The sequence below is a fragment of the Pteronotus mesoamericanus genome, unplaced genomic scaffold (genome assembly GCF_021234165.1).
Source record: "Pteronotus mesoamericanus isolate MK-2021 breed Mesoamerican mustached bat unplaced genomic scaffold, CSHL_Meso_final contig_78, whole genome shotgun sequence".
In the NCBI taxonomy this organism is placed as follows: Eukaryota; Metazoa; Chordata; class Mammalia; order Chiroptera; family Mormoopidae; genus Pteronotus; species Pteronotus mesoamericanus.
In genome coordinates, this window is record NW_026555258.1 from 20761760 (window position 1) to 20905938 (window position 144179).

The following is a 144179-nucleotide window of genomic DNA, read 5'->3' on the forward strand; positions in this document are numbered from 1 at the left end:
AATCACTGTAAGCATTTTTTTCTGTATTTTAAAAAATGCTATTAAACAGTGCATACTTTTCTTTTTTAATCCTCACCCAAAGACATTTGTTTTTTTTCATTGTTTTTAGAGAAAGAGGAAGGGATTAAAACAACAATGTGAGAGAGAAGCATTGATAGGTTGCCTCCCGTATGTGCCTGGACTGGGGATCGAACCCCCAGCCTAGGTATGTGTCCTGACCGGGAATCAAACCCTCAACCTTTCTGGTACGGGACGACGCTCCCACCAACTGAGCCACACCGAGCAGGGTAGTCCATACAATTTTTATACCTAGAATTTTCCCTTAGTATACATTCTGAATTTTTTTTCAGGTCATTTGTTAGACTGATTTAATGAACCAATGGCTTCGTTGTAGTCCATTGAACATATTTACCACAACTGACTTATTTAATTCCATGTTTAAAATCATTGATTATTTTCTATTATAAATAACATTATGAAATATATTCCTATCACATATCTTGTGCATGTGTATATTTTATACTTTTTTGGGAGAAGGTAATGAATCTGTACCTGAAGGTAGAATTGTTTGGCTGAAGAATGCATACATTTTAAGATTTCTAAGATACATTGTTAATTGCCTTTCAAAGGGTGTGTACCAATTTATGTTCTGAGCAGTGTAGAAAAGTGTCAATGTACAAACACCCTTGGCGAATTAGTTTTTGCTAATTTTATGGTAAACATAAAATTAATACTAATTAATAGTATTTAAAAAAAATACTATTTGCTAATTTTATGGGAAACATACCTCATCATGAATTTTTAATTTGAATGGTTTTGATTAATAGTCATGTTGAATATTTGTTCATATATTTATCGACTGTATTTCTTCTCTTGGAAACTGACTCCATATAGTGTTTCTATTTTTACAATGTAGGGCTAATGCCTTTCTTATTGTATTGTAAAATCTCTTTAATGTGTTAAAGATATTAATTCCTTACCTATCATGTATGTTTTATTTAAGTTTTCTAGTTTATTTGCTTTTATTCTCTACATTACAAAAGTGCTTTCTTTTCACCTGGTTCAGCGTATCACCTTTTCCCTCTTAAGTTTTCTGATTTTGTTGTAAATATTATATATATATTGCACCTAAACATATATATTATATATAATATATAATAATTTTTGTATGATTTATTTAAAAAATTAGCTCAAATCCAAATGTAGTTTTATTTTGAACTGATGTAAGTACATGTGTAGCTTAACTTACTTTCACAAAGTTAATACATTAGTTTAATTAGGGAACATAAATGCTATCTATCATTGTCAATTAATAAATTCTTAATGTAGTTATCTTTGGGACCATTTCTGAGGTTTCTGTTCTGCTTCTTTGATCTATATTTCTCTTCTGGCACCTGTATACCCTTATTTTATTATAGGTTTATAGTGTATTTTAAAATCCGGTAGAACAAGCTTATCTACATTCTCCTTCTCAATATTTTCTTGAAGGTTCACATGCATTTATTCTTTTAGCTGAACTTAGGAATTACCTTCTAAAGTTTCAAGAATACTATTGTAATTTTGATTGAAAAATCAGTAAATCTGTACATTATTTTCAAGGCTTAACACCTCTACAAAGCCTGACTTCCCATCCAGTATCATGGAATATTTCTCCATTTATTTAAATCTTTGTCTATGCCTCACCGTAAAATTCTGAAGTTTAACAAATGCCACTTAAGTTTGTTAGTTGGTATTTTTATTTTTTGGGTTCTTAGTTTGAATGAAATATTTTTAAAAATTTCTTATTTTCTAACTGGTCACTGCTGATCCCATTGAACTCATTTTAGTGATTCTAAAATAAATTATTGTGAATTTTTCTAGGAGGAAATTCTTACCATCTGAAAATATTTATAACCTGATTTCTTCTTTCAACTATTTTTACCTCTTATTTATTTTTCCTGTCTTATTGCATTGATTAAAACTTTAAATCAAGGTTAAAAATAGGAGTGAGGGTTGGCAGTTTTATTTTATATCAAGTTTTTCCCAGTTAGGTCGATTTCTAGCTGGTGCTTTTATATAGTTATCTTTTCTCGTGTTAAAGAAGTAAATTTCAATTTCCAGTTCTTTTTTTTTTTTAAATCTCGAATGACTTGAATTTTATCACATGTCTTTTTGGCATCTTTTAAATGATCATATGGTTTTTCTCCTTTGACCTATTGATGTGATGAATTATGTTAATAGATTTCTTTATATTAAACTATCCTATGTTCCTGGAAAAAACTCTGCTTAGTCATTCTGCATTATTTTTCAAATACACGGCTGGATTTGATTTGATAATATTTTACTTAGCAGTTTTGCTTTTATGCTTTTGAGATTGGCCTATAGAGTTTTTTGAGAGGATGTCTGTGCCAGGTTTTGATTTCAGAGTTTTTCTAGGTTCCAAAATGTAAGATGGTCTTCATCTTGAAATAATTAAGGGATGTTTTGAACATGAACATATTAGGCCCTCAGGATGGTGTGATGGGAAGAACATAGGATTGGTAATTAGAAGACCGAGGTTTAATTCCTGCCGCTGCCCCATTAGCTGTATAAATTTGAGCAAATTACTTTACCTCCCTGAACTTTGGTTTCCATGTCTTTAAATTCGGATTACACTCACTTTCTGCCCCAGCTATTTTGCAGGGTTGTTGTGACAGGACAGTGAGAATGAGAATTGAAACACGTTGTGGAGAGAAACATTTAGTGAGTTCACCACATCATGCAAGGTGCTGCGTGTGTCATTTTACATAAGTGTCATTACTGAGAATCCTCATTACAATCCTCACATATCCCAGTCACAGTGAGGGCTCCTTAGAGCCTCGCGGCAGCGGGCCACGGTCCAACATAACCAGCATCATCCCAGGACATGTTAGAAGTACCGACGCTCCATGCTCACCTCCAGAATCTGCATTTTCTTAAGACCTGCAGGGCAATTTACATTGATGTTTAAGTTTGAGAAGCACTGAGGGTTCCCACATCAAACAGTGCAGATACCACAGAGCTAGGAGAGAAATACAAATGGAGCATTGAGAAAGAATTCCCATGATGACTCTTTTGTTCATGTTTCTGATATTCTGGGTGAGAGGGCTGCATTTTGAGACTGTAAATGTTTGTCATTTGGAGCAAATATCATGAATATGCACACTAATTTCCAATCCAAATTTGACTGTCTTTGGAACCTGAGTAAAACTGACTCATTCATTGTGAGTTATTTTCTAACAAGTACAAAGTTAAAAAGTAGTTTTAGAGCCTGCAGCTGTACTCTTCTCAGGGGAGACTCAATCATACTGCATTCCCAGCAGCCAGTCTGAAGGAGTTTCAGCTGATCCTCTGAGCAACCACAGACCTTTCACTGAGGTGAGGATTACTGTGTCATTTTCATCACAGAGATTATACTAGTCACTCCTCAAGCATGTCTTGACTTCCACCAAGAGCGAAGGGCAGCATGTGCTAAGCTTCAGTACACACATTAATATATGTACCTGCATGAACACACATGCTTAGAGAACATCTACAGTCATGACGGGAACTGAAACCATGGCAACCAAAAGATCAACAAGGATTCTCTCCCTGGGAGTTCTGCAGGGATGTGTAATGCAATCGAGGTAACTGTTTGTAGGTTGTGGTTGGCAGTTGCCATGGAGACGGGCAGTTGGGTAAGGGAAACCCTTCTCAGTGACGTGGCCAACAGCTGTTTTATTTCTCTGGCTCTTGCACGCAAGCAATTCTTTCACACCCTGTGTGGGAGTGAATTACAGGTGTGTCTTTTGTTAAGGGAAGCAGAGGAGAAAGTCCGATGTAAGAATATCCTCAGTCATGGTATTCTTCCATGATGGAGAAACTATTTCTCTTGGTCAGATTTAAAATTGACATTTAAAAAAAAAAGCCCTTGGCTGGTGTGGCTCAGTGGATTGAGTGTTGGCCTGCGAACTGAAAGGTTGCTGGTTTGATTCCCAGTCAGGGCACATGCCTGGGTTGTAGGCCTCGCCCCTAGTAGTGTAAGAGGCATCTCATCAATGTATCCCTCACACACATCAATGTTTCTCTCCCTTTCTTTCTCTCTCCCTTTCCCTCTCCCTAAAAATAAATAAAATCTTAAAAACAAACAAAAAAAAAACCAAAACAAAACAGAATGTCCATATGTCAAGGAAGCTGTATTTTAACCCAAAGTGTAGAACATCCTGTGAATGTGAAATGATTTCACTATGTTAGAACTTCCTTCCCAGTTCAGATGTTGTATCTACAAGGCTTCCTCCAACTCTGTAGGGCAGAAATACTTGCTTCTATGGCTGCACACACTCAGAAATTTGTTCATAAGTCTATTATAATGTTTATTAAGTTATATTGTAGTTTAGGTATAACCATCATCTCCACTGAATTAGTCATCATCTGCTGTTCCCACATAGGGCTTGTTCCATGGCCTAACCAAGCTAATATGAACACTGTGCCTACGACAGTGCCCAACACAAAGCTTATTCATGGCTGTATTAGTTAGGTCTTGCTGTGTAACAAAGTATCACAATCTTGGCAGTATAAAAAAAGCACATTTATTATCTTACAATAATTATCGCACTAGTTTGGACCTGGCTTAGCTGATTTCTCTGCTCAGAGTCTCATAAAGCTGCAGTCAAAGTATTGGATGGGCTGCATTCTCATCTGACAGCTCAACTGGAGAAGAATTTGCTTCCAAGATCATTAAGTTATTGGCAGAATTTGTTTCCTCGTGTCCTGCAGGAGCTGAGGCCCTCAGTTCTACAAGCTACCTGCAGTACCCCAACCACATGGCCCTCTCTGCAGGACGGTCACAACATAGCAGCTTACTTCTTCAAGACGAACAGGAGAGCAAGAGTGACTCTAGAAAGACAGAGTTTTATGTAACACAGTGTCATCATGGGAGTGACACCTCATCACCTTTGCCCTGCTCTGCAGGTGAGAACCAAGTCACAGATCCTCCTGACACTCAGGGGATTATACCAGAGTGTGAACCCCAGGAGTTGGGGATCACTCTAGGGTCCATAATGACCTTTTGCAATTTGTCTAATAAATTGACCATTCAGGTGCACCAGAAACATTAATACTCCGTTGGAGTTTTTTGGGATGGGAAAGGAGACGCCTGCCCATTGCAGAACTGTTATCTGCAGGGTCCAGCACAAATAACACCCTTTTTTATTACAAAATCTTTTATTACAAAACCATAAGCATGTAATTCTGTAACATAACAATATCACACTCAAGCACACCATATGACATTTTAAGTGAAATGTTCAAATTAAAACTATAAGTTTATTACACCCATGTTATTACCCTACCAACCACACTCAAGCAAGGATTACTTCTGCCAGACCCTGTATATTCTGTATTCTTGTGAAAACAGAGTTTTATCACATACAGTTCAGGCATCCTCATGTGTATTCCTTGTCCTTATAAAAGGCTTAATTTTATTATATTGGCCATTTTTGTATTTAGAAAAAAGTCGCAAAGTGTCCGACTGGGGTTGTAAATGAAACAAGTGTTTCAGGAGAGTTTTAAGTGTTTCTACCTGATTTTGTACAAAACGACCATGGAAGCCATAAGAATGCACCTCTCTGATGATAAGGAATATGATTGGCCCAGGCCCCAGCTACTCTGAAGTTCATCACTGTGTTCAGTCCAAAGCAAGGCTTCTCACAGGGTGCTCTTGGCCAGTGAGGAGCCTGGTAGAGATACAGAAGGAGGCTTGTTCCTGCAAGATGGGGTGTTTTCTCATGGGCCACTTGGCCTGAGGTGTCCCTGCAGTGGCCTCACCCCCTTTGAGTCTGATTCCCTTCATGGGAATGATCTCTTTCCCTTGTGCTGTGAGGACTTACGGGGATGGCACATGGAGTGGGTTCAATAAGTTGGCTCCTCCCTTTCCTTGTATACAACATTGTTTAACATGGCTTTTCCAGTCATCCTAATAGCAATTTTGGTTCCTGATAGCAATACAGGGTCCAGCACAAATAACACCCCTTTTTTATTACATAAAAATATTTTATTATAAAATCATAAGCATGTAATTCTGTAACATAACAATATCACACTCAAGCATACCATATGACATTTTAGGTGAAAAGTTCCAATTGTTGTCCATCTTGTGCAAGATGTTCACGTACCCTACCAAACACACTCAGTGGTGTTATTTCTGCCGGACCCTGTACATTAAAAAATTGCATGAAGGTTTACAGGTGTTTGCCCAAGTTGTGGCCAGTGAGTGCTGGATAGAGCCAAATGCAGGCGAATCGTATCTGACAGGCCTAACCTCAGAAGTTGGGCCAAAGAAGCTTCCTAAAGATTTTTTTTTTTAATCAAGTAGGAAGCAAAAAGTCTTTATGTATATAAATGTTAGGGTCATTCTGCCAGTGTAGGCTTTTTTAAGTGGTCACAAGAAAAAAATTAAGGGGGATGGGTAGACAAAGGCCTTCTAGCTAGAACCACCCCCCCTCTTTCCATCTCTTTCTTTGCCTGGAAAGAGAAGCAAAGTGCTAGTTATGTGGGATCCCTTCCCCCAAATGAGGTCAGCCATTGGAGGCAGGGTAGGGCTAGTGTTTTTACAATGTGACCCCTTATGCGATGCCATGGGTAGAGTGGAGAAGTAGAAATTACCAGATTTGGAAACATGGGCTCCCATCTGTAATGGGCCACTTACTTCACCACATGACTGGGGACAAACCACTTCATCTCTCTAAACTTCAGTTCCATTGCCTATAAAGTGGATCTAACAAAATAAATCATGACACAGGACTGTTATCAGGCTCAAACAGGATAATGAATGCATGTGAAAGTTTCTTATAAATGACTGGGTAGATGTTAGCTCTTTATTGGATTACTATGTCTTATGTCAACCCACCTGAGTTAGGGCCTCCCTAGGTTAGCATTGAAAGGCAATCTTTCAATCAGAAAGTCACGAGAATTCAGAATAACTGCATGCATCCTACAGTGGATACTAATGACGACGAGGAGGAGGGTGACAGCATTTGCATAACTCAAAGGGGCAGCTTCCATCTAGGAGGAATTGAGGAAATCCATTTGGCTGGAAGTGGATGCTGAGAGCTTGTTTGGAAGCTGCTCTTGCAGAGCACATGCACTGTTTTTACTTCTATCATGCATGTGCTCATTTGAGGCAGCTGGGGAAACGTCGGCGAAGGCATTGGGCGGGGAGAAGGAGCCAGGGGAGAGTGGAGTCTAAATGTTTATGTAACTTTTAAACAGGAATTCTGGGTCCCCTGTTTCATTGGAGCCTCACACCTACTCTTCCGTTCCTTTCCCCATTTTACAAGGAAATGGAAATTCAGAAACGTTAGTTAACGTGCATAAGGCCACGCGGCTCACAGGCCTGACCTGATACCCTGAAACAATACATGTGGCAGAGCTTTGTAAGCAATGCAGTCTCACAGAGGTGGATATCATTACTTCTGTGGCATTTAAACAAAGGAGGCAGCTGAAGCCCAGAGAAGGGCAATGGTTTGCATAAGCCCACACAGCTTAGAAGCAAGCAATAGAGGGATCCAGAAGCTGGACTTCCCCATTCTCAGAACAGGGCCTGTGCCACCCTGGTTGCTGCCTTAAGAGAGCTCTCTAGTCCTGCCCCTTGCCCCCTTGCCCCTGACCCCTTTTCTTTAAAAAAAAAAACACAACAAAAAACCTAATAAAAATATGGCCAAGCAATGGCTAATGGGCTCAGGAGAGGTTAGGAAACATACTTGTGAGGCCACCACAAGATTGCTTTCAGCAAAACACATGATCTTGGTAACAAAACGAATACAGAAATTTCTTTGAATGCTCTTCAACCTGATCAGCCCTGATGCTGCTAAACTGTTCCTGAAATTCTCTGGTCCTCCCTCCTTTAAAGCCCCAAATAAAGCATAATGAAATGAGCTAAAAGCATTTGGGGGTTCTTCAACTCTCTGAAGTGCTTGAGGATGCAATTTGTAGGCAAGATGTTAAGGAATTAAAAAAAAAAAAAGAAAAAAAAAAAAAAAAGGAAAAGCCGGCTGGTGCCAAGCCGCGTTGTACCAATTTCTCTGCGGCCCTGTTGCGTGTTAGGTATGCATATGGTCCACACATTTTTCAAAAACATACCCCCAGGTGTCAGGGCCCGTGCTTTAGAGCATATCAACTAAATGTGGAGAGACGGGCGTGCTGAGGAAATGAAAAATCAAACCCCAGCTGCTCCTCAGAACATTACTATAATTTGGAAGCTTGGCGTGGGCTGCAGTGTTCTTGTCTGGGGTCCTACAAATGCAGCGCCCTAAAAGGTGAGCTCCTCCAGGGCAGAACTGGAGGCCCAGCATGGGGCCCAGCGCAGAGCGGGGAGTCAGGGAACTTGAGGTAGATAAACAAACAAATAAGGGAGGCTAGCCATTAACTTGGTACGAGGAGAGAAAAGGCCCTTTAGATGACACTGTTTAGAATAAGCCATGATCCCTACCTGACCACCCCCTTAGCCAACTCCTGCCTAAAAACCCACCACCATTTTGAAGAATCGGCTGCATGTATAATGAAAAAAGGGACAAAGAATTAATTTGGAAGACTTGGGTTACAACCAGTGGGACTCCATGTGAGGCCCTTTCTTTCCTAATACAGCGGTAGGGTGCCCAGGGCAATGCTTGGCCCACCAGAGGCATACATTTCATTCGTTCAGCATTCATGCAGCAACCTGCAATGTACCAGTCCTAATGTCAAAAGCTAGCGGTGCAAAAGTCGCTGCTCTCAAGGAGCTCAAAACGGAGGGGCTGTGGGAACTTCGTTATTATTATGGAATTCTCTAGATAACCCCTCTGAGGCAGAGATTACTTCTCTTCCTGGAGTGGCGAGGAAGTCAGGCTTCAGAGAAGCTCCACCCCAGCCCCCAGCTTTATAGCCCTAAGTGCTGGACCCTCAAGGGCAACGCAGCCTCCGAGCAGAGCTCACAGCTGTTTTGCCCCTCATGCCTTTTGTTTGGGTTGCCTCTTGTGTGCACAGGAAGAAGCCGGGAATGGGAATGCCTTTAGCCAAGGCACGTGCTTCCCAGTTCACTGTGGCTCCTCTACTCCCCAGGCGTAACCTGCTGGTAGTTGAGTGTGTAATCCCAGCTCCGATTCAGTTTCCACACCCCGTGCTCTTTCCAGTGGGCTTAGGGATGCGCTACCTGCCTCCAGCAGAGCCTACACCTGCACTGCAGATCTCTCTGACTTAGTTAGATAGTCACCGCTGTCCCTGTTACAGCCTGTTCCACCTCATGGAATGACTGTCAACTTCGGATGGAACAGGCCCAGGCCTTTGTAGCAAGCACAGATTTGAGTATAGTTCCTGGACTTTTCGGGGGGCAGGGCCGATGGCGGTAACGGTGACGGCAGTGGGACGTCGTCTAGTGCGGGCTTGGCACGGACTTGATGCTTGGTCGGTATTTCCCAAATAAATGAAACACAATCTGAAGCTAACTTTTTCCAATAGCCCCATGAAAAAAGTTTTTTCTTTTCTTCTTTTTAAACTGAGGAGCATTCCTAGGGCTGCATTCAGTCCACTTTTCTCCGTTTTCTCACGGAAAGGGCAGGCAGCTGGTATTACATCCCCTAAAATGTTTCCATGCTGAAGTCATCTCTTCTATTTAATGCAGTACGCGAAGCTTTGGGGTCTCCATCAGTCACGGGGAAGTGAGCTGGAGAAGATGCAGATCTCCTTCCAGAAAATCACACCGGCCTTGGGTGCCCGTACTGGGCTGACTTGGGCTGCCTTGGGGCTGGGCCGGAGTAGAGTCCAGCCCAGAAGGGTCCTTGGAGGAGGCTGCCCTGTCCCCCATGGGAAACTTCTTAGTGAGGAGGTGAGGGAGTTCTAGTGCTTGTTCTGAGCTCACTGAATACATACAACACCCAGTGTGCCCTGATTGGTCAAGCTGAGGTGGAATAGCCTGGTGTGTATGAGTGAGGATTCAAAGTTAAACTGCCTGGGTTAGAGTCCTGGTGCCACACTTTTAAGGTCTAAGACTTCGAGCGTGTTACCGTCTCTGTCCTTTAGTTTCCGTACTTGTAAAATGGGGATAATAATAGCACCTACCACATAGGGTGTTCTTTTGAGGATTTAAATAGCTCATACACAGAAATGGCTCAGAACAGTGCCTGGTACATAATACTCATTGTGTGTAGCTATTTATCAGTCTTTCAAGCTCCTCCCAAGCCCACCCCTGAATTAGGTCTAATCTACAGAAAGCAACCAATTTTCACTCAGCTTTGATGTGATCCCTCTAGCTGATAGGAGTTGATGCAAGAATGGCATTCTTATTCTTTTATAAATAGCATTTGGAAATGGCTTCATTATCCATATAGCGCACTCTTAGAAAGATACCTACCTCCGTGCTTGAATATGTTTGGGTTATGTTGACCAAAAATAAGTGGTGTAACCATGGTTTTGTTTTTTCTGCCTTAACTGTCAGGAATCTAGACCATTACCCGCTGCTTATTTTGAGTGCCCCAAAGCATCTATTTCTTCCATTTTCTTCAAGTGAAATATTTTTTCCTAAACTAGTAATTCTTAATTTTTTTTTTATGGAACCACTAAAAACAGCCAAGTATAGTGACTGAGAGGAATTTGGAGATTACAGTCTTAAGAATGCAGAAGCCCAAATTTTCTTTCAAATTTTGTATTTTAATTTGAAAATTTATTCAAATGTTGAACTTGAGCCCATTTTATATCTATTTTTGTTTTAATGTTCAATTAGTGTTTAAACTTTTTTTTTTTTTTTTAGAAAAGGTTTATTTCATTTGAGGGAGAGAGAGAGGGGAGTAGACAAGTTCAGAGAGAGAGAGAGAGAGAGAGAGAGAGAGAGAGAAATAGATGTGAGAGAGAAACAGTGACTGGTCGTCTCCCACATGTGCCCCGACTAGAGATTGAACCTGCATCCTAGGTATGTGCCCTGACTTGGCCTCAAGCATCCTCTCAAGAACTACACATTTCGGAAGATGAGGAACACAGATGAGAAACAAAAAATTTCCATTGCTGGATTTCTTCTCCTTTTCAGAACAGATTATTAATCTTTAAAATACAGCAAATAGTGTGAGATTTGTGAGTCCTCAGACTAAAATCAATTGTCATTTGTTAATTCTTAGACCACATTGCTCTTTTAACAGTTTATTAGCCAAATGCCCAGGACCATGTACTGTGTCTCAAAGTGTGAATTATAAGTTTACACTGAATCATAAACCTCTGACCATTGGATTTTGGTTGTGGGAAGGGTGCCTAGAATATAGTGGGTCCTTGGTAAATTCTTCCATTAACATAAGAGTGAGAACTGACAGACCCTTCACTGGCTTGCCTCTTATTTGGGCATCAGTTCTATTTTGTTCTTTTGTTTCGTAGCTTGCTGTTGATATGTTAGTCCCTCTGACTAAAATACAGGGTGGGGCAAAAGTAGATTTGCAGTTGCGATACATGAAACACAGTTTATTCTTGTATTATTATTTATTAATTGTTGTATTCTTTTCCATATGAACAACTGTAAACCTGCTTTTACCCAACCCGCATTAACCCCTTTATGCAGGAACGAGGTCATTTTATCTCTGAGACTTTCAATGGGGATAAGCTTAATTTCTGCACTCAGCAGTTGTTCAATAAATGCTTACTGAATTGAGTTGAGTTAGGTGAAAAACTAGTGTGGTTTGGAAGCCAAGGATACTGCGGGGCGTCCTGACGTTACTGTATGGATCCCCCTCGTACTGATCTAATTCTCAGCCAGAGCTCACCCGTGTTTCTCCAGCAGAACCTTTCTGCCCCGGTCAGTGCCATCCTTGAGGCCTATCACGTGGCTATCCTACAGCAATAGTCAGACTTTCCCCAGCAATGAAATGAAAATGGCCCTACCTCTTTGTTTATGAAGAGCTACAAGACTCCTGCTGCCCTACCTTCTAGGATCAAAGCAACTATTGGGGAATTTGCACGTGTCTAAAATCTGAGGAAGCAGCCGCACCAATCTGCATAAAAAACTTGCCATGCTAGACTTGTGGTTGGGTGGAAGATAAATGAGAGATGTGGGAAAGGCAGGAGCCCAGCAGCATAGCACCTAGGTGCTGTGGTTATCTATTACTCCATTGTAACAAACCACCCAAAATTTAGTGGTGTAAACCAACCACGTATTATTGTCTTTCCAAGCCTGTGCGTTGCCTCAACTCAAGTGGGTGCTTTTCACTGAGGGTCTCCCATGGCTGCTGTCTGATAGCCTAGGGGCTGGAGTCAACCGAATGCTTGAGTGGGTTGGCTTCTGAGCTGACTTCTTACACACGCATCTGGTACCTCAGTGCAGGGCTGGAACAGTTTGAGGCTGGCCAGGGTCCTCTCTCCACGTGACTAGCTTGGACTCGGCAGTCTAAGGGCAGGAGGACTTCTGCCATGGCATCTGGCCTCCCTTAGAGCCGGTTTCTCAACCTTGGTACTGTTGACAGTTTGGGTTATTTTTTGGGGGTGGGGCTTCTCCTGTGCACTGTGGGATATTTAGCAGCACCCCTGGCCTCTATCCATTAGATGCTAGTAGCCCCTCCCCCCGACATCTCTCCATGTTGTGACAACCAAAAATGTCTGCAGATATTCTCAGATGTTGCCTGGGGAGTAAAATTGCCTTGCACTGAGAACAATTGCCCTAGAGTTTGCAAGAAACCCAGGTGGAAGTTTGCAAGGCTTCTTAGGACCTGGCCTTGGCAGTTCAGCGGAGCACAGCGTCTGCATTCTGCTGGGCCAAGGTGAGCCTCAGGACAGCCCAGATTCAAGGGGAGAGGACTATTCAAGGACATGAATATAGGCAGATGTGGTCTGTGGGTGGTGGTCAGGGAAGTCACCTTGGGAGGCTTAAGGGTTGGTTAACAGGCTTCTTATGGAAACAATGCTCCGGGACTCTCTTTATGCTCACTGTAAGCTCCTTTCAGTACCTCTCGGCTCCATGCCCACTTCATCTCCATTCTGGTGAGAGGCACTGGATAAAATGACACCCACGTCCTGGTTGCTCTTGTTGAGGATCTTGGAAGCCATTTGGGGAGATGGATTCAAAACCAGAGGTTTTTGATGTCATGATGAGATACAGAGAGCAAAGAGCGTGCGAGGAGCATGGGGAAGGGGTTCCTGCTTGTTCTGCTATGGGAGTTCACACCCAGCTTCCTGGAGGAAATGACACTGAAGTCAAGACTTGAAGGATGAGTGAATCGATCCAGCTGAGGAGATGTGGGAAAGGCATTTCCAGGAGAAAGCCCAGTGTGGTGGAACAGCAGGGCACGTGGGTACACGCAGTGCCTAGGTGTGGAAAGGTGGGGCGGGGTGGGAGCCGATGCTGCTCAGAGGAGAGAAGACCAGGCTAAAGAGTGGAGATTGGATGGCCTATCTATTTCCTGGTTATTGATTTACTAAGAAGTGACACATCACTGTCTTGTAAAGCAAACAGCAGGGAGCTTTTTCTTTTAGGGCACCCACAACCTGAGGTTACTAGGTAGGCAAAACTGAGCACTGTTGGCCAGGCGTGACATGACTCTCCACCAGAAGGGGTGGGGAGGCCAAGAGGGCATCAGGTGTGTCAGGTGCCTTTGGAGCGCCAGGCCCATGGGCAGGGGCTTTGGAGACCTCCTGCCCCTCAGCTCCCTTAACAGCTGTATGGATGCATTATCATTTGTAGTTGAGGTCACTGAGAGTCACTGAGTTTAAGTGACTTGATCGATGTCTCATAGTGAGTTGGAGAGCTAGGATTGTATCCAGGTTTTCTGATGGACATTCATTCTATCTCTCTCTCTCCACATCTACACATGTACATTGAATTTTGTCTAAAAAGAGTAAAAGAGAGAAAAAGAAAACTGAGCAACCTTGTGGGGTTTTTTTTGGTTTGTTTTATGACTGAAGTTTTAGAAAATGTTGACTTTCAGTTATTGTTTCAATGTGCTGGAGCTCTGTTAGGTGTCTGGGAGTGCCCGCACGCCCCTCTGGCTCTGGTGCCCTCTCTTCTTGTTCTGCCACCGATTCTAAGATTCAGAGGAGCAGCAGCCAGTCAGCAGGGACATTTCCCATACATGTGAAGGATAAGGTAGAGGATGTGGTTCTCTGTGTAAAGGGGGCTTTGGGGAGGGGAGATCAGGACTCTGGGCAGATAGATACCTGGCTAGACTTGGACCAAAATCCTTATGTGTTCACTCCCTGGGCTAGGCTACAAGCCATCAAGATGAGCACTTTTGCTGTTGAAAAGAAAAGTCTCCAACTTACCAAAGTCTAAGAGACGGTGTTTTTATTGGAGAAAGTATGTCTACATGGACCTGCCCATGGCAAGCCCACACTAATAAATCTACCCTTTGTTCCCAGGATGAAGTTCCAACTTCCTTGCGTATGCTGCTGAGTGTTTCCCACTATGAACCCAGCTTCCTCCTCCAGCCTCATCTGCTGCTGCTAGTAAGGCCATCCCCTTCCTGAAATACCTGTCCTTCCCCCAGGAGGCCTGTCCATTGAGTGCGTCATCATGGCGCCCTCTTCCTGTACTGTGCCTCCTTTCTCTTTTTGGTTGGGTGACTCCTACTCATTCTTTGAGGTTTTGATTACTTATCTGGCACACATCTGTGGGAACCTCCAATGAGCAAAACCCTGTGTCGTATGCCTGGGGGACACAGTGATGAATGGGACACAGTCCCTGACCTCAAAGAGGCCGCAAGTATTACTTTCTCTGTGAGGATACCTTTAATCCCTTTGATAATTCCCAAAACATTAGGGTCTTTATTATACCACCATTACAATATGTTGCAGTTATTTGTATATGCGTCTAACTTCCTCGTCGTTTGGTGAGGGCAGAGACCACGCCTGACTTGTTCATTGTTGCTCATGTTCACGGTGCCTAGCTCATGCCTGGATCCCAGTCAATATTACATTTTAAAATAAATGAATAAATGAACAAGTGAGTGACTAGATAAGTAAATGCAGCTTCTAGGAGCTTAAGTATATGGATTTTCACCAGTATATACCTCATAACAGTGGGCTGGGAGCATGGTTTCCCTATTCTATATGGAAGTTCTCTGTGAAGATTTCTATATATGTACTTCACCTCTGAAATGTCCTAGTGGAAGAACAGGTTTCTGACACCCAGCCAGCAAACCTGACAGAGTCAGGTTGCTTTCTTTAAGAAGATTAATGAACAAGGACTTAAGAGAAGGGATGGGTGAACTGGTTACCGACAAGTAAGAACCAGCTATAAGCTCAACCCTACTTCAGGAACAAACCAAACGAGGATCTTTAAGGTTGAGCTTGGCTTAGTTCAACTAATCCTTCTCCTTCTCTTTGTGGCTTTGCGGCTCCCACGCCCACCACTGCCTCTCACTCATCTCTGTTGAATCATGAATCACGAGGCGGCAGCACCTCCACACTCTGTCTTCCATTGAGCCTGGCGTTTTCTTCTCTTCACTGCCTGATGAGGACAGAGGGCTGGGGGTGGAGGGAGAGTCTTAGATAAATAAGCCATTTTGAATCTTTCTGAGTGAAGGAAGGTCTGAATGGGCCTCGTGATTCATGGTGAGAGAAAGGGAGATGTGGAGGAGGGAGGAGGCATGGGTTGGGTGGGAATTGGAGGGGAAGGAAGGGAGGTTGTGCCATCTTATGGGGATGGGTGGGAAAGGGGAGCCACCAGGCTCAGATGAGGAGCGAAAGGTTCGCAACAGGTGGGTGAGGGATTACAGGCAGAGCGGGGGCACAGATGGGTACTTTTTGCCTCTTCCCCATGGGCAGTTCCTAGTCAACTGTCAGTACCCAACTTGAATGGCCCTTCCTGTGACACCTTCTCCGTCCTTGCTGGTGTGCTCCTCCTGCATCTCATTCCACACTCTGGTCCATCCTTTCTCCATTGTCTTCTCTTCTAGGCTGTGGGTACCTGTAGGGCGGAGGTCTGGCACATACACTTACACTGACCATCTTTTCCTAACCCCAAATCGAGTCATGTGTCCTGGCACAGTGTTCACCACAGGATCAGAGCAAAGTGCAGAGCATCTGAAGGAAGGACCGTCTTGGAAAATCGGGCACACATGGTGGGAAGGTGCTTCAGACACCTTGTGCACCAAGAGTCAGTGGAATGTTATAGTATTCATTTTATTGCTTCCTCCCCCCGACCCCCAATTCCTGGGTTTCTGCCTTTCCCAATATGAAGATGAATTTTGCTGGAATGATTCATTTTACAAAATTCCTGCAGGCCTCAAACAAGAAGAGGCATGCACTTAAGTTTCAAATGGGAACACATGATCTGGAAATCTGGGGCTTTGGTTCCAGTTTAGTTTATTGGTTCAGCTAGTTGTTTCAAACCTCCCTTGTTAACCAGGCTCTCTGATAGGAAAGTAAGGAATGCCCACACACCCAGCGTGCAATTATCAAGCCCCTACTGTATGTCAGACCTTTTCGCTTGTGTTATCCCATTTTGAACCATCCTAGGAGAGAGACAGATATCAGCCACATAAATTAAATGTATGGGGAAATTGCTTGACTCCCTCAGGGGCAGATGTGAGCTCTGCGAGAAACGTTTTGAGGCTAACCACCCACATCACAACCCAGACAGTCAGTGAAAACTAAAAAGGACCCTTGTTTGTTGAGAATGTAGGGATAGCAGCTGGTCTTGCTGCCTTGGTGTATGGGCTAAAGTCACTCCTCTAGGACACTGGGGGGCAGTGTGGTACAATGGTTTGAGCTGGGGATTTGGTGTAAGTAGATTTGGATGTGGAGTTTGGAGCTGTGTGGCCACGAGCAAATTATGCAGCCTCTCTGAGTCTCGATTTCTTTGTCCAAAAATGGGGATAATCACTGTAATATCCGCCTCACCAGGCTGTTGTGAGTATCAAATAAAAAATGGGTGTGGAAAATGCTTTGTAAACTGTGAAGACCTCTTTCCTAAGGCCCCTTCTGACTAAAAATCATTGTCATCCTCAACTTGAGTTTCCTCTTGGGGTTCAAATATGCCCTACAAGAGACCATTGTTCACATAAACATGTATTCCCTGAGATACAGGTGGGGAGGGGTAGCCTGGAAGTAAAGGAGGGCACACGGATCAGTTTCATCTTGTCTTGCAACAAGAATGCAGGTTGTTCAGGGCCCAGGACAGGCGGGGGAGGAGGGAGGGGACAGTGCACAGACTGGGTGTTCTGGGAGGCCAGGTAAACGCCAGGAGGATTCCAGCCTTGGGGCCTGCACTTTGCTGGAAGGAGAAAGACAGAAATCAACTAACCTTGGGTGGGAGGGTGGGTACTACTGATCACAGAATCTTAGAATCTTGGAATCTTGAGGCAGGGAGGAGCGTTCTTGGTCTTCTAGCCATCCCCATTGTTCGCTTGTCTTCAGTCCTTCAAGAGTTTTGCCACGTCCCTTCTACTGTCTTCTACTCAATAACTGTCTTGACATTGACTGACTTAAGTAATTTCAGCCTCATCTTAATGAAAGATATTTGTGGGATTGCCTTATAATGATTAAAATAAAAAAAAAAAAGCATCCATTCATGTGCCTCCTACCCTATGGCCCACCAGCTGACTATGCCCTAGTTTTGTTGGAAACCTGTGTTCCAGCTGGGCCACCCATCTGTGCATGGAGTCCGCTCTGCGACACTTTAACAACCAGTCACCCCACATTTCTAGTGTTGAGATCTCTTTCTCAGTTTGAAAAGACTCCAGTTTTGGAGTTATCTCTTTAAAAAGAACTTTGTGCATGGAACATAATCTAGGTGTGGTCTGGACAAGCAAGGTTGAATGTAACTGTCTTCTCCCTCATCCTAGATGTGCTACCACTATTCATGCAGCTTAAATAACACCCCCATAATAATGCTCTTACCAAAGCCCAGTAGGTCCTGAGCAGCGTGAGCACTGTTGTAGCGGTGCCGATGCCCCACTACGAGGAGCCACGTTCCCTCCTGCCCACCCTGAAGCCAGCCGAGGACACGTGCGGGCTAACTTGCTACCATTCTGAGCTGCGTTCTTTCAACCTTTTTGATTACACAAGCACGTTAGTAAAAACATACTGAACATGCACTTCTGATAAATGTATATGTTCATTCACTTAAAAATTATATAATAGATTCATACGTATAATGCATGCAAAAACTCAGACTTAAAAGTGTGAGAGAAGTCAATCAGAAATTAAAATTCTAACATGTTTGCTCTCACCTTATTGTACTGTCATGCACAGCACCTGGGAACATTCACCCCCAGGATTCAGAACAGTGTCCTCCTGCTAAACAAAGCAAGTCTCCATATGAAAGAATCGAACCCCCACTTGTGGTTACTCAGCACCGTACTCTAATCCGCTGACTTTCACACTTCCCGGATAATGACTGCCAAGTGCCTGGGTGCGCACTCGGAAGAATCAGAGCGAAGGAAAAGGGGGTCATCTTCACCCCACGATCCCTATTCAATGCCCTTGTCTTGCTTTCTCGACACATACACCCCATCTTTCCTTTTCCCCTCAGCTGCCTCTATCTAGCACTCAGTATTCTTTGTGCATTTCATCCTAGAAGGCCAGAGATGTCTTTGAAATGGTGACAGGCTGAAGAGTTCATTGTAATTTTGGGTGCCAGGGAAGAGAGGAGCCGTCTCTGGCATAAGGTTCCTTCCCACGCAGAAATCTCAAGTGATAATACTGGAAGTGATCTGTCCTTGGCATGCGCTCCCAGGAGCAGGAAGAAAGAGAACGTAAAATCATCCCATGGGGAGAGGCTGGAACCACTGGAGGGGGCTTTAACCTAACTGGGAGAAGAGGGGTCGGGGCACGGGTGTGATTCTCAGATGCTCAAAGACAGTCAGGCAGAAGTGGCGATAAACCTTCTTCTGGGACACCCGGCTTGGTCAGCGGGGCCTAATGGGCTCATAGAATGAAGACTTTTCAATGGTCAGAGCTGTCTAAACATAGGCAGGGCTGTGAGAGCCAGGCTCTCCCATTCCTGGAGGAGTTTATTTATTTATTTAAGGTTTATTTTATTCTCATTTGAGAGACAGGGGAAGGGAAAGAGAGAGAGAGAGAGGGAGAAAAACATCGATGCCAGAGAGAAACACTGGGAATCAAACTGGCGACCTTTCAGTTACGGGACAGTGCTCCAACCAACTGAGCCGTGCTGGCCAGGGCTCTGGAGGAGTTTAAATGTGAGCTGGGCAAGCAGCTGATGGAAGGCTATAGTGGCCATTAGGTTAGGAGGCGGCAGAGTGCCTGTGAATCCCAAGATTCTGCACTTCTAGGACAGAGTGGGCAATGAGAGGGAGGACTCCGGTTCCACCTGATCCCCAGTGACCCCTCCCTGACCCTGGCCCCCTGCCTGGCATTCTGACATCCTGCTTCTCCCTGTAGGCACAGGGCTGCCTCCTTCTGCGAGACCAAGGCCTAACGGGGTAGGTTGATTAGGAGCGCTGCTGGCATGGCAGAGAGCCCTGGGTGAACCGCCCCCGCCATAGTTGAGGCAGACCTAGCTGGGTGTGCACAAGCCTTAAAGGGAAAGGACTCCCATGTCACTTCTTTGCCCTCAGTGGGCTCTTCTATTCCAGACGTTTTTTTCTCACGAGTTCCTTTCTAGAGTTACTAAGAAAGGTGTGAGAAATGGGAGCATGAGGGCACCTCTTCTCCTTCCTAAGGCGGGAAGAAGACATTGGCACCACGCTCTGTAGGCCAGCGTCACCTCTTGAACAGCCTTATATCCCATGCATCCTGCATCAAGACACACTACCAATTCAGCCTCAGGAATGACTTGGGGACCCATTCATCCCCTCTGGTGCAGGCCCTTGCCATCCCTCCACAATACGGTGACAAGGGCCTCTTGCTGTTTGGTCTCCTGACCTCTAGGCTCCCTCCTCAGGGTGATCACCATGAAAGGCGACCTGATTGCATCACTGCCCTGCTGTGGCGCTTGGGGGTCTCTGCCTCCAGGACAACCCGAAGTCAGTCCTTCATGGTACAGTGCATGGCCTCCTGCACCTCTTCACCCCCAGCTGCTTCTCGGTGTGCCCTGGGTGTGTCCCTGCCACGGGGACTCCAGGAGTTTGCTTATGGGATTTTGGTTTCTCAGAATGCCCTCATCTACCTCTTCTGCTTGGGGAAATGCCTGGTCCTCCCCGAAGAGCTCAGATCACACATTTTCTGTGATATTTTTTCCTGACCCTCCCAGGCAGAGGGAAGGTGACCTATGTCTGAGTCCTCTGAGCCAGATCATGCTTTATTTCCGTTGCCTGGTATAGAGCCCACCTCTGTAGCTCACATGTATGCTCACCAATGACAGGGACAGGGCCATGCTTATGGTGGCACTATGTGTGTGCCCAGGAAATATTGGCCAAATGAATGAATAATCAGACTCCATAGTGTACAATTTTATGACCTTCTCACCATTCCATAAAGAGCCCGTTAAAAGTCAGCTGAAATGGCCTCCTTTTTTTTTTTTTTTTTTTTTTTTTTGGTTTCCCAGAGCAGGTGTGTGGCAGAGAGAGTACTGGATTAGTTTGCTAGGGCTGAAACAAAGTATCACATACTGGGTGGCTTAAACAACAGAAGTTTATTGCCTCTGGGTTCTGGAGAATTGAAGTCTGAGAAGAAGGTGTTGGCAAGATTGGTTTCTCCTGAGGGCTGTAAGAGAGAATCTATTCCATGCCTCTCTCCTAGCATCTGGTCATTTTCTGGCAACCTTTGAGTTCCTTGGCTTGTACAAGCATCACCATCTTTGCCTTCACCTTCATGTGGTGTTGTCCCTGTGTGTGTATCTGTGTATCTGTTTTCCCTTTTTCTAAGGATGCTAGTCATACTGGATTAGGATCTACCATCTAGTGACCTAATTTTAGCTTGTTTACCTCTGTAAAGGCGCTTTCTCCAAACAAGGTCACACTGCGGGGATACAATTCAGCCCGTAGCGAGTACCAAGTCCTTGGGAACATGATTTGGCCTCGCCGAGCGTCCCTTTCCACACCTGCAGAATGGGAGGCTGGATTAGTTGGATAAACCCCGAGGTCCTCTCTGTAATTTGTTCTTTTTCACTTTGGAAAGTCCAGTGGTAACTTTCTTTTCACTCACCAATTTAACAATTATTTTTTGAGTACTTCATCTGTGCCAGGCGCTTGGAATGTGTGTTCTCTAACTGGAGTTCTCCCGAACGGTCTGCACGCTTTTGTGCTGAATGAGACACAATGAAGTGTCCTTGACGTATCTGTGGTCGGCATCTTCAATGAAACCTGTGCCATTCGATTCGATCTGCCTCTTCAGCTATTTGAATATTGGTTTCACAATCTGAAGAATAGACCCGTGGTTGCCAAGTGTAAATCTTGGCCGTAATCTGCTTATGAAATCTGTTTGGAAATACTGTGAGTAAGCCGTTTGGTCTTTCATTCTCTAGTCCTACTTTGTGACTTCAGGAGGCTCAGGCACTATCTATTTGTAAAGGAATTAATAGCTCACACCTCCTACGGGTGGGCCTACTTGGTTCATAACTAAGTCTCTTTCTATTTTTTTGTATTTTATTTTTCAGCTATAGCTTTCATTTAATACTATTTGGTATTAGTTTCAGGTGTATAGCATAGTGGCTAGACTATCATATACTTTACAAAGTAGTCCCCCCAATATTTCAAGGAACCACCTTCCACCATACATAGTTATTACAATATTATCGACTACAGTTCCAATTCTAAATGCACATAATATAGCCAGGTATCCATAGAACAGTGACTGGGCACCTCCTGGGGTGGTAGGTGAGCCAGTTCTCCTGGGATCATTCTCTGGGGTCTCCTCCTTCCCTCACCGTACCTACCAGGCCTGTGTTCAGTGTTTAAAAAGCTTCCATGGGGCCAGTGCTCAGCATGTGCTCCGAGCTCTGTGCTAAGAACCAGAAATGCTTTGTCTCACTTAATCTTTGCTACAGCCTTGTGAGCCAGGAACTATGATTATGACCATTTTATAATGAGGAACGGGAGTTGCTGAATCTGAACCAACTTGCCTGAGGTGTTACAGTTCGTAAGGGCAGAGCAGGGTCTCAACTCCAGATCTGTTTGACCCTAAAGTGGGGGCTTTTACATTCTGCTCTCCTACCATCTCTTCATGCATGGATCTGATGACATCGCTCTCTTGTTAAAAACAATCTATGGCTCCCTGTTGCCTCCAGTGAGGGCACTGGTACTGGTGCCTAGAGATCAAAGAACACCCTGATACCAAGTGCAGAATTTTGTATGTGAGTCCATGTGAGTGGACGCAGAACTTGGCCAGCTTCTCAAAGTGTCCCTGACCTCAAAGGCCAAAGTGCACCTGCCTTCGAGAGGCAGTCGAGGCCCTCGACAGTCAGGTCCTCCCATTTCTCATTGGGGTTATTTCTTGCCACTTCTTCTCTGTACAGTTCTGTTGTTCTGAACTTCTAACAGCTTTCTGGAAGGTTCCTTGCATTCTCACGCCTCCAGGCCTGCATTCATGTGGTTTCCTTTGCTGGCACTGCCTGCTGTCCTCTCCCCCACCAGGAAAACTTTAGCTCATCCTTCAAGGTCTCATTCAAATGCCACTTTCCTCAACCCACCCAGGCAAAATGGGCAGTTCCCCTGACTCTTTGCTCCCGTGGGTTTTTCTCCTCCTCTTACTATGCGTATAGAACTCATTGCATCAACTGGGGACTGTGCAGGTGGTTGTTGAGCCACCACAGAGCCCAGTGCTGCCTAATGCAGGGTCTGGCCTAGGGTGAGCGCACGGCAACTACCTATTGAGTGGAGTGTAAAGGACATTATGAGCGTTTAGCTTTCTCTGGGTCTCTTATCTAAGGGACACATGTTTACAGTCTAGTCTTGGAGGGCAGGACCAATGCCCACCTTGTAGACTACACGTGTCCTTCCAGTTCTTCCAAGGAGGTCAGGGCAGGGTACAGCACTGACTCTACCCTCTGGAAAAATCTTCTTCAGGGAGGCCTCTCTCCTGCTCTTCCTTTGCAGCATCTCCTGGATCCCTGCAGCACAAAGGAAGGCCCTTCTAGAAAGATTGGATTTTCTTGAAGGAAGCTCTGTTCTACAGCCCTGCAGGTGGGAACCCAAGTTATAAAGACAGTTAGGGTCCTATTTGCAGAGTTTTTGCAGACATGCAAGTTATCAATATGCAGAGTGACCCTTTTTTTTTTTTAATCCTCATCCAAGGATATGTTTATTGATTTCAGAGAGAGGCGAAAGGAAGGGGAAAGAGAGGGAAAGAAACATCAATGTGAGAAACATTGATTAGTGGCCTTTTGTAGGTGCCTTAACTGGGGACCGAACCTACAACCCAGGCCTGTGCCCTCACTGGGAATTGAACTTGAGGGTTTTTGGTTTGTGGGACCATGCACAACCGACTGAGCCTCCCCACCAGGGTGGGACCCTATCCTAGCCTGGGGCCAGGCTGCAGGCTATGGGGGTGGGGCTTCCTCAGACACAGAGGATGCTGGCAACCACTTAGGTGAACTGGGGTTTAATCCTTTCCTTATTCATTCAGCAAATATTGAGCAAATTCCAGGTACCATGCTGAGCCCTGGGGCTGCCCAGGTAAATGGGACATGGGCTCTTCTCAAAGGGTTCAGGCTCAGGAAGGGGAAATAGAAATGGTAATAAGCAACCGAGTGCAGAATCCTAGAGCAGGGTAGGAGGGAATGTCAAAAGACAGAGTAGGAAGTTCCTAATTCTCATTCACTGTTTCTGTCATTTCTCATCTGATGCCTATTATATGTTCGTTCTGGGTTAGCATTCTTATGTTTATGATGTGATACGACTCTACTTACAAATCTGTCAGGATTCAGAGCTTGCTTTTAATTCCCTCATACGTTTCTCATCAAAAGTGGCCCCCATTCCCCCCGCTTCCCAGAAGAGAGTTTAAATTCTGCAAGAGCAAAAATCAATTTTATTCACTGCTGTACACCCAGCATCGAGTAGCAAGGTTATTAAAAGGTAAATACTCGAAAAACATTTGTTGAATGAATAAATAAAAGAGATGGTAAAGGGAAGATGGTCTATGACATTGGTTCCCATACTTTAACATAAGAATCATGTGAAGGGTTGGTTATAAAATACAGATTCCCACCCCTACAGACTCTGACTGAGTGGGTCTGGGGTAGAGCCTGAGAATCTGCATTTCTAACAAGCTCCCGGGTAATGCGCTGCCTCTGGTCTAAGCACCACACTTGGTGCAGTACTGGCCTGCGGTGTATTCTTTTCCCGCAGAGACTGCTGACAAGATGCTGTTCTCAAAGGATTGCCTGGGGGTTTGATCCTCCCTGCCTTCTAAGCAGGGGCCCAGGGTTGTCATGTAGGACAGGTCCAAGCAGTTGGGGTTCTGCACAGGTGCAAAATGACACAGCAGTGATGCAGGTGTTAGGCCAGCCAGTGGGAGTGCGAACGTGTACCTTCAGCAGTCAGCTCATTAAGTGAAATATGGGGCCATTAAAAATATATCTGCTTGTGAAACCCCTTAGTCTGTCATGAGGATCATGGTCTCTTCTTATGCAATCAGCTTCTTCAAGGAAAAGGACCTACTGGTGGCAATTTGGGTTTTCACTTACTCACCGTCACTGCCTATTCATGCTGAGTAAGTTTTAATTGTCTTTGAAATTGAGCAAAGAGCCCAGTGCTGGTGATCAGGGTGTGCTCACCTCTCTTGCCAAACTGCTAAAGAATGCACTGACTCCAGGCAAAGGGCAGCTCTCAGCTAACCCCGTGCACACTTCTGAGTGAAGAGATCTGACTCAGTCCCAAGTGAGGCTGTATGGTTTCTTCCCTTTCCACAAATAGTTGGAGACTGGTGCCATCTCCCCAGACTCACTGTAGACCTCACGTGTCAGAGGTACATCTGCAGTCTCCTGTGGAAGACTGCCTGTCTTTTGTGTGACAAAATAAGCAGTGGGGTGAGGTGGGAAGAGGTTTGGAGTCTTTTATGACAAGAGCTGGTTCTGGTGCCTCAACCACCTCTGTGCACACACAACCCCAGAGCTTCTGCCATGGCCGGCAACCTGTGTCACTGAAATTGCCAGGCCATGTGACTTCCTCCGTCACTGGGTTTGGAGCTCCTTGAGCACAGGGATGTTTCTTGTTTCCTCTTCAGGCACAGAGCCCAGGACAGGGTCTACTGCACGGTAGCAGCTCACTCAGTGCTGTTGAATGCATGAGGATTCATGCAGTCTCTTGTTCCCATCCTAGCTGAGCTGCTTGCTGCTGGTGTGACCTCTTTGTCACTTCTCTGAGCCTCACTTTCCTTTTCTGAAAGATGAGAATGATAATAGGTCTCTGAGCATCGGCATTCTCTGGGCCAGGCCCGGTTCTGCATGCTTCCTTTGTGACATCTCATCTGATAATCCTCATAACCCCCCTGTGTATGTGCATTGACATCAACTCTATTTTCAGTTGTGAACGTTGAGCAACAGGGATGTTCAGGCATTTTCTCAGTTACCTGATACATGGGGTTGGGGGTCAGGATTTGGATTCTGGCTGTCTGATTCCAGAGCCTCCAAAGTTAGCCACAATATTAGTGGTTATTAACTTGGGGTGATTCAGCCTCCCTGTGGACAGTTGGCAATGTCTGGGGACTATCTGGGGTGTCACAAGTGGCAAGAGGAGGTGCTGTTGGCATCTAGTGGGTGGAGGCCATCGATGCTGCTCAACGGTCTGCAGTGCACTGGACAGCCCCCATGACAAATTATCTGATCCAAAATGTCAGTAGTGCCTTGGTTCAGAAACCTTGTACTACGCTGTGCTGCCTCACTGAAATCAAGCGTGCTAACAGCCAGGTCCAGAGCAGACCCACAATAAATGGCACTTCATTCTCCAAGTTCACGGGTCACAGCCCAGAGAAGATGAATCACTCAGTTTCCAGTTTCCTTCAGCAGCTCAAGTTTTATTCTTAATGGTTCCCGGCTGCTTGGCTTCTCTATCTCGGGAGTTCCTGTCTTTGTGAAACGTGCTGACAGTTATCAAGAGTCAGGGCAAAACTCCCCTTGGGTGAAATCCAAGATCCCCGAGATCTGGCAAGTGGAGACATTCCACGCAGAGCGCACACCTTTGCGGGAACCCTCCTGGCCTCCGACCTCATGGCGCGCAGGACTCTGGGGATGTCTGGGTTTGATGCAATAAGCTTTTCCTTTGATGGAAGGCCTGGTAGGGTGCTTGCCACCATCAGTGAGACCTTGACATGAATGCTGGCATGGTTCTGGCCCTTGAAAATGAATGAGCCAAGGGAAACCATGACAAATGACCTGTCAGCTGGAGCAGTGAGAACACGGCATGCTGGGCACTTTGGATGGGAAGCTGGGAGACAGGGCATGGTTTTACCCTGACCCACTAGGCGACCTTGGGCAAGTGCTTGGAACTGACTTCTTTCACAGTCAGCACGAGGAGCCCCTTCCTGCCTTAAATGCATGGAGTGACCTCTGAGAAAGCTGGCATCAGGGATCTTTTTATGTGTAAACGAGAGCTGGAATAGGAAGGTCATGGCAGATTGAAAGGGCGCAACTGTGCGGGACAGATCAGGCAGATGGCTTAGCATTTGGGGTTTTGTATCCTTGTAAATTCACATTCTTTCATGCTTCAGCACTGTAGAGTAAAGTCAGAATAGTGTGTTCAGCAGTAAAGGCCTGTTGAATTTTTGTTTAAAGCTTGCTCACAGCCTTGCCTAGGTCTTGATACCCAGTGCAATATTTTCTAGCCATGAGCACAAGAAGTTTTGCTTAAAATCTTCGCCACTAGTAGGCAGCATACATTGACTCTAGAGAGTAGATGGCAGACAATAAGCTTTTACACCCACCCTGGCATAGGAGCAGAAACAATTGGCTTCCCTGGGGCCTAAAAAAAAAAAAAAAGTTAACTTCAGTTAGGATGTTACCTGGGATTTATGAGCTGAGGAGAATTTGTTCCTTCTTAAAGCTGACATCATGCATGTGTACTTATCTCCAAACTCATGCAGTTATATGTGTTAAATATGTATGACTTCTTGTGTGTCAATCATACCTTGATAAGGTGGCTGAAACAAAAAGCTGACAAAGCGCTCCAGATGGGAGAGTTGCGTCTTGGGGGGTGGGTTGGTGAGGGGTCCGTAAGAGGACTTCCATTGCCCACGCTTCACATGATATGAGGAAACCTGAAGAACGCTGAAGAACCGGCTCCTCACACTTCCCGCAGCACGATGTGGTTCAGAGCTTTGAATTTCATGAATAGACGACCCTTTGCCCAGAGTGTCCTGCTAGTTTTGCAGCGTGTGACTGTTGCTCTGTGCTGCGACTTTGGAAACTTGTTGGGTAAAATGGAAGAGGGCAGTAGAGCTGATGCTAAAGTCCTCCTCGAGGTCTCCTTTTCTGAACTGGGTTTGTCACTTGAATTGGTCCCCCAAAAGCCATATGTGGGGAGATGGCACCAGTCACACCATGGAAATGAAAAGAGCAGCTTCTAACTGAAACACAGACTGCAGGCAGGGAGCACCTGCCCACCCCGCAGGGGTCCCGTGGGTACAAGGGTCCACCGCTCCGGTGCGCAGGCCTCCCTTCACGTTCTAGCAGCAGAGCCAACGCACAAAGTGCTAAATGGAAAGGCTGTAGGTGTTCAAAACTGAAATGGAGTCCAGGCCCAGCTACTCGAGCTTATATCACGTTCCATCAGATGAACTTACTGTTCGAAGGATGTTGGAACCTGAGAGTTCCAACATATTTCGAGTGCTCTGCTTTGGATGCCTCTGAGCACTGTGGTATTTGCGGTAGGTCTTATCAATGACCTGAAATAAGATAATAAAACAACTAGTAGCAGTTATAGCACTCATTGTGTACTAGCACCATATAAGGGCCTTTATAATCTTTTTAACAAACTGAAAATTTACTATTATTTGCCCTTTTTTTTAATATGAGAAAAATGAGACCTAGGATGGTTAGCTGACTGTAGATGATTAGTTAGTGGTAAAGCTAGAATTAGAACTTTGTATGTCTTTAAAAAAATGCTTTCTGTCATACCTTCAGATGAAACCAGGAGAGTTAGGGAAAGGCTAAGCTGTAACACAGTAACCCAAATACGAAGTAGATTAAATAAAATAGAAGCTTATTTCTCTTTCACATTATATGTCCAGTATAGCTGGGTAGCTCTGTGAGATGATTCAAGGACTTAGGGCTCTCTTTTATTGTTTTCCTACCTTCTCCTGGAGTGGTTTTCTCATCTGCACAGTTAGTTCCTTGCCGACAACATCTCCGTGTTCTAACACTTTGGAAGAGAGAAAGAAAATGATTGGAAAGCAAGTCATTTATTGTGAAGAAAAGGACCAGAAGTTGTACACATCACTTCCTATATACACGCTATTGGGGAAACATAGTCACGTGGGCACAGCTAGCTGCAAAGCAGCCTGGGAAATGAGATTCTGGTGGAGTGGGTGTGCGTTCTGCTAAAACTCAGGGTTTTAGCAGAGGTGCGTGTGTGTTCTGTAATAAATGGGAAAAGGGAAGAATGCATTTTTGGGGGACATTTAACAGTTGCTGCCATATACCCCCACAGAAAGTCTAGAACAACTTTCTCTCATTAGAAAAAAGTCAAACGCTTGAAAACTCCATCTGACAGGGCACCCTTGAGCCAGTCATGCCTACTCTTGAGTTGGTGGTAATGCTAATGTGACAAGAGACTTTGGAGCAACAGCCTGGGCTGAAGGAATAAGACATTGAGCATTTCTCCCTGATGCCGCCTGGAGGAAAACCTCAGTAAACCCTGACCTTGGCCAGACTTGTCAGGAGCTGGTCACTGATCACTCGCAGCAAATACCTGGGTCATCACTCAATACTCAAGACCACTCAAAGTTGAGCATCCTCTGTTTGGAATTCCTACTGCTTCTGGAAAATTTCTCACTCTGGATTCTTGGGAGAGGAATGGTGGTATGAACCCAGAAAAATGGTGCTGAAAGTTGTCTGGATGTTCCATTTACTTCATGCCCTCTCCTTTTTTCAGTGAAGACAAAGGAATTTAACAATCCCAGGATCACTCTCTAATGCCTGAGATTAGATATGGGCACTTGGTAATCATGGAACAACCTGGAATCTCTTCTGAGATTCTACTCTAGGAACTGGCATGCACCTGAGGCTGGGGGACCACATTTCCCGCTCACGCCCCTTCCTTTTGTACTTTTTTCTGGTGGTTCTGTGTGAACAAAATACCTTTTGTTCCAAGAAACCTGAGCTTGTTTCATGCCACTTTTTTCATATCTCTTCCCTCTACTTGGGGTCTCCTAACCCCCACTGCCTGGACCTTCAGTTCCCACACATCTTCCTACAAGTATCTAACTGACTCCTCCTCTGTTAAATCTCTTCACAATCCCTTTTCCTCTGTGAGATCCCTTCCCTCACTTCCCAGTCTGATTCAAGGGCTTCTTGCCTACGATGCTGAGAACCTGTGTACTTTCTTTGTCATGTAGTGCAGTTGTCAAAAACAATTTGAGTTAGGGCTTTGCCACTTAGTAGCTGAGGAACCTTAGCAAGTTTCCTTCTCTTGGCAAATCTTGGTTTATCAGTAAAGTTTGATACTGAAGTACCTGCCCTAGAGGACTGCTGTGAGGATCAAATGAGATATTGCAGGTAAGTTGCTGAGCCCAGACTCTGGAACATGAGAAGTGCTCCATAAATGTTTGGCTGCCTATCATCTGAAACCCATCATTATATTTGGAGAACTCCCTCAGGGGGAGACCTGAAAGGACAGCCTCCATCTTCAAAGCTGGAAGGTGCTTTCCCCTCCCCATGGAGATGCGGGGCTTGGGCTTGGCTCATCAGATGCCCCAGCCTTAGAATCAGCACCCTGTGTTCCTGCATGAGGTAAGGGGGGCAGTGGGAGACAGGGTGAGATTTATCCTGTTGAACTTGACAGCATCAGGGACAGCCTATTGTATACAGTAGCCATGGTAACAGGACCAGTCACAGTGTCCTCACCAGATCTTCCCTGTGGTGGGATTTTGGCCATGGTCCTGTTGTGTGACCCATCTTGGTTTCTGCCCATTTTTGGCATCTAGTTCTTCAAGCTTCCCAGAAATTCTGTGGACATTCCCCGCTGCCCTCCACCCTCCCAATACATTTATTTTCTGCTTGTTGGTATCTGATGCTTACCACTAGAAGCCTGATCAGCAGAGTTAATTTTATCGTCGTTGTTGTTATTGCCCTCATTGAAAGGGTAAAGCCAGAGCCATTTGCTACTGTGGCACCATTTGCTGAGCAGGCAAGTGACCTTGTTAAACATGACTGCCATTTCACTCTTCTGAGCTTGTCCCAGGACTGGAAATTACTGGAAAGCAAAAACAGAACTAAGCACTCCCTACAGCCACAGGCAGAAGATAACTTTGGACCAAACTGCACCCTCGTGTTACAACACCCCAAGAGCCCTGGGGCCACACTACAGCAACCCCCCCCACCCTTTTTAATCCAATTATAATCCAATAAAAGCGCAAAGCTCCAACCTGTCAGTGCTGGTGTATCTCTCCACACCATGCCCTCTCCTCTCTTGGAGAGTGAATAAAAACTTTATTCTCTACACTTTCTTCTCTTTGTGAATTCTTTCACAGCCTGTGCCACTGACCACCCTAACACTCATCATGGTATACTGCAGTCACTGACTTATCTGCCTCCCCTCTTGCACCGTGAACCCAACCACTGAACAGTCCGCTGCATAGCACGGGTCTCAGAATGGACCTATTAAATGAGCGTATGATGTTTGATAATGGGTGGGAAATGAGTGTATGATAGACAAATGTCTTATCCTGGTTGTAGCAGGGGCTCCCAAGAATAACCATGACCAGGTCTATGATGTGTGCAAATGCATATTCTTTTAATTAATCCTCACAAAGATGCTGATGGATATTTTACAGATGAGGAAACGGGAGTCCTAAAGAGGATAAGTAGCTTAGAGAAGATGACTCATCCAGGAAAGAGCAGAGATATGTCTCAAACTAGGTCCTAATCTCCAAATACTGTGCTGCTGTTTTACTTCTCCACCCAGGGAGTAGTAAACTGTCAAGGAGGGTTATTCATCAAGAATGCTTTTTAAATGAGGAAGTTAAATTATTCCTGTAAAGGGCACTAATCACATTATCTTGGGCACTTTGTTGGCATAGTACCAGAAAGATTTACATATGTCATCGTCCCAGAACTATGCTTGATGTTGGAATTTATTCTGGCCATAGAAGATTGTAGTATATATTTTGATTCTCAGTGTAATGGATGAAACCAAACACATTTTTGGTGATAATAAACCAAGAAATCTTGGCCAAGAATTCATATGAATTTGGTAGGTCACTTCTCCAAGATATTCTTGAATATTTGTCTCCCTCTTATATTGCCTCAAAGTGCTCCTAGTTTTATTCCTGACATCAGCAGTACCCACACGTCTATGCTCCTTGTAGGAAACTACAGATTCTAGATCCCATCATGCCTGGTGATAGTGGGCTTTTATCACAATGGAGCTATGGAACCTGCAGGCAGGAGCTTATTCAGAACTCTTCCAATTTTATTCCAGTGCCTCAAGGTGGTGGGTAACCTAAGAGGAGGTATACAGAGCTAAGAGTATTTTAAAGAGGATCGTTGGATGAAATCGCACACTTCCGATGTGCACAGTTCCTTGACATTAATAACTCTCCCTTGATAACAGGAAGCACTTACTTTTGGCCCTTGAATCATTTGTCTTTGGTGTAAGAAGAAGATGGATGGCATTATACAGATTCCATTTTATGTTTTGATGAGAAAAATATAAACTTTTAAATAGTTCAAGTGACAATTTTGTTTGCTCACTTAGTCATTGTTCAAATGCTTTTACATGTTCTTCATAGCACCTGTCACTATGTGATGGTATCGTGTTGATGTGTTTGTTAACCTATTTATCATCTGTCTCCTCCATCTATAATGTGAACTCCAAAAGACCAGAGACCTTCTTATTTCTGTGAACAGTGTTAGCAGCACCTGTTAAAGTCCCTGGCACCTAGCACAGATTCAATAAATATTGGTTGAATGAATGAACTCATGAAATGAAGTAAATTATTGGATGGGACTGGGATCTGAACCTGAACTCTATATTCTGGTAGAGATATAGTGAAAGAAATACTAAAAACAGACTAGGAGAATTATGGAAAGATGATTAAATGGGAAAAATGAATTCTAAATGTTTTATCATCTTCATCAGAGCCATGTTTCCTTATCTGTAAATTGGAAATATTGGTAGTTACCTGGCAGGTGTTCTGGAGGATCAAAGTGAACTCAAGTACGTGTGGGTGGCATGAAGGCCGATGCTCAAGGAGTTAATAGTGGAGTTAGCCGTGGAGGCAAAGGAAGGCGTGAGGCTTGTCATTCCACAGAGTGAGCATGACACGTTCGTAGGAATTCTGCCTCAGGTTTTGTCTTAATGGGCACTCCCATATTTCTTCATGGTTTATAGATCTCTTTCTCCATACTTTATTTCACCTAATTCTCATTCACCCTAATGTTGCCTCGTAGTTTCAATGAGTCCTGTTTCGTAGCTGAGAGTCAGAGGTAGGGCCCAGATTTAAGATTGGAGATTCCCAAACTTTGCTTCCAGGGGTAGATCCTGCGCTCCCTGAGGGAGCTTCTCTCGTCACGGACACCTGCTCTTGCCTACCTGATAGGCTTGCCTTTCTAGACCAGTTCTGCATTGTTTTTGTGGAATTCAGACCAGGGGCCCCTTGAGGGCAGGGACTGTCTCTATTTTCATTTGCAAAATTCCAGATGCAGCCTGATCCCTTATGTGTTTATTAGCAACAGAGTCATGCAAAGATATCACACACACGGTTTGTTTCTGTTCTGTTTAAATAAATACACAGGCACTTTCCTCCCCCTCCCCGCTGCACTTTATTCCCTGCCCCCCGCCCCTCACAATCCAAACACCTTCAGGGTCAGCCAGTGGACTGATTGTGTGGGAAAGGAAAACAGGTGGAAGCCAGATTAAAAGTAGGTTGAGAATGTTGCCCCTGATCCCTGTATCCTGTCTCTTCTGGCTTTTTCGTCTTCCCTGCATCTCAGTTAAAAAAACAGCAGATTTAAACCTAGCCTGCTAGATGTAGAATTATCAAAAAGGCAATACTATATACTGAAAATGCAAGTAACAAGAACTAGAGAAGCTTCCAGTTTAAAGGGTCCAAAGGGGATTAAAGAAACGGAACTCCTGCTTTTCTCAGTTTAACCCATGTTTATTGAGCTGTGTGATGTATGAAATACTTGTTCTGCCATTCTCTCTAGCTTGCTGGATCATTTCTGGACATAAATGTATCTGAGTGGCAGTTCACTTAGGAAGAGAATTCAGAATGATAGTTAAGGGAATTTTTTTTTTCTTTTTGTGTGAGGGAACAGCACATGCAGAAAGCATAGCGAATGGAAAATAAATGAGCTGTGTGACATTGGGTAAATGGTCAGCCATGGCTTGTCACAAAGATGGGATGCCTCTTCCTCCAAACCGCATAATCTAAGATTGTAGATTGTACTGAGAAAAACAAATATCATGTTTATAGATTATTTCCCCAAATGACTCAAGAGTAAATTTCAATACACAGATGCTTGGGTAAAACTCATTTGATGACAGAACAACATTTAGAAACAAAAGAAAGCAAAAATATGTTCTTGGTAGGATTGGGAATCTGGTGTAGGTATGTTTCAAAAAGTGACCTATGAGTGGCTGAGGAATGTTGTAGAATTATCAAAGGAGGAAATTCATACAATACAAGAGATCGTTGCAAGAGTTATTGAGATGAAAGTAACACCTGGAGCTGCCACTACTAATGTAGCGTCAGTTGAAAAAAATTTTCAACTGAAAACTTTCAGTTGAAAATTATCAGCATCTTTAATAAGCAAAGAAATGCTAAAACAGCACCTGCATAATCGATGAGGGAAATATTTGTTAACAGAATGATGGCTGGGGATCATTGTGACCTGAAACTATCAGAAACCTTTTGAATACTTCAACTGGGACAGCCTTAAGAGAACATCTAATTCAATCCCCTGTTGTATAGATGAGCAAACTCAGTTTCAGAGAGTGAGATTTAAAGCCAGAGAGACTTGGATTTCAGAGTTGATGATGTTGCTTCTGTCTTTCTAGCTAAATGACAGGCAAATTAGGTAATTTCTGTAAAGCTCTGCTTGCTGGTATCTACCAGCAGGATAAAACAATGTGTTCCTTTAAAAGTTCGACTGAGGCGTAAATTGAACGCTGTTCTTGAATCCTTCAGAGCAGAGTGTGTGTATCCTACATCCCAGTCAAGGAGAGGTATTCTATCTCATAGGGCTGACCAGTATATTTTAAAGAAATAGTTGTCATTGTCAGAACTTTTTTGAGCCATCAAAATGCTTATCCCCTTTGACCTAGTAATCTGTAAAATGGGGATAATGCTACTTTATCTAAAGAGTGAAAATACTATAAGCATTAAGATGCCTGTGGCACTATTATAATAAGACCATTTTAGAAATCCATTACAAAGTAAATTATTATCTATTCTGAGGAATATAGTATACCCATTATAATAAAAAAAACAGTAAAAACCATGAAGGAAGATGAATAAAACTTATAATGTTAGATTGAACATGATGAATCCAAATTACATTTATATCATGATTATAAACATGTAAACATCTTTATGCACCTGGGCAAGAATTATTAGGCAAAGCAGAGAAATGACAAGGCCTTTTTGGTGACTGACGAAATTCTGGGTGTATTTTTTAATTTTAATTTTTGCTACCATTCCCTCTAGGATTATTTATGTAAAAAATAGTGACCCAAAATGCTTTTCTTAGGCCTGGCCGGGGGGCTCGGTTGGTTGGAGTGTCATCCTGTGCACTGAAAGGTTGCAGGCTCGATCCTGGCCAGGGTGCGCAAGGGAGGCAGCCAATCAATGTTGCTCTTGCTCTGTCTTCTTCTCTCTCCCAAATCAATAAACATATTCTTGGGTGAAGATAAAAAAAAGTTCTTGAAGAAAACCTTTCTCTTCAATGAGGTGGCGACCTCTGCCTTTGCTGCCTGAAGAGCCACCTTATATTTTAGGCTCCGCAGGACATTGTCTGAATCAGCGCCGTCTTAGAAAGATCACTGAGGTTGGTAGAAAATGATTTGAAAGTTGGCATATTTGGGAAGATCAAGAGCAGTTATTTCTCTGGTTTTTTTTTTTTGCCTCTGAGCAGAGAAATAAGCAAAGAAAAGCAAGGATGACTGAACAAAGTTCAGGTTTATAAGAACTATGCCTTTGACCACAAAGACTTCCCTTCTGCCTGGGCAAGTTACGCTGCAAGGCGGCGACCAGTGTGCTGAGAGCCGGTTAAGACCTGGGTCACTCAGCTGTGAAGTGCTTGCTGCATAGTTTTGAAGGAAGGTCAGGCAGGAGAGAGACTGGACTTGTTCCGTTCAGCCTCAGGACGATGCATAGAACATGTCAAGTGGCAGAGTTCACCTCAATACGAGGAAGAATTTTTTAATAGTCACAGATGTCCCAAAACAGGATGGTTCAGCTCAGGAGGTGGTGAGCTCACCGTTCTTGGAGGAATGGCCAATGGAGGCTGACGGCTCTAGTGGGGGCATAGCATTGGCCGGCGCCAGGGTAAGGAAAGTAGGAGATCCTGTGACTCTTCCTGGAGCTCTTTCTCTAGGTGGTGACAGCCAGTCTCCGCACCCATCCTCACCTCCTTTCTCGTCACCCACCCTGAGGCACTCATGGGAATTACTCCCTGTCACCACTTCCAGAGTGGGAGAAGTCAATGACCTATTAACTGTTTCAATTTACTGTAGGGATTAATAAAGATTAGTAAAGAATTGTCAGGAGATTAAATTTCCCTAAGGACAAATATTATAAATTGGGTGCAATTTAGGTGAATCATTTTAGGAGAAAGAGCTACAGATGACAAAATACTCTGACTCAGTATAAATAATATTTATTTTACAAACACATTCATTCCTGAACTATTTTTTGAGACCATATAAACACTGGAAGTTTTCTTTCATGTACATGGCATACTTATGTGTATAATATGCACAAAAATAGTTTAAGCACAATTGTTTTTCCCACCACAAAATCTTCCTCGCTTAATCAGAACTATTTCAATTATCTTTTTTAAAAAAGATTTTATTTATTTACTTTTAGAGAGAGGGGAAGGGAGGGAGAAAGAGAGGGAGAGAAACATCAATGTGCAAGAGATACATCAATTGGTCGCCTCTCTCACGCCCCTAGCTGGGGACCTGGCTTGTAACCCAGTCATATGCCCTGACTGAGAATCGAACCGGCAGCCTTTTGGTCTGCAGGCCGGCACTCAATCCACTGAGCAACACCAGCCAGGGCTAAATCTCTTCTTATTCCTGTTTTCCCCATCTCATTTCCACTTTATAATCCATTTAGCATTTTCTTTTAGGCTGTATTTCAGAGGGCTTCTTGGCTATGTGCAGTGATTGGAAAAGGATATTAAAGATGATTTTGCTGTTCACTAAATAAACAGTGAGTAATGATTTCCCCATTTTCCCAGGTTATGCTAGTTTATGCACATAATTTATAAGTAAGAGGGCATGAAACAAAGAACAGAACTCTTAACAAAGACAGGAAGAAAGTAGCTTGTCACTCTAATGTTTACAATGAGGCAGCTTTTTCTTAGTGGTACCTGGGAAGCAACCATGAAGTGAGATGTGCCAGGAACTCTTCTTACCTCCTAAAAGCAGGCAGGTCTTCACAGAGCTCCATGTTGGAGAAGAGCTGCATGGATTTAAAGAACAAGGAGGAAAGAGCACAGCTGAACTCACAGAGTAGACAGCGAGCACAGAGGCGACTGGACACTAGAGGCCTCTTTGGCAGTGACTTGCCAAGGGGATGATAGCGGGTGGGTCCAGCCTCAGATGCAGGTGACATGAAGTGTATTGTCCCTAGAAAATTTAAGAACAATAATAAAAAGTAACTAAAAGTTGGTGTGTGTTTTACTATCACATGCACTCTCAATTCTCAGCAATGTCAATAATACAATGCACCTTGAGAAGTACTTTTGTTCTAAGGTTTCAATGATTAGTAGAGTAACTATTAATAATATACGTGTAAGCCTCACAGTAGCACATTCTTTTATCCTTTAATGAGTATTGTCTTCTACATTGAAGTTAATTTAGAAAACTCCAGCTTATGTAGTTGGTGATCTGTATACCTGAATTCAGCCACTTGTGTTGGTTTTGAGAGTAGGTTCATAATGATTTGGAATCTTTCTCATTTCATATGTGCTTTTTATCTCCAATTTGTGTACCCCACTTATTCCTGTGTTTAAGCTGAAGATTTGAAATAAACAATGACAGCACATTGATTATAAAGAAACTGAGTTTAAGTCAAATCATTCTGTTAGTCTGTATGACCCCTTAGAGGTTTTGTTTGAACTTAAAATTTAAAAGTGAGACCACATATGAGCTGTGAGGTATAATCTTTTTGTTTGGTGAGTGCAAGTTTTACTGCGTGTGAAATATTATATTGACTTTGAATGATATATTTAAAATTGAAATTTATTCTTCTTTGAATTAACTGTTTTAAAACTAAAGAGTAAAGGATATAATAATTATGTTATGATAATTACTGAAAATAATTCTGTTGTATAGAAGTGAAAATTTAAAAAGATGAAGTTTCAGATGTGAAATTTTCTAGTCCCCCCACTGGTCTTTGGAATTGGCAGCTTTGTTTGGGTCAAATCCTCTGAATTACTGAATCATTCTAAACCTTAGCTTTCTCATGAATGAAATAAGTACCTCCTTTGTAGAGTTACTGTGAGAGTAAATGAGATAATGCATATATGTACCTACTACAATAGCAAGTGCTCAAGAAATGACAGTTTAGTAATAATAGTAGAAGTAGTTGTCAAATTTTATGAAATGCATTGCAGACAGGCTTTGTATGTTCAAGAGATCCAACCAGACATCCAAACAATTAAAGGCATTGAGAATTCTTCAGAAATAGTACACCATCCTTATTACAAGGAAGTAACTAGTCTCATTCCTTCATTTGTTTACCAAAAAAACCCACAAAAAACCAAAAAACTTTGGGAGGGGTGCAGGGAGGGCACAGGCATTGTTTTAGGTGAATTATATTGCAGCAAATAAGAGAGACAAGGTCTTTATCCCCAAGGAGCTGACCAGTGGAATTTTAGTGGAATTAAAAAACCCCTTTCAGTACAATTACTTGAACATTATAGACCAAGCTCCATTTATGGGCAACACTGTGGTGCCCAGAGAAAGTGGGGACTAAGTGGTATCCCTGATTAGCAGTGTGGTTTATTTGAAAGAGCATTCACTGTGCAGTCAGACTGGGTTGTATTCCAGCTTCTTTCTGCCTGAGCTATGTGACCTTGGGCAGGTCATTTCACATCTCTGTGATTTAGGCTCCCCATCTCTAAAATGATGATAATAATGTCTGTCTCACAGGTTTCTAGTAAGAAATAAATGTAAAGACAAAGGACATAGTATTGCTCCTGGCACTTAGAAGATACTCTTCTAAGATACAGATGTTAGTTCCCCTTTCCTTCTCCACTTACCAGGCGGTGTCTGGACAGAAGCTAGCTCTGCTGAGAGCACCATTCTTTAAACATACGTATGTACATATGAACACATCACATTTGGGAAGATCACAGCTGGAAGAACGTTGATTGATGCTTAAGGCAAATTTCTTAGGGTTGATATTGGCTATTCATTCTATTAATGAGCATGTATTTGGAGACATGCCTACTGATAATGCGTGGTCCCCTCCATGTTTAATAGAGCAGCCATCTATTCCTTACAAACTATAGACTTGTATACTTACCAAACGAATGTCTAGACTAAGTACTTGTTTGCTTCTGACAAAGTACAGCTACATGAGGAGTAGATCGGCTTTAAAAACTGTGGGCCATTATTATATTCTTTATGAGCTTATGGAGAAAATTAGGAATGACAGGCTAAGGGTTTTAGCTTTTATTGACTTTTTTTCCTTAAACTTTTACTCCATGGAAAGGAATTGCTTATGGGAGAAACTCTATGTCCCATATAGACTGATGCTCACATGGAATTGGAGAGAGGAGATGATTTTCAGTAGGGTAAGTGATGTATCCCACTGCCCCAATTTTTCATAGACTTGTATGGTAATGATGTGACATTGCATTTGGATGAGATGGGCATATGCTTTCTAAGTCCCGTGACAGAGAGTATAACAATATGCTGACCTCATTGTGATTTTTTTATTCCTTCAAACTAAGAATACCTCAGTAGACAAACTGATGCTGTCATCTAATGGCTGCCAGAAAGAGGTCACCTAAGATCAACTATTCCAAAACCAGTTTCCTGAATTTGAGTAACAGTCCTGTAACTTAGAGTTGAATCTTACACAGCTGTCATCTTACTTGTTTTTCTTAACTTACATTTTGTAACTAGTTTATCTTACAGATAATTAAGAAGTGTCACAAAAATGATACTTCATAATATCTGTTATTGTTTGGAAGCTCATTGATTCTTTTATGGTCATAGTTGGCATTTAGGAGCAAGAACCTTAAAACTTTTCCTGGCTAGAATGAGCATAGCTATGCATGTGATGTAGAACTTTGGTGTCTTGGTCCTTCATTATCTGCACACTGGGTACAACACATGAGTGTAAAAAACGTGGACCTGTATTAGGTGTGTACCCTTTTTTAGCTCTGGCTCATAGTGGGTTGACCTTTAATACAGTGGTAATTCTACTTAAGCAGATGTCAGCTCCCCATGGTGGATTCTTATGGTTTCCTTTACCCACTTTTCCATTCTTCCTGGAAGTAATACAATCTTGAGCTTCCTAGGTAAGTATGGGGCTGCCAGGTAGAAATTCCATTCCCCAGTCTTTCTTGCAGGTAGATGTATCCATATTACTCAGTTTTGGGCAATGGGATGCAAACATAATTGAATACATATGACTTTTAGGTCACATGTTTATAAGGAAGCTCTTTGCCTTTTACTTTCTTTCTTTCCTTTGGCTGTAAACAGAGACAACCAGCGCAGCAGCCTGGACTCAGGGGAAGCTGCTTGTTGAGGATGGCAGGGCTTGCGGCCAGCTTGGGTCCCTAGATGCCATCATGGGGCAGAGCTGCCACCTGTCTGAACAGCCCTCCTACACCTGGACTGTTACATGAGCAGAAATAAACTTGAGTTTTCTCTAGGTCTCTGAATTTTGGGGTCTCTTTGTTATAGCAGCTCACCCTAGGCGTTAGCTGATGTGTCTCTCCCCCGGTTACCTGACTGATAAATCATATGGAACTCTGCACAGTTCCACAGCATTGACTGGGCTCTGATGCTTGTCACTTTCAATTCACTATTACTCAATACTTATTAGAAGTTTTTGCGTGAGAAGTGAAATTCACAGAGCCCAGCATATGAAGGGTGTGCTGTTAAATGATTCCTCCAGAATCTCCAGATGTTCTTTTTGGATTCAGGCAGACCATCAGAGAATCGCACACCTGGGCTGTCTTGATTTGGCTCCTTGGAGAATTGCTCCCTGGATCTAAGCCTTGGCCCTGTGCCATCAGCCCACACCGAGGAACGCTCGCAGACACCTCTGTGAGCCCCACTGCTGCATGTCCCAGAGGATGGGATTGAGGATGTGGTTTGCTACCCTTTGTGCAAACCCAAGGGAGAAATTTCTTTCAGATCTGGTACCAGGAATAGTCGTGCTTCTCCTGAGCAACTGGCTTGTTTTGTTTTTGTGGACACTTTAAATTGTGTAACTGTCTGTGTCTTTCAAAGCCACCTCAGATCCATTGGGAACAAGACAGGGTATAAAATAAAGCTATTCAGAGTCAAGACCAAGGTTCCTATTTAACTTATTATATTGTTTTTGAAAATGTCACTTCACTTGGCTTTACTTTCTTTGCTTGTAAGTTAGAGATAATGAGTCCTTCCTGTAAATAGAGTGTAAATTAGTATAAAGCACTTAGAGTTTCCTTAACACAAGTTATTATGAAAACTAACAGTAATACTTAATTTCTATAAATCTCTGCTAGTTTGTAATTCCTACTCTCTTCATATCCTTTCTGAAGTTTGCTCATTCATTCATTTATTCACATGTGAGACATACTGGTACACTAAACACCCTGGAGGGGTACAATTTAATAAGCCTGGATCCTTGCTCTCCGGTACCACAAGTTATTGAGGGTGTAAGTACAAAATCAAGATCCACTAAAATAAAGATCGAAATGGCAAGCACATGAATTAATGAATAAATCCTTTAATTATAAAGTTCTGGGGAAGGGACTAAAGAGCATGTATGAATGACACATGGACATGGACAATGGATGGGGGTTGACTGTGGCGCAGAGGGGTGGGCTTGGTGGAGGGGAATAAAAGGAAAAACACTGGGACAACTGTAACAGAATAAACAATAAAAAAACAAAAAAATGTGCATAAAATACAAAGTTTTGGGCTTGCAATGAAGAAAAGGAATAGAGAACTGTGGAAAAGAATAATGATAGTGCTAGAGTGGAGATGGAAGGCACCTCTAAGAAGGCAGCATTGAAGCAAAGACCTGAAGAACTTAAAGAAACAGCTTTGCTAAGAGCCAGGAAAATAAATCTTAAGGCATGAAAGGGTTTGGCACGATAATGGGTCTGAACGCAGACAGGGGTACGACAGTAAGCAAGGGCACAACGGGGCGTTTGGAGAGAAGGCCAGCTACCAGGCTGTCTAGGGCCTTGAAGGCCAGAGCATGGGACCCGGATCATCTCTTTCCTTCCGTTCGATGCCTCTTGAAGTGCTTTATGGGCCAGAGCGAGGTGGTGTGGATGATGGTTTGAGTGGACAATTCTAGTGTGAGATAATCCCATCACAGTAAGGGAAATGTTGAGGTGAGGTGAGCCCCGGGGTTAGGATTGGAGAGCGCAGAGGAGGGGTTCTCAGTCTGGGTGTTGACGGAGGCTTCCTGAAGTATGTGGTGGCTGAGCTAAGTGGCTGAGGGATGAAGGGTCAGCCAGAGGAAGGAAGAGTGAATTAGAGCGTGATCTGCGGAGCCATGTGGCAGCACAGTGTAGATGCTGTTGAATTTAAGTATCAAGTAAAACAGAGCCTGAGGGCAGCTGGAGCTGCAGCGCAGGCTAAGAATAGGATCATGGAGAACCTTCAGTGCCTAATGTTTTCTTCCCCGTCCCTTGGCTGTTAGGTGGTAGGGAGCCGGGTTTTGTCTCTTCATACTTCTAGGAGAATTACTTGGGAACATATTTGCTGGCGGTCTCTTAAATAAAAACTCACTTTAAAAAATACTTTCTTTGAAATTAGGACCTTTGGAGTACAGATGACCACGAGCAACTCTTCTGCACCCTGAGATCAAGCAGTTGGGCAAAAGTTAGTCATCTTCACTCTTGCCTGTACCTGTCAACTCCTGTCACCCTCTCTGTTCCTTTCCCTGGCTCTGGTCTTCTTCAGACCCCTCCCGGGAGAGTTACTGGTGGGTGCCCATCCCCCTTTCTAATGGATGTAGAAGTGCTTAGTAAAGTGCTCCACAGATTTGAGGTACTGTATTAGGATTTGTGCTAAGAACGCAAATTTAGAGTCAGGGGCTGGTCCTGGGTCCTCTACTTAGTTGGTGAGTGGTCTTGAAGAGGTTACTTAACTTTTTGAAGCTCTTTCCTCACATATATAAAGGGGGAAGTACCTACCTTTTTGAGTCAATGTAAGGATTAAATGGAGAATCGAATATATGCAGAGTGCTTACAGAGTGCCTGCTTAGTAAATTATAGATGCTTTTATAGGAAAGTAATAATCAAAAGGAAAAGCAAAATCAAAGGTTTTTTTCTCTCCCCTAAACACTGAGCATGGAAGACTAGGAAAAGGAAAAGCTACTAAAAAAGAATATGAGGTGATTAATCTTGGCCAGGTCATCTAACCCATTTCTTCATCCAAACAGTGCAAACTCCAATTTTCCTTTTGTGTAATTTATTGGATATTTATAAGGAATAGATGAGGTTATAGATGCAAAAACGTCTTTGAAAACTGAGTGTTGTTTTTTTTTAATTTACATTGTTAATCTGAATCCTCCAAGAAAGAGATGTCAAGAATTTTATTAGGGTAAATATCGATACTTGTGAGAGAAGATGTGGTGAGAGCTGGGAGAAGCTCGTGGAGCTGGCAGCCCATGATGAGGGTCTGACCTGAGGGAAGGAGAAAGGTAGCGATGCTGGATGGCAGCATCTTACACGGCTGTGCCCTTGTTTGAAGATTTGGCAAAGGGAGACAAACTTGAACCAAAGCCAACCAGTGGAGGATTCTTACATGTCCCACCTTTCAGGACAGGGGCACCCAAGCTGTCCCTGCTGAGCCCAGTAATTGTCTGGGAAGAGCTCTTGGGAGGTTTGGCCTTACACAAAGAAGGGATGGATTTCAGAGCAGCAGCTGGGTCCATCAGTTGATTTTGCGCCCTGTAGTTGGTATAGTATCATGACCACCACATTTATCATGATGGAGAATTTATTTTCTAAACAGGACAATATATTGTTTGCAACTGAAACCATTTTTTTCTGTTTCCCCTTGTGTAAGAGAACTCTTCCCGGAATGTCCAACGCAGCCATTCTTCTGGTGAAGGTTAACAAACAGCGTGCCGTGCTCTGATAACGAGCTAAAGGAACTCGTGAGCATGAGCACTGCCTTTTATCCTGAGTGGGTCCTTTTTTTGAGGTAACATTGGTTTATAACATTATGTAACTCTCAGGTCTACAACATCGTAATTTGGTAATGTTTGCACTGCAGTGTGCTCATCACCAAAAATCTAGTTTCCTCTGTTAGCAGACAGTTGACCCCCTTTACCATTTTTCCTTCTCCAACCTCCTTCCCTTCTAGTAATCACCAATCCATTGTTTGTATTTATGAGTTTTTTATTTTATTTGTTCATTTTTTTGTTTTATATATCACATGCGTGAAATAATACAGTTTTTGTCCTTTTCTGTGGGACTTATTTCACTTAGCATAATACCCACAAAGTCCATCCATGTCACAAATTGCGAGATTTCACCTTTTTATTATGACTGAATAGTATTCCATTGTATATATGTACCACATCTTTCTTTCTTTTTTTTTTTAAATCAATTTATCTACTGATGGACACATAAGTAGATCCTTGAAAGAGCTAATGGGGTTAGTTTTCTCTCCTAGAGCTTATACCTTTTTTTCTTGATACAAAATAGAATTTACTAATAATGACTTTTGTATCCATTGACCTTGTAAAGCGAAATGAAAAGCACTTTCTAAACAATTATTATGCCTGTAAAGTACTCCACATTTTACACACTTTTATATATGTTTTCTTGTGTGATTGTTGCCCAAATCTTGAGCGGTAAGAACTCCCATTTTAGAGGGATCAAAGTGAGGATCAGAAAGGTTAAACCATGTGTCTAAGTTATAGGTCTCATAAATGATTAAGTGGGGATTTGAACCCTTGCCATAATATTTCCAGCTTTTGTCACTGGAGCATAGTGTTTGCAAGTGCCCCTTCTTTGATGAAAAATAAATGCTCTAAATCTTCCTTATCTTTGCTCCGAGGTTGAATGTCCTCATTTTATGAATAATGGGAAAAATCTGGAGAGGCTCTATAGGAAAGCATCAGGCATTTTTAAATGGGCCCTTGGAGGAGTGTTGAAGGGATTTGGAGTCTTTCATTTTGGAAAAGGGAGAGCTGAAGATTGACTGCATTACTCGCTTCACAGCTGTAAGGAGTTATTACGAGGTAAAGATGGACACGTTGCTCTCCATCTCCAGAAACATCAGGATGTCAGGAAATAGGGCAGAAGCACTTTCTGAGTTGTCAGGGTAATTAAACAAATATACCACTAAAACTAGGGGAAAAGCTTGAATAGATTTATAGATAAGAGTGAATACAACTGCCTGGCTGGTTGCCTGTGTGCCCTCTGTACCATGTGGGGCTGTAATTCTTTGACTTCTGAGTCTCTTTGTTAGAATCCTAACATAATGACTTGAATTATATGAGAAGCAAGGCACAGCTCAGTCAGCCCTTGTGTTAATGTTCCAGAAACCTCACTGTCATTTTGTCTGTTCTTTCGTGCAACAAGTATTTATTGAGTGCCTACTATTTTCCAGGTACTAGTCTAGGTGCTAAGGATCTATATAGTGGTGAGCAGACAAGGTCCCTGGCTTTGTGGTTCTTATATCTTAGTGGGTAGAGGCAGACAGTGAACAAATGAACAAGTAAATGACAAATTCAGATAGTGGTAAGTGCATGCTGAGTGTAAGGGAAACGATAAAATAGAGTAATGTGACGGAGAGAGTCTCTCAGAAGAGGTGACCTTGGGAATGACATCTACACTCTGCAGAGATTTGGAGGAAGAGCATTTGAGGCAAGGTAACAGCGGTGTAAGGTAACATGTAGGCTGAGCCTCGAAGATAGAGACATAGCGGAGGGAACACAGCAGGGAGAAGGAAACCCCGGAGTGAAGGCCTATTGACTAATGACTGTGAAGCACTTTCTGGGAATGGTGACTGGCGCAGTGTGCCTGGAGGTGGAGTTGGTGTAGAGCCATGGCTCTCAAACTTGAGTTGGCTCTGGAATCACCAGGAGGCCTTGTTAAAACCCAGATTGCTGGGCCTCACGCAGAGTTAATGATTCAGTTGGTCTGCTGTGAGGCTTGAATATTTGCATTTCTAGCAAGTTCTCAGGTGAGGCTGAGGCTGCTTGTCTAGGAACTATGCTTTGAGAACCACTGGAAAGATCAACGGCCATTTTGTGTCTAATTAACTTCCTATTATCAATACGATAAACTAACATTTGCTAAGTCATTATTGTATGTCGGTCACAGCGTAGACTCTCTTATGGAATCTGTATAAAAGCCCCATGGAATAGGAATAATGACTACCCCATTTCACAGTTGTGGGGATCAGCACAGAGAGATCCAATAATCTATTAAAACTCAGAAAGCTTCTTCACAAAGGAAGACAGTGGCAGAACTGGGCGGGGAGAGTTGGCGAAACAAGGCCTTGGGATTCCAGGGCTCCTCACCACCACACTGTAATTCAAATGCAAAACTAGAGACATGGAGAGGCAGCAGCTGTCTGGGTAATTCAATCAACGTGCAATGAAGGGATCCTATAGGGAAAGTGCGGCATGCTTGTATTTGATCCAGTTGGCTCCCTGCTCAGCATGCCCTCCCTGTTGCTCTTTCCAAAGAGAACCTGGCTTTACTCAGATACCTTTCACCTTCCCAGTTCTGGGGGCAAAACTTCACTCTGAGTCTAGGTCTGTCAGCACACAGCATTTTCCTGGTAACTGTTATGGGTTCTAGGTAGATTCTGTTTCAAATTGGTCACATCGGACTAAATGGAAGCCTCGTCCTCCTTGGTTGGGAGAGCAACTCTCTCCTTCTCTTTCCGTACGCATGAACACAGGGGTGTGTTTCACTGGTTGCTGTTGGCAGCCACTTCTCAACCATGCAAACAGGCCACCTCTGCACAAAGCGGGTAGACGGAGGCTGTAGAGTGGGAAGATGGAAGGAAGCTCTTGAGCGCATCATTGAACCAAGAAACCCCGAAGCCTGCTTGACCTCTGGACTGTGGTAGTGAAATAACCAGTTTCCGTGTCACAAGAGCCAGTTTGAGTCAAGGTAGGAGGCAGCTGAGAAGGTCATATCTGATAGAACAAGCACTACAAGATGAGGGAGAATTTTATAAACTTTGAATAAAAGTGAGGAGTCAATGTCCTAAGTTCGTCAGGTGTTGTGGGACATAATGGCAGCCACTTAACCTGCGATGCTGTGGAAAGAGGGAGGTAGAGGGAGACAGGAGAAGACAGAGATGGTGGAAGCTTCTCTGTGTTGGCCCTGTTCCCTCACACCCTCAGAAATGCTCCCAGTGAATCTGGGCAGCTTTAACGCAATGATCATCTCAACCTGTCTCTCTTCTTTCCCTCTTCATGCTCTTTTATCTTGGTCTCCGTGTCCTGTCTTAGAATGAGTGCAGAAGTCACACTTTGCTCAGGGTTTGGGCTGATACGGCGGGAAACTTTGGCCAAAGCAGTTTGGTGAAGAAGAACTGACCAGCACAATGATGTGGCTAAAAAGATGATTTGATAAAAATGAAAATTTTACAATCACTGTTTTTTCAAATAAGTCTAATAATAGTGCACGGTGAGGTTGACATTGTCTTTCCTTTACTGCCCTGTTTGTGACAAGGCAAAGCTGAAGTAACCTGTAGGTTTGATAATGGGTCATTCATGAGGAAAATGAAGTACCCAGTAATAGAGGATTAGTTGGAAGAACTTAAGTGGCAAAAATGAGAAAGGATTATAACAATTTTAAGAGGGAAAAATGAACTTCCAAACATAAAATTCCAAATTCCAGGTCTTCTTGTTTTTTTAAGCTGTTATTTGTTTTAATACTTACTACAGAAACAGCAGAACTACAAACAGGTTAAAAAAAAAAAAAAGGACATAATCTCACATGAGCTTACTCAGAAATAAACACTGCCAACATTTTATTTTCTTCTTAGATTTTGAGTGCAGAGATAATCATTTACGTGTCTCTGCCTGGATATAATATATGTGTTTATATGCTAGTATTTTACTAAGTAAATTTATACTATTTTTAGTATATAAAACAAAGTGTAACTCAGAGGATAATTTTTTTAAGTGTTCCATCACATCGACCATTAAAATGACTCCAAAATTTCCCTCTTACTATCGTGAAAGGACAGGAGTAATACTTGAGTATGAAATATATAGAGAGCAGGAAAATATTTTTGAACTGTGAAACATTTCAAAAACAGATAAATATGTTTAAAGACGCTTGAAATAGTTGCCAAACTGCCATATTGTACATTCAGCTTAGCAATACTTGGAGAAATCAGTGATTTTTTTCCTTTTTTTAAATTATATTTTTCAGTTACAGTTGACGTTCAACATTATTTTATATTAGTTTCATGTGTGCAGCATATTGGTTAGACAACCATAATTTATGAAGTGATCCCCTCCATAATTCTAGTACCCACCTGGCACTAAACAAAGTTATTACAATATTATTGACTATATTCTCTATGCTGTGCTTTAGAGTGGATTTTTACTTTTGAACATGATTGGGATTCATGTTCTACCTTGATCATCTTTTGATCATCCCATAGCTGGAGGTAGTTTTAGGGTGAACCAGAAGTGGTGTGATAGACAATCAGTTAGCATGAAGTTGGCTAATTTGTCCTCATTTTACATGGGACTGTTTAAGTTTTAAAACTTAAAAATCCTATCACAAACTAGGAACTTCCTTCAGTCCTGGGCACACCAGGACCGTTGGTCACCGTATTAAATCTCTTTCCTCCCGAAGCTGGGGAATAATGTAACTCTTTTTAGAACAGTGAGGGCATTTGGGAGAGCTGTCTGTGGGTTTAGAAGGTGGCTGGAGTGAAAAACGTACTTGCCGTGTCTCTTGTATTTGCAAGGGTCAGTGCGACAGCTAATGGGAAAAAGCAATATTTAGGACTACAGACTAATTGAGATGTTGCACTGCAGTTGACTCAAAGTGGAGCAGCAAAGGCCCCGCTTCTTGGGTTAGCCATGCTGCCCCGTCTACCCTTCTCTACTTCTTCTGAGCCCAGTTACTCACTTGGGGATTTGGAGATTTTTCTGAGCCACCCTAGGAGCCAAGGAGCTCAGAAACCACCCAGAAGTAGATGAGGAGGATTCACTGGAGAGAAAAGCATTCTAAGACTGCCTGAGGAAACGAGACGTGGGCAGCGGAGAGCTGAGATGATAGGTTCCATAGGAAGAATGATGTCTCCACTCCCTGGTGTAAAGGAGAGACTTTGTATTAATACGATTAAGAGCACATTATATTGTTCAAGGTCAGAACACAAGCAAAAGGAGGACAAGGAAGAATATTTTCCAAGTAAAAACCAGAGAGGAGAAATGGAACAAAACAAAAACAAAAACAAAACCAAGAAGCACAAAGCACCCTTATAAATAACCTTCTAGGCGGTTATTCTCTGCCAAGGAAGCGGAACACCAAGGAGAAGCATGAAAAGCAACTTAAAGAATGAGGAGGAGGTTGAAGAATACTCCGGATAATCCCACACAGTGGGTGCTATTGCATTTTGGATTTGGTGAGGGTGTTCGTGACTTTCTTAGGTTGGAAAAGATGGTTGAGTATCAGCCATCAGCTGGAAAAGAACAGATTATGGATAATTTACTCTGTTAAACAATCTATGCTTTATTGTATGTAAAAAGCTATCTTGACGATTTAATCTGAGTCAGTCAGTCTGTCTATCTGCCTACCACTGAAGTGTGGTAACGAGGGCCAGAATTGTTCTTCAGAGGTTCTGTGAATGAGATGGAGTTTTCTGACTTTTAGGAAGCAAAGAAGACCTTATATGGATTTACGCTCAAGTAAAAAATCATAGCCACGAATCACTTGGGGATCTGCAGGCACGTGAGCTGTCCGTACATGAGAAATGTCTTCTGTGGCTGTGATTTAAAAACAGTCCAGCACTGAGACATAGGATAGGCATTTTCTAAAATGTCAGTATATAAAAAGAGCTGGGAACATCATAAAATTATTTTGGTGTCTCATGTGTGATGCTAGTGATTAGGCTTGAGTAAAAAGTCACGTTCCTGGGGCTGGTATGTCAGAACAACACCCCAAATTCCCATCAAGTTTGGTCCTGTGGAGGTGGAAGTTTGCTTTCGAGTTTGCGTTGACTCACTGTCATGATGACTTTCTATCCAAGAGCTGTGGCATTTTTGGGGCCGCAGAATCAGAAGCAAGTGTAGACTGGTATTTGTGAGATTTTCTAACTAGAAACCATGGCTGAGGTGGGTAAATAGAGCGGGGAGAGGACTTGGACAAGAGACGGCACCATGTGGAATGGCAGGACCAATGTGAGCCGTGTTCTGAAAGTGGAATAGGGGTCAGAGGCAGGTTAATGGATAGGTTTAGTTAGCGAAAATCTTTAAAAAGACATAAAAGTCAAAAGGCAGTCTTGCAGAAAGCATCAGCTTTGTGATTAAGGCATCAAGCTACTAATTATTCAGGGGATGGCTGTCTGTCTGTCCAGGTTCACGTGTTAGAGGCAGCACTGTGAGTCACGGGGGATTTGGTCGTCACAACCAGAAAAACCAGAGTGGGTTCTGGAGCAGAATCTTTTAGGATTAGCGGAGACCCTACTAAAAATAGCTTAAACACCAAGGATTTACTTTCTTACCCAAGTGAAGTCTGGAAATAGGTTGTCTCGTCCCAGAGTCATCAGTGGCTTGGATTCCTCCTGATTTACAGCACTTCCATCCCGAAGGCGTTCCCCTTGCGCTCATAGCGTAAGATGGTGGCTGGAGCCCCACCTGTTGCATTCGTCAGCGGGAGGCGGAGGACGAAAGAAGGATCCTTCCTCTTCCATTTAAGGAAATTTCCTGGAAATACCATACACTTCTGAAATCTCCTTGTTTCTCCTTGTTCAGCCTCAGTTACAAGGCTATACCTACCTTTAAGGAAGGCGGGGAAATACAGGGTCTGGCACAAATAGCACCTCTTTCTTATCACAAAATCTTTTAATACAAAATCATAAGCATGTAATTCTGCAACATAACAATATACACACTCAGGCATACCATATGACATTTTAGGCGAAATGTTCAAATTTCTGTCCATCTCCTGAGAGACATTCATGTACCTTACCTACTCCACGCAAGCAAGCCGTACTTCTGCTGGACTCTGTATATTCCTTTAATTGGGTATGTGGTTGCCCTGAGTAAGTTCAGGAATTCAGGGGTTTGTTACTAAGGAGAGTGGAGGAGAACAGATTTTGGGAAGTGACTGGCGTCTTTTCCAAGGACTTATGCAACTGATTTTGAAAATGGACAGAAGCAGCGTGCCCAGAACACACATCCCAAGTGACAGAAAGTAGTTACCATCCATCTCATCTCATTCATTCATTTATTATTTGACAAGCACCTGTGTGTGCCAGTTCTGGGGATAAAAGTAAGACTCTAGATTCTACAGCAGTTCCTGGAGATCTCTGTCTGTCTTGAAAGAGATGCTCAAACAAACTGAGCCAGGGCCTGTTAGCTCCTTTGTAAGATAAAGGTGCTAAAGGTACAGAACCATGCCCTATAATAGGAAGATCTTTTGTGGGTGACCTGGGAAAAAAACTATCTGCAGGCTTACACTCTGCCTCTGAGTAGATTCTTAGTGCCTGTTATGCTTGCAGAAGAGTTTTAAGTTGTCTTTTTGAAGTATCAATTTTTTTTGTCAATGCTAATGAACAGAATTATTTATAATGTTGTAACTTGTAGGCAAAGAATGATTTCCTCCTCAGAAAACTTTCAGAGAAACTGAATGCTAGAAAATTCTCTGCTATGATGAACCCGCTTTATACTACCTCCATCCTTATCTTCATCCTCCAACCCAGAACTTTTACCCATCCAATTTTAGTTCTGTTGTTTGGGGATCACCTAAAACAATTCTTGGGTCTCTCCTTTCCTCTGCTCACTATCTTTCTGTTCCTCTCTGGGGTTCTATTTTGTCAGACTACAAAGCCTGTACACTTCCTTAGCTGTTCCCCAAATAACATGATTTGGAGAAAGGAATGGGAGGAAATAACATGTTTTGGGGGGGCCTGTTATGTGCTGGATACAGTGCTAGGGATTTTAGATACATTGTTTTATTTCAGCCTTCATGGGAACCCTGTGAGGAGGCTGATCTTCACATTTTGCAAGCGAGGGCCCAGGGTCATGGGGGTTACCTTCCCCAGTCACCTCGCTAAGTTACTTCACACAGGCAGTTTGCAGGCAGAACTCGGTCCTGATCTGTCAGGGGACCAGCCTGGGCTTTCCCACCACACCTCACTGGTCCATCATCCTGGTCACTCCATCCTGAGGATGCTTGGCTTACTCAGCTACAAAAGAGGGCTCATTCCCTACCTGCTTCAGGAAGAGATTTCAGTGAAGACTGAGGCACCTCAAACTTAACCTTCCTTTGCCCCAGACTTGGGATATATACAGAGAATGTGTGCTGGTTGTGCCAATAATCAGCACACGTGGCAGGCAGACGTGGAGTCAGAAACCACCCCCAAACAGTAGAGGGTGCCAACCCCTGTGTAGCAATGCCAGTGAAGACTTCTTGAAGAATAGCTCAGTCAAGTACTATTATCAACAGCTGGTGGCTTTCTCAAGCCTTGAAGGCTGGGGAAGATTCGCGCATCACACAGCTGCCTTTGGATAGCCATATTGTTGGGCCATTTAACAACAGGAAAAGAACTTATGCCCCTGCTTGTGTCTATGGCATTTTTTGCTTAGCTATTATTGCACTTGTCAAAATGCTCTCTATTCCCACCAAGTAGATTGTAAGAGTTAATAGCAATTAATAGTGAATCACGTAGGGAACTGGTTCACTAAAATAGTGAAGATGTGTTGGAAATGTTTTTGTGTGATTCATTCTTCAAGGATCACTGTACTAGAGGCAAACCTTCTAGTATTTCTCCTTAATGTTATAGGAAAGGAAACTGAGGCACAGAGCAGTGCCAGATAGCCAGCTGGTCGTTTGGGAGAAGTTTGCTTAGGAGCGTAAATTTGAACACGTCACTGTGGGCACGGTTTAGGTTTCAGAGGCAATTCAGAGGTCAGTGAAGCATAGTATATAAGAGTGTCCAGCATCTGTGCAACTCGGGTGAGTTACTTAGATGTGTTAAGCCTCTGTTTTCCCATCTGAAAATGAGGATGATAGAAGTACCCACCCTAAAAAGACTGTAAAATCGGAGGGATTACTATTACAAACCACTTAGGATGGTGACTGGCATGGATTAAGTGGCCTATCAGTGGTTGTTTAAAGATGAAAACAAACTTTTATTAGAAGAGAAAATGACTCATGGGTCTGTAAGATTAGAATTTCCTTATTCTATCCCTTTTGGTCACTGACAATAACATTTTATAGGACCCAAGTATTCTGCAGCTTATTGAATAATTTTACATGCATTACATAATTTGGCCTATACAGAGTCCTTTTTTTATGCTCCTTTTTAAAAAATCCTCACTTGAGGATATGCTTTTACTGATTTGAGAGAGAGAGAAACATTGGTGTGGAGAGAAACATTGATCGGCTGTCTCCTTTACGCACCCCGGCCAGGGATTGAACCTGCAACCTAGGTATGTGTCCTGACTAGGAATTAAACTCTCAGCTTTTTGCTGTATGGGACGATGCTCAAACAAACTGAGCCAGGGCCTGTTAGCTCCTTTGTAAGATAAAGGTGTTAAGGGTCAGAGAGGCAAAGTGATTTGTTTAATTTCATACATCTAGCTAGTGACAGAGCCTAATGCACTTTCCCACTAGTGCTAGTAGTGTCAGGTATTATCCCATTTGATAGGCGACAAAAGAGAGGCCCAGAGGAGTTAAATAACTTGCCTTAGGTCCCGTAACTAATGAATGGGGTTATCAGAATTCAAAACCACACCTGCTTGAGAACAGAATCCTGTCCTTTTTGCTTCAACACACTCGCCATCTTCCAGGAGAAAAGATGGATGGTTGGATCCTTGACAGTAAGGTCTTTGGTAATAGAGACTGTGTCCTCATTGTTATATTCCCTGACCACTGTGCCTGGCATCAAGCGCAGTGTCTGGAATGATACATGCGAGCTGATCTAAATGGAACTGGCCTATTATTGGCCACCTCTCCTCCTTTTAGCTAGGTAAGAAGATGAGTGTTTAGAAGCCTGGACCTTGGCTCAGCTGCAGCTGGGTGCCAGGTCTCTATTAAGTATAGTTCCTAAGATTGTTTAGTTTCTTCCCCATCACTGGATATCATCAGATATCACTTCCTTTGCATTTTTTTGGCTCCTCATTGGGAAACTGTTCAATGTTATGATTTCGCTTGTCCATAGCAGAACAAGGGCTCAGTAATGCAATGATAATTGAATTGTTAATGAAAACAGGCTTTGATGAAATGGAAACCTTAGTTCTTTGCCAGTTGGGAACATTTAGTACCAGGGCTATGGGGAACATGATGGATGAATTCGTCTGTGTTAGCAACAATTAAACAGAATTGTGAGGAGAGGTAGGACGGACAATATTTGGAGGGGAACGAGACTGTAAACTTAAAGTAAACAATCCTTTGGCACGCGATAGACAAATAGGGCCTGGAAAGCAACGACTTAGGTGGATTGTACCCAAGGGGAGGGTTGAGCTCATTCACTCTTGTATTTTTCTTCAGTCCTGCGGATGAGGATGCTGACTTGAACATGACAGAGGTCAATATAAAGTCATAAAGCAATTTGATAGCAAGACCAAGACAGGGGTCTAGACACTTCATTTTTTTTTTTTTTAAATTTTTTTATCTTAGGGCTCTTTTTATATAAGATTCGTGATTGATTGACTGTGGAGAGTGAAGATAATGCGCCAAGGATGACCCTCACGCTCCTGGCTGTTGAGTTGGAGGAAGGAGGGAAAGAAAGAAGCCAGAGTGTTGTGTTTGACAAGTTTACTCATACCACCAGTAAGGTCGGTTTCTCCTGTCAAACTCTTGGTGACCCAGTGGTGATGCTTCCATGGAGTTTTTGGGTAGCCATATCATAATGCATTGAGGGCGAAAGGGGATCGAGGTGGTAGAGACAAGTATGCAGGTTGCACTTTCAAAGCGTTTGGCGAAGGGAAAAGCTGAGTGAGGGGAATTACGAGGCATGAGCGCTGTTACATTGAAATGTGGAGGAGGGGGGCCATATGGTACTAGTGTTGGAAGTCATATTCTCTGTGAAGTAGGCAACACTCATGGATAAATTGGGTTGGACTTTAATAAGTTTAGCATTGCTCACAGGGGAGTCAGGATCAGCTAACATTTTCACATAAGAACATAAAGATAAAGGAATAATGTATGAGTTAGACAAATTACCATTTGTCCTTAGGAGATGAAGCATGAACAGAAGAGCTAATGCCTGGCTTTGCTAATTGTTTTGTCTCATTTGGGAACAGAAGTGGGCTGTTGATCTTTCGCCAGGATGCTTATAGATGTGTACACATAACTGATGTTTTTGCATGTTTGTTAAACCTACCAGAAAACTAAACCTGCCTCCTGCCAGATCGTTACATGCTCTTATCAACCTTGGGCTCCTAATCAGTCTAGACCACTGTGGCGAATTCCGGCTCTCTTCCCGCCCGCTGCTGAAAGGCAGCCACTTCTGAGATGGAGTGTGAAACTGATTATGACAGAGACAGGAAATCGCCGCCTCCTGGAAAAGATGGGGCTGGTGAAACTGGTGTTTCTAGGCTGGGTTCTCTGTTTTCCCTGGGATGGAGAAGAGTATGGACTCCTGGGTGTCCTTTTTGGAGACCCCGGCCCCGCTGTCACGTGATTTCAGCCATGTGTCACAATGTGTCCAGTCAGATTTAAAGTCCCATCTGTGAAGCTCACAAAGCCTGGACATTGCATTAGTTTCCGTGTGGAGACAGATGTGCCCGGGTTGAAGCTCTAGTGGAGTCTCATGTGGCCTCTTTGAGTGTCGGTATGCTTCTTGGTTAAAGGGGATGATAATGTCTCCCTTGGTATCCACAAAGGCCTGTTTAGAAGATTATCTAGGTCAATGGATATAAAACGTGACATACAAGATAAGGTGCTTTAATTAAGAAGCAGGGGAGGGAACCACTATTTTTTGAATATTATTTGTATGCCAGACTATTTGTGCTTTGTTTTCCTGGTTATGTTTCATCCTGTGGAAAACTCTGAGGTTAGTTTTATTTACCTTTACCTTATGGATGATGAAACATATCCTAGGGTGGGGAGATCCCTTGTCCCTTTTTGCTTGGCACAGTCCTGGGTAGTATCTGTTGTCCCAGAGTAACATTAATAAACCTCTCTCACTCTCAAAAATGTAGAATACAAAGTGTATGGCCATCACCCTGGGTGAGATGAGGGTCCAGGGCTGGGTAAGATCCTGTCTTTCTCTACAGGTGTGAGTGGGAGGGATTTCCTTAGAGTAATTTTTTGTGCTCTGTTTCTGCCCTGCAACAAGGCTGTGCTTTTCTGCCTCAAGAGCAAGAGAGAGGCTCCCTGCTAATTTCCTGGGCCCTGCCTGGGGTACTGTTAGAAAGGCCAGGCCATCTAACGATAAAGGGCAAGAAATGAAGTTATCGGAAGAAAGAACCATTTGGATATATGTGTGTTGGATTCATTCACCCATTCATTCATCCATCCATCCATCCATCCATTCATTCATTTGTTTTATTCATTTACTCGTTTACTGACTGCTGGTTACTTATAAGGCTTAGCAACAGGTATGAGAGTGAGAGGATAGGAAAATGAACACAGCACAGATCACGTCATCAAGAAGTGTCCAGTACAAAGGGCAGATGCAGTGAACTAAGCAAGGCTCAAAGTACAGAGCTGAAGGGAGTAGTCAGGGAATGTATCTTTGGGATTTGGAGAGAGAGACCACTTCCTGCTTAGGGTAATTTAAGAAAGTTACTTACGGGAGGTGGTGTTGGTGCTAACTTGGAAGATTTGGTAGAACGTGAACCCACACAATGTAAGGGAAAGGGCTATTAGGCAGGTGGATCACCAAATGGAAGGCAGGACATCTTAAAATCAGGCGCCAGGAGCAGCTCAATTTTATTAAAATGAAGACTGTATAAAAGGGAGTTGGGGAAAATGAAGTGAGAAAATCTGGTTGGATTTACACCATGGATGATATACACTCTGGTCTAAAAATACTTAAATTTTAATCTCTTTCTGGTGGATATATAAGATATATTACTCAATTAATTAGTTCATTTATCATTTTTTTTTTTTTCTAAATCTGAAGCAGCAGGGTGGAATGATCAAATCTGGTAGTTCAGTGGAGAGGGACCAGATTCAGGGAGACCGAAGGCATAGAGACTCTTGTTAAGTGTGTTGTCTCAGTAAGAAAATGTATCTACAGAAAGAGAATAATAAAATTAATCCTAATTTTAATATTTTGCAGGGTATTGCAATTTTTGTTTATATACACATGGAACATGAAATTTTAGGCATAGCCTGATGGAGTGTGTTGGCTGCTGGAGAGATGCATAGTGGTTTTACCCAGGAAATATCAAGGAGCTGTAAATAGGGATCTTTTTCAATTCAGACTCAAAGTAGGGAGGGATTTTTTTGAGCCAAAAGGAGATTAGACTCTTGCACATCATCCACAGCATAAGAACACTGATCAGTGAATAGATATGGCAACTGCTAAAGGGGACATGAATATAGACTTCTCAGGTCAAAAAGACAGCTGTGGCTTCACCCAACCATTCTGATTAACAGCAGAGCAGTGGTTCTCAAAAAGTTTTACGCCAACAGTAAAAACATCATAATAATAGTCAAAATGATAGCAATGCAGTTGGTTTCTCAGGAACCAAACAAACAGCAGAACTAAAACCCAGCAGTGATGCTATAGATCTATGCAGTAAAACAAGAGCAGAGGCAACTGAAGAACACATTCTCCCTGGAACCCCAATGATAAAGCTCTGGGAACAATGCATTCTTTCTGAAAATTGCCCGAATTCCAACCATTTGAGTTTGTATGCACACAGTAAGAACTCTGTCTTTTGTAGAAATAGCCAGGCTTGTTTGGTAACCACTGAATTAGAGTTCAGTACATTTTAGCAATCTACTAATTTTAATATATGTTAATACCCAATTTTAGTAATCTTTCATAGCTCAGTAGGTAACCAGTAAAGTAATCCTAGATATACGTGGAAATGAAAAATCTATGGAACAGTTTAATCTTTGCCAAGTAGAAGCAGTTCATTGCTCATTAGGGACCACTTTGGAGTGAAACATGCTGCCAGCACTTTCTACAGCAAGTTAGAGGCAAGTTCTGCCTCCATAGAAATCAATGATAAAGAATAAATCATTTGATCAAGAGAATGAGCAGAGGGTAAAACAGAAATGAGGGTCCTAGACACTAAAAAAAAGAAAGAAACAAAAAAAACGACAAACAATCAGGTCAGATGGTGTGAGAAGACAGTTACTGTCACACACGCCAAAAAGCATCTGGACCTGCAGGGCGCAGCACCGTCCCCCTGCCGGTCTGGGTGTGGGTCTCCTCTAGGTTCTGTGCAAAGGCTTGGGATTGAGATTAGAACAGAGTAACCAAATGTAGCTCGTTGTGGAGCACGGGCTTGGCCATGGTCAACAAACATTTTGCCATCTTCATGAAATTATAATCTTAAAAACAACACCAAAATAGCTCTGGTCTTCTAATGCAATGCACATCCTCTTATTAGATATGATTGGGACCAGTAGTTGGATGGCTTTTTGAAAATTTGGTTAAAGTGGGGATAAAATGATGCACACATACCATAAACATTTTATTTGAATGTAGAGAATAGACATGTAGATGCCTTTGCCAAGCTTTTGATGTTAGGCCAATGCTTTTCTTTGGGGATGGTTCACTGACCATAGTCATTCTTCTTCCATAAACCGCAACCAGGATGCACAATCCACAGTTTCCAGTCTGCTTTCTTTAGCATGGAATAAGAACATGAAAGTATTTGTGAAGCAACTTGTGCATCCTGGACCTCTCTGACCCCCTTCTTCCCAAGTATTGACAGGCATCTCTCCCCATCTGCTTCCAAGGCATCTACTTCGTGATTCCTCCTTACTGAGCCATTTCAAAGTATTCAAATTATTTTTCATAGATAGTAACTCTTGTTGCATTCATATTTCATTGGATCCCAAAACTATATAAATTATGTCATTTTTATTAGTAAGTACAATTGGATTAAACACATCTGGATTCAAACCCAGGTGACTCTGGATAAGCCAAAAACAGACTGGTGGAGTGTTCTGGGGAGTAGCCTACTATGTGTTCTTGGTGCTTTGTGGGTCTGTCCATATGTTTTACAGAAAGATTGGAGAGTATAATTAACTCAACAAAGAGGTTAGATGGAGGGAGCTAAAGGCAGACATGTAGTTCCCTGTACTTGGGATGTTTCTCTGCTTAAAACCTTAAAGATCTTACTGTCTGGAGTGGGCAACATGGATGAATACCCCCTACTTCCCTACAGAATGATTTGTGAATGAGGATTATTTCTGTCTCAGTGAGTGGCATGTCCTAAGGTTCGTGATTTTCAAATGCTAATTGGAAAGTTTCTTGAGGTCTTAATATTCCTCTTTTACCTTTAGTTTTTCACAAAAGGCTCTGTAAGTGATACGTTCTTGGTGTGTATTGGTTTGATGATTGAGTGACTTCCAAATACCTCCTGCTTAAATGTAAATTTTTAAAGCTGTTTCCATACCTTTCCGAGTTGGTGCAAAAGTCTAATTATCCTCATGTTACAGGTGAAGTAAGAGAGACTGAAATATCAAGGAACTTACCCAGGATCACTAGACAGGGTAAGTGGAGGAGGTGGGAATGCCTTCTGTTTTAATTGCCACACTGGTGTCTTCTAGCAATGCCTCTCCCAGTAGCTTACCTTGGGTTTGAACCCAGCACTGTCAGTTAATAGATGTGTGACTTTGGGCAAGTAACATGCTGTACGGTGTTTCTGAGCTTTACTTTATGTACATGTGAATTAAGGAGAAGAATACCTGCCTTTGCAGAGTGTGAGGACTAAATGTACGCAATGTAGGTAAAATGCTCAGCACACCGCCTTGGCACAGCATAGATGGTCAGTGAGGGGTGATTTTTAGTAATTAATAAATAACACAGTGTTTCAGTGCAGACCTAAAAGGAAGGTGCTTTATATTAACAGTGACTATTAAATATTTTGAGACCTCAGTATTTCAGTGGATCACCGACCGCGGTCCCTCTCCATCGCTTTCACAGGTCATTCAGAGTTGTCCTGTTTTTAACTGAGAAACGCGTGGATTTTCTTCTATTACACTTTGCAAAGAGGTGGAACACTTCTTTATTTTTGAGCAGCTAGAGCCTTCTTGGTGGCCCCAGGCAGGTCTGCAAGCATGATAATGCCTACCAGAAAATAAGGTTTGCTTGGTGTCCAGAAAGTTTAGGTTGAAGTAGATTTTCGGGCTGAGTAAAGCAAGACTGCATCTGAATTAAATGTAACTTTGTTATTTATGTTTCTCTGGGGCAGTGTGAATACAGAAACCAAGAGTGTTGTGCAATGAGAAAATACAAGCATGAAGCTGAAGCAGGAAGTTAAAGACAATGAAAATACCAGCTTTCGTTCCCATCTCTGGGAAAACAAACAAGCAACAAACACATCAACCACCATTGGAAAGCTTTAGAGTGTACCCAAGAGAAATATTTGTCTAGGGACAAAAGCCCAGCCCCCTCAGAACTGTACATCAGGCTCCTTTATGATTTGGCCCCAGTCCTGGTCCATTATTAGTCCTCCCTCCTCACTCTCCCTCCTTCCCAAGTATCCAGTGCTTCATCCAATCCAATCCAATCCAATCCAATCCAAACCAAACCATTATCCTAAAAACTCACTGTGTTTTCAAGCTTCCATGAGGTTGAGACTTTTATCCCAAAGTCTCCTTCCCCTCATCCGGTGAACACACCTTACTCTCTAAATGAAATCTTCACACTGCATTTTTCCCCAAACGCCTTCACCCTGACCCTCAAATATTTCAAGGAAAAGTAAAGCATCTCATGATCAATAAGTGATAGCTCATTATATATGGGGTCTGGCAGAAATGATGCCTGCTAGGGTGTGGTTAGGGTAGGGTAGTAATATGGGTATAATAATCTATAGTTTTAATTTGAACATTTCACCTAAAATATCATGTTGTGTGCTTGAGTGTGATATTGTTATATTACAGAATTACATGCTTATTATTTTGTAATAAAAAAGGGGCATTATTTGTGCTGGACCCTGTATATACTTAAAATCATACTTGCCATACTCTATTCATTTTTCTCTTTTTCCTCCTTCTCATTCCCCTTTCCTTCATAGTTTTCTTTTTTTAATATCTGTCTTTTATTCTAGAGCTGTGCTGTATGATAGCCATATGCAGCTATTTAACTTTAAACTAATTAATATCACATAAAATTAAAAGCTTCCATTCCCTAGCCACATTTCAAATGTTCAACAGCCACATGTGGTTAGTGGCTACCATGTTAGTGTGAGAGAGAATATTTCTATTACTGTACAAAGTTACACTTTTACCTTTGTACAGTAATGAAGTTGTGCTAGAGTATAAGCTCCCTAGGGTGGGAACTGTGTCAGATTTTCTTCTCCAACTGCAAAAATTAGCAAAATGTGTGGAAGTTAATGAAGGCTTTAGAAAATGAATAAAACTTAGCTGAAACCGTGGGCTGTGACTAGTAGGTTTGAATTCTAGTGCCTGGGCTTTTTCAGACAAATATCAACTTACTGTTCCCCTCCAGCATCCCAAAATGTATCAGATCTACAAATTTCCAAGATAGAAGCAGAAAAAAAATTATTTGGGTAGGTTCTTGCATTTCTACTTTAATAATGCTTCGTAAATGCATTTTCCAAAGGTGGTAGAATCTTGAGCAAAATCAGTGTGACGGGAGGGGAAAATGAAGGCAGGTTTTTACCTTAGATGGATATCATTTGCAGTTCCACATCTGTTCTAAAAGGCTCATTTGTGGGGAGAAGCTTTTGAAATCCCGAAACCTTGTTTTGACAGTTGGTCACTGAGGTGGCTGAGTTTATCTTTGCCAAAATTCTCATCATTTTTGAGGAAAGTGAAGTATGCCTTCGTTCCCTGAAGGGAGGAAAACATTAAAGGGATTCATTGTAAGCTTTTGAGACAAGAGCTTTAGAATCCTTTGCAGAGGTAGTTAGATTAGGATCTATGTAGCACATGCTATCTTTAAGAATCAGCTTCCGTGTAAGCTCATATTATGCCACTTGAAAGTATTGATCCTCTTTCCAAGATGAGGCCAAGTCATGGGACTCAGACCACATAACTCACCAGAGTCCGAGAGATAATTGGCCATAGACTATGGTTGGAGCCCAGGTTTTCGAATTCCAAGTGCAAGGCTTTTTTCATTATGTAAGAGTTTTCTAAACCCTCCTGAATCACCTGGGATCTCATGTTAAAGATAGCCAGACTTACTGAATCAAAAATCTCAAGACTGAGAGTCTGAGAATTTGTATTTTTACCAAGTGCCCAAGGTGGATCAATATAATTAAAATATAATGTGTCAATTTACTTTTGAGGTTAACATATTATTTTAATGTATGTGGATCTTGTGTAAAATATACTATTTAATCACCTGGTTAGGATTTAGAGTTGAGCCTGGTTATTTCACAGGTAGAGAATCACAGACTCTGAGTTGAGAGGGGTGCTGAGTTTGTTTATTCTCATACTCACTGGGCCAGGAATTATTACTACCGTGTCCCTAGGAGAGGGTCAAGTCATTGATGATTAATTAGGTCCATTACTCTGTTGAGAAACCACTTCCATTGCTGGGCTATCCCTCTTATTATAAAGTACTTCCTTCTCCTGAGCTAAGATCTACCTCCTCCTTGGTTTGATTAGGACTTTCATAGCAACAAAGAATGTGATTTAGTGTCCTAAGGGGTTAGTGGGACTTTAGGGGTCGATCACATGGTTGAATCCTGTCATTATTCAGATGAGGAAACTGATGTACATTCTTTCAACAGTTATTTGACAAATATTCACAGTTACATTTACTCCTTGCCAAGCCCTACAGCATGTGCTAGGACCTGGACTCTGCTGTCCTGGAGGTAACAGCCTAGGAGGAAGACAAACAAATGCTGGTTAAATTGGTCACAGAAACATGTTATTAACAAGTAACGATAACTGTTGTGTGGGAAAAAAAATTGGGCAATTAGGATGTCTAATGGAGTCTATCTGATCTGAGGGTCAGGGAAGGCGTCCCCAACACAGTGATCCCTGAGATGGTCATAAGGGTGAGGAAGAGTTGAAGAGCTGATCAGGGGAGGGAAGAGCCTTTCAGGCTGAGGAGCAACATCTGCAAAGGGTATGAGGGGGAGGGAGTTTGAGAAACCAAAAGGCTGGAGCTCAGGGAATTGTGGAGAGAGAGGTGAAGTGAAACTGGAGGTGGGGGGGTGGAGGCCTCTCGTGTGCCATGTTAAGAAGCTGTTTTTCACCTTAAGAATAAATGGTGAGCCATGAACAGCTTGTGGTTTTAGGGCTCTGTCTGGTTGTAGCGCAAATCTTGGATTGGAGGCCAGTCTGAGTGGGTGTGAGGACACTAGTGATGAGTTCAGGTCAGGGGAGAGATGAAGGTGGATTGGACTAGGGTTTTGATAGTGGAGATACAGAGAGGGATGTTCACATTTAAGACAAATCAAGAGGTAGAAGAAGTGAAATGTGGTGGATTGGTGAATAGCTAGCTAATTCAAAGCTGAAGACAGAGGTCAAGACCAATGATCCTAAAGTCAGGTGCGGGTCAGGGTGCTGCAGTGTGAACAGACTAGACTTCGGCAATAGGCAGATCAACTTTGCACGCTGGCCTTGCCACTGATAAGCTCTGTGATCTTGAGTAGTTTCCTTTACCTCTTTGAAATGGGAATGAGGATGATCAGCATATTTCTTTCATAGGGGACGTGTGGAAAATGAGCTATAGTACGATACTGTGCGTAACACATTACAAGACATGCAAATAGCATCCTAGCTGAGGTTATTGTTAGTAGCATTAAGAGCTATTATATCTTCCATGAGTCTTCTTCAGACCCACTTCCTCCACCTCTGTCATAACCTCAGAATCATTTCACTTCTCCAATGGACCATAACCTTTGCATCAGACATTCCTCTAGGCTCCAGTCACACAAGGTTAAAAACCTTGGAGTGCTTATAAGTGGAACAAAGATGATGCTGAATTGTGTAATAAGTTGGATGAGATGTAGCCACTGACCCTCCAATAACTGGGAAAGACTTTCTAAGCTGCTGTTTAGCTCAGCCTTTGTAGGCTGAGTAGGATGAGTAGATATTTTCCAAATGGAAGAGAGGCTGGAGATGGTAGTAGTGGTGGCGAAGGTGGGCAGGGGCATTTTATTCAGAAGCAATACCAAGTAGAAAAACACAGAGGCATGAGAAAGCATGTTCTCTGAGGACCTGAAAGAAGTTCAACCTGGCTAATCTGATGACTTCTTGTGGCTGAGTGGCAGCATTTGTCATTGGAAAGATAGAGGCTAGACTATAAAAGGATTTGTAGGTCAAGCTGAAGATCTTAAACTTTATTGCTTGGATACTTGGGAGACCCTGAAGCTTTTTGAAATAAGTGACATAATCAAAATTGTGTGTAAAGAGGTGTTTTTCAAGAGGTTAAGTTTTTTTTTTTTTTTTTTCCTCTAGCGAGTCATTCCAAGTAGTCCCTCTAGAAGGGTTGATGTTGGAATTACTAGGGAAATATTGCTTAGAATGAAGTAGCCTTCCTCACAGGGGCGTCTAGGAAAAGGGAATATAATATGATCCTCTGTGTTTTTGAGTGTTTAATGAAAAGACTGACCGCTCCTCTGGGGCTTATGTCTGGGGAAGAAAAGGAATGATGGGATGATGTGTGTGGGTCCTTATGGTGGTGGGTCCTGGGACCAGTACTAACCAGTGACCATGGACTCAAGCAATCAACTGGAGACATGCAATGTGACTACACTTGTACCTATGTTTGTGGGTAAATGCACATGGGGTAAGTATTTGCCAACCTCAGGATCACCCGGCTCCATTTCTCAGCCACCTAGAAAGAACAGAAGAGAAAATATAAATTTCAGACTGCTCAGAGCATCTGAAATAAGCGATGTTTATTTCACTTGATTTTCCCTCTTGAAACAGAATCTATTTCACTCTTTTAAAAGTAAGAGAACACTAATGAGTGTTCTCTTTCTGGTTTTGTTCTCTGAGCTCCAGAATCTTGATGATTATAGCCAGGTGTGTTTCATTCCTAGCAAAAGGATGCTTTATGGAAAAAAAAAAAAAAAGATTTGTTGACATTGACTTAACTTGCATTCTGAAATCAGGACAGGATTTATTTTTGTTCGTGTTTAGTATTGATTTAGCGGTCCCATTGTGCTCGTGAACGTATATTCATGAATTGGGCATAAATGCTCATGTCACCCAACTTCCAGATGCCGGAACCAGTTCTCGTTTAGGAACTTGTATCCTGTCCTTTTTATCCTGGCCATGAAATGTGATGCTTGAGTAGGTGAAGGAAGAAAAGGGTCCAATCATCTTGTTCTTTATCATTACTTCATCCAATATGCGAGATTTGAAGCCTTCAAATAATGAGCTTATTTAAGAAAAGAGGGAAAACATAGCAGCTAGACCCTAAGTTGACTTTTGATGAATGAATATGTGAACTTGACCAAAGCAGAAATGCTTCCTTTATGGATAGTTTAAAATGTCTTTTTAAACATATTGATAACCAGAGGGGAAGGGGGTTGGGGAGAAGTAGAAGAGGGTATGGGGGGATAAATGGTGATGAAAGGAGAGTTGACTTGGGGTGGTGAGCACACAATACAATGTACAGATGATGTACTATAGGATTGTACACCTGCTACCTATATAATTTTATTAACCAATGTCACCCCAATAGATTCAATAAAGAGAAAAAAATAAACATCATTGATGATATTGACATTTTCTAGATAAAGGATAAACAAGTGGTAGACGGCATTGATCAAATTTTGCAGAGAAAGGAATATTTCTCTGTACATTCAGCAATCATGCGTTTTGTCACTATTATATTGTTTTTTGGTACAAGTTTAGAGAAGCATCCTGTTAAGGATGGTTAAACAGCTGTCAGTGCTGAGAGCAATATTCTGAAATCTCTGCTCATTTCCAGCCCATTTTCTCATGACCAAGTGCCCTTTAGACTTATATTCTTGCTGTTTCTTTATCTTACTTTTATACTTTTCGATTTGATGCTTATATTTGGTCCACGATTATCAGGTTTGCCTCATAGACTTGGGTACATATTCTCTCCAGGGTTCTTATAAAATCTGGGTATCCATCCCTAAATTTTGGAGGATAAGGGACTAAAGCAGGACTTAAGAAAGGGGGAAATGTGCTTTATGGAGGATGGACAGCTGAAACAAACAGAAGGGATCTTCGAAGTGAGATGAAATGAAACACAAAAATCTAAAAATATTGGTTGACAATAACCCTCAGTTAACTGAGAGATCACTTAACCAGACTCTTCATCCCTCAACTATTTCCATTAATTTTGAAAAAATTCTAAACAAAGTCATTAAAACAAAACAAAACAGATGGATGAGGTCTGGGACTTCAAAAGAGGCAAAGTTTAATACAAGATTTTAATGGGACCCACCTGACAAAACAAAGACAGGACTTCAGCGTGTACTGTTGGAAATAAAGAGACGAAATAGAGGCACACAGGACAATGTTTATTGGGCTGCAAGAGCTTAAATTAAGCTTTAATGCAATTTATAAAGCACCAAAGCATGCACAGGACCTAGAAGACCTGTTTGGAATTAATTTCTGATGTTGCTGACTTCAAAGGCAATCAGGATTAGACCCCAAAGAAGCAAATCTTCCCACAATAATACAGGAGGCATATTTCATGGCCAGGGTTCCGGCAAAAGAGTTCATTGCTATGGATCAGACAAGAAAAATTAGCTATTTCTCTGCATTATAGAAGACAGTTTTCCAAATTACGTGCCAGGTCTTAAGCAGGACATTCAAACCCCATATGCTAGACCTGAAGTCAGAGGCCATAGAAGGGAGGTGATGTCATTACCAGAAGGCAGCAGTCAAATTACCTGAATTTTTATTGTCTTTTCTCACAGTTAGTAAACCTCACTGCTTAACCAGTTATTGCACAATCGACTACAAGACATAATAGAATCTCAATGGGTAGAAGATTCAGGCTGTGTTGAGCTGTGGTCAGATTCTTAACCAGACTGTAGGATTGACCCAAAACACAGTGCCTAAAAATACTTTAGCTTCCATCTGGGCTAGACTTGACAGCCAGAGGTATTCAGCCTGGTAGCAGAACTTGACAGCAAGTATTTCTAGCAAGTAGTGAATGTACTTATTTCGTGGGCACAGCTTTTGTTCTAGGTGGTCTGTTGACTTTGGGGCAGGAATTTAGCCAACTGCTTCGAAAGGAAGCGGACACCAGCCCCCAGGAAGACAATGCTGGCCAAAATTAGGCAGGCCATCAAGGTCACCAACTGCTAGCTAGTGTTAAAAGCAGAACTCTACTCTATGACGATGAATATGAAATAGAAATTGGATCCCAGGGAAGAAGCTCAGTGACATAGACAATAATTACACAACAATTGTGACAGGCACTATCCTGTGTTGTATAATCGACCTAGGTAGCTAGTCTAATTTCTGAACTTTCCGAGTGCACTAATATCCTGGCTGCTCTGGTTGGCCCTGGCTCGGTGACCAAGTAGCAGAAGGCTCTTCAGTGTCTGCAGCACACTTAGGCTTGGAGGAGAGGTTGACCCAGACCTAGGTCTGGCACAAACAGATTTAGACAAACTGGGCTGCTTTGCACCCATCGGGAGCTCCGGCAGTGAAACTCAGAGGTATTGGTCACACAATATGTTTTTTAAACCTTCCTGGCATTCATGGCTCTTAACTGAGAGGGACATAAGCCAGGGTGCTGAGATGGATATTCTCTATTCGGTTCTCTAGATGCATTTAACACCTTCTCCACCCTGCTCTGTGCCTAGGTAACTGAACTCAATGGACCATATCAACCCAGCTACCTTGCCCTCTGTCTGTTGGCTGAGTTCTGCTTCTGGAAAGCCAAATCAGTCAGAGCGCAGGTGGAAAGAGAGGTTAGGTTCCCTACCGCCCTTTGGCTGTCTTCCTGCTGGGCCATGGTTTGGGAGTGGCTTCTTCCTCACCTGAGGCCACATTCCCTGTCACGTGGCCCCTCTTTCTGTCTGCTCCAGCCCTCCCTGGGTTCTGGTAGCCCTTTGCTCCTTCAGGCCTTGTTGGTTCTGTTCTGGCTCTCCATCCCTTTTTATCTCACCATCTTGTTGGGTTTCCCTTAAACCCACCGATGGCTTTGTAAGGACTCTTCATGAAAATCCCTTTGCGTCTGCCATGTTGCCTGAATCTGACTAATACTGGGGCGTAACCAGAGTTAAGTGTGAGAATCTTTTAGTTTTGTTACTTACACTAACAAAAAACTGGAAATAAACCAAATTTCCATTCATGGAGGATTAGTTAAATTTGTTATGACATATTCATGTCATAAGGTGTTATTTAGCCAATGAAAATAATGTTAATAAAATATTTAATGTCATGGGATAATACTTAACATATAATGCTAAGGAGAAAAAATTGGTATAAAATGGTATGTACAGAATGATATCACATACCTCAAAATACATACATTTATAATGGGTAGAAATCAACAGGGAGAAAATATAGCCAATTGTTAAGAGTGATTATCTCTGGTAGAAGTGAAGGTAATTTTTGTTTTCTTGTTCTTTTTTGCATTTTAAAGACATACTACACTAGACATGTATTCCTTTATAATCAGAGGAAACTTTATAAAAAAAAACAAATAGGAGAACTACCTGTGATTTGGGAAGATATTCACCACCTGTGGGGATACTGGCATGCCCTAAGGGTTGGCATAGTGTACTTGGTATACAGTGATGCCTGCAGTCAGGGTCATCAGTCCTTTATGTACAGTGACTGAATGGAAGCCCCTTCTCCCATTAAATCCCATGGAGACATGTTATCTTCCTATTGTGTTTACCTTGTTCAGTCCTTTAAAGATGAAGTGAGTCTGAATGTGTGACATGCCTAAAATTCTTCTGGGAGAATGCTTGCCTAAACTCAAAAGTCTTGGTGCTGCAGTGCAAAGGAGTAAAGTTACCACATCCGATGACAAATAGTATAAATAACAACAAGGAAGCAGGCATCAAGTGATATGTTCATATATGAGAGCAGAGAAAAATAAATATTACCTCTCATTTTTTAATGTGTTCTGTTTCTGCTCTTTGAAATGTTGGTAATCAGTTGCTCATAGGATGTACCCCCACTTGGAAATGTCCAGTAGGTGTCTCCTTTTAGCAGGTTTCATAGCAACACACATTTTTTTGTTTTATGCTACTCTTTCTGTATCTTTGTGAATGTCACTGTTATCAACGAAGTCACAGTGCTTTCAGGGTGACACATAGAGTTAAAAATTCAAATCTGATTATTTCTAAGTCCAGAGTTAGCCCATACATGATCTCTTGAGGCACTGGACTAGAACTTTGAAAGCTTGAAATTTATATTCGTGCTCTTCTTGGGTGGCTCAGCAGCCTTAAAGTGTCATGAAATCATCTATGATGCGAAGATGGCACCCCAACACTAGGGGGTTAAGGATATCAGTGCGGTTCTCTGTCATGCCATTAAATCCCATGTCAATCACACCTTCATTAATTACATTGTTATCAACCCCATCAGTTCTGTCTTTTTAACAGGTACTGACTTTGACCCAAGAAGGCAGAGTCCCAAGTGATTAAATTATAAGTGAGATTGAAAAAAAGCATTTTTCCTCATTGTTCTAAACATAAATCATCTCATGTATAATTATGGACTTGTGGTTTCATTAAATGAAGGGAGTAAAATGGCAGGCATCTGTGCTTTTGTGACAGTGGTATTCATGTAAGTTACACCTTTCTCCTCTTTGGATCTTCCTTCTTGCTGTGGCCATTTTACCTCCATCCAAGGAGATTTTTGGGCTGCCTCAAAGCTTGATGCTCGGACTTCCTCGGGCCCCTTTAAGCCTCCTCCAGGTCCTGCAGTGGAATTCACACTTTGCTGCTTTCCAAGCGAGGCTCATCTATAACATTTTAATGAGTGGGGCAATTACTCATGTGCATGAGAAAATCTCTTATAATGCTCGCTTGAGCCCTTTCCAAGTTTGAGGTAAGAGATAATTGTGCCTCTGGTTGGGAACTCCATACTCTGTTTATGGTATTTGGGCTTTGTTTGTCTTTCAGTAACTCTGATTTCCCTCCCTCCCTACCGACTTTTATGGAAATGATCTTCCTGCTGCCTGAAGTGTGTCATTCTGCATCTTGCCAAGACGAAAACCTCTCCATAGAGAAAATGACCCATCTCTTCCCCTCTGCAACCATCTGACTTAATTATGCACTGTGCTCGGCCCCTGGAGAGCCCAGTGAGGAACATGAGGAAGTCCGGGCTTGATCGCCAAGCCCTAGGGTCTTTGTCAATTATCATCTGGCACCCATGAGTCTGGCCAAATTTACAGGCATGTCTGTCTCTCAAAACATGTCAGGCCTGAAGAGTGAATCACTTTTTTTTTTTTTTTGAGCCGCTATAAGTAGAACAATCTTTTCCATTAAAACCCACTTTGCTCTCTTCTCAATACCCCAGAGCCTCTTGAACACACCTCTAGTCCACGTGCGATGCCTGGGAGGCTGCAGTTGAATAACATTACTTGTTTCCCAGGACTCATGGCACGCAGGGAGGCGGTGTGGTCTAGAGGGAGGGACACGCGCTCCGCAGGCTGGCAGAGTGGATTTGAGAAGCCCATTCTTCTGTTGGCTGCTTGTGAGCCCTTGAGAGACCCACTTACCTCTCTGAGCCTCCCTTTTCTCACCAGTACAATGGGGATAATAATATCCACTACATAGGGATGTTGCAGACTAACACTTACAAAAGATAATGCATGCAAAAGTAATTTGAAAACTAAAACACAGTAAAATTTTAATGAATAAGAAAAGCAGCAGCCGTTAACCATATTCCATATCCCTCCCCACTCTGCTAAGGGTAAAAGAACATAGCTCTGTTCCCATCTCTTTTTATTAAGAGTTCATACTATAGAATTCAAGAATTCCATCCAAGCCGTGTTGTCCTGACAAGTTTTGAGGCCCAGATATGCAGCACTGAACATAAAATGTCGTATGTTTTGAGATGCTTCTTTTGACCCTGACCTCCGAGATTTCAAGTGGATGAATGATTTCCCCACACTACTTTGAATGTTTTCTTCTGTTTGAGGTGCAGTAGCACCCACTCCGTTCCAGTGCCTGTTATACTCCCTTGGGATTGTTTATTTGCCAGCCTCCTCCCCTAGGCTCTAAGGTGAGACAAGGTCTGAGCTCTGTCCATTCAGTATCCCCAGGACCCAGCATAGGAGCTGGTGCAAAGGAGGAGGTCAGGATGTGATTGCGGGGAGAGGAAAGAAGGAAGGAAGGGAAGGCAGGAGAAGAAGAAAAGGAAGGAAGAAATCCAGACTTGATATTCTTAGAAGTATAATCAAGAGACACTCATAATGCTCTATGAAAGCAACCATACTGGGAAAACCTATTATTACACCCTGGCTTCAAGTGTTGTTTTTATATTTGGGAGGAAATACATTATTTGTGTTTTGGACTAGCCCCATCAATCTGTTCTCTCCATCCCCATCGCCGACTTCCCCTGCAGTTGTGTGGGTAGAAAGAGGAGGTCCCTGGTTTGAATGGGTAACTAAAGGCTAACGAATGTTTTCCTGCTCAGAGCCCATGGCTTGCAGTTGCTGCAGAGATGAGGAGGAAACCCTCCAAGTCAGAATTCTTGGGTTTCTGCCTTACCCTCAGCTCTGTGTGTAGCTGCCTGTGTTATGGGAAGACCACGAACTTGAAGATGAGAGTCAAATACTGCTCTCAATGGGTTCATATATTTTAAAAAATGTTATGTTGGTTTGATGACAAATATTTGTTTTGATACATTTCCGCGTCAAAGTAAAAGAATCAAGCTGTTTGCCTTGATTGTCGTACATTATCACAGAGGCCACTCCTTCCTGTCTTAAATAATCTTAGCTAAAATTTGCCCTGAACGAGACTCATGACAGTGACAGGGAAAGAGCATTGATCTTAGTCTCACAGGAGTTGAGTTGTAATTCCAGTCTGTCGCTTAGGGGCCGTGTGACTCCCAGCAACCCACTAAACTACTAAGACTCAGTTCTTTTCCCTTTAAAGTTGGGATAGTAGTATCTAGTATTCTAGCTTGTCGTGAGGTTTAAATGATTTAGGGTACACAAAGCACAGGGCTTGGCCCACAGCAAACTCTCTGTTTTCGTTGCGGGGGGGCTCGGGGTGGAGGGATGATGACCTCTTTGCCATCCTTTAAGGACTACAGGTGGCCTTGAGAACTGGCATGGGCTGCAGGTCTCTAATCTTGCACGAGAGACTGACAGTAGTACCAGCTATGCCAGAAACGTGGCGCTCCTCCAGGTGGCTGAGAGGCACAGCAGCTTCAGATGGGCTCCAGGTTCGTTGGCCAATGGGTGTAGTCATATAATATCTTGCCATATAATGCACACCAGTGGTGGTGGCTTTTCTTTTCTCTAATGATGAAACAAATAAAAAACAAACAGAAAACAAGCTTGAAATTCCTTTACCCTGATCAATCACCTGACCACGTGTTTTTGGGTCCCTTCCTATCCCTGATCCACATGTAGACATTTATTTTATATATTGGAAAAACTGCAGATGCTTGCCAAAGTTCCCCTTTTTAAGCTAGCTCATCTGCTGGACTGACTGAGAGCCTGCAGTGGTTTCTCAGCCGGGACAGTTCTGCTTCCCAGGGAACAAACATGTAGCAACACCTGGGGTGTGTTGGGTTGTCACAACTGGTGGACGGTGGGCAACTGGCATCTCGTGCACAGAAACTGGGGATGCCCCTATACATCCTAGAATGCAAGGGGCAGATCCCCGCGACAAAGAATTATTCATCCAAAAGACCAGTATTGCTGAGGTTGAACAGTCCTGCTCTAGAGAAAGAACTGGAGGCACTGAAGTCAAAGAACCCTCCTGAAATGTATGCAAAATTTGTGTGTATGTGGACTCAGAGAGAGCCTGAGCTTTTATGAAGTTTTCCCCAAGAGTAGCAACAGCTGCCCTGGGGTGAGCGGATGGCCCCCAGGCCTGTTACATTGGGCTGTAATGAGGTAGATGGCACCGTATGCATGTGCCCATCAGAGGAGGTGGTGGTCAGTGCGGGGCATAGAAAAATCAGTCAGGGAGGCAAACTTGGGCTTTTACCAGGGAGCCTGTGCTCTGACAAGCAAACAACTATATACAATCTCCCCCCCCCAAGATCTGACTCTCTGGTAGAGACTGACATTTGTGTCTGTCAGAGCCGGATGTTATTAAACATTCAAATCGCATTCAATAGACTGGCGGTGGGTCTGCGCTCAGTAAGGATTTAAAAATTTTTTTTTTTTTTGATCTATGTCTGTCTGTGATGTTACTGTAAATGCATCACTAGGCACCTATGGGACAGGGGCTGGGTGTTATTCATTTGTATTCTCATGGCTTGGAGGTAACTGCCATGGTGTTAACAATCAATAATCGTGTGCTGTAGTGAGCAAAAGAACTGAACGGATTTTGTCAGCACAAGCATATTACCCCATGTTACAGGGCTATTTTTTCTTATGAATGAGCACATCAGTTTTCAGGCTAATGCTTCGAGCTTTTATAAGCTTGGTTAGTGTGAATTATCCTCTCCAAATCTGACTGCTTTTGGGACAGTGACAAGATTGAGTTCAGAGTCTGCAAGGCTGGGGAGGCAGATACAAATATGTCATGTGTACATTGGGACAATACCGCCTGGTGGGACATCTTGGGAGAGGGAGGGCCACTTAGCCTTTTCCTGGTAACGCCCTTACAACTCTATATACTTTTATTTGCTGTAACGTTGGAAACTCAAGGGAAATTCAGGGAGGCTGGTATGCCAGTCCTTGGCTTGTCTGCTCTCAGATCTAGTCCTGCCCCTCCCCTGCTCTGCTCTGTATTGTGGGGAGGTTGGCCCTGAAGTCTGTGTTTCCCAGGCTCTCCTGCCAGTTGGCTTGAGCCTGGGTTTGGCCAACGGGAAGTACTGATAGTGAATTGGAAGGTGGACAGAAGGGAAAAGCCAGGGGATTGCTCTCCGTCTTAGCCTTGGGCAATGTCTGCAGCAGTGGTAATATTTCCTCCATTGTTCGGGGAGGACCCAGGTTTTGTGAAGACTAAAGATTATATTATTTGGGGGTTTCTTTTAAGAAAAAAGAATACAAAATTGGATATGGGGCCTTAGAAGAGACCCATGAAGGCAAGGGGCTCCAAAGCATATGCCTCATTAGCTTCATGATAAATATCCCATGCCAACGAGATTCCAGTTTCTATTAGGTGACCAGTCCCTGGTCCCAGCTTTGTCCTTCCAGCCTGGGAGTGGTAACAGCCTCCTGCTTCCTGGGTTACCTCACCATCCTCTACTTAAAAATTGCAGCTTCTCCATCACCTGGATTATTAAATCATCAATTATTTTCATTGAATTCCTCCTGTATTAAGCAGAGTGATTTCTTGTGTTTCTGGTTGGACCCTGACTGAAAAAACAAGCTAAATCAAAGTAAAAATTTTTGGAATTATTTTTCTTATCCATAGTACATAATGAGGAGACTTCTTGCCTAATGTGAATAAATAACCAGTTAGGAACAACTCAGCACTATAGGAATTAATATAGGGCATTCATCACTCCTAAACATTTTGGGATGCTTTGGAAGATTTTACATAACTGGTCTGAGGGAGCTCTTAGTTCTCAGATGATGATAGAAGGGCACTTTGATTTCAGAGAGCAGGGCTGGATAAGCTGTGTATTGAGTGCCTTCTGTGTGTGACACACAGCCACTGAGGAGCAATTGTAGCCACTACAGAATTCATGATCCAGTAGGAGAGACAGACCCCAATGTATGTTCTCACTATAGTGTGGAGTGCTGGATGCCATGCTAAGAAGATGGTGTAGGGACTGTGAGGGTTTTTGATCTGAAGGTGTTATTCTTGGTGCTTTAGAAAGACAGTGATGAGGAGGAGTCCTTGAAAAGGCCAGAGAAGCAACCAGAAAGACTGGCTAGGAAGTGATGGCAAAGATCAGGCAAGAGTTTGGCCAGAAGCTGGAGCAGGAGGGATGGAAAAAGGGACAGACACAACTTAAACATGTGGGTAAAATAGAAGGAGGGTCAACAATGCTTGAGCTTTCTACTTTGGGAAGAGAGGATGGTGGTACCATCAACCAAGGCAGCAAGCACGAGCAGATGAACAGGTTTTGGTGCTGAAGTCAGTAATTTGGTTTTGGACAGCATTGTTGGTAGCTAGGGTAGGACTCAAGCCACCCTAGAGTCAGAGAAGATCCTAAATTTGAGCTAGAGTCAGAGAAGATTCTGTATTCTGTGGGAGTAGGCGGTATCTGGAACCAAGGTGCGCAGCTGTGTTGTCTCTTAGGAAGAGGATTATGGAAAGAGAGGGGGCCCTGGGAAAAAAGCTCCAGGAAGTCCACACACAGAGATGGGCAGGGGAAAAAGGGTCAGCTGATGGCGGCCAGGAGAGTGGGAGGAGTGTCAGGAAGCGAAGAAGGGGTGGCTTCCCAGAGGTGGCAAGTGATCAAGGTGGAGAATGCTGAAGTGGGGCAAAATGGGGCGAGACCCTATTAGATTTGGAAAGGTAGCTAGTGCCTTGCTCAGAAGCTTTCAGTCTCATGTGTAAGGCAGAAGGAGATTTCCAGGGGCTGAAGTGTGTCTACCAGGTGAGAAGCAGCAGTGGGTATGGGGTATTCTGAGCAACGTATAGGAGTAGAAGGAAGGAGGCTATTGGCGTCTGAATAGGGGCATGAGAACTTTCCAGAATGTTTGCAAGTGAGAGGATGAGAATCTGAAGATAGGAGAAGGGGAGGTACTAGTTGGTACTGAGCAGTGTGTTCATCCATGACTGCCCTCACTTTCCAAGCAAGTGGTTTGGAGCAGGAATCTGAATCCTGCCTGAGCTGGGACTATCAGAATACTTGGAACCATGAGCCCTAATCCTAGAACCGAAACTGCTCCCAGACAATAAATTAGCTGTGCTGTCTGTGGATGCTATGTTCAGAGCTTTGGGCCACAAAGGTGGTTGCTATCTAGAAGAAGGAATTTAGCCTCTAGGTGAGATAGGAAATAAAAGGATGATGCATATGTGCATAAAACATATATCAATGCCTCCATTCTGCACCACAACTGCCCTCCTAGAGAGAGAAAAATTGTTGAAAAATCTCGGGCCCTTGCAGATGCCGATTGGAAGCTGGGCACTGGGCCAGTGCAGCTTGTCAAGCCAGGTTACGTGGGAATGTGCCCAGGGCTGCTGAGAAGAGGCAGCTCTGATCGGTGTGTATGGGCTTGTTAGACTCAGGCTGGTTTTTGCTTTCTTTCAAAGGGACACCTGAGCCTCTCTGTACATAATAAGTCTGGGTTTGTCCCCACTACTCTGTTTGCTTTGGTTACTGGTGCTCAGCAGAGGAAACCTCTGTCTTGGTGAATGGATTTTTCTGAGAGCATTCTTGGCAAAAGAAGACTTTTCCACTGTAATAATGGTGGCTGCCACTTAGGGTGGACCGGGTGGACCTACTCAGTGCCCAGTGCTCTGCCTGGGGGACCTTGCATGTATCTCTTGTTCACAGCAGACTGGCCAGGTTGGCATTCTGCTCACCATCTTACACAAGAGGAAACTGTGGCTCCACGAGGCTGGCTGAGTTTCCCAGTGTCGTACAACGGATGAGTTGCAGAGCTGGGGCTTTTGTTGGCCCTTTCTCCCTCAAAGCTCATTCCATGCTGCCTGCCTCTCACTCAGAACTGTGTCCTCATTCTTCAATGTGTGTCCACTTCCCTGGTGGTAAACAGCCTCCACAGTAGCCCACATGGAAGGTTATTAAGCCACATGACTTAATCCTCTATTGTTCCTTTTAGAACAGATGTGCTACACAAAAATAGCAATAAAACTCCTCCTAACTTGCCTCCTTGCCTTTGGTCTCTCCCCTGACAATCTGCCTTCAGAGTGCTCCAGAGAGAGCCCTCTTAAAGTGCACCTCACTTCTGTGTCTGAAAGCTCTCAGGGGCTCCCCATGGCTATTGGATAAAGTCCACGTTTCTTGCCTTGGCACACAGGGTAGCCTTTTTTGACTTGGCTCTCACCCACATCCCTGGCAGCATCCTTCATATTCTCTGTCTTCAGACAACGCACTGTTTTTTTTTTTTTTTCCCAAGCTAGAAACTGAATAGATCCCCATGTTCCTTTACCCCACTGAGACTTTGCTCAAGATATTCCTTCTGCTTGACATGCTCTTGCCTCTTTCTCTGCTTGCTAACTCAAATGGCACTTCCTTTGTAACACTGTCTCTGATTGCTCCAGATGGAATTATTCTAGAACATTCCATATTGAATTTTCCTTGATCATGCATCTGACTTCCCTAAGGTTGGTGAGCAAAGGAGTGAAGTTCTTCATACCATGCTCGACTTGAGGTCAGCTCTGGGCCTGGCACACAATTGGTACTCAGAAAATGCATGGGGCTTAGTGTATGTACAGATGCCTTTGAGTTTGGTGATCTTGGAGGCTGATGAGCCCCAGTGGGGCTTCCAGCATCGCTGTGATGTTTAAAACTGAAACAGGCTGGAGGTGGCTGGGCTGAAGAGAGGGGGCATCTACTTGACCCTTAAGCAGGACTTGGCTCAACCTATTCGTGAAGAACCACAGTACCTTTTCTATTTCTCTTTTACCTCCAAAGATGCCTTAGGAATCATATTGAGAGAGTGTTAGACAAGGAGAATTTTATGGTCCCCTGAAGTAAGATATCAGGTACTTGATTATACGACCTTAATGAAGCCTCTATAATTTCATAGTAGATCATTGTTCTCATGGAGGTGGGGCCCCAATATCATTTTTCCTTTCTCTTTTGAATCTTACCATCGTGTTACACATGTATCACATCAAATAGCTTACTCTCTATTTTAGGTAAGTGCTTCCTAAGCTTTTGTTAAAAATGAAAAGCTCTGTTCCTACGAGGAAGTGAATGATCTTATTTCCCGTTTAGGGATGAGGGAACTGAGGTTGAATTCAATTTTCTAAGGTGTTATCCTTTGTAGATAAAGCGTTATTTTTCATTTTTCCACTTGTAGCACTGACTTTCATCATAGCCAGAAGTCTATAAAATGACCATCGGATGTCACCCCCACTATAGTGTCACTTCTAGTACCCCCAGGAAGAACAGATGGCCTCCTCATTCCTTATGACCTCTCCCCTTTACTTTAGGGACTGGGTACCAATCTGTGAGGGGTGAGGGCTGTGTTGATCCCTCTTGGTTTCCATTCCCGAATGTTAGTGTCTGACGCACGTGAACTCCTCAATGCTGTGTCTCTTTCTTCCAGACCTGCTTCACCTGCCCCCTTGGTTGGCTTTCTAATTAAAAATTCAGTTTTGTTTTCAAGTTAGCTTCTGGGATTTCAAATCTCGTCATGACTGGGCTTAGAAAAACCCTTCCAGTAGGCATTCCGATGAGTAGAGTGAACAGGGAGGAGAAAGTACATTCCATACTGAATGGAACATCCCACAGTGGACGTGCTGTGAGTGGCTCCAGTGCCGCTTGTTCTCCTTTAAGGCCAGCATGCCCATAGGAGAGGTGTCATATTCCTTCCCAGCGCATCCGTTATCACCCATGAGCCCCATGTGGGTGGCCTTTCGGCCTCATCTGACTTGTCAGTGCTATCAGAGCCCCACCGTGGGTATCGTGTCATTCGTCTCCCTGTGGAGTGTCAGACCTGGGAGGGCCCCTGAAGCTCATCAGGTCCAGCGCTCCCCATTTTCTTGAGACGGCTCAGGGAAGCCTAGGAAGGGTGGAGACTCCGCCAGGTACACAGGTGGTAAAGCCAGCCATCGGTGGACACGTCCTTCTCCTCCCAGCCCGCACACTGGTGCCGTTAATATTTTTTCTCTTTTCCTGACGTTAGGTTTATTACTATTCCCATGTTAATCTCACCCTTGAATGAATTCTACAGTGAGCGAGCCTCCCTGATGGGGTTTTGGCACCGCACCTTCTGGTGCACACAAGGGCTGGAATTTCTGTGCCTGTCCATCTCCCTCATTAACATCTGCTTGTCTTTAATTTTGCCAAAAAGAAGAAAGGATTTCCTTCAGGCTCGGGGTGAGTGTGGAGTAATGGGGTAATGATAGAGGCTGGTCTGCTCTTCTAAATCGGGAGGGACTAAGCTGCAGATACATAGTTTGATGGAGGGACCTTCCAAAATATTGATGCTAATTGTAGCATGGATTTGAGTGGCTGCCTCTCTCACGTGGTTGTGTGGGTACCAACACTGAAGCACGTGACGCTGGCAACAAACAAAAAGCTTTGTTTTCTCTCAGCCCCAGTGAGACCTGTGTGCATATAGTGTTTTCCCAAAAACTACAGCCAGAGGATTCGTCGCAAGAATTGCTGGTCATGATAAGATACTGCCTGCAAAAGGAGCTCTTGGCTTTCAAAAATGTGGCACATGTGGGGTAGGTAGAACCCTATTAAATTAAAGAATGGGAAAAAAATTCACAGAACTAAAATTTGATCCTAAGCTCTGATTGAAAGTCAAACACATCTGCTTTAGAAAATTCACTAAAGGAAAAAGAAAAAGTGAAAAGAAAGATTTTGATTGACTTTTGTTTTTCATTATTTTCCCATTTCACTCATTTCTATACTTCTGGCTTCCAACTGTGAGCAGGGGAAGTGCCAAAATATCAGGCGAGGTGGTCCCCCTGGAATTTAAGCCTGACCAAAGGCTGAAACTATGAAAACTCCACCAAATGAAAGAATCCAAATTCCAGGCCTGTTGTGCACACCATGAGTTTAGGGGCATTTTTTCTGCAGATTTTTTCAAGGTTATTACATTTTTATGTTTCGCCAAACTTAAGTATTTGAACATTTTCTAGTTCATTGACAGATCTTAAAAGAGGAAAATTGGTCATCAAAAGAAGAGGTGTAGGGAGGCATAAGGAAGGACCGGTTTTTTAGCCCTTATTATATTCTACATATATTATTTCGTAGAATCCTCATAAAAGTTCTATGAGGATTCATTTTGCAAGTGGGGAAGTTGAGTGTGAGTTTCCTCATCAAGGGCAAGTCTCCTATCATTTACATTAATAGGAGGCAGAGCTGGGATACAGAGCTCAGTTTGATCCCCAAACCCATGCTTTTTCCACTTCCTATTTTCTGGTCACCTTCTCGAAGAGAACAGAAAATGGCAGTCCGCTTTCTGTCCTCGCTATTCTTGGTAATCCCTGAGCTCTGGCTAATTCAGTTTGGTTTCTTAAATTAATAGTTATTAATATACTCAAGTAAGTAAAAAACATTGGCCAAGACCTGAAATTCTTAAGCACATTTAGATGCTGATCTGGGGTCAGGATTATGGTATTTATGTCTCTGATTTAACATGACCTTCCTTTAGGATATGCTATAAAACATTCTGGAGCCCCCTTAACCCAGGCAAGTCGGGGTGGGCGGGTAGGCCCTGACTTTATGGTCAGAAAACCTGGTTTAAATCCCAGCTCTGCTACTAACTTGTTGGGTGACCTTAGCGGAATTTCTTTCTCCTCTCTGGATCTGAATTTATGTACCTAAACAATGAGAGGGTTGAGCTGTAGGATCTGTAAGGTAACAGACTCTGACATGCTGGGATTTTGTCACACAGGATTTAGATGGAGGTGTCATGGAGCCAGGGACTTTATTTATTTACGGCTGTATTCCCATGTACTAGCCCATAGCTGGCATTTAGTATATACTTACTAAGTATATGAACAAAGCTTCCTCCTTTATGAACTCAGTATAGATGAGTCAACTAATTATTTGTTGAGTACCTATTATGTGTTGCGCATTGTGCAGGTTACCAGACACCCCTGAATCTATTATTAACATGGCTCACATTATATTCTAGTGAGTAAAATGTAAATTTAAAAAAAAATTTAAATTATCATTGACATTCAATATTGTATTAGGTCCAGGTGTACAGTATAGTAGTTAGACTTTTATATAACTTATGAAATGATCCTTCTGATCAGTCTCCTACCCACCTGACACCATATGTAGTTATTATAGTATTATTAACTATATTCCCTAGGCTGTACTTTACATCCCTATGACTATTTTGTAATTGCCAATCTGTCCTTCTTAATCTCTTCACCTTTTTCACACTGTCCCCCAGTCCCCATCCTATCTGACAAAACTTTCTTTTTTTTTGCATTTCCTGTCAAATACTGTGTTCCTTTTGGGTCATAAAATTGGTCTCTATAAACTATCAGTATTCAGACCCAGTATTACACACTAAGGACAGACCAGGGATCCTATTTAGGCAATTTTAGCCAATTAGTCTCTGGGAGTTTTACTTCCAGAGAGCTCTCCAATACTGCCTTGGTCTCTATTTGGAACTCTTATAAAAATAAATTAAATCGTGTATGTCTCTAATATTACTACCTTTTTAAGCATTCAAGCCAAGAGGACGTGAAGGTTAGTCAGTGGGGGTAGCAAAAGTCAATTCCATATTACTAAGATAATTCTAATATTTTAACTGGTTCTCAAGGTCTTCTAATGGCTTTTTTTGGAGAAGATGAACAAGAAGCAAAGACTGAGGAAGAACTCACCCCAGGACCTACTGGAGAGCGTCACATAAGGCACTCCCACCAAACTCTCCCCAAAGCAGTATTTCCAAACTTTAAATATGGCCATGTTCCTCTCCTGTTTATATTCTTCATTGTTTCTCCATTGTCCTTAGGGTAAAATCCAAGTGTCTTACCACCTCACTTGTAGAAAGAGAAGTGGGAATATATATAGTCCTTTGCAATGCCCTGTTAGTGATAACAAGTGGGGGTACCATCTGCTAGGAGGGAGCCATTGCTACTTGAATCATGGGGCAGCCAAGAGCCAGCCTTCTCATTCATTTATGTACTTACTCATTCATTTACCTTGCTCTTCATTTGTTCTTTTGCTCTTTCACTTATTTTTCAACTCCACTCTTTTATTGTCCACCCACTCATCTACTCACTTGTCCAATCACTGATTTTCTCACTCATTCATGCAACATTTATTGATTACTTACTTTCCCTTTCCCTTTTTCTTTTTCTCCCTCCCTGTTGGAGCCTTCTCTAGTTTGCCCCCCTACCCCAATCACTTGTTTGGATTAGTTCCTCAGCAGGTCATAGGACGCTGGATTAAAGTTAGGGGCCCAGATCTGTCCTGTTTGTGTGCTGAGGGGTCTGTAAGAAGTGGCAGTGGCAAAGAGTGGGAGATGGGAGAGCTGGATATCTGGGTTTAGTTGTATGTTTTCCCAAGTCTTTATCCAGAAATTCAGTTTCTTTGCTAAACTTGAGGGGATGGACTAGATCAGCTTTTACCAAATTGGTCTTCTACTAAATACTTTCTGTCTGAGATTTATAGATATGCAACACAAAAGGACTCCTGTAGTAAAAAACATCTTGGGAAACATTGGGCTAATTAAATATTTGATTAATAAAACCTTTTAAAAGATGTCTGTTCTGTGAGCTTCTCAGACCCTTTAATATGCTAACGTGTATTAGGGTTCTCTGAGAGGAGCTACAGAACGAAGTGGACATCTTGGGAGTTTATGATCATTTGGAGCAGTTGGGTGTCCCTCAATCTGTATAACCCTTAAAGCTTTCAAGGATCGCTGGTCAATAGACTTGGTCCTTCCATATCTGGAACTATAGAACTTAGTAAAATGTAGTGGTTCCATTAGAGAATAACTGACGTCATTAAATCTTGAAATTTCTGTGGTATGTAATTGGTCACACTGAAACCCTGCCGTGGCAATGGGGGAGGGGGTGGGGCGGGTCTTGGTTACTGAGGGGGGTTGCTAGGTCTTTAGCTGTCAAGTTTGTATCATTTGTCTGTTACAAATTGCGCACAATTCATGACGCAGAGCCATCTATTACTAGAGGGCAAGTCACCTAACAACTCAAACTCCTTATCTGCAAAGTGGTTAAAGGGAGCCCACAATTATTTTCCAGCTCAAATGGTTGGTGATTCTGCCATTTGCTCTCTGGTTACTCATCAAGAGCAGGCCCAACCTTGAATGTCTGTGGGAATTAATCATGTCATGGGGAAATAAAACAATATTTGTTTTCATTATGCCACTGTTAATTAGGTAAGATTCACCCTGACCCTGACTGAACGGTGCAGGCAGGGGCTTGTAATGTGAGAAATGGATCCAAATGAGAATGTATTACTTGAGCAGAGACTAGGAAGCACTTAAGTTCAGATCTTTTGAATTGAGATATGATTAGGATGGTTTCTGGAAGGGTGAAACCAACCCTGGTGAAGTACAGGTCTGCTGAGCTGGTGCTTGTAGTTTGTCTTTTTTTTTTTTTTAATAAAATTTTTTTATAAACTTTTATTTATACCATGGTCTCTGCCACTCATTTTTTTAAATGCAATGCAAATGATACAACTAATTATTGCTATAATTTATCCTCCCCTACCTCTGCTACATGCTTTCCTTTCTTCTATTTTTTTTCCTTTCTATAGTAGAAGAAGGCAGAGGAAAATGTTTACATAGTGGCCGGTGTGGCTCGGGTGGTTGGAGCATTGCCCAGTAATCTAAAAGGTCGTTGGCTCAATTCCCAGTCAGGGCACATGCCGAGGGTTTGGGTTCAGTCACCAACTGGGGTGCCTGTGGGGGACAACCAATTGATGTTTCTTTCTCACATCGATATTTCTCTCCTTCTCTCTCTCCCTCCCTTCCCCTCTCTCTAAAATTAATGAGCATATCCTCAAGGTAAGGAGTAAAAAATGCTTGAGCTATGGATCTCCATTCATTTACTCACTCACTCACTCATTCATTCATTCATTCATCCATCCAGCCAGCCACTGTATATTAAATAACTATGGCATACTAGGCTTTGTTACAAGCCATAGAGAAAGAGCTTCAAATGAGACCTGCCAATCTGAGGGGAGACCCCCCGAAACCTGGAATTTGTTTATTAAAAAATTGTGTATTTAGCCCTGGCTGGTGCGGCTCAGTGGATTGAGTGCCGGTCTGTGAACCAAAGGGTTGCTGGTTCGGTTCCCAGTCAGGGCACATGCCTGCATTGTGGGCAAGGTCCCCAGTAGGGGGCGCGTAAGAAGCGCCCACACATTGATGTTTCTCTCTCGCTCTTTCTCCCTCCCTTCCCCTCTCTCTAAAAAAAATAAACAAAATCTTTAAAAAAATGTGTATTTATTCTTACATGTTTAAAATTCATTACCTTCAGGGACTCTCCATTTGATGCAATACGCCTGTTAAGACATTTTTTCCACTGCTCAAAACATTTTTTGAATGTACCAATTTTGATGCCCTTTAGTGCCTCTGCCATTTTTTGTTTCACTTCTTCCACATCAGCAAAATGTTTCCCTTTGAGGACTTTTTTCATGTGGTGAAATAAAAAAAAGTTGCTGGGGGTGAGATCAGGTGAACGGGGCTGGGTGGGGCATAGGGGTCATGCCATTTTTGGTCAAAAAGTGCTGAAACTAAAGCTATCATGTAGACAAATGCACTTGTAAATCACTTATCATGAAATGGGCAAACGCATTGAAAGAGTCTTCAAAAAAAGTCCACTGAAGCCTAATGCAGCCTCTCACAATAACGCCAGCTGGTGCACCGATACAGATGGGTTCCTAAAACACTCGCCTAGTGGGGGAAGCCTGCATTACCAGGGGCCTGCCCTCCAGAAGATAATTCTGTTTATTGGGGGGACTCCCCTCTCATATCATTATTCTTGCAAATTTTTCATTTGTTAGTAAGAGATGAATAATAAGTCTAAAATAGGTAGTTATAAATGCTTAGAAGAAAAATAAAGCTCGATAAGAGACAAAGTGATGAAGTATGATTTTAGATAAATTCATCAGGGAATCTGGCCTTGATGTTTGAGCACAGCCCTGCATGAGCCCGTGTGGCTGTCTGGAAGAACATGCCATGTATAGAGAAAGTAGGTATGAAGACTGGAGGAAGTAATGTGTCTGGTACGTGAGAGGAACAACGCTAGGTCTGTGCGGCCACAGTAGAGGGAACAAGGGAGAACATGGCAGGAAAATATGTTGCAGTTAGCTGTGGCTGGGTAACAAACTATAATGAAGTAAATTACAGCAATACTTATTATCTGTGAACATTCTGTAGGTTGACTGGGCTTGGCTGGGTCATCTTTTCTTGGGGTCAGTTATGTGGTTACATGCAAAAAGCAGCTGTGGATGGAGACATTTGAAGGCTTACTGGGCGGGGAGTGCAGGATGGCTTTCTTACATGGCTGCAGTTGATTATGTTGTCCAGCAACTCAGTTGGCGTTGTTGACTGGAGGGCCTGCCCATGGCCATGCTGCTACCATATTGTCTGGGTTTCTAACAGCACGGTGGTGTGAGGACATTGGACTTCTTACATGGTGGCTCCGTAGTCCCAGACACCATACTGACAGTGAAAGCTACTCGTCCTTTTAAAGATGCGGAAGTGATATAGTATCACTTCCATCATACTCTTGGTCATACTGTACTCAAATTCAAGGGCAGGGAAAATAGATTCCACGTCCCAATGTGAAGAATATCAAAATGGCCAGCTTTCATCCATCACGGAAGAGATTAGAAAGGTAGTGAGGAGTCAGATTTTAGGGGGCATTGCAGACCATAGGGAGGCTCATGGGAAGTGCTTCTCTGCGTGTGATAGGAAGCCACTCAAGGGTTTTAAGTGAAGAATCTCATGACCTAATTTATGTTTTACATGTATTATTTGGCTGCTATGCAGAGATCAAGCTTTAGGACAATGGAAGTGGAAATAAGGAGACAAGTTAGGAGGTTTTTTGCAAAAGTCCTGTGAGAGAGAATGGTGGCTTGGATCAGAATATAGTGGGATCATGTTCCAATTCAGCACATAACCTAAAGGGAGGAGCCTCAGGGTCTGGTGGATTGGAGGTGAACTGTGAGAGAAACAGGGGAGTCAAAAATGCCTCTTCTCTGGTTGTTTTGGCCTATGTGGAGGGAAGACTGGAATTACTATTTCCTGAGATCTAAAGGGCAGATAAAAGGTAAGTTATTTTTTGAGGGGGATGGATGTGGAGATTCAGGGTTCAGTTTCTGACATTAGATTCAAGTTGCTTATTGAATTTTCACATAATGACATCAAGTAGTTGGTTAGATGTGCTAGTCTGGCGCTTAGAGGAGAGATGAGGCCCGAACATATAAATTTGGGAATTATCAGTAAATTGCTGATATTTAAAAATTGAGAAGTAGATTTAAAAAAAAAAACCCTATATAGTAAAAGTATAAATAAAGAAGAGAGTAGGTCTGAGGCCAAAGCCCTGGATGTTCACAGGTTGGGAAAATGGAGATTCCAGCAAATGTCTGGCCAGTGAGATGGGGGTGGATATGGGAGACCAAAGGGAGAAAGGGGGTGGCCAGTGCCACTGGGAACTGACCATCGGTCTTTGGCAACATAGCCCCAGGGTTTGCCTGAACCCCAACTCTGCGCGACCTTGAACAATTTATTTCACCTTCTCTGCTCCTTAGCTTTATCTTCTTAAAATGAGGATAATACTGATCTTACAGAGTGTGATAATCATTATGTTCAATAAAGTAACATATAATACACATACATACATATACATACATATATACATACATACATATCTCAGATATATGTATATCTGAGAATGTTATCATGGCTCCTGACATGTAACCGTGTAATAGTACTCAGAAAAGTGTCAACCAATGTCCACCCATTTCTCCTTTATAAAACACCTAAATGATAGTAGATTGAACCATAGAAAATCACCAATTTGGAATCATTTTTACCCATGAAATGGCAATTTCATTTGTTTTAACTTAGTAACAATTCGAATTCTGTCTTCCAAAACAGGGCAGGCTTTAACTAGTCTATTCTCTCATACTAAGATTTCTATTTGCACACTTCCCACTTCATAAATACTCCAGGAGAAAACTCTCCTGGTAATAGTTTCTAAACCAGTTTCCAATTCTGCCTTTGTTGCATGTTCATTTTCATATTGACACCATGTCGCGAGGGCACCTCTTCATCCACAAATAGCGCTTAGTGATTAGAATACAGATGTATAAGCTCAACTCTTTGATCCACTTCTTGAGGGCTTGCTGTGAAGCTCATCCTTTTTTGGAAGGTCTGCTCATTTCCCATCAGGTACTCTGCTTGCAGTTTGGGAAGCTGCCACCAAGGGGACTGTGCTCTCCACTCTAGGGGTGACCCCATGCTGTTATTCTGCTGGAGGTGTTCTCTCCTCTGCCTCAGGGTCATCCGAGGTCTTCCCTGCGCACTAGTGCTCATGGACCTGGTGAACAAGCCTCCTAGTGTCTTCTCCTATCTTAGCTCAGGAGAAACATAGCAAAACAAAATAGAACTATTTTCTACTCTCCAAAATTTGGCAGAAACTAGAAGAGAAAGTGATTAAGGTCTACCAACAGCATGATTTCCCAATGATGTACTTTTTCCTGGCTACCTCTCTTTATCTTAGCTCCTTGCCCAGGAAACTGAGTTTGCTAATTAGCTTACATACCTCAGCTAACTCATTAAGGGCCAAGTTGGCCACTGGCCTTGTTCCTCACTCTAAAGGGCCCCTTTAAATGGGGGTATAGTCCTTTCCACAGAAGAACATGTGAATCAATTTTTAATTCCTAAGACTTTAGCAAGGAAGAGTGAAAACTTTCACATAAAATTGTCCTATTTGGTGTATAGTGTCACCCAGAGTTCTGAGAAAGAATACCTATCAAGAAAGAACTTGCAAACATGTTCTGAGCTTCCCATCCTTAAACATATGCAACTATATTCAAAGGAAGTGGAGGGATGACAGACAATGGGAGAGGAGGGAAAAAGCAGCTAATAATTACTGCACATTTTCTATGTGGCAGTCGATGATCCTATTTATGTCTCAGACTATCCTGAGGGTAGGTAACGTCTACTTCTTATAGATAAGATGTGGCTCACAAAGGTTAATTGGCTTGTTAAAAGTCAAACAGCTGGTAAGTAGCAAAGTCAGAATTTGAACACAGGTCTGTGTTGGGACTCCAGAACCCTGCTACTTTCTTGAAGTGTTAAAACAAGAGCATCTAAAAGTAAATTCTAGGGGCTCTTTGGGCTTTCTTGTTTTTTCTGTAAGGGGTGCATTGTGACGAGAGAAGGGTTTTGATTTTCAAGAACTGACCTGCAAATGGCATGAGTCTCCTAGAGTGCCAGACAGAAGCAAAATTCCCCATTGCCCAGCTAAGACAAATGGCATGATATTTAAGAACACAGCCTCTGGAATGGAGCTGAATTTTTATCCTAGGTGAGTTTGGGTAAATCATTTAATTTCTCTGGTCCTCAGTTTCCTCATCTGCGAAATGGGGTTGGTAATTAGCTTCATCTTCAGAGTTTGCTGTGAGCATTAAATGGGTATAAAATGCTTGGTCCCAGTAACAGGCAATAGTCAGTCCAGTAGGTATTAGGGTGCTCTGTGGTCAAGTTACCAATGTTACTGAGCTCTGGTTATACATAGGGAGCAGGGAACAGTGTTTCCTGGACAATTATTAAACAAGTTTTAATGTTGATATGTGTTTCCTGGTCTCCTTTTGCTTCAGAACACAGGATAACCAAGCGCTTTAGGAAGCAAATCTTTTGAGTAACTTTTAGCCTACTCAGCTTAGCACACCTAACTGGGGGCAAGTCCCCCTTTATGCACATACTCCTCAAGCCATCTCCGATGGATGTGATGAAGGAACATGCAGCCCTGGGGACTGAAGACAGCTGTCTTACATCCATGATGGAGGCTGGTTTTAGGACAAAGTTGACTGTGCAGAAGAAGAGGGGAAAGATAGGAGACGTCAGGTTCTAGGTCATATCATTGTCTCACAAGCTGCCTTGAATCCAGCATTATTTCTTGACTTTCCTGTTACAGAAGTCAAAAAGTTTTTGTAGCATTAGAACTTTGCAACCGGCAGTTCCCCAGCTGACATCACTGGAGGCAGGTAGCCCGTGTTGCTGGGCTAGTTCTACAAGATGAGTAATATCTCAATTTCCAGATCTGTAAATTGGGAATTAAATGAGATTATAGAGGGGAACACTTCTGAAACTCCAGAGTAATTATAAATGTTAGGCATTAGTATAATTAGTATTGTATGTTGATCTCATAATGTATGATTCTGTGCTGCTTTCCTATTAGAGCCTTGCATTGGCAGGTTGGGTTGACCTCAAGCTACAGACAGGCTTTTGTGACTGGTATTTGTTGCGTTTCATCCTTGCAGTTTTGGTACGTGATTTGGGGACCTGTGGATTTCATAGAGAACCTGATGTTTGTGAAACCACCATGAATAGGCTTAGTCTTGACAAAAATATATATGGTAAGCATCAAGCCAGTGGTTTCCAATTCTTCAATTTTTCTTCACTTGGATTTTCAAGTTTAAAGTAACAGTTCTCTTTATCAGAGGGTTAAATCAATGTGATGAAACCAGTGATAAAGCTAGAAAGAATCACAACAGCTCAGCAAAAGGAAGTCAAACATCTTTGACCTGGAAACCAAGAACATAAGTGATAATTTTGTTGCATTATAAAGAGGATTTTCTTCATATGAGGAAAGCAGTGGAAGGGAAAGTGAAGTTTGCTGAGTAAACACCATATGCCCAGTAGTGTATCAGGTACTTTCCTGTGACCTCTAAATTATTCTGGTAATGAGTCTTTTATCCTACGGTAGGGAACTTTCTCTAATCCCCAGACAGTGTAGACAAGAGAAAGAATGGTTGGATTTGTAATATCTCTCATGATCCAGTGTGGAGGCAAGGTGGAAAGATTACCAGAGTTGGACTCAGAAGCCCTGGGTTCCATTCACTTAACTACCTGTAGCCTCAAATTTTCATTTGGAAAATGGGCATAATGAGCCCTCTACTTCCCACTTTATATGCTTTTGTGATATGCTACATATTATTGTTTTTATTAGTGCCAGAAATAATTATTGTTTATTATTAATAGTAAACTCAGTGACCTCTTAAACTATTTTTGGTTTCAGTTAAAATGTCTCATTTCCTGATTTGGAAATTTTTTTTCCCAATAATTCCTTATTTTCTTGTTTGTCAAATATGCTGAACAATAAAAATACATAAATCACCCCAGCAGAACAGAAAAATATCACATGTAGGATTATTTCCTTTAAAAGCTTCATCCATCCCTACTAAGGATGATTTTAAGTTTCCAATACCACATACGTGGTATTATCCATGTGTAGTAAGTTATATGTGGAATTGATTTCATTTATTAAGCTATACCCATAAATAGCCTTTGGGAGTTTGAAAAACTAAACACATACACAAAAAACAATGGAATACAGAAAGGTAAAGATAAATACACTGATTCCATCACTGGTCAAGAATTTGTAATCCCATCTAGTTAAAATAAATAGCCACTTCTTGAGTAAAGTGTTCTCATACCAGGATGGCAATTTCCAAAGTGTTGAGACTTTTCATTCTAGTGTTCTAGATCAGAGATTTGCAAAAGAAATAAATTGTAAGCCATAAATCAAGGCACATATATAAATTCAAAATTTCTAGTAACCATGTTAGAAAAAGTAAAACAGATGAAACAAATAATGTATTTTATTTAACAATACATCAAAAATACTATTTTAGTCTATATTCAATGTAAAAATTTTAACAAGACATTTTGCATTTTTTGGGAACCAAGTGTTTGAAATCTAGTGTTCATTTTACCCCTTCATCACATTTCAGTTTAGGCAGCCACCTTTCACATGTGCAGGCGCCAGCCCCAGCTATTGTACTGCACAGTGCAGCTCCAGATTTCAATAAGGGGATTCTGGATTCAGAAAGACCTGCGTCTGAATACCTAGTCCATCACTTAATTCCTGTGTAACTCTGAACAAGTTACTGTCCTACGGGGCTGTTGCGAAACTTGAGTGAGATGAGTGACGTGAAGGTGCCCCACCTCCCAGCATCTGGCCCACAGGGGTGGTCAATATGGGTTAGTTCTCTTCCCAACTCTTCAAATGGAGGTAGAGAATGGGGTGGAAGAAAGACAGAGGTATCAGCAGCAGGAAACCTGGACGGATCTCCCCACTCCGGGGAAAGCCAAGCACGGAGGCAGAGGCGGAGAGGTTGGAGAGAGGCCCCGTGGAGGCGCCGAGCAGAGCTGCGCGAGCAGATGGGAGACCGCCAGGCATTCCCAGATGAGCGCTACCCAGTTCCTCGAAAAGCTGAAGCATCTCTCTTCTCCGTGCTGGTCTAGAGTGTTAGGCCAATGACCTGTCCAAAGGGAGTTGCCAGGGATGAGGCGGCGACCCAGAAGCAATGATTGAGAGAGGCGCTTGATAGGTCTCCCTTAGAGAGAGGGAGGAAGGAGGCTGAAAAGACCGGAGGAGAACACCATTTGTGTCTTCCAATAAACCGGCTGTGTCTGGCCTCCACAATGCGCAACTGAGGTGGAAACTGCAGGGAGGGAGACTGTAGCTCAACGAGAAAGGACTTTTTAGACAGAAATGCCTTGAAAACGGAATGGGTTGTCCTGTGAGGTAACGGCTATTTTGTCAGAAGACGAGAGAGACATCACTTTAGCACTTGGACGGAGACTGTGAGGAGGATCAAATGCGGCAGCCCCCAAAACACTGTGATATCCTCTATGTCATTATCAGTATTGCTAATGCGAGGTAATGGTAAGGCGGTGACTCTTAACACAGGGATAATTGGACTGGGTGAACTATGAGGTCCTTTCAGTCTTGCAGTCTCTAAATCGCTGCCCCTTTCTGGGCACTCTTGCTTCGGTGTTAACAGGCTCTCCGTCTTCTTCAAGGATGTGACACGGAAAGGCTAGAATACCCCTTCATTTGCTCTGACTGTGAGAAGAGTCACTTCCTAAGAAGCAAAGTGAATTGGTTTACCTTTCCATCTCCGCCGTGTTGGCATCGGCCGGTCCCTCTGCATGACGGGCCCTGGAGGACTTGGATGCTGTCCTGCCTTGGGGCTTCGCATAGCGCATCCAGGCCTGGGGTTCTCTTGCCCCTTGGCTTTGGGGGCCGCTTTCCTCCTGCCTTCTTCCTGGTTCTGACCCTGTCGTCTTAGATTCCTATTTGCCAGCTACCTGAGTTGTTGAGGATCTGACCCAGGCCCCCTTCTCTCTTCTCTTTCCCCATTCTCCCACGGTGTCCTCATCTTCTCTGTTGGCCATGCGCCTGACTCCCATATCCTGTCCTTGCAGCTCCGATTCCCCCCAAGCTGCCACCTGTGTCCTCATTTGGTGTGTCACAGGCTCCTCTAACCCAACATGCAATACCTGAAAAACTCCTTGTTCCTCAAACCCGCTCACCCTCCTAAGCTGCGCAATGGTGGGGGCACCATCATCCACTCGGCTGTTCCAGTCAGACCCGGCAGTCATTCCTAGATTCCTTCTTCAGGTAGTCAGGTAGTCATCGCCAGGATTTGACGCTGTCTTCAGTTCTGCTCTTACTCATCTCTCACCTGGATATTTCAGTCCTTGTTGATAGAACCACCTAGGTGAAAGCATTTCCCTTTAGTAGGGAATGCTTCTGTTCAATCTGGTTCAATCTTTTTCATCTCATGGCACACATAATCTAATGACTAAAATTCTGCAGCACACCAAAAATATATATTATTTGCCAATCTGAGAAAAGGAATGATATAATTTTGCTTCATTCACACCAGATGGCTGTTATTGTGTTGGCTGTTATTGTTTTTTTATTTGACAGTCTAAGGGAAAAGAGGTCAGTATCCCTTATGAAATAATCATTCATTGTGTGTTTTAAAAATCTGCGGCACACCAGATTGAAAATCGTTGTAGAAGACAAAGGAATTTGCAGATGAGCTTAGAGAAGCTCTAATACGGTAGTATGCCTTTTGATTAACATAGCAGCAACTGAGTCCTTGGTCTGTTGGATTTCATTGTACATCCTCGATTCACCCAGAGATGTTCTGAAGTTGTGCAATGGGCAGATTGTAATCGCCTGCACCCAGGGAGTGGCAGAGAAGTGAGTGCAGTGAGTCAGAGACCACAACAAAGCCCTTCCTGGCATGTTGGGCTCACTTGGCACACCCAGAGGATGTAAAATTGACAGCAAGACAAGGACCATCTTTGTTATTTGTCAACAAATTTTGGTGACCATTGCAGACACTTGGCAACCTGACACAGGAAAGCCTTGGGGTAAGGAATTGGGGGAGCAAGTAAATAAGATGATGGAAAATCCCTATTCTACAGATGACCAACTAACAGAGAGGTGTGTCAACAAGGACTTTTTATCTGACCTCAATGACCTATTTATCATGTTCAAAGAAACTGAAGGGTGCTCCTTCACTGCAGTGTGACCCCCAAATAAATAAGGATAATCAACTGACCTTGAAAGAAAGAGAGTTAAATATCTGGCCCTATTAACCACCAGCTGTGTGACTTTGGGCAAGTCATGTGAGATCTGAGTTTCTGGTTCCATATGTTTATAAAATAGAAGTAATATCTACCCTGCCCAACCCATGGGTTTGTTGTAAATATCCAACAAGATATTCGAAGTAAAACAGTTTGTAGCTATAAATAATATTTTTGTCACGTTATTTTTTTGTACTAAAAGACATTATTGAAAAATCAAATCCAGAGAGAGTAGACAGAAGCTGATTTGACAGGAGCCTCATTAAAAACAAATGTATTTATAACCTAATGCAGAACCATCAGAATGTCTTCTGCCTTCTATGTATTCTATTCCCAACATGGGAAAATTATAGAAAAATATCACCCATAGCCTTCCACAAGGAGCTTAGCACCAGCCTATCTGCACAGCTTCATTCCTTGTGATCTAACTACGTCTTTGGTTCAAATTTTCTTTCAGCCCACACTTAATAAGCACCTATTGTAGACCAAGTCCCTTGCTGTTCATTGGGCATACAATTACAACCAAGACAGGTGTGCTTCCTGCTCATGGTGAAATGTAGCAGACGAGTAAACCATTCAGACCCTGGTACTTGTATACAAGGCACAGACAATGGGATAAAGATGAGAGCAGCCACTTCTAATTATGCACTTATGAAAGCTTCAGAGAACAGGTGATTCTTGAACCAAGTCTTAAAGGAGGAACTGGCATTTACAAGGCAGATGGCAGCTGGGAGGAATACCTAAGACACAAAGCTATGAGTGAGATCGAATGCTTGAATATTCTGGGGGAATTGAAAATTTGTGACTTTGGGAGGGAAGAGGGCAGTATTAGAGAAAGGTGAAGGACAGGCAAGGGTCACATAATAAAAGCCCTAATATGGAAGCTGACCTTTACTCTTTAGGCAGGGGGGATTCAAGGAAATGTTTTGAACTTGAATATGATATATGTAGGTTTTTCACCTTAGAAATATCTCTTGTGTGTGCTTGGAACGTGGCATGGAGGGAAGAAAGCCTAGAGACTGGAAAGCCAGCCAAAAACATTTTTTTTTTGCTTTTCCTCATTTTTTTATACAAAAGAATATTTTTAAGTCAAAGTGGGATCTTATGAAATGAAACAGATAAAAGCAAAGTTGCTTTGTAGAAGCCAGAGTCTAGGACAGAAGTCATGGCTGTATAGCCTCCTTTCAGTTCCACAAAGGCACCTGGGGCCCTTTTATAAAATCTTAAGCCTCAGAGGAAAATGCTCTATGACACTGTGTTAATTAAACAATGAGAACAGTCCAGGTGAGAGATGAGTAAGAGCAGAACTGAAGACAGCGTCAAATCCTGGCGATGACTACCTGACTACCTGAAGAAGGAATCTAGGAATGACTGCCGGGTCTGACTGGAACAGCCGAGTGGATGATGGTGCCCCCACCATTGCGCAGCTTAGGAGGGTGAGCGGGTTTGAGGAACAAGGAGTTTTTCAGGTATTGCATGTTGGGTTAGAGGAGCCTGTGACACACCAAATGAGGACACAGGTGGCAGCTTGGGGGGGAATCGGAGCTGCAAGGACAGGATATGGGAGTCAGGCGCATGGCCAACAGAGAAGATGAGGACACCGTGGGAGAATGGGGAAAGAGAAGAGAGAAGGGGGCCTGGGTCAGATCCTCAACAACTCAGGTAGCTGGCAAATAGGAATCTAAGACGACAGGGTCAGAACCAGGAAGAAGGCAGGAGGAAAGCGGCCCCCAAAGCCAAGGGGCAAGAGAACCCCAGGCCTGGATGCGCTATGCGAAGCCCCAAGGCAGGACAGCATCCAAGTCCTCCAGGGCCCGTCATGCAGAGGGACCGGCCGATGCCAACACGGCGGAGATGGAAAGGTAAACCAATTCACTTTGCTTCTTAGGAAGTGACTCTTCTCACAGTCAGAGCAAATGAAGGGGTATTCTAGCCTTTCCGTGTCACATCCTTGAAGAAGACGGAGAGCCTGTTAACACCGAAGCAAGAGTGCCCAGAAAGGGGCAGCGATTTAGAGACTGCAAGACTGAAAGGACCTCATAGTTCACCCAGTCCAATTATCCCTGTGTTAAGTGTCACCGCCTTACCATTACCTCGCATTAGCAATACTGATAATGACATAGAGGATATCACAGTGTTTTGGGGGCTGCCGCATTTGATCCTCCTCACAGTCTCCGTCCAAGTGCTAAAGTGATGTCTCTCTCGTCTTCTGACAAAATAGCCGTTACCTCACAGGACAACCCATTCCGTTTTCAAGGCATTTCTGTCTAAAAAGTCCTTTCTCGTTGAGCTACAGTCTCCCTCCCTGCAGTTTCCACCTCAGTTGCGCATTGTGGAGGCCAGACACAGCCGGTTTATTGGAAGACAAAAATGGTGTTCTCCTCCGGTCTTTTCAGCCTCCTTCCTCCCTCTCTCTAAGGGAGACCTATCAAGCGCCTCTCTCAATCATTGCTTCTGGGTCGCCGTCTGAGTCACCGCCTCATCCCTGGCAGCTCCCTTTGGACAGGTCATTGGCCTAACACTCTAGACCAGCACGGAGAAGAGAGATGCTTCAGCTTTTCGAGGAACTGGGTAGCGCTCATCTGGGAATGCCTGGCGGTCTCCCATCTGCTCGCGCAGCTCTGCTCGGCGCCTCCACGGGGCCTCTCTCCAACCTCTCCGCCTCTGCCTCCGTGCTTGGCTTTCCCCGGAGTGGGGAGATCCGTCCAGGTTTCCTGCTGCTGATACCTCTGTCTTTCTTCCACCCCACTCTCTACCTCCATTTGAAAAGTTGGGAAGAGAACTAACCCATACTGACCACCCCTGTGGGCCAGATGCTGGGAGGTGGGGCACCTTCACGTCACTCATCTCTCTCAAGTTTCGCAACAGCCTCGTAGGACAGTAACTTGTTCAGAGTTACACAGGAATTAAGTGATGGACTAGGTATTCAGACGCAGGTCTTTCTGAATCCAGAATCCCCTTATTGAAATCTGGAGCTGCACTGTGCAGTACAATAGCTGGGGCTGGCGCCTGCACATGTGAAAGGTGGCTGCCTAAACTGAAATGTGATGTAGGGGTAAAATGCGCACTGCATTTTGAAGAGTTGTTTAAAAACCACCCTGAAAAATATCTCATTAAAATTTTTGTGCATTCCCATGGAGTTGGAACAGCAGGGGCCTCTGAAAGATCACAGTTTAATTAGAAAAATTAATTGACTAACCTAGAAAATCTCCCCCAGTTTCAAGATTCTAGAGCTCTAGGAGTGTTCATTAAGGGAATTCCTTTGGCCTCTGTACCTCCCCTCCCATAATTACCTAACACGAGCTGTGCCGAAAGAGGCCATGACATTTGCTTTTGTCTCATTAATGCCAAGACTCCACACAACGTTGTGTTTTCTCCACCTTGTTGAATCTGTTTCCATCATGGGGATGGATTACTTCCTTTTTTTCATTTTATTTCAAAACTTTTTTCTGATTATGAAGTAGTGAATATTCATTATGGCAAACAGTGGTAAATGGAGAATATAAAGAAAAAATGAAAATTTCTCATGATATCCACTGACAGATAATACTTTTATTCACATTTTCTTCTAGTCATATTTCTATGCATGTGAATATACTAAAACTAAATCAAGATTTATGTAAAAGCTTGTGTTCTGTTTTTTAAATGTACTTTGTCATATTTTCCCCCATTTCATCAGTTACTGTTGAATTGGTTAAAATATGTTAACTATATTATTAGTGCATATTAACTGTATAAAAATAGGGAAATAAAAGTGAACAAAAAGATGAAAATACAGTCTCAATAGCCAGTGATAATTTATATATGTCTATATCTCCACTTTCCTGGGCTGCAATTTTGCTGAGGTATATGTCTATGAGCAGTTGAGCCTTTATATATACATAGTAATACGTGCACATGGGAAACATTTTAGCACTACGGAAATCTCCCTTTGTTTGAATCTCCCTTTTCACCTCAAGGTCACTTAACCAGTCTGCTTTGTTTGAAATCTAGGTTGTTCAAGTTTATTTAGCTTTTGCCACCATCACAATGCTGTCATAAACACCATCTACACATTTTTTGTGTATTTCGCACGCACATGCATAGGCACACAGTGCCCCCCTCTAGGGATTTCTTTGAAAATGATGTTTTCAAATCTTTTTTCCCACACTCAGTAATATATTACTATTTTTTCTTATTAATAAATATACTATAATACCTTTTAAATGATTGTATTGTATTCCATTAGACAGATATTCCATAATTTTTTCAACGAATACCCTATTGTTGGACACACAGATGCACTCTTGGTCTTTGTCTATCCCTCGCTTTCTTTTTTTCCTTTCTTATTTCATTTATTTCCCTCCTTCCCCTTCCTTCCTTCCTGCCCTTCCCATCCCTTTCCTTCCCTTTTCCTCCCGCGCTCCCATCCTTCCTTCCTTTATTTCCAGTTAAATTTCTGGAAGTAGATTTGCGAGGGCAAACTCTTTTTAATTTTTAAGATACAAATAATCAAATTGTAGCCCAGAAAAGTGGTACTTATTTAAACTTCTGTCATCAGTATAATCATGCACATTTCTTTATATCCTCACATCTCCAAGTTTAATGGTTTTTAATATTTTCTAATTTTATAGTTGATAATCCTAGTGTTTTACATTGCATTTATTTAATTAGTACTAATAAGCTTTTTATGTTTTTTAAATATTTGTATTTTATATTTTGGACTTGTTTGCTCTTCTGCTCATTTAAAACTTACATTCCTATTGATTTGTGAGATCTATATTTTATGGGTAGTTATGATGTCATGTATATTGCAGATATTTTATCTCAGACATCAACTGTCTGTTAACTTCGTGATGGTTAGGATATGCAGAAATTTAAAACTTTTAAGTCAATTTCATTTTCATGTTATGCTCTCAGTACTGTGTTTAGGAATTTCCTCCCCTCTCTAAGATAATACACATATTAATGTATGTTATATTCACATTAAACCTTTAATCTATCTAATACTTGTGTTCAATTTCCCAATTTTTATCCAGTTAATGCCATTTATTAAAATTTTTTCACTTCTGACTTGAAAGCCTACTTGATGATCAGGTCTAAACTAAACTTGAATTTGTTTTTGACCTACTGATTGCTTTCTATTGACCTGACTTCTTATTTCTGTATCATCACTACCCATTTATTTTCCTGGTGGAGAATATACTAACATTTCATTAGGCAAGTTTCTTTCTCAGTTCTTTTCTGTATGTGGACCGAAGAGGTAAAATTATAACCACTGAGTGGAAGCTATAGCTAGATAGCTTAGGTTCATTATAACTTAATAACAGACTCATTAAGGGGAAAACAGGAGGGGGGTTTATAAAAAATTTAAAGAGCCATGAAAGACACAATGGTACCAATCTGTGACTTTCTTTTTAAATAATTAAAGCTTTGAAAAGATTTGCAAAGGGAGTAACAGTCTCACTCTGTAAGAAAATGGTATGCAGTGTAAGTGTTCCGCCTAGAATTCTCTCTCACGCTGCTGTTAGTACCGGTTCCTCACCTTGGGAAACCAGGTGGCTCTTAGAGTAATTGTGAGGATTAATGAAAATAAATTGCTTGTGTGACCTTCTGACACATGACTGGAGCTCATTATATGGTAATTATTAAAGATGAATAGGCAAATTTGGAAGAAAACTGGTCTCCCCTTCCCTTCCCTTTCTGTTTTTTGGTGATGTTTCAGGAGCTGAGCAGAGGAAGCCTTTCTGAGACTTGAACATGCACAGAAGTCACCAGGGGTCCTTGTTAATGCAGTTTTTGGTTCAGTAGGTCTGGGGTGGGGCCTGAGCTTCTGCATTTCCAACGAGCTCCCAGGCGATACTGATGTTGCTGGTCCACATTTTCAGTGACATGATTGTGAGGAAGATTCAAGAGGTAGAGTGGAGGCTGGACTAGGTGACGTAGGACCTCTTTCAGACTCCAGATCTTTTGAATACGTACCTGGATAGACCATTCGCAATGCCACAGATTGGGAGAGATGGTGGTGGTACCTATCTTAAAAAAATTATATCAATATTATATTTTTATAGGTAGTGCTTATGCTACAAAATTTAAAAGGGACATAAGGGAACTCAGTGAAAAGTAAATTTTCCTCCTGCCCTTGGTTTCTGGCCACCCTGATCCTTTCTACAGAAGCACTCGCTGTTACCAGTTTTTTTTGTGTATTTTTCTAGAGGTAATTTATGCATGTACAAACATAGTTTTTTTACTTTTTCCAATTTTTTTGACCTTTGCTTTTTTCACGTGAAATATATCATAGAAATTATTTGATATTAGTACAGATGGGGCTGCTGCAACTTGAAAAATAACAGCATGTGGATACACTATAATTTAATCTCCACTTGATAGGTATTGTTTCCAAAATTTTGCTAGCACAATGTTGCAGTGAACACATCTTATTTCAGACAAGCAGAATAAATTTTTAGAAGTGGAACGGCTGGATCAAAGGACATATGTATATAAACTTTTGATGGATAGTACCACATTGTTCTCCGTAGGTGCCACTCCAGCCATGTATGGGATGCGTCTCCCACATGCTGGCCCACAGAATATGTTACCATACGTTTTGATCTTTGCTGAAATGATAGGTGACAAATGATATCTCATTGTGGTTTTAATTTGCATTCTTTATTATGAGTGATATTGAGACATCTCAACAATTGTTTAGGAGGCATTCAAATTTCCAAGACCTGTCTACTCACCTTCTTTCCTACTGATTTGTAGGAGTTCTTTAGACATTAAAGGAAATTAGTCATTTATTTGTGATATGAGTTGGAAGAATCTTCCCCACGTCATTTTTCTTTTGATGTAAAAAGTTAGACATAATCATTTTCATGTAGATTCATTCATCAGTTCTTTTTGTATTTTCTGTCAGAATTATCCTCTCCCCTACTTTACAATATAAAGAACAATTTTCCTATTTACTTCCAGTAGTTTTTAGTTTTATTCTTTCATAAAATCTTTGATATGTCTAGAATTTATCTTTATATAAGATGTGAGGAATGGGTCCAACTTTATTTTTCTTTCCAGATGGCTACCCACTTGTCAAAACATCATTTATTGAATACTTTTCCTCCTACCTATTGATTTTCAATGCTACCGTATTATAATGTATATTTATATCTATTACTGAACTTTCTGCTCCACTCCATTGATCTGTCGGTTCTTGAGCCTATCTCAAACTATTTTAATTTTTAATAACTTTTCAAACATTAAATACGCGGTAGGGCTGGTCCCCACTGACTTCTCTCTTCACCATCCTCCCCCTGATATTTTTTAAAATTACTCTTACTTGCTTATTTCCTGTGTAAAATTTTAGAGTATGCTTGTCTCTGTTTGCTTGGTTAAAAAAGAATCCCATAGGTATTTTATTGGAAGTGTATTAAATTTATCGATTGATTTAAGAGAACTGATGTTTTTTATGATACTCAGTCTTCTTGTCAAAGAACACAGCATGCCTCCCATTTGTTTGCTCTTTTGGTCTCTGAGTAGCATTTTAAAGTTTTCTCTATGTAGAGCTTGTAGATCTGTTTTCTTTGTGTAGCTTTTATTTATTCCTAGGTCTTGTATCTTTTTGTTTCTATTGTAAATGGTATTTTTTTCCATGTATTTCCAATTTCCGAGTGTTTGCATCTATAAAAGCTATTAGTTTCAGTATATTAATTTTGTATCCATTTACCTTAATGAATTCTCTCATTTCTAAATATTTGTCAATTGTTTTTCTTGGATTTTCTAAGCCAATAATGTTATCTGCAGCTACTCCTAACTTTATCACCTCTTTTCCAAATTTTGTACTTATCCATTCATTGTGTTGATTAGTAGCTTCAAAATAAATTTAAATATTCGTGGTGACAAAGGACTTCCTTGTCTTCTCTCATGATGGACTTTTGGTTTAGATATATATTTTATAGTGTTGAACAAGCAGCTTTCTGTTCTTATTTTTAAATATGTTTTTAAAAATCAAGAATGGATTTTGAATTTTTCACACACCTCTCCAGTGTTTATAGGGATTGGCACATGATTTTTCCCTTTGACCTCTTCTTGTGACAAATTATATGAAACTGTGAGTGTTTGAAATTGTCTTCCCCGGTACCTGGTATGGGAAGGATTTCCTCTACAACCCTCCACGTCATTTTCATCACATTACTGGCCAGCTTTCTCTGAGGCCCAGGAGGCAGATTATCCCCAGTTATGTGGCTGTGGTTTTATTATTTTGTGCTCTTTCAACTCTGAGGTTTCCGAATGCCCCTAAATGGGGCCCTTAGGTCAAGCCACATGGGTGGCTTTTCCATTCAAGTCTGACTTCTCCTCCTAGAGCAACTCATTTTCTGTGGCCCTTTGCAGACCCTTTGCTCTTCAAAACTCAGCTAGAAAGAGGCGGGGAGGGTGGAGAGCTGCTTCTTGAATTCCTATTGCTGACAACCCAGAGCTGCCAGGCTTCCTCCTCACCTCCTTGGCGGGAGCCATTCTGTAGCAGTCTTTACACATGTACCTGATCAGTTACATTACCACCAAGCAGTCGTCGGCACCCAGCCTCCCAACACTGCCTGGGGCATGACTGGTACCCACTGATTCATCAAGCCAAGGCCTGGAGACGTGGACTTGGCCAGGCTGGTCTGACATGCGTCCTCAGCAGTTTCTCCAAGTGCCAAGTCAGCCCAGGTGCTGGTCTTCCGTGAGGCTCGTGATCCTTTAGTACAGAGTCATGTCTCCTCAAGTCCTTTTATCTCCCCATCTTATGTATAGACCTGGGGCCATGATGGTTTTCCAGAGGCAGCAAAATTATATCCTGGGAAATGTCATTCTTACACTGGGAGAAAATGCCAATTCAGTATAATTCAATGGATAGGCATTAGCTTCTACGTATTAGTTCAATGTTGGGTGCAGAAGGGAAGAATAGAAAGATGAATATGGCCACCATTGCCTTTGATGGGTTCTCAACTTTTAATTGAGAGACCTGATTATATAACTAGAACAAATAAGTGTTCATTAAATGCTGTGGACTAACCTTCCCGCCTCCAGTCTTTCCCTTTAATCTGTCTTTCACCCAGCTTCCAGAGAGATCTTTCTAACATAAACCTAATAATGCCAACTCTGTGCTTAAATATCTCGTCTTCGTGTTTAGGATAAACTTCAGAGTGGACCTGACACACAAGGCCCTTCAGAATCCGGCTTCAATGATGTTGTCCTGCCTCATCTTCTTCTTTAAAAACAATGATACCCTTTTATCTGAACACAGCACGTTCTCTCTTACCTCAGTGTCTTTGGGTTAGCTATCTTTCTTGTATCAAATGCTCCCTCCCCTTTCTTTACATGATGATCTGATCATTTTTCAAGAATCAGGTCCAATATCCTTCCTCTGATATCCATTTCTAACATTTAGTTCTTTTCTTTCTAAGCCTTATTCACCTTTCTCCTTAGGACTCCCCTTAACATCCTGCCAATATTCTATTCCAGTGGTTTCTAAAGCTGGGTGAGGGGAGAATAGGAAAGAATTCCCATCCCAATTTTTTGAATGCTTTGTAATGTGCCTGAGATGTTGGTACAATGGTACACACATATATTTCACGATTAAATAATATATCTATATTGTAGTTGTGTGTCCAACAGTTCTTTTACTGATACAGTTTAATAATCTGAATAGCTTGAAGGTCATTGCACTAGTGTGTAGATGTTGGAAGCCTCGAACCCTATCGTGTTTTTAGGAGTGCAATAAAAACTGGTTGAATAAGTGAATGGCTTCTATTTTGAGTGAAAAGATGATAAATGCTTCAAATGAGAAACAAACAAGATGCCAAAGGTAAAAAGAGTGGAAATTTTCTAAGAGTGCATTACTTCAGGAGTCAGAGAGCCTGGCTTCAAACCATTTCTTTAAGAAGGCCTCAGAATGCCTGCTGGACTGTCTTAGGTATGTTCCTCATTTTTCTGGACCAGGTTTGGCAAACTTTCTGGAGAGGGCCAGACAGTAAATATTCAGCTTTGTAGGCCATACAGTTTCTGCAACTACTCAAATCTGCCACAAAGACAAAATGTAAACAAGTGGGTGTAGCTGTATTCCAATAAAACTTTATAGAAACAGGTGACTGTCTGGTTGGCCTCGGGGCCATATTGTGCTGACCTCTGTTCTGCGTGATGAGTCTTGGCTTGTGTAATCACTGTATTATATGAGAGACCTTTGCAACATGTCTAGCCCATGATTAACTGTTAAAATAAATGCTCGAAAATTTCAGCAGTGGTTGGTTCCGATGAGGTGTCTTGCAAGAAAGAGATGTACGAGTTGTCTTTTGATCGGGGCCCCTCAGATAAGGGAGGCAAGTGGGGGCAGGGACTAGTGTGGCAATAGTCCATCTAGGAAAGAGCACATAGGAAGGCCTTGATACCCCTTAAGGGGACCCTGGAAACTGCCGCAGCATCCCCTGGTGATGATATGGCAGAAACTGCAAGAGGAGAACTCTACCTTAATGGTAAAATGGAGGCAAGAGCAACCCTTCTTCCTGTAGTGAGAATCAGAGAAATTGCATGTCAGACACCCAGTGCTTGGCTGTGTCTTGTGACCTGCTGGGTGACGTCTTTTGATACTGACCTCCACCAACTGTTTGACGCCACAAGTACTGGCTACTCTGTTTTGCTGAACTGGACTTCCCATTCATATGTTGAGGGCAGTTTCCTCCCCATTCTGAACTTGAGTGCTTGATGCCCCACCCCACTGGATAAAAATCATTGTCACTCTAACTTCTGAAGCCTGGAAGAAAAGGGGCTTTTTGACCTGGATTTCTCAAGGTGCCACCTGCAGAGCACCTGGACAGTGTCCATTAAAAATGGAAATCCCTGGGCCCCATTGAGCTCTGGAGTCGGGAGCTACGCCCTGGGGCCCATTTTAACTAGCTTCCGGGTGATCCGTACAGATGCCAGGGTTGGAGACCTGCTGCTGTTCCAACTAAAACATGAAAAATATTTCTCTCCAAGTCCTCCCTTTAGCTCGCCTTAATCAGATGCTTAGCTCTTTGAATTCAGTATAACCAGTGAAAGATAGAAAATTAAGTCAACCACTAATTTGCTTGATTATTTTCCCCCATAAAATTTATTTTAAAAATAATGACTTCTGCAGTGCCTATGTTTACATCTGTGTGGATCCCAAAGCTGCAGACTCTTCGAAGGTGCCCCTTATCAGTCGGCCCTGTCTGTCCCCAGGTAGAAAGTGAACATAGAACTCCCCTAGTTAGAACTTTCCTGCGAGCCTTTTCTCTTAGCAGCTTCCTGACTTGCTTTCACACGTGGTCTCCTGGGATGCAGATTTCACCCCGGATTTTCCTGGTTAGAATCCTCCACAGGTCTTCCCCAGCCACCTCTCTAAATAGGTGATGAAGTTAGAGGGCCTCTGATGGCTTCTTCTCACAGCTTCTCTGCTTTAGTAATGTTTCTGTCAAGCTAGTGTGCCTTCACTAAAATTCAGCGGGGTGTGAATTTTATCCGTTATATAAAAAAAAGGCATTGAAAGGTAATTTTGTCGTCTCCCAGATAGTTCATCAGTGAATTATTATTGATTATCCATGTAGCCCAGGTGTCAGAGCCTGCACACCGATGAATATATATCTATGTTTGTGTATCTGTACATTTATTTTCATGATTATGGATATTTTCAACAAGTTTGTACCTTAATAACCTCCCTCAGTAACTGTAAATTTTTCCTGGTCATGGCGAGGGTAGGGGTATTCTTTCTGTCTTTCAAATGAGCAAATTGCAGGACCCGGGGCTGAAATGATGTTTCTGAGAGCGTACGACTGGCACGCTGCCGAGCTTGGTTCCCGTGCAGATTCCTGAACCTGAGAAGCTATTGTCCTGCTTTTCAGTTTGGGCCTGGACTCTCTACCCAAATAAAATCAAGGACTTGTAGACATCCCCGAGAGAACAAATCATGGGACACTTTTGCAAGTAAAATTGGTCCAAATAAGAAAACATCTTGGGGTTCTGGCACCCCATGAAATTGCTCAGCTGGGGCACAATTGAGTCTATGGGACACACCTCTGGAAAAAGCCAAAGAAGCCACTAGATGGCAGTATGTGAACATTAACAGGGAGAAAGGATACTGCTCTGGATTTTGAATACCTTGGGTCTGCCATGGTGAATGCCTTGGCAAGAGTATTTCGTTGGCACTCACCTTCCAAGAACAGTGAATTGGAAGATCACTGTGACTTAGGGCTCTATCCCGAGGCAGGATGGTCATGCTTCGCTTCTGTGAGAAGCTCGATCAGCGGCTCTCAGATTAACTTGCACATTAGAATCATCTGGCATTCTGATTGCGCTTGATCTGGGGTGGGGGCGCAGGCTTTGAGAGAGAGAGATACATACTTTTTGTTAAAGCTCCCCAGAAATTCCACTGTGCTCCCAGTGTTGACTGTCTATGCTGGATGGAGGCCTCTGCCCCTGGGTTTTAAGAACCCACTCAAAGCGGCACAGTGTGAGTTCCTTCAGGATGTTCCAGGTCTGGGGCAGGCCACTGAAGCTGCAGAAACGACCGAGACATTAAAACGTGGTCTCCATACCCAGAAAGCCATAGTTCCAAGGGGACAGATTTGAAATTCCAAATCGGATCGCGGTGTTGGTAAAGTATTCCTGCAGTACCGTTCCCCGTCTGCCCTGCTTGATTCTAAGAAAATTGACCACTCCAAGACTCACTTTCTTCAATGGGTTTTGAAGGGATTCTTCACTGGGAAAATGAGAACAGTGAGCTGGGTGACTTCAAGGTTCGTGGAGGTATGCTCCTAAGGGCAGTCAAGACCTGTGTGTACCCAGGAGCAATCTGGCTGTTTTGGAGAGGGATGGAGCCTCTTGGCCTGGCATTAACTCAGCATTTCAGGCAGGACAGAGGGCTCCTGTTGCTACTTTTGGGTCTGACTGTTCTTATTGCCAGGGGTAGCATCTTAGTTGATTGCAGAAGAAATTAGTTGATGATAAAGCATTTAAAAACACATAAGTTCCATGTGCTTGTTTCCCAGTTGTGTGTTCCAGAGCAGCTGGGACTGGGGATGGGAGAGGGCATCTCCGACCACAGAGAGCCCCCTCCTCCCTTCTCACTCCCATCTCCCCATCTCTGTCCTCCCAGCTTGGAAACACTGCTGGAATTTCCCCTAAACTAGGATGACCTCTAAAAGGTTGCTTCATAATCTCTCTGTTTCGTGGGGGTTGATGGGGCATATTCAGGAACGGGGAGAAATCAACAGTGATAGCCTGCGAGTCCTGATCTGCAGTTCATGCTTAAGAAAGACTTGAAGAACACAGACTAGATCTTACTCATCCTACTCATTTTAATACCTGGCACAGGGCCTGGTACAGAGTAGGTGTGAGTGAATGTTTGTTGAATGAAGGTATCTGTAGTTTGAGGTATTTCACTATGTCAAGCTGATATTAAATGTTCAGATCTGAGCATGAGAAATAGCTTTGGTGCCGTTTGTGTTTTATACACACAGAACATCATGAAATACATTGTCGTTCCCTCTTTGCACTGGCTGCCAGGAAGCTCAGAGATATATTAGTGGCCTACCTCTACCAAATAATTAAAAAAGACCTTATGCTACATTTGTGATTATATCATCAATTAGTTGAGTATATGTAATTATATAACAAGACCTTATGTGAAGTATGTGATTATATAATCAATTAAATGATGATATGTGGTTATATAATCACACATGTGATTATTTGATGCCTGATTTTGCTTTATTTTTCTCAAACTTGATATTGATTGTAATGAATTATTATTGCAGTCTGCCTCGAATTCTCTTTGGAACAAGGAACAGGGAAACTCATTAAATCTAAGATAATGTCTGGGACAATTCCTGGTACCTGGTAAGGGCTCAAGATATTTATTGAGTAAAGGAGAGAATAATTTTTTAAAATCTGAATCTTAAGACTGAATTCCGTGTTTATAGAAACCTGTCAATCAACCTGAAATTCACAGTCTCTCAAAATAAACCTGAATCCGTGGGAGAATCTTCTGAGCAATCGACCCAGAAAGGGACAGCGACCTGCCTTAGATGACACAAGGACCCAGTGTCTCTAAGTTAAGCCCAGTGATGTTTCTCACTCTTCATCTACGGCATGTTCTATTACTCTAAAAATACTTCTTTTGATCTCCTAAGAGAGAGAACCACCCTCAAATACCTTCAAAAATGAAATATAAGGACAGGTATGATCATCCAGTTGCCCCTCAGGTAAAACTGGTGATAACACAAGAGAGCAGTGCTACCTGTGCTTGATGGGATAGCTTATTCTGTGCATTGCTTTCCCTTTGACCAAGTCCACGGCAGCTCATTCAGTGACCCGTGGTGTGATTTCCTTTCTAAGCTCCGTAAGGAGAAAGAGTTAGGGAACGCTGGTAGCCCATCCAGCAGTCTCCCGGGAGGGTGGGAGGGGATTGCTTTACTGACAGTGTTTATCCTGGACAGGAGCCAGCAGGCCTGTTGGCCTAAAGCACAAGCTGCTTCGTCTTGTCAAACATCTTCGTCCAAAATGTGGTCAAAGCAGAAGTGAGGCAGCTGAATTTTGATGAGCATTTATCTCCTATGTATTTATTCAGTGTTCCTGTAGAGAGCAAAAGAAGTCATGGTGCTGTATAACAGCCTGACCTGTTTACTTTTTCTAGCATTTTCAGAACGACTTCCCTTCACCTCCACCATTTTTACTATTCCATATCCACAGTGGGAGTTTCTGAACTGGAGAACACTTTAAAAAATACTCCTTAACCAAGAGAAGAAGTCTTTTTTCTCTTTTGTATTCACTTCCCTTGTGTATTTATATAGGCATGCGTAGATGTGTATAATTTTCTTTAAAGCCAAATGTACACCTTCTTCAGGCCAATCAGTTTTTGCTAGTATTACTTCAATGGAAGGTGTTAGGTCTACCTCCTGAAACACTTAATTTTGGGATTATTATCTATAGGTATTTTACTTTTATTTAATTCTGTAAGTGAGCCTTAAATCCTTTATTACCTCCAAATAACTGCATCAAATATCTTGCCTCCTGTCTTGGCTCGTGTTTTTCCCTCTGAATGGCATCCCATTTCCTTTTTTGATCAGCCTGTGAGGTCAAGCTCAGATGACATTAGCGCCCATAAAAATGCCTCACGAACCATTTACTATTCTCTGTGCTCCTGCAATGGATCCAGCCCTATGATGGGCTCATCCCATTATGTTATCCCTGGAGGTTATGTGTCTGTTTCTCCCAGTGCACTGCGAGCTTCTCTAGGGCAGAAGCCACCTCTCCTCCATCTGTGAGTCTCCTGAGCCCACCCAGGGCCAAGGGTGTAGTGGGTGCCCATGTGCCTATTTACTCATCCTGTTGTTGATTCATTGCGGTTGCGGTTAGTGTCTTACTCAGATTCCTTGCCTTCCCTGTGAGGAGCGGACTCTGCAGAAATTCTGGCCAGAAAGCAATCTGATGTGCTAGTCAGAGCAGCTCACCTGTTGGCTCACCGGTATGAGTGTGATGTGACAATCGTGTAGTCCCAAGGCCCAGGCTTTGTTCACAGGCACAACTATGTCTTCTGAGTCATGCTTGGCCTGAGTTAGCTCAGGGATAGTGACTCCTGCCTGCGGTCTCTTCTGGATATTTCAGCTGCTGTTTTCTTAACTCTCGACCTTAGCATTCTCTGGAGACTCAGTTTGGCATGGCCTTAACTCTCCATTTGAGATAAGATTGCTGAGGCAGATACACGTGAGAGAGGAGAGTTTGTCCTTTTTGAGTCCATATTTAATCCAAGGTGAGATGATGCATTCTCAGTTGCATCTCCGGCCTACCAGGCAAGCTGCAGATCTGTCTCAGGCCAAAGGTATAGTGGACTATGGAAAATGTAACTGTAACTATGGAGGACACAAACTATGTCCGGGTCAAAGTCGTAAGTCAAGGGAATTGAAAAGACAAGCCAGGGGATGGTTGCTATTTGCTTATTTTCCCTTTGAGAGAACAGTGAGGAAATCTTTGATCTAACAAAAGAGAGTGTCAAAGAAGACGAAGGTAGGGGCTAAGGACTCTATTTGGAAAAATGTCCTTGGTATTTGAAGGTTGGTGTTCGGTATCTATTGGCCTTAAAGCTTTGGGCCCCCTCCCACCTTTATCTTAATTTTTGTATCTGTTAGGAGGTTCATTAAGCCAAGACCCAGCTCCTGGTTCCCTCTTGCTTGAACTGCCCCAGGGAAGTGGTTCTCCAAACTAAGTTTGGACGCTTTCTTTGGGGAGTCACCGCTAACCCTTCTCTCCTCCCCTTTCAAGTCTACAAAGCCCTTTACCCAGTACTTTTAGTTAAAGAAATTTCTCCTAATATTGAGCAGATTTTTGTCTCGGCTGTAGTTCTTACAGATTGTTTCAATTCTACCTTTCAGGGCCATGTATATATGTAACAAATAAGTCCCTTCAGCCCCTACCCCTAAGGCTGCTCTCTTTCAGCTGAATAGCCATTTCTTTAAGCTTCCCTTCCTGCAACGCCACTGTGGGACTTTTGCCAGTTGAGCCATTTTTTTTTTGAACACCCTTCAGCTTGCCCTTTTGAAGTGTATGTTACCCAGATAAAGCAGAAGGGCTCATGTCACACTCAAGGAAGCCCTTGTCGACAACCAAAAGTGATTGAGAAGAAATTGAGATCTTTAATGAAGCTATTTGAAAACCACAAAGGGTTCATTTCTTGACTCACATCAAAACATGAAATTCACATTTTCCCTTTTTCTCTATTTCTTTCTGCTTCTCCTTTAGTCTTTCATCTTCCTCTACCAGAATTCTGATGTAGAATTCTGCCCAAATCAGCCCAGTCAGGTTCTCTTAATTTTTCCTCCTCTCTTCCATCTTAGGCTCAGTTCTTTGTTATTGGGGCAGGGGAAAGGGTGAGGTGGGCGGGAGGGATTGCAGACACATAGTTAAAATAAACTTCTTTTTTGCATGCATGGATTTAGAATCTGGTGGAGTAGATGACCTGCAGTGAGGCCTGATCTAGGCAAAGCAGAGCGAACCCAAGTACCTCCCATCTTCTTAACACTCTGCCTCTAGTAAAAGGGCTCCAGATGTCACTGGCTTTTTAGGCACACCAATTCTCCTGGCACCTCCTATGAAGCTCCCCATGAACTCACAAGTCTTGCCAATTTTCTTTAGGACAGGGGGTTGAGGTGGGTGTAGATCCTATAGGTTCTATGGCTTCTTGGCTCAAGTTTTCAGGAAAAGGCAGAAGGAAGAAAGGTAGGATTCTTATACTTTTATTTTGTTGCATTTAAGGTCCAGTTACTTGGAAAAGACAAAATTCTAAGCAAAGAATTCTTTGTGCGTGGCCAGAGAACAGAAGTAGCTCTGGTAGCTCCCAACAGACCCTGACTCTCCCAGCCCCCAAATCTCAGCACCGTTTTGACTGCCTGGACTATCGTAGTTCCTAGAAGTCATTTGTGGGTTCAAGGTTGGCACCTCCCACCATTCCCCATCACCAGCCTGATGGGGACCCTTGCCCATGTTGTGCAGAGCGTGGGGCTGACTTAGGGTGCTGTCACAGACCCCGTGTTCTTTGGCTTTACTTGTCTTGGGTAGGCTGGTCAGCAATTTCCCCAAATGGCCAGATGTCCCTTGCATCTGGCAGGAATTCTTCATATAGTATTTTGAACAATTAGTGACACCATTCCTGAGATATGGCTTATTTTTAAAATGTCCTCAGTCATTTTAACAGGAATTTGGAAATGAGAATGATTAGATCCATGCACACAAATGGCCATCCCGGACTAGGATGTTCTATTTCAACCACAAAGGGTGAGGCAGGGTGGGAAGGAATGGTGTACTGTGCTGAGGCTGGTGGTTTTTAAAAAATAATTAAAAAAAAAATCCTAACCTGAGGATGTATTTATTGATTTTAGAGAGAGAGGAAGGGAGAGGGAAAAAGAGATAGACAGACAGACATTGATATGAGAGAGAAGCATCGATTGCTTGCCTCTGGTACACCACCTGACTGGCATTGAACCTGCAACCTAGGTATGTACCCTGACTGGGCATTGAACCCACAACCTTTTGGTGTACAGATGATACTCCAACTAACTGAGCCACCCAGCCAGGGCTGAGGACTGAGGCTGGTTGTTTTAATGATCATAATGTTGCTCTCTACACATGTCCAAAGCATTTTCACATACATTATTTCATTTGGTTTTTTCAACAGAATTGAATATAAAAGGTTGCCGTTATTACCTACACTGTTAATACACAGAAAAATTCTCAAAAGAATCAATAACTTACCGAAAGGTAGAAGACTTGTGAGCTCCTTGTATGTTTTACCCTCTAAGTCTTTATCCACTCTAGCTAGATATTTGGATGTCGCCCTCTATTTTTACAATACTCACACATACCTATAATAACATTTCCTGATTGTTTTTCTTTAAACTGACTCATTTTTAAACTTAAATAAAATCAATTCTTTTAAAACAAGAAAACTTCATATTGCCACAGTAAATAAAACTAATATCACTTTCTATAACTGGAAAGTAACCACGAAAATAAAAACAATGAGAATGAAACAGTGTCTTTGTAGTTTAGGTTAAACTAAGTATTGACTCCCATTGAAATCTCTCAAGACCTGTTCTCTCTCTGTTAGAAAGGGAAATTTTAGCATGTTTTCAGGAAGGTGTTAAAGTCATGTGACCTCAGACTGAGACTTCCTCTTTTATATCATCAGAAGAACTGAAACAGAATTGGAAAAGGAATAACTTTTCTGACATGCAAATCAGTGTTATTTAATATTGTGTCCATGTAAAATTCTCTCACACATAATTTAAAAGCTCTCAAGTTGTTTCCCATCCTGTGTGAAATACTGCTAAATACCATAGTTACATAACTAAGGAGTAAATATTGACTGAAAGTTGAGTAGTTTTGATAGACTAAACGGATAGCTATAGTTTTGCTAGATCAGTTCCAAAATTCAATGTTTATCTCTTCATTCACTCCGTAACAGCTAACAAACACCTGCTATGTGATGGCCATGCTAAGATAAGACACAATCTCATCCCTGAAGGAAGTTTGTGATCTTATTAGCATTAGCAATGGTATGGACTTCTGAGTTCTCCAATATGTGGTATATATATCATGTACCTTGCCTGAGGGTGGAGAGGTCCAGATATGTGGTGATATCTGCACAGGGTGTTGAAAGGTAAGTGTTTATCAGCTGTAGATCTCCCATAAGGAGTATAACTTCTACAAAGAAACAATGGTAGAAAGAGCCATGGTTTTCTTGAGGACCAGATAGTGTTTTGGTTTGGCCAAAGTTTAGAGTCAAAAGGAAGAGAGGTAGATGGGGTAGGGAAGTGTCAGAAAAGGAGGGAGGAGTGGTAGACCCAAGACAGTCTGGAAACAGCTCTGTGTGCCTTGCCCAAGAGTTTGGATTGGTCCTGTAGACAGCAGGGAGCCATCTGGAATATGTAAGCAGGGGAATAACCTGCTCAGACAGGCATTTTAAAGAGGGCACCCTGGTAACAGCGAGTAGAGATGAGAAAGGAGAGAGTGAGATATCAATACAGATATCTCCTCAGGATGCCAATATTGGCTTAAGTTATTCCATGCAAATTATATTCAGTAGCTCTCCTTGTCAAGGTAAAGAGTTTTGGCAGCCACCCCTCTGGCCAGAATGGATGATGCTCTGAAAATGGAGAGTCTGTGGCGTTGGCCTTGGTAGAGTAGTCCTGAGGCTTTACTATTGTAGAACTGCTTTTTAAGAGTTGTCTAGTTCATGTGGGCTGTTGCAAGTGTGACTTAGAAAAAAACCAACAGCATCCATTCCACAACCAGGCAATTAAAGAGGAATTTACCCTACTTTTTATTTTGAACAACTTGAGTGATTAGGGACTGATTTTGTGTGTGTTTGTTTGTATTTTTTTCCTTTGCAATTCCCTTAACTTGCTGATGCACATGTAAAGTGGGGATCCACAGAGCACGACAGAACAAGGGGACCTTCAAAATTATCTAGCCTACTTTCTCAGGGAACCTGAGACATGGTGAGGTCCTTGATCACAGTAGATGGATGCTCAGTAAAGGGCCACAGGTATTCTGCATTAGTGGCGCTGTTTCCCCATACACCATTTATTCTGTGAGTAAATGTAGTTTCCCTTTAATATTTTGTATTATACTTTTCTGTCTACTTTATAAAGAAATGTAATTTTAACTGAATAGATTGGAAAATCAACTCTCTTTCGGTAATGATAACATGATACATTATAAAGTGAAATGGGCACTTAGTTCAAAGTCAGAATTTAAGACTTGGCTTGGCCAATTCCTATATATGTCATCTGGGATAATTCACTGTACCTGTCTGAGGTTCGCTTTCCTCATCAGTAAAATGGATGGTTGGGGTGTCCAGGGTGGCAGTTAGCTTTCTTTTTGTGTGCTACCTTCAGGGGGTTGATGGTGATTGTCCAAAATGGGGCTTCTCAACCTCATAAGGAGTCTTTTCAGACATTTTCCCCTAGTCACTGCCCATGTAACTTTCATGCCACGGGTGCATTGTGTATCTGTTTATGGACTATGATGCTTTGGAGGGCCACAAACAATTGTAATACCTGAATTTTTAAAAATCTTCCTAGAGCCAGCTTTTGGCCCCTTGGGTGCTGTACTGCCTGAACTGTATGACTCAGAAGGCTCTGCTGATTGGGATTATGAAGTCACGGTCATGTTCAGCAGGAAAGATCTCTCTCTGACTGATATCTGCCACAGGCATGGGAAAGGGGAGCAGCAGAATGTGAGCTTTGTATTGGGCTAGATGGTCTGTGTAATCTTTACCACTTAGACATGCTGAGATTCCATGTTCGGTATGTATACGAGCTATATCTACCTAAGTGAAAGTCATTAGCTATTGTGTTTAAAGGTTAATCTGTTGGGTGTTGATTAGGTGTTGATATAACTCTCAAATCTGAAAAGAAATCTCAAAAGTAATCAATTTAATAATTATAAGCAGACAGGTCATATCTGTGGACTATTTTATTTGTCCTTAGTACTTCTTGGGTAATTAAGATGTTCGCTTGAGATATGCCTACATGCCATTACAATACATTAGAAATTACTCACTTTTGTTTAGCAAAGTTCTCAGGATAAGTTTTGGTAGTAGAAGTATCTGTTTTTCAGTGGAATAGCTATAAGATAGTTTGTCCAAATAACTTCCCATGCCTGTGTTAAAACAGGACTCTGAACTTGATTGAGTGAGGGCTCTTTGTAATGAGAATGCATGGGAATAACCCCCACCCCCACTCCTGCCACAATTTCTGCTGGATAATTTGTTGTATTCAAAACCTATTTTGAGTCAGGAATTATAAGAGTGGTGGTGGAACGATTACCAACACCCCAGGAGCTTACAATTTTCTGAAGGCTCTCAGAAGAAGCAACTAGTACAGCCAGGTCTTTTCAACTGTGACTTTAAAAAGAGGTCACATCCCGTCAACACCTGTTGCTATTGGCTTGAACCTTTGTCACCTTTGAAGACCAACATGCGTCTTCCTTGAAGCAGTCTCGGTTCTTACAGTTCCTTTGGATACTGACTTAAGTGTATAAGTAAATAGGCCCCCAGTGTGGACGTGTTATCACCTCTTTGCAGGCTGTGGAGCTTCCGTTGTTGCCAGTCACCGTTCCACGGGGCACGGCGTCCTCAGCTGCTTAGCATTGCTGCTGCCTGGCCTCTAGAGAGGGCCCTACTCTTCTCCTCATTATTTCACGGAAACATGGAGCAAACTTGTCTCTTAACTCGCTACCACACACCTGAGCCTAGGTTGTAAATTTTGAACACAACTTTATTGAATAGTGGGGATTACAGCAGAAAATATTTAAAAACTGTTGTTTCCTTTGTTTGCTTTCAAGAACCATAGGATCAGACTCAGTCTCCATGGGCCGCTGAATGGTCATTTCTCATTCTACCTGTCTCAGACAGACCCCTTTCCTTTCTCTATGGGAGCCTCTCTGACCTACAGTGTATATCTTTCACCAGAGTGTAGATCTTATGGAGGCTCAGAGTGAGAAAGGAGATGTGTTCCCCTATTCCCCTTTCACCGACCCCTCATACCTCCTTAGTCCTCATATACTGTCTTTCTCTTGAGGATAATGTAGAGCAAGAAAACTCATTCTTTTCAGGGGAAACTCTGCCTCTGAGCCCATGGTCTCCAAAAGACCATCACATCTGAATGCAGTATCTCATCATCATTTCACAAAATGTGGGCTTATTTAATAACATCATAGTCTAATTGAAGATGACTTACACAAAGCCTGTCTAATCTCAACTCCAGCTTAAAGTAAAGATAGAATCTTCCCTACTTTTCCTAAAGTTTTCATTTTTTGGTCTGTACTTTCAATCTCATGTGAAAAAATTCTAGGGAAACACATACACAGTCTTCCCCAAGAATGGGCAATAATATACAATCATAAGGAAGATTAAAACTAAAGAAATACTTTCTCTAGATAAGCAGCGAAGTTTTCAGAGACATAGCTGTGCTAAAACAAACATCTAACTTATATACTAGAGAGAATTCTTTACTTCTTACTAGAAACATTTACTTTCAGATTAATGGTCACTTCATTTTTTCTCAAATATAGTGGCAGGGTATATTGCTTTGCATCTATGTAATTAAAGGGCCCACTGGATTCATTTTTCAAGAACAATAGACAAAGTATAGTGTGACCCAAAGGTAAATTCAATCCTTTAGTGCCTAGAAGATAAAAACTACTGAGAACTTTAAGATGATTTTGTTTTTTCAGTATCAAGACCTGTAAAAATATTCTTAGTGTCCAGGCCAGTGAGAACATCCTGTTACTTTGGAGCAGGTGCTGGCAAACATTCTCTGTAAAGGGTCCGATAGTAAATATTTTAGGCTTTGCAGGTCATGTAGTCTCTGTTACAACTACTCACCTCTGCCACTGTGGTGTAAAAGTGGCCACAGACAAATGTGAACAAATGAGCAGGGCTGTGTTCTATTAAAACTTTAGGAACACTGAAATTTGAATTCTATATTGTTTTCCTATATCATAAAAAAGTATTATTTTTTATATTTTCAACTATTTAAAAATGTAAAAGCCTGTCTTAACTTGAAGGTAATACCTAAATATGTGGCTAGCCAGGTTTGGCCCTCAGGCTTTAGTTTGCTGACCTTTGCACCAGGGCCCTATATTCCATTATGAAATTATATATTCACATTAAGTTTTATGGTAAGTATTAAAATAGAGGAAAACACAGAGCACTTTGGGGCCATGCAGAACCAATAAACCCAACTTGGAAGAATCTCTACCTATTCAGACTTTGCATGTGAACCTAACCACATCTAATTCCTTCCAAGAACAGCCTGAAATCTTTTGTGATTTCAATGTGTTTCCCTTTGGAAAAGACAACTTCCTACAGATCAAAAGAAAAAAAAAAGATCTTGGAAGACTTCTGGCTATCCAAACTCACATGTGAAAGACAATTTTGATGAACTAGGCAGAAATAAGGCAGAAGCATATGGTTTAAATTGTACTTAACAGAGACATGTGTTTCAATCTTGCCATTCTGAGACGTGTGACCAGTTGTCCTGATGGCTAGTGAGCACTCCTGGGATTGAGCCCGCAGGAGCCGTTTGAGTGGGTACAGGTGTGTGCAAAGGGCCATTCTGAATATGGATAAGGTGTATGTGTGTGTAATATGTGCATGTCATGGCAAGACAACTAACACTTACTAATCATTTGCCTTTGGTAAAATATTCTTCCTTCACTTCCACCTGTCAAAGCCCATTCCCTTATCAATGTATAAATCAAGTGTCATGTCCTTTGAGAAACCAGACCAGCCCCAATTTCCAGCCCCCCTTCCTCCTATCCCAGTACTCTGTCAGGATTAGTACTGCTTTTTGGATGGTTGAATGTCACAAGATTGTGGGCTCTTGAGGTAAGAATAATTAATTTTTTCCTCTTTCTAGTTTCTTTGCCTCATCTTGTACTTGTTCAGAGTAAGCACCAAATGCATTAGCGACCATGATTAAAAGATAATTCTTTAATTTCAAATAACTCACTTACATTCAGGAAGGTTCTTTTGACATTTACATATCTTCCTGATTGAGGGGAAGGTCCCCTGGGGGCTCACGAAGACTCATCCTTCCCATTTGAAAGAATAAAGAGAACCCTGGTCCCTGGTTGTACTAACTGTTCTTCCCTTAGGTAGATAGTCACCAGCCTTGTGATTTTAGCTGTAAGTCATGCGCACGCCTACGTACCTGCCTAGCCTGACGAATGACTCAGCAGGGCCGAGGCGCTGTCAGGCTAAGGGCCCATTTCTGTGAATGTGGATTTGAGGGTGGGAGATGGGGAAGCAGATAGGATTCCTATGCAGGCTTTGAATGCTGGCTGGCGGGGTGAACTTGGGGCAAGACCCTGAATCCGAGAGCATCAGAGGGCGTCTAGTCCAACGGCTTGATTGTTCAAGTGGGAAGGCCAAGGCTCAGGAGCAAGCAGCTGCCTGAAATCCATGTGGCTTAGTACTATGAGAGCTGCCTTCCAACTAGTCCCCTTTGTTTCCAGTCTAAGATTCTTTGCAATTACCCAATTAATTAATTAATTAACCAAACATCACTGAGACCTGCCATGCATCTGGGCCTCCGCTGGGTGCTGGGGGGCCCAGGTGATCAGGCATGCCCTCTGTCTTCTCATACCTTGCAACCCTAGCTGGAGAAAGAGTGTTAACAGTCATGGTGCTGGCTTGGGCTTCATCGAGACTTCAGTGTGAGCTGCACCTCTGCTCTTTTCTGATTGTGGGAACTAGAAAAATGAAAATGCATATGTCCACTTAATAAAGCTATTGTGAAGATTTAATGAGATAATTCACGTAAAACCCTTAATGTGTAATGCCTAGTACCTAGTAAATGTTCAATCATTTGTAGCTATTAGTGTTATAATGGAGACACTTGGTCCTTGGACCAACCAGCTGCCTCAGTAACCTTATTTGAAAAGGGCAGGATGGCAGGCAAAATATTGGGAGGAATTTTGATAAAAAAAAAAAATAGTGCAAGATTAGCTCCCTTGCCACAGGTAAGGCTAATTGTAATCTGTCTACTAAAAAGGAAAAGGTCATTTTCTGCCTCTTTCTAGAACTGGCGGTAAGCAGAAGGGAGGGATTGTGATGACTAGAAGAAAAAGAATTTCGTCTGTGTGCGTCTGTTGTGTTTACTGTTTCCCTGGCCAGTTTAGGCTATGTGTGAATCCTGCCACAGCTCCTTCTTACTTTTCACACTGAGACATCATTTCTTTCATAAATAGATATCGATTCACACTACCCAGCTGACTGCCGTTTTAGCCCTGCCCTCATTTGGCCACCGGCTGGGGCTCCCCCAGAGCTGGGCACGGGCTCCCCGCTGCTCACTGCTGGCTGCCTGGCAGAAGCAGGTCACTGCCTTGGAGGCACTTTTCCGATCTCGTTTGTGGCCAGAGTCCCATGAGGTGCAGCTCACCCTGGTTTCATGTGGTGTTGCAATCGAAACTATTGAATCGCAAAATGGAATATAATTAAAGCCGGGTTAATAAAGCTGTGTTCCACTCTAGCCAGTAAAGGGTGTCATGTTTCTCCTTGCAGCTTTAGGCAAGGAAACTTAATCTCCAGCTTTGTCAGGACGGACTGAATCACAGGTGTGTCATCCCACGGGAAGCCTCTTGTTTTACTTGTTGCAGTCACTACACAGCCACCCTCATTTCGGTGCATTTGTTCCCAACACACTGAATCCAACCTGTAGCAGGACCCCTGAAGGTCGGCCTATGGGTAGCAGGCTTTAGGGGGCTTTTGCTCTTTGCTGGCCCTGAAATCAATCCAGGAAAAGGTACCTCTGGCATGCAGGAGTCTTGGGGCACGGGGAGAAAGGGCTGTGAGCAGAAATGGAGGACGGTGCTTCAGAACACTTCGGGCCCCAGGGGAGCTTCCAGCGAAGGCTTCTCAGACTTGGCCTCGTCCTTCTTGCTGACTTGAGTCCTTTTCCTTTCCTTTTTTGTTCCAGCAACATTCTACAACTTACTCCTCAGGAATGAACATCACAGGCTTCCCTGACATCCCCAAGAGATCGTCAATGCTTATTAATGCTCCCTCAGCACTAGAGACGAGGCTGTATCATCAATATTTAACAGTCATGGCCACTTTGTTTATTATGGTCTGAGCTCTGTGCTGAGCACTTGTATATGTTATCTCATCCAGTTCTCTTGACAACCCATATATTATAGATGAGGAAACTGAGGCTCTTAGAGGGTAAGTTTCCCAGGGACATATAGTGAATTCATTCGTTCAGCAGATATTTATTCAGCACATATTCCATGTCAGGCACTCTTTTAGGCCCTGGAGACATATTCCTGAACAAACAGCCAAAAAAGAAAGTCCTTGTCCTCATGCAATTTATATTCTAGTGTTGTGTGTATATGTCACCTATTTAAACAATAAACAGGTAAATTATATAGTATGTTAGAAGCAGGTAAATGCTATGGAACATTACAAATGTGGGGCTGAGCAGAAATCTGAGCCCAGGTCTCTCTTACACATGGCATGCTCTTAACCACTCCGTTATGTTGCCTGTAGTTCTTGCATCTTCTCCTAATTATCTATGTACTTCTAAGACCCCCCCTTCCTAGACTGTAGATTTCTCTGTGGCAGGACCTGTCCTTAATCAGTTCCTATCTTGGCACACAGCTCAGGGCCTGGTGTGGAGTCAGCATTCAATGAATGTTTGCCCAGCATGTGAATGAGTGACCATATGACGACACAAGAACCTACTGGAAAGCAGTAATTTCCCAGGAGCCTGGCCAGTCCTTGAGGCTGAGCTCTGCTATAAACATGTCCTGTTACCCCAGGCAAGTGTTGGAGCCCATAAAATCTGGAGAATGGGTAAAAAAATAAGGACTGTTTTTGACTTCCTTATAGATATGTCATGAGGGTTAATGAAACAGTGCATGCTCCAGGACTTCAGTTTCTTTGAAGACAGGGACTCCTGTTTTTCCCAGTGGCGTGTCTGCTGTTCGAAATTCCAGCAAGGCTCTGGCATTCTGGCATGGCACTTTCAGGAGGGACTGGTCCCAGAGAAGTAAGGCCTGTTTTCCTGACAAGACTTCTAAGCAGGTTTTGTGAGCTGCCTCTGTCGGGCTGCGGACCTATGCACGAGGGTTCACTACCGATCAACTACGAAAACATATTTCACCCCCTTTGCCAACACGGACTCTGAGCCAGTTCAAACCCAAGTTTTCATGGATGTTTTTCTCCCATTGTGGAAGTAAAAATGCTGGGTTTTATTTGCATGAAATCTCATTTGTTGGCTGTAAAAAAGTGGCTTTTGGAATGCCTGTTGGCTGAATGCCAAATATGAGCCATCAAGAAAAGTGGCCTCAGATTCGTACTCTCCAGAAGAAAAGGATGGTGGAAGAGAAAATGGGAAATCCCATGAATGTCAAAATAGCATGCAAACTAAACAGGAAGGTTTGGTTTAATTCTCTGTTGCTGCTGATGAGTCAGCACCCCAAACCCGTTCAGTCACTCCAACACGCACAGTGCAGGAGGCCCTCTTGGTATTTTCCTGTTGACCCAATGCTGTGTCCTTAAGCATAATGAACCCAGTTAACTAAAAGCATTGCCAAGATTCTATTTGACATTGACAAATAGGTCAGCACTATAGCATTTGCTTCATATGACAACGTGCTTCCTGAAGAATGGAGAGTTATTTCCTGGTGGGGAAAATTCCCCCGGTATTACTCAACAAAGACAAGTAATAATAGTTTGGATTTTTCTAGTATTTCTTCTCTGAGAGTTCAAAGGTCTCCCTTATACTCTATCTCTGTCATCTCTATAGCTCTTTTGGGATGACTGAAGCAGATATTCTCATCCCTATTTTGGAGAAAGGACACATTTTGTTGAGTTGACCCACTTCATGTTGATGTTCCTTAGCTCAAGTTCAAGTCTCCTGCTTGATACAACAGTTAATAATCAACTCAGGCTAGATATTGGAGACCTAGTGTCTACCAAGCAGGCTTATGCTAGACACTATATATATCTGATAACTCATTAATTTCACCAAATAAAGTATCCTACAAAATTAATATTATTATTACGATTTGCTAGTTTAAATAGATAACCCAAATTGACTTGTAACTTGCCATGCCACTCACAAACTACTGTATCCAAGTTCCGTGCCTTTGTCTACATCAAGATGCCTCATTTTACCCATATAAATAGAAGAGTTGGCTCTGATTCTGTCTGAGCTGTGATGTGCCCAGGCCAGGGCTGAGATGCGGGTGGTGCCTCAGGCAGCGAGTTTGGCATTTACTCATATCAACATTTAAAATATATTTGCTCACCATTTATTTTAGTGGGAGAGGAGAGAAACTGATTTTCTATTAAATTGAATTCCTTTCTCTTTTTGTTTAAATTTCAAATAAGGAATACATTACATGTTAATATAACATTTTCCTGTATTTGGCATAGCTGGTCAGTACACAGTTTTCCATCACTCATAACTGGATAGTGTAAGTCGCTCACACTCAAAAGGATGAGGATAAGTTCCAAGACTATAGTTACATAGTATCATTCAAAAGGAGTCTAAAAATCACTTTCCCTTTTTCCCACTCTTTTGTGTCTCATTCTCATTCTCTCTTCAGCTTTCTGTGTGATTTATAAAACATACAACTTCTCGGGAAGCCTATTAAAGGGATTAAAATTTAAATATCACACAAAAGCACTTGTTGCCGGTAAATGACATCACCCCAGGTATGATTTGCTTTCAGATTTTCTCTGGCTTCCATGAACAATCAGTTGGCTGGTCTCAGGCCAGGTGGCCTGGCCATCCTTATGGGAAACAGCCTCTATAGTGAAACTTAACTAACAGAGGTGGGGTGACCCCAGTGAGCAGTGGTTGTAAAATTTCCAATTTAAGGTGGAACGGAATTCAGCTGTATCAGTTATATAAGTGGAAACCTGAGGTAACTGCCACTATATTTTGAATTATTCTTGTGATGTTTAAAAATTTGTCTTGGAGATTTCTGAGTGTACCTTGTTCTCTTTCCTCCATGAGCATCTAGGAGGACCTCACATTCCAGTCTTCTTGCAGTTAGATGGGTCATGACTAGTTATGGCCAATAGGCACTGAGTGGGAGGGATACCTGTCATTTCTGGCCAAGGGGTTTAAAATCTAGGGCGGGTCCCCTTCTCTCTATCTTCCCTGGCAGTCCTGAACCCCAAAGCCATGTGTTAAGATAGAAGTGTCACAACATTGTGGCTTGTTCCACTGCCAGGCTGGATCCCTGGATGACTGACTATATGGAACTGAGCCCTCCACTGACGTGCATTAGACATGTCCATGACCAAGAAAGGAACGTCTGTTATAGCTCAGAGATTTGCCACCCTCAATATACAGTTGGTGTCCCGGGCAGCTACCTGGCTGGTCCGCTTCTTTCTCTGATTGGGTCTTTAATCCCTTTTATGACTTAATCGCAGGTTCCCCTGATCTTTATTTCCAAACCTAAGGTGCTTCATGGACAGTCTAGGTTTCGCTTGGTTCTTTCTGAACTCTTCAGAGGGGTGCTCCCTGAATTCTGAGCCGGTGAATACTGTTAATAACCCATGGGAAACTCATTGCCCTCACTGTTCTTCCAGTTTGGGGCTTTGAGGATAGGAGGTAGACAGGGAGGTGAAGGCTATAAACAAGAGTGGGAAGAAGAGAGAATAGGGCACAGTGGGAATAGTGAATGTTTTAAAGTAATTAGAATTGGGAGACATGATAAGGGACTAAAGTTTTCCATTCTGGTCTCTGCAAATGCTGTCATTTATGGAATCGATTAATGATGCCTTTATTGATTCACTCATCTCCCTGCCAAAGTCATTGTCCATTCCTTGCACAGTAAAATCTGTTCTGGGCCAGACTGAGGTACAGAGAGAGTAGGGACACAAGCCTTGGCCTTCAGTAGCTGATATTTGGTAGGGGAAGTGGTCACAGAAAAGGACATTTGCAGTTCATGGAAACAAAGAAAACAATATAGAACTTTCAGAGGCAAAAGAATGGCAGGAAGGGGCTACAGGACGGGGTAGAAGTTACTGCTGGGGCAAAAATGTCATGGAGGACTGACCTAAGGTTTTGAGGTCCAAGTGCATTATCTAGTCAGTATCCCTAGACCTTGGCAATGTAATTCTCATGCTAAGAAGTTTACTTCTCACAGTAGTGATGTAGGAACTAAATATCAATACTTGAATTTGTAAGAGAGAAAAATACCTTCCAGACACTGCAACAAGGAAGTAACAATGATAATAGATCACTAATAGTAACTGCCATGTAGGGAGGGCTACCGTGTGCCAAGCACATGTGCTTTCTGTGCATTTGGTCATCTAATCCCACAATCCCCTTGTGATGTTGTAATGTTGTAATCTCTATGCTGCAGTTTCAGAGATGAGGAAATTGCGCCTTGAAAAGATTATATTAGTTGCCTAAGGTCTCCGAGAAAATGGGGATGTTGGGTTTTGAACCCTGTGGAGTTTTGACTCCGTAGGCTGTCCTTCTCCTCATTGTGTCGTACTGCTGGCCTAGCGAGGACAGGAAATTAATCGTTGATGTACCTTTGTAAATGTGGAAGCAGTGAGATGGGGTTGGGTGATTTGGAGCCATGGTGATCCTTGCTCCACAATAGAGCCCGCTCTCCAGTAACCAGAGGCCACTGTCACCTGGTGTCTGTGTTGGCTACCTAAGCAGGGCTACATGAGCTCTGAGGAGTTCTTCTTTGGACATCTGTTTTTCTAGACCAGTATACGTCCTTCAGATATGAGTGCTGATTCAGACATCAGAGTGTCAGAATGGTCATTTCCAACTCTGACAAATGGAACTGGAATAATTATATTTTATTGACAGAATTGAGGCCATATGATACTGTCTGGGGTGCTTTTGGGGGACAAAAACATGCAGAACCCTTCCTTCTTTTCACTGGCTTCTCATCTGTAAAAATGACTTATTATGAATTGTGGGTTGGTTTACATCTTTCTCCATCATTGCATGGTTGTGTTTTGCTCTCTGTGCTTTGAGTTGGAAGGTAAGTCCAGTTGGCTTGGGAAGATAGTGGTCTCTTCATGTTGTAGGGACTTTCCTGGTTAGGGGTAGCAGGTTCTGAATGAGAATTCCTCTATTTGGCCACAATGCACAGAGTGGAGGCCAAGGTGAAAGCAGTAGGGGAAGGGACTCGTAGGAGCCCCACAGCCACACCATCTCTGGGGGACCTGGGCAGGCTGTGCCTGAGATGGGCCACACAACTGGGCTTAGAAAGTTGAGTAAGACTTTTTGAGGAAGTGCAGATAGGAAAGGCAGTCCTCCAGGAGGGAATGGCACGCTCAAGCCGTGGCAGCCTGAGAGGGACCTGAGTGCTCAGGGCAGTAGTTAGCAGGTTCATGTGGCTGGGAGTCCGGATGCCCGGGGAGATGAGAAGCTGCTGGAGGCCAAAGGCTGTGTCCTTTCTGCAGTTTTCAGCAGACTTTAACAGGATGAGGCCACTGATGCCCGCTCTTTGCCCTTCAACTGCGGACTTAGACCTGTCCTTAATAGAAGAGGGTCTCTTCCTTCACTTTCCTTTTAACAGTTCTTTCTCTTTGTAAGTTCAGTATAATCTACCCATCTCTTTTCCTCTTAGTTTCTTTACCTACCTAGTTTTAATGGGAAAAGATCTAGATTTGGAGTTGGAAGCCTTGGGTCCTAATCCCAGCTTCTGCCGTTTCCTGGCTAGGGAAACTTGTACAACTCACTCGATCACTGGGAGCCTCAGTTTCATCATCTGTAAAGTGGGAATGATGATGCTTATTTCATCGGGATGTTAGGAGGCTCAAATGGACCCCGCTGGTGTTTCTTATTGTATGTTCTGCAGATTTTTGATGGGTGTTATTAGGAGGTAAAGAAAACATCTGTCCACTGTGGCTCTATGAGTTTGGGAAAGTTTAGACTGAACAATATATATAAAATTCTCCAACCTTTAATATGTTAAAATTTGATCACCAAAAGGGTAGGGTGATGGGCAGAGTATATAAGATGCGTTATTTCGGCACTGGTACTGTTTATTGCCTCCCTAACATCCCTTCCCGTTTTCTTCTTTACTATACGAGCTCTGCTTCTTGTGGCATCAGATATGCCCAGCCACTTTGCAGCTGACTCGGGCAGTGTGGGGCTCGGTGCAGTAACTCAGGGAGCTGTGCTTAGGCAGACTTCAGGCAGGGGGAATGTTGGAGCAGGGCCTCGTGGGACGAGTAGGAGCTTCCATGAAGCACAGAAGCGGAGGCAGGGAACTCTCTGCAGAATGTCTTATCATGTCATGGCTTGTATGTGAGAGAGGCCCCAGCTTACTCAGACCTTTTTTGTTCTAGGTCTGAGTAATGGGGCTTTGTGAAAGTCAGGGGTTAGAGGGAAACAACATAAATCATTAGCTTCCTATTCTCCAGAAACGGTACTATTTGCACACAAGATCATGCCCTGTGACCTCCCTCTGTTATAATTGTGTGCTGTGTTTGGGGAAATGGGGCATTCCCGGGGGCCACCCTAAAGGCACACCCTAATCCTCCGTGCCCAAATGACACTGGGAGCAGCCGGGAGGAGTGGCTCTCCAACAATAGTAGAGGCGTTCTTTGGACTTGACTCCTGCACTCAGACACTCCCAGGTGCCGTTCCGGGGAGGTGGGCGGGTCTCTTGGTAGCATTGGGCCCTGAGAGCTCCAGCTGGGTGTCAGCAGCAGCATCCACCAGGCCCACTGCCTTTGGTCCCTGTACCTAAGAGCTAATAGTCTTGCAGAAAAGTTTCATGACAGTAAGCAGGTGGGGATGGCAAGTGTACCTGAGAGACAAATGCACAGACAAGATTATGGGGCAGAAAGGAAAGGCAGACTTGAGCTTTCTGGAGTCAACCAAGGGGGATTCACTCTGCTTCTGGGTCGTGTACCCTTGGACTCCAATCATCAAATCTATTTTGGAGGGAATTTGTCCTAGGCCCCCAGATCTATGTCAGGTGTCCTCCTCTGGGCTTAACCCATCCCCTGGTGCTTGATATAAATACCTGCCCCATTTTTTGGGTCACTTCACTAGGTTGTGGAATCACTTTCACTCCAAGGACCTGGGCCTTGGTTTCTCCACTATCACCTGAAAGAAGTGCCCAGCGAATGAAGGAAGGTAGTTATTTTAATATTTCAGCAGTATTCAGGGCCAATTTCCGAGTATTATCATGACCACTTTTTACATTCCTTTATTACTCAAAATGACTACATTTTAGTTTCTAATTTAGGACGAGCCATCATGTTGGAAAGACCAGCTTCTTGATTGCTTATAAGACGCCAAAGGCTACCCTGCTGTTTATGTTTGTCATGCCCCGCATAGAAGGGGGTACAATATGGATGACAGAGGCATTTCACACACAGGATTCCAAGGTGGTTCTCACAATAATCCTTAGGCCAAGAAGAAACCATCATTCCGTTTGTAGACAGGCACGTAAGACTGAGGGAGGCTGGCCGCCTGCCCTGCTCAACACTGCAGGTGCATGGATAGCTGAAGCCTGGCTTCCCTTTTTCCTAAGGCCTGGTTCAGTAGGCCTTCTCCTCCATTTGGCTGTCTCACCCAAGTCAAGGGTGGTTATTGGACACTTACTCATTTAATAATAAAGGTGACTAAGTCCTAATTTTCTCTCTTGATGGTTAGCATTCTCTAATAGGCAAATAAGCTGCTTTACAGAAATTCAACAAAAGGAAAATGACGGCTAGCCTTTAAACTAAAAAGGAAGTGATTATTATCAGGATGATGCCAGTGCGGTCAGGCTCTCTCCTCTTCCATTAGCAACTGTTCATACATCTTCAGATGTTCTTCCCCAGCGCTCCTGCGTTAGGTAATGTTGATGACAGCCCTGGAATCTCAGCGGGAGGAGACGCTATGAAAATAAAATTTAAAAGCATTTCCTTCTTGAAATTCAGAAGATTGGGAGGAGGGAAAGATCAAAACCTTGAGTAAACATGGCAGAGCAAAACAGTTATAACACATTATAATTCTGGGATTTTTTTTAAAGCATTTGTCAGATCTTCATTTCATGCTCGTGCTTGTTACCTGACATTATTACCTCTGAAGGTCCTGATCACACACTGAACCGACCTGACCACCCAGCATGAAATTTCTACTTGGGATTCCAAAGATGAGATGAGCTTTCTTTTAGAGCTCTCTGCCAGTTTCTGCACTGGCTTTGGGGGAACAGATCTGGGAGCAGCAGTTAAAAACCTTTTCCATATTCATGCCCCTTAAGGACTGGCCACTGCCTTCATCCCAAGGAGCCCTAATGAGAAACTTCAGATATTGTCTCTGATTCTATTTTCCATGTGCTGCTTTGTGGGTGAAACCAGTGGAAAGAGCTTTCTAAGGCCCAAGAGAATCCTCCTACTTCCTCGTCAGGACTCAACTGGCTAAGTGAGAGTGAAAGGAATGTGAAAGTTCAGGTCATTTCTACTCTCAAGCCTGACTTGCTTTCAAGGAGAAGAGAAAGAAGTCCTGTTGGGCCCAGGTTGGCAGCAAGGCTAGCTTGCCACAAGGCTTCTCTCCGCTCGGGCGTTCTTTGGTGGCTGGAGGGCCTGAGCCCCTCTGTGGGGTCAGGAGTTCCTCCACAGACCCCCTGGCAGTTCAGGGGAGCCATCAGCAGCTGAGCACAGAATGCTACGGGAACCTTCCCAGCAGCTTTGGTCCCAAAGCAAGTGTGTTCTTAGACTGGCTTGCAGTGGAAGGAACAGAACAACAGCAGTGAGGCTCAAAGCACCGGGAGAATAGGAATCGTTTATCTCTTGGAGTCAAGGGCGAGGAACCTCTGGGCGGACACAAGCCTTGGTGGCTTTTCCAGTCCAGCCTCATGGCCCACGGTGTGGCATCTGGCTTGCATACCTCTAGACATAGGGAGGACTCTGCTTGATTCCCCGCTTCTCACCCATCCCATCCTATCCCACCCCCTTGCACCCCATCCCCTCCCGCTCCATCCCGTCCCACCCCATCCTGTCCCGTCCCATCCCATCGCACCAACAACCTCACTCTCTGAAAGTTCTCCATTCAATCCAACAAAACCCAACGAACTTGTACTGAGTATCTACTCTGGCCTGGGCACTGTGCCAAGCACTGGGAACCTGGCTGTGAACGCCCAAGATATCCACCCCTTGGTGTCCCAATTTGGCCATCCTTCTTCCTCTTCCCTTCTACAGCTATGCTGATATTTGCAAACAAGGATCATGCCCACGGGCCTAAGTCTTCTTTGCTTCATTCTTAATGTCCTATGTTTGGTGCTCTCCTCATGTTCCCCTTTGTCTGTATCCTCCTGAATCGTGCATCCAGAAGGAAAACACATGGGTGGCCTAGGATGGAAGAGGTATTGTTGGACCTCATAATGTAGCCCTTCAGGGAGAGCATGCCTTAGCCAGCCATAGCTCAGAATGCAGATCACAGTATTGATTACAGACAGAACTGAATTTAGGGTACCTATGACAAATATCAGAAAGAAACCTCTACTCCTTCCCACCAGTCTGACACCCTATTATTCCTAACTCTTTTGAGACCTTTTAAAATGGACTTAATAGAAAAGTCAGTGATCAGTCTCCAAGGAACTTTGAGCATGCCCTGTGCTCCTTCTGGGACCCGGCCCCCAGACCAGGATGACAGAATTGTAAATTTGTTTTAGGCCCCAAATGCTCCATCCAAAATGTTCCTCAACCGGCTTTGCCCTAGTCCCTGGTCTGTCTTCCTGACAAACCCCTCCTGTGCATACAGCATTGGAGCTGGGGGAGGGCTTAAAGGAGTGGCTTTTGCTCCGTCCCTCTCTCCGTATTTCCATAGAGAGCATTTTCTGAGCATCTAGACGCTCCTGCCCTTACTGGCTGCACCTGCACCAAGGGATCATTAGACCAATGGCTCTGCTCTGGTGCCATCCGCCTCTGGAGAGGGAGATGTTTCTTTCTGACCCTCTTCTCTGCCTGTCATGGTCTGGCAGTGGGTGGGAGGGTATGTATGCGGTGGGGGGATGTTGGTAGCAAATGTTCCATGTCTAACTCTTCCCAAACATTCAATAGAGTGCTCAGCACACAGTGGGTGCTCAGTAAACCTTTGCTGAATGAGTGAATAAGTGAATAAACAAGTATTAAGCAATTGATGTTGGCCCTGAGGAAGGTGATATATTCTCTCAGGCCTCTCTGGTCACCCTTTTGGTTTTCTCATCGGGACCAAGCTTTAGGGAAGAGCCCTTCTCCCTCAGCAGGGAAGAGGAGATGGGGAGCATTTGCTGGGCACCTCTCTCTTCCAGAAACGTTACCTACTTACCTCAGGCAGTCCTCATAGCTGCCCTGTAAGGCAGGTATGACTCTCCCCATTTTACAGATGAGAAAACTGAGGTTCTGATTGGTAAACAGTTTGCCCAATAACATAAATGGGAGCATGGTGGGATTTAGAATACCTTAGTCCACCTGGCTGCAAAGACTTGGTTGTCTAAATTGCACCAAGTCGGCCCCTTGACAGGGTTGTGGGGAGAACTGGCTCAGGCTTCTGCTCCAGGCCCACAGCTTTGTGTCCACAGCTCTTCCTGGGGACACACACCTGAGCAGACTCTCAGTGCTGGGCCCTTAGCACCCGTTTGGTCCACGGTTACCTACCTGTCTTAAACACATGGAGGCCTGATAGCTGTTGCTTACAATGGTCTGGGTTGGGGATCAACCCTGCCCAGTCCCATTCTAGTCCTGTGGGTGCTCAATTTGCTATCCTAGATGACTAGTGACCATGTGAATGAAAATAGGAATCAAGTCCCTGAGGCAGAGGGCTGTCCTCCTGGGACTATAGAAGGCAGGTAGAGCATCTTCTGAATGTCACTGAGGACATCCATCTTCCCCGGCTGAAATAACGGGGGACACTCCTTACCTTTCTCATTCCTTATACCAGAGGGATTTGAAGATCAAAGAGTTCTAGAAAGATGTTAGGCACGTATTGGCCCAGTTTATCTGTGTGGGCTCAGGCCTCTTTTTGCTGAGATTCCTGGCTTCTCTGGGAGGGGCTTCATCATCGAGTCCTGGGAGTGTGGCCCATGGGACCCAGGCAGTCTGAGCTTCAAATGCTCCGGAGTGAGGCTAGTACCAGGGCTCACTAGCTGCCTTAATTTCCTTCTTGGAAAAGTAGGAGTAAAGATGCCTACGTTTAGATTTGGATCACACTAGATGCACACCAGATGTGATTGCTAGTGTTGATGTCAGCTAATGATTTGACTAACATGTTTTCCAACTCATCTTTATATAGTATTTCTTACAGTTTAAGAAACACTTCTGGATCTAACATCTCATTTAATTTTCATAGCCACCCCATAAGGTATGCATTATTGGTTTTATTATTTGTATATGTTATGGGAAAATAAAACCTTAACAGAGGTTCGGTGAGTCCTGCACATCTTCCTCGGGGTGCAGAAGAGTGGAGTGGTGAAGAGCAGGAATGCTCTGCAGTCGCATCTGCTTACCTTGGGCAAACTATCGCTTCCAGGCTTTAGTTTACGCCTCTGTGAAATGAAAAATTCCCCTCCTGAGGTAAGTTACAAGGATTAATGCTGTAAAGCCTTTGGAACCAGCACTCCATGGAGCCTCCCCTGGAAGGACGTATGATTGGTGAGCAGAGGACTGGAACTCAACGCCAGATCTGAGCCCACACTCCTTATACTTTCTGCTGCCATGGGCTGTGCCTCACCCAAAATCTACTTTCATAACAAAAGACTGTGGCATGTTCCAGCCACAGTGGGCCTCTTATTATCACCCACCCTTTACCCACTCCCAGCATTATTTGTTTTTAATAAATTAGGAAACTCAGAAAAGTTACATAACTAAGTCTTAACTTAGTTTGTGGCAACCCAGAATGACCTTCTAGGGCTCCTGAGTTCTAGACTGTTACTCTTTTAATGAACCCAACAACTAAAAATTAAGAAAGGAATGAGATACACCCACACACAGAGCAAAGCAGCATCTCTTGAATTCTACTCCTGCCTCCAACTAAACCTCATAACTCCTGTGATCAGTAATTCATTCGAACAGTTCGGATTTCTCCAAATGCTGTTCAACGTATATTAATAGTGGCAAGTAGACACAGTCTAGAGTCTCCATGGGAGAAGCACTTCTTTAGAAGTTCTGTGTGACTGAGCTGCTGCACGCCTCCGGATGGTGCCTGAATTCCGGATTATGCTTGTTCAGTTTCACATCCGTTTCTCTGCCTCCCCAAAGGTAGGACCAGGGCAGGCCGGAGTGGTGAGATCCACATGTCAGAGAGAGGGAAGGCAGTCCCAGAGGGTATGCTGCAGAAGGCTGGCTCGTGGGCTGGAATTCCCAAATAAAAACAAACAAAAAAATCTATCGTCACATTGGTGTAGAGTTCTTGCTTTTCAAGAGCTGGAATTCCTGGAACCTGTCTCCTTCTGCTACAGCACACAGCATTCCTGTGACTGGGAACTCCAAGTGCCAAGAGAAGACATACGGAAAAGCTTGGGAAATCACTTTGACATTCAAGGTGGCCCCCTAGTATTTAACCTGAGCCTACCATGGCAATTCAGCTTGCATGGCATCCCTTCTTGCACCCTGATTTCCAGCCAGAGTGAACTGCTCATCCTGCCTGTGCCCTGGGAGCTCCCTGCCTTTGCTCAAACAGCTCTCTCTCCTTGGAAATGCGCCCCCCCCCCCCCCCCTAGAAAAGCTGAACTCTTCACAGCTACTAGCCTGATCCAATCTAGCCTTCAATGCAGCTCACAGGCTGCCTCCTGACATCCTGTTTGTTCTCTGGAAATGATGCTCTTTCTTCTGGACGCTCAAAGGCCTGTCTCGTTATTCATTCACCAAATATTTATTGAGTTCCTCCCATGGACCAAGCAAGTACTGTTATATGTATCTGGGGTACCTTGGTGAACAAACAAAGGTCCATGACTTTGGCGAGTTTGCCTTCAGTTATCACACTTAATTTATTGCTAGTGTTGGACGTATCCAGTCCTCCTGACAGACATGCCGCTCAAGGTCGGAGTGATGTAATCTCTGATAGCTTTACTCATCCTTTTCAGTGGTTTCTTACTGTTCTTGGTGTAAGGACTCAGTGCTGAGAATTCCCTACTAGATCTTCTATGGCTCCTACCTCCCTTCTTGTCATTTTCCTCGTAGTGTTTTCTATTCCAGCTTTCCCCTGGTTTCTTCTACTTACCCTGCCACAGTGCTTTCCTTCTGCCTGGGATGCTCCCTCCTCCCTTCTCTACTTACCTGTATTTTGCCATGTATAATGCACACTTTTTTGCCCAAATTTTTGAGGGAAAAATAAGGATGTGTATTATACATGGGTAGTGCTAATTCCGTATCTATATAAATGTTTTTAATTAAAAAAAAAATTTCTCATACCTTGTATCTCTTGTGTTTTGTAATTATTTGTTACATAAAATTTCTTTTATCATAATATGTTAAAAAATAAATGCTAAGATACCTTTGTAATACAAAAAACGAGTATCTAAATATAAATAAATAAAAAAATTGAATTAAAAAAATTGAAACAAAAGATTTTTTTTCCTGAAAGTTTGGGCCCGGTACCAAATGGGTGCACATTATACACGGCAAAATACGGTAGTCGCCCTCCTGTCTCAGCTGAAGCATTGCTCCCTGGGCCCCCTGACTAAACTGAAAACCTTGACACTTGATGATATCATAGTTGTTATGTTGCTTATCACAATTGCTGATTTATTTGTATCTGTGAATATTTCACTCAAAGCTGTCTCCCAATGCAGATGATAAGTAACTTGAAGACAGACGTGGTGTTTATTTTTGTTTATCATTTGCATCCCCAGCAACGGTAAGGAATCAATAGTTTTTGTTAGATGAATCAATGAATGAAGAAGACCCTCTAGCTATCACAGACTTTAGAGTATCTCCATTGGGCTCAATTCAAAGCATTATGTTGTTTGTTGCCTGTACATTTTTGGTTGTCGGGATATCTATCTGTCCAAACTTAAGTTTCAGAAAATACAGACACCTTGACCATAGTAATGTTCCAAGCTTAAGGAAGGAGCTCAATCTGTTATTGTGATTGCTAATGGAATAAATACATGAATTCAAAATTTGGTAGAACTAGGGGGAGGGGGAGTGAGAATTACATTTAGAGGCAATGTTGTTTCAGCCAAAGCCAATGGTGGCGTGTCCCCTCGCATACGGATGTACAAATTTTAGAAAGGCTCATGGAAGGAGACCCAGGAGACCGCAGGACTGTTCATATTGTGCCAGCAGGGAGAAGGCGGATCTTCCAAGAACTGTCACTGGACGCACACCGAGGTTCACCTAGAGACCTGGAAGTCAGTGTAGATTAGGTCAAAGAGAAGGTGAAGTTTGCTGTTAGGTGAGACAGAAAAGTAACATTGGGTAGTAACTTTCTCTCTTGCTATTTGCTCTCTCAAAAAAAATAAAACCAAAACAAAACAATGGTAATACCTTGAGTTCACTAAATAAAGAATAGCAGTTGTCAGTTTACAAAGCCAGTTCACCTGTATGAGCTTACTTTTATTATTATTATAGTCCAATGAGAGTGATGTCATTATTCCCACTTTTTTTTTTTACAGATGAGAAAATTGAGGCTCACTATTCTGTGCCCAAGGACATGTGGCTATTGTATCAGGTAGAATTGTCTACGTTATCCTGCATTAACAAATTCCAAAATCTCAATGTGATCTTGCTCATGCTGTTTGTCTATTGCCTGTTTGCGAGGGGACTTTGGACCATGCCTCATTCGGACATGCTATTCTAGTTACCTCTCATTTTCTTCTTCTCTGTCTATCTGGTAAACTTCTACTCGTTCTTCAAGACTTAGACCAAACTTCACATTTTCTTGAAAGTAATCTTCCCTGAATTTGGCTGAAGATCGTTCTGAGTCTGAGGTTCACAAAGTTCTCTGGACTTACACCGTCAGACTACCCTGCAGTTGATGGTTTACGTGATTATATCCCTAAGTGCACTTTGTACTCCGTGGAGAAAAGGACTGTGCTTTGGTTACTTCTGCATTCTCAGCGCTGTTCACGGAGCCTGACTCCAAACAAGTGCTAATTGAAGGGAGAAGAATGACGTAAGCATGATTGAGAGTTTAGCCTGGGAAAAACCTGAGAACGCTGGGCTGTCCCCCACACTCATTCCAAAGCGGCAGGCTAGTCCCAGTACGGTGTTTTACTTGAGAACCTGGGCCCTGGAAGGCATGTCAGGTTGATTTACCTGCATATTATATTTCAGAGTGGTTGAGACATACTAAGTTATTGGTCACGATATTTAGATTGACCATTTAAACCCTGGTGAGAACCTACCAAGTACAGCAACTGTTTTTCAAGCTAGGTCATCCAAAGCTTCTTGCTCCTGGCAATGGTAGATCATCAGAACTAACCACACCTCAAGACCATTCCATCTAAATACATTTCGGTAACATTTAGCCTGTCAGCTTTTTAAAGAGTCAGTTGGATCTTTTCTGTTGCTTTTGGAGGAAAAGAACCCACTTTTTTCTGTCATAGCTCTGGACTTTGACAGATCATTGTTTATAATTTGGCAAGTCTCATTGGTAATACACCTGTTGAATGATTAATTACAAAGGCTTAAAATATGACGTTTCAGTGAATGAGGAGCAGCAATTGTTTTATGAGTTTTCTCATTACATCCCATTAGCGTCATATCCAGAATGGAGCAGTTCTTAGAAAAACAATGGACACATGTTCCAGGCTCTTTCCAAAACTGGTGTGGACATTTCAGGCTTAGAGGCTTATGCATGCAGACATGGTGGAGCTAGACATTCCTGTGTGGGCACACCCAGAATATGAATGTGTTCAGAGAAACAAGCCTTCCCTTTTGAACCCAAGGCTGAACAGGGGCATGGGGTATGAGAATATCCATGGTGCTTGGAGAGCCGCTGGTCTATTTTTAGGTTGCTGAAGGGGAGGAGAGAGTCTGGTTTTGGAGTCATAACTCCAGAGTTCAAATCCCTTTTCTTAGTTGTCTTGTTTAAAATTGATTACGCAAGAGCCATCTTTACTTTCCTGCTGGCCAACGGACTTTTTGGTGTCAGGTTTAATCGGCTGAGGATGCTGGCAGAGGGGAATGGTTTTCATTTGAAGTGAATTTTGCCATGCAAATGCTCCTCGTGTGTGGTCTTCTGTGATCCTGGGCAAGTTGCATAAATTCTCTGAGACTCGGCCGCCTCACTTGTTAAAAAGAAGCAGCCCTGACCAGGTAGCTCAGCTGGTTAGAGTGTCACCTGATACGCAAGATTGTGGGTTCGGTCCCCAGTGAGAGCACACACAAGATCCAACCAATGAATGCATGACTAAGAGGAACAACAAATCGATGGTTTTCTCTCTCTCTCTCAATCTCTCTCCCATCAATCAATCAATAAAAGGAAGAGGATACATTTGCCTAGCAGGGAGTGAAGTTTGTAAAGTGTGTGGCCATCATGGTGTCCACTAACGGTCAGTTCCTTTTGCAGCCTTTATCTAGTATTTGGGGAAGAAGGTGCTAATTTAGTAACCTTTCCTCTCTTTGCTGAAACTCCCGATACATATGAAATGCTTCATGACAGGGACAGGAGAGCCCACCTGGGTCAACCCCAGCACCTAGAACATGACTTTGCCTGGGACGCTATGCTTTGTCTCTCCAAAGGCTACCATGTTAATGGTGAGAGTGAGTCCTTGCACTGAATATTGGATGATTAAAATGTTGAGTGACATTGGGAAACTTTAAAAACATATTTAATTTTTATTTCCATTTGTTATTGATGCTTTGATTTCTGATTCCACTAAAAGCCAAAATTAGGGATTTTGTGGTACTGTTTATATGACTCTTTTGAAGGTATTTTTGGTTAAGTAAACCAAAGAGTATGGGGAGTATCCCAAAGGCTTTCCGCACCATGAGACTGGAAGGTAGATTTTTATAAGGGATATTCATCCCACAGCCTGTCTGGCTCTTTCCGGTTGTTCCGACCCCTCTGGCTTTGGCCGTCCCTGAAAAGTATTTTTTTCAGGTTTCTTTCTTCAATATAAATTGAAAGCTTAAATCATGAAGGAAAGAAAAATCTAAAAAGTCTGACTATTTCTTACTTCAGATAGCAGGAAAAACATAAGGTTATTATTATTTTTTTCTGCTCAGTTTCAACATAAAGCAGTAACGTTCAGGTCAGAAGGATTTTTTTTTATGTAGCCCAGACATTCCTATACTTCTTGAATACTTTTTGTGAACATGAAGCATTGGACATTTAGACATGAAATACTTATGAAAACTTTCCCCCAAAAGGTGTCATGCCCTTCTGCCTAAAAGGATAAAAAAAATCCAAATAGCAATGTATATATCAAAACCAAATTGAAGCAATGTAAACAAGTATCTTAACAACACAGATGTAGCATATCTGATTTAACCACGGAGTATTTGCCATTGGTGTATGTAAAAACTGTTAGATGAGCGAGGCATAACTTTAGCCTTCATCTAGTCTTTCAAGCCTTGTGCCATGTTCTTCAGACATTGTTAGTATGCAGTTCAAATTGCCTTGACTTTGATAGAACAATAAACATTGTTGAATAAAAATCTCTAAGTAAATAACATATTTTGGGTGAATCCAAATTCTAAACATTAAATATGAGGGATAAAACGTGAAATCTTGTTTCCTTTCTCCCTTACCCCTATCCCTTCTTCCTTCCTTCCCTTCTTTTAGTTCTTTTTTTTTCAAATTAATTTTTTTTTTTGGTGTTGACCCCAGAAAGCTGTGCCGCACTTCTAAGAAAAGATTTCTCACACACCCAGTGATTAACGACACTGTTTCATCCACCATGATATTTTCACTAACTTCATGTTCTCATGAAAACTAACCAAAAGTTGGGAATAGGCAAATGAGGATACTGTATATATGGATACTGTCAATCCAATGCTGACACAGTTTAATAGACTTTCTACTGAATGGGCTATTCTGCAGCTCCATTGGAACACTGGGGTAACTTGTAGATTTTTATCTGGTACAGAGAAAATCGTCCCTGTTTGGTGGGGAAAACAGCCCTAACGATTAAATGTTATGGCTCTGTTGGACATGGGCCCGTTTTGTATCTAATGCAGTAATCTATTATTGCCTGTTTATACCTAGCTTCTCAAATGCTCTTTAGATTTGTTCTAACATCTTACTAGTTCCCTCATTAATTAATGAGTGAATGAATTCTTTGACACACATTTATTTTCTATTTATTGGAGTCTGAAAGTTGTATGTCAACAGTATGTGTGGTGTTTTATTTATCTTTTAAAGGAAAATTTGTCTTGTGTTTATTCATGTTGGTGGAATTAATAAATTTAATGACATCCAGTGAGCTACAAGGTAGCATTGACTGATATGAGGGAGCCACATAAAAGTACTCTGTATATTGTCTCATACTGGTATGTGCTCAACAAATATCCTATTGTTGCTCTTACTGTTGGTGGAAAGACAAGTAGAAAGGGAGGCCAGCTCATTGTGAAGCATTTGTATCTGGTGGTGGAGTCAGGTTTAAGCTAATTGTTACTATCTTGGGCCAGAGGATGGAGGTGGGAACTACCATGTTTGCATAACTAAGGAAGTCTAAATAAATCCATGTATATTAACATACATTTAAAGAAGGACAATGAATAAATAATTTTGATTACAAAACCAAAGGCTCATGAAAATAGGCATATAGACACATTTGACAAGTCCTTTGAAAGAAACTAGTATTAGAGTCTGTTTGAGGGCAAAGCAATCATAAAAACTTGAAAAGTTAAACAGCTCCTTTCTTAAAAACTTTTTTTTGGAACCTCTCCCCATCCAATTGAAAAAGCAGTGGTAACACTGTCATGAGAGATTCATGAAGATTCAAAGTCTGGTAGCTTTTCAGAAGTTAGCTCTAGTCATAGGTTCATCCGTACCTGAATTGCCTAGGGACAATGTTAAACATACAAATTCCTAGCTCCAGTCTGAGACTTAGTGAGTCAGAACATTCCCGAGGGTGTATCCAGGAATGTAGGGAATACCGGGGAGTGGGGGTGTGTGTGTGTGTGTGTGTGTGTGTGTGTGTGTGTGTGTGTGTGTGTGTGTAACTTTAACAGGTGCCAGGGGACTGAGATGTGCTTTTGAGTTTGGGAACCACTGGTGGGCGATCATTGCAGGGATGGGGATCTGAAGTCTGCGTCAGGCCAGGACCTTTGTTGATCACGTCGTACAGTAAAAGCCGTCTCATGCTGGTGCTCCCCAGGCAGCACTGTGCATCTCTCAGAGCCATGAGATTCTCGCAATGACTCTGTTGAGGCAGAGTGAGCCGCAGTGCCATTATCCCAGGGACCTGAGTTGGCTGGTCTGAACTGAAACCTCTTCACTTTTTTCAAACTTTGTGTGTTTGTCTATCCTCTGAACTTTTCCACTGTAGGGAATAAAAATCCACTTCAGAAGCTAGTTCTGGTACCAGCTTTCTGGAAGGCAGGTTGGCTTTGCAGATCCAAATCCCTAAAGCAGATCATACCCTCTGACTCTTTTATTCCTCTTTTTTCAGTCTGAATTCAGTACGAATTGTGTATATCAATTTTTATAGTTATTCTTGGCAGTGCATTTTATAATTTTTTTAAACAAATTTTATTTATTTATTTTTAGAGAGAAGAGAAAGGAGGGAGAAAGAGAGGGAGAGAAGCATTGATCAGCTGCCTCCCACATGTGCCCCAACCAGGGACTGGGCCCTACAACCCAGGCATGTGCCCTCATGGGGAATTGAACCAGCAACCCTTTGCTTTGTGGGGTGATGCCCAACCAACTGAACCATGCCAGTCAGGACACTTTTTATAATTTTTTTGAAGAGGCAATTTAAATGTTTAAAACTATGGAAACAATTCAATCTTAGACAGGAAACATGAATAGGGTGCAGTCATTATGGTATCTACAAACAATGTTTGACGATGTGGGAAAATAATTATTGGGTTCTTACTTTGTTACGGACACTTCTTATCTGTGTTTTTCAAATTTTCTGTGATGAACATTTATAAAGTTTAAGCTCATAGGAGTGCCATCAATTTTACCTTTTGAAGTTTTTCTTCCTATTTTCTACACAGAAATTTGTTAACTAAGTATTGAGGGCTAAAAAGGTGATAGTGATTGATGTTTGACTAAGTAAGAGACCAATTCTGTTAAGAAATTTAACATCTTGCATTCTCAAGTCATTAGGCAATTTGATAAATGCAAATAAGAAAGCTTTTCATATTCCTTAATGGTTTTGACCTCTGCTTGGCAATGTTTTAGCAGTTCCAGTCACTTTATTACTTTATTTTAAAGTCAGAGAACTATTTTTTCAGATTTAAGTTCAAATTGCCCTCCTACTGTCCTAATCTATGTAAATCAATAAGGTTTGAATTTCTTTTATCTGCATGTAACAGCATGTGTACAAGACCCAGGAAATTCACTGGCTGGAGGGGATTGCCACAGCCAGACACAGTCTGTCCAGGCCTCCAGTTCCCGTGAGCCCCACCTTCTCTCAAGTGTGGAGAGTTTGCAGTCATGGCTCCTACCCAACACTGTAGGCCAGGGCTGGAGGTTTTCCTGGGGGGTTTGGTGGAGAGGCGGAAGGGAGTGAAAACTCACCTGGGGCAAAAGAAAGTGAAGATATGATGAAGGTGATGGAAAGTAACAAATTCTGTGGACCCAGTGGGTTGGAGCTCTTAATTGCGCCAGAGAACTATTGATGTGGGCATGGTAGAGGATGTGAGCTGGTAAGATGGGAGGTAGGCATCCAAGAGCAGGCTGTGAAGAAGAGAACTTTTAGACTGGTGTGGTATCAGTTGATAAGGCCCAAGGTGCAACTAAGGGTGGCAGTGAAAAGCTAGGCAATGGATGAGTAATCTCCGCGGATCATGATGTTACCAAGAATGATCGTAAGAGAAGTGGGAAGAGAAAAATGTCACCAAGTTCTAAACTCTTCAGTGAATGAATATAACCAACAGGGAGGTGGGTCTAACGGCACATTCTTCAGTGAAGCTGAGTTTTGTTTTGTTATTTGGGAGTAGAAGTTGGGGAGTAGAGAGAAGACATGATATGGAAGCAGCAAAGGAGGTCAGGGAGGATATTATTCCATGAGAGAAAACATATAAAACATACCTTGTAACTTACTGAACTCTAGAGACCCAGCTTGGAAGTTTAAGCCTGGCAGGTTTTCTCTAAATCTGTCAATGACACTTTTCATCCTTCTACCCTACCTAGTTTAAAGCTTGACATCGTGCACGTGTCTGCATGTCTGTTTTTCCCTCTAGATTCTAACTTTTCCTGTGGGCAAGCCCCATAGGCTAGCATAAGAACTTGTTTGATTGATATGTGCTTAGGGAGCTTTCAGGATTTTGGTTTTCCACAAATTGGTGCCCCAATTCTCTTCGGAGGCCCATGCCCTTAAAACCTTAGCTGGCCTTCTCAAATACCTCTGGGCTTGATAGTTTTGGCTTGAAATTCCTCATGTGTGCACCTACCTTTCTGTCAACATTTTCTGTTCCTGAAATAGCTTCTCTTGTATACCCTCCACCATTACTGGGTCTCTGGTGGCCTCCAGGGGAAGGTCAGGCTCCCTGCTCTGCACTGGCATATCCTCCATGTGTGCAGGCTCACCTGTCTTCTAAAATACAGGTTATGTGCATGGTCATGTGCAACAGACCTCACCTGGATGTAACTTGAATTTGAGTCCTGTCTCTATCAGGACCTAGTGGTTGAGATATGCAGAAATTCATTAACACATGAAGAAATTAAGGATCAAACAAGTTGAACAACTGGCCCAAGATCTTATAACTTAGTAAGCAGTAAAACGCAGGGTTACGGGATTATAGAATTTGGGCTCTGTCCACCGCCCCAAATACTCTTTGCATTTTTAAGGTATTTTTAACAATCTTCACTTGAGGCTATGTTTCTTGATTTAGAGGGAGAGAAAAGAGGGCAGGGGAGGGGGAGAGGGAGAGAGAGAGAGAGATGAGAGAGAAACATCAATCGCTTGATCTTGTGGGAAACCCGCAACCCAGGAATGTGCACTGACCAGGAATCAAACCTGCAAACTTTTGGTGTACGGGATGACGCTCCAACCAACTGAGCCACTGGCAGGGTTCTATTAATTATAACAAAGTGTTATTTCTATTTTTTTTTCATCTCAGATGGAGCCTGAATAACAATGGCAGTATCAAATTATACCCTATGGATCAGTACCCTGCACATCTTCCTGTTAATAGAATGTGACTTTAAATTTCACAACCCACTGTTTTATCCTGGGTCATCTCCTAATGTTATTTCCGTCGTAAACAATGGTCCAAATGCCCAGGGTTTGGGAGGAAACACCTTTCCTGCATGGCTTGGTCATGTGATGATGAGCAATTAGGATAACTGTGACTTCACTGCAATCATGAGTTAGGCAACCAGGAGGTCACACCTGGGGCATAGGGTGACCTGCTTAGCGCAAGGCATTTCCTATAAGCTGCTCCTTTGTAGGGACTAGGGGTTTTTAAATAGTGAACCTAAACTATGTTATCATGGTGCTACCCAATGGAGCAGGAAAAGAGAGGCTGCTCATTGAAGGTACAAAGGGCATGAGTCTGGGAATCAGAAGATGTGGAAGAGAACCCTGGCCCTCCAGGCCTCTGCCGGTGGACCTTTGGGCAGGTCACCTCCTCACTCTTAGCTTCTGACGTCTCAGCAGTGACACACGGTTGTGATATCACTTTTATAGATCCACAGGGGAAAAACATATGGAAGTGCTCATATGTAGGCTCCAAAAGTATTACTGTGTATAACAAAAATATTTTTAGAGTCTTCAATTTTTACTATTTGTTTCAGAAGTGGCTTGGTGCCGATCACATTTTGATTTACAGTCTCCCTTCCCGATGGCAGTAGTTTTAATTTATTAAAGCAAGAATGGACATGGCAAGGTAAATGCGGATGTTCTCCTCATAGTGCACGTGTTTTTGTGGGGTTCTAAGTGTCGAGTTCAAGTTTTTCAACCGAGAAGAACAATGATATTCCTGACCTGGTTTTGTACATCTCCCTGCAGCCGGCAATGACAGGCCTCAGGTGAAAGTTAGTATTCTTAAGGAATCAGAGGACGCTTAAACCTTGTTTTCTTACTGTCACTCATGCTACAGTAACAACTCACAAAGGGTACTAAAGACTTTCAGGTCCTTTATCTTCTTCGAACTAAGTCCTCAGATACTCCTGAGCGATATGAAGATTAACATCTGGTATTAAGCTTCATCTTGATCTGATATTTGAGAGACCAGCCTCTAATTAAAATGCACCCTTTCACAAATTCATTTTAAAAATGCAACTCTTGTAGAGAAAATGGATCATATTTATTATCTTCATTCTACTTCTCTGCTTCTCCTTGCTACTTTTCAACCTGCCCCCTACCCACCTAGCTGTAAGTCCCGTCCGTCAGCTCAGAATTCTAGGGCTTACGCTGCCTGGAGAGGGTGGCGTGTTTAGCCGGAGAGCGAACAAGTGCCCTTTCACCCTCTGCAATGCCACCGAACAACTGTCAAAATAACAGTATCACTGGGCCTGCGAGGTCCGAAGGCAACTCCTTGTTTTGTGAAAGGGGAAATACACAAAAACAAAACAAAGTGAGAGTTCACCTGAGCCAAGCAGTGCTCCATCCTGTTATTCGCAGAGAGCTGCTATTATTTCAGCCATGTTGTCGTTTTGAGTGTAAGGCTGCAGTACTACTGTGGCCATCAAAATTCCTGCCCTTACCGAGGGACTCACCGTGGTAACCCCATGGCCCAGGGATGGGCTTTCTGGCTCTCGTTAGTGACATTTATCCAGGGGATGAAAAAAAGCCTCCAAATTAGCTGTGTGAGTGTCTTTGCGCGCATGTGCGTGTGCGCCTGTGCGTGCGTTCGGTCGGTTACGGAGGAGGATAGACCATGACCTTAGTTATTTATAGTTCCAGGAAATGAATTCCAATGTTGGAGGAGTGTTTAAGTGCCCCCAAGACCAGTCGATCTTTATTTATTTATTTTAGCCTTGCAATATACAAAGTATATATTTGCTTTTTTAAAATTAGTAAATGCATACAAGTAAAATGGAAACAATAGCAGTAACAACTATAATTCCATCACTCTGGGAAAGCATAGTTAGTTAGAATTTAGATGCGTAACTGGCCAGAGCCATTTCTGTGAAAGAGATAGTACTATACCTGATTTTTTACTTAGCAATATATTGTGAATCCTTTTCCATGTAAATACATAGCTACATATGGTTTTTATAGCATTCTGTCGTGTGGATTTACCATACTTTTTGTAATCAATCCTCTATTGTTGGATCTTAGGTTATTTCTGTTTTTTTTTCTATTATAGATACGTTAAGTGAACATTTTCACACATACATTCGTTCACACCCAACTGGTCTTTGAAAACCTCCAATCCCGGGAAACAGGCCGCTGCCATTCGCCAACCCACAACAGCTCTTGCTAGGGTATCGGTGCAAGAAATGGGACCTTTAACAGAACCTGCATGATACAGAGCCTCTGTCACATGGTCCTGTGACAGTGTGTCCCCATGGCTCTTATGTCCTCTTAATGTTCTCTAAAGTTACCAACTACATGTTTCCATTTACGACTTCGTGCATTAGAATACAGTTGCTTAATCCTCCAAGGCTGCATGGCCATTTATAATGTCAACAATGTCACACAGTGATAAAGGCCTTCCATCAATCTCTTATGACGACTTGTCATCTCTTTCTCAACCGTTTTATTGCTTTATCAATGATTATGTTCATGTAAGCACAAATGAATAGCATTGAAAAAAACAGGTATAAGCACAAATGTAAACTATGTAAAAAAGGGCACTAAGCCACCTATAGGTAAAGGCTCTTAGGAGGTGGCAGGCTGAACAGAGCCGCTGAATGCTTCTCTGAGACATTCTGTGCTTGGGAAGTCAGGGGACAAGGTCTCATGTAACTGCTAGGAAACATAAGGAGTCTGAGCTGGGCTACCTGGCAGGGTACAGGTAAGATTCTGCACATCTGTCAGGAGATTGGTCAGGGCGGTAGACTGCTCTATATTTTCTGCACCTAAGCTCACCTTGGGCAACCGGCAGCTTGTAGGAATAGCTCTAAACAGATCACTTCTCTGGGCCAAAGTGAGTGATCTTAGCTGATCCAGGTGGTGAGGTATGGAGAGGAGAGCAGG